Source organism: Homarus americanus, unplaced genomic scaffold (assembly GCF_018991925.1).
Source record: "Homarus americanus isolate GMGI-L3 unplaced genomic scaffold, GMGI_Hamer_2.0 scaffold25013, whole genome shotgun sequence".
In the NCBI taxonomy this organism is placed as follows: domain Eukaryota; kingdom Metazoa; phylum Arthropoda; class Malacostraca; order Decapoda; family Nephropidae; genus Homarus; species Homarus americanus.
The window spans coordinates 8,589,591-8,730,781 of NW_024722158.1; the positions used below are offsets into that span (position 1 = coordinate 8,589,591).

Genomic DNA, 141,191 nt, shown 5'->3' on the forward strand with positions numbered 1-141,191 from the left:
AAGTCTGGGTGGTGGCAGGCTACCGTGGTAAGTATAATAAGTGTTATAGTAAGAATGACATGGTTTCCAGATTAATCCATGGTATAGAATATAACTAAAGCAAGATATAATTGAGAGAAAGTAAAGACATAAAATTCAGAAAATACAATAATATATATGACAGAAGGAATAAAGTAAAGAAAAGAATATTGACTAAGAAAATATATGCAAAGAAATATAAGATAGATACTTAAAATATACAATTATTAATATATATACACAAGAAAAGATTAATATAAAATATAGATATGAAGCAAGTATATAAGCATTGAATAATAAAAATATGAAATATGATTGTAGAAAAAAGAGCCCCTTACAATATAATCAGTAATACCTCCAACACGACCAGAGAGAGAGAGATGGGCCCTAAAATGGCCCTAATCAAACAAGAATATTTGGAGGATCACACACAGGTTATCGGCTCCCTTCCCTCGCCCAGGTCACCTCTAGCCTAGGTGGGATGGGATGGCCGTTAGGTAAATCGGGTACATTGTAGTGGATGCCTCCTCTACAAACGCTTGTCACTGAGTAGCCGACCCCGCGAATTCCCCAGTGTATGCCTCGTGGTCTAGGTCAACCAGCGCCGCCTTACATGACGGAGGTCAACTATTAAGCCACGCCTACCTCCGCTATATAAGACCTGACCTCGTGGTGACCTATCTCTTTCTTCTAGCTACAGCCGCATCAAGTAACACCACCTCCTCCACAACATAACTGAGTTTATGAGGCGCTGTAGTTGTGACGGCACCGAGTGTGAGCTCTTTCAAGATCAGACTTGACCAACACTGGCGCAGGTACAGATACATTCTGAAACCACTGCATGTCCAGTACTTATCAACACATTTTAGGTTTATCATATAATTTATACACTGACTTTTAATTCACATATTAACCTAAAATACATCTTCAGTCATAATATTATCATCGCTGCATGATACATCAACTCACGGAAAGGTTTCGTGATTACAAGGAAGTAGAGTAAAAGTTTTCTAATGTGTCGACAAGTTTTATAGACAGCAGTTTAGTTACTGCAGAAATTATTTTGCAATGGCCATCACAGAAAATGACTATAGGAGAAACTAATTTATATTTCATCTTAAATTTTGTTTCAAAAATATTTATACAACTTAACTATACATAGGCAGATCCAGGGAGGGTCATGGGAGTGTTTAGGCATTTGTCTATGAAAGATCTAAACATTACTAAGAAAACTTTTTATAGAACTGATCCCAAGCCAACCCATGACCATAAGAATATTTTAATGTTACCATTTCACAAAAATTTCTTACACATTCCTTTACAACTAAAAACCTGGAACGTCAATGTGGCATTTAAAAACTCATGCACTGTTAAACAAATGTTAATCAAGAACTCCCCCAACAACACAATTGGTTGCATTTATAAAGTTCCTTGCAAGGAATGTAATATGTTTTACTTAGGCCAGACAGGTAAAGATCTTGTAACTAGACTTAAACAACATAAGTATAGTGTTAGGACAGGCCAGGAATCCAATGCTCTGTTTGTTCATTTGAGGGATAACAAGCATTGCATTGACTGGGATAATGCCTCCTCAATATTACCTTGTAATCCAATTGATAGTAGGAACATCATAGAATCTAGTCTCATTAAACATACCGAAGCATTCAACATGAATTTGAGTAATGGCATGTACAAACTGGACAATTTTGGAATTAAGAAGATTTGTAACCAGGTGAGAAGGTTGAGTCACCTTACCCTCTGACCTGACTACCGACCGTTGCGGTGCTATTTAAAGATTAGTAGGGTCATTACCTAATACCTGACCATTGTGGACCTGGTCTCACCCTCCTCTGTATATATACACCTAGTTTTGTACTTCCCTTTAGTCTGTACTCACCCCTGAAGATGTGAATTACACGAAAGCGCTTGGGAACTTCGTGTTTTCTTCTTTCCTTGTGGTTATCAGTATATATATATATATATATATATATATATATATATATATATATATATATATATATATATATATATATATATATATATATATATATATATATATATATATATATATATATATATATATATATATATATATATATATATATATATAAGCCCCCAGCTGGGTGGGCTCGCTGTGCTCACCACGTTTCCCCACCCCTGGATACTATATATTAATATATAATGATTCTCTTACAAGAGTTGCAGTAGATAGTATTAATTAACACTTTAGTTTTCATAGCAGCATTACCCATTGTGGTGACTTGTGTACACAGCTCTGCGTTTCTTACGTGTGAATTAATTTACCGTATTCAGATATAATAACTAAAATATCAACCCATTCTTATGCAATGGTCTCTGTTTACCATATGTTAGATAGACCTTTATTGGTGACGTTAAAATAGCTGATATATTAATATTGTACCCAACGATGCTAAGATTTTGTTATTATACTAAAAATTTTGTTTAATGCTACTATAATCTGACCACTAGGGTCTAATAAAGACTCTTGTGACCTGTGTACTGATTTTGGCGCCACTACATAGGGTGAGTACGGGGCGCAGGGCAAAAACAAATCTGGAGTCTCAGTCAACCACATTATCCTCTCGCTCCTGTCATAGTCTCAATGACTGCTGGTCTGTTTGAAACCTGATGATTCGTATTATGCTCCACGCCCGCAAAACATGTGGATAACTGGTGAGTTATCCCTAAGAAGAAACGCGTTTTCTCTGGCTTAAGTGCCGTCTTTTTTCTGACTTCCTGAAACCAACCTCTTTATAAAGTAATTTAAATGTGAGAGAGAACACCATTGTTTTGAGTCAACTTAGATGTTTGATTACAGTTAAAGCATTCAAGATCCTCTGTGAGTGAATCTAAGGAGAGCAAGAAGAGGAGGAAAAGAAAATAAAGATCAACTTCAAGCTAAAAAGAATACCAAAATATTTTTTTTGCCCAACCCGACACGCACCTGACGCTCACCTGATTCAGGGTCCGGCCACCTCCTCGCCGCGTCCAGACAGGTGGCTGCTACCTCCAACTTAAAACTCCAAATTAAACCCAAAATAACGCAAGCGGTGTTTAGCCACTGCACCTTTCCTCTCCTTCTCAAATTCACTTCAATGCTCCCTGTATCCTTCCCCTGAACCTCTTTCCCCCCTGTCACTAGCCTTTGTTCAGTTTTGTAAGGATTTAGTGGAGAAATGATGAAGCGTCGTGGCTGAGTATCTCCTCGCTAAGATGATGTAAGGTGTCTATAATGACATTAAAACATGTAATATCCTGGTCTACACACTCATTTCGATGAGTCCATGTTGTCTCACAAAATTTCTTCAGCACTGGGGAATCTGTGGTGGCAGCAAGAGTGGAGATGTGGTGAGGCGGTGAAGCACAAGAGCTTTACGACTGCGTTGTACATATTTCAGTTATGAACTACCTTACAGTTAAGTTATGGGATATATACAGGTTTAAGTTGTGGCTACCTACGGCAGTGAAAGTAGCTGGCTGACGGGTGTAGCTCCCTGATAACATGTCTGCACGCCACAAATATAACCAAACGTATTGCCGGCGCCGTCGTATCCTTGGCCAACCATTTTATTGAGAACAACGTTGAAGCTCTGTAACTGGTTAAGGATACAGTTTGTAAGGCCTTCACCGGTTGTTTCTCGTGTGCTAACAAAAGATAAGAAATATTCTTTGCACTGGAAGTTGGGTGGAGGTGCAAAACGCAGACACATAGTGATTTACTCTGTCACTGACGCCGGCGCTCTCATCAGTAATAACTGTGAAAAAGCCAGCTTGTTGACAGGATCCAGTCACGACTGGCTGAATTCGTCAGCCACACAGATACAATAACTCATACTGTACAGAGGGGCGGAGGTAGGATGCATTCCTTGGTACAGCTACAAGTGTTGCTGAAGTGCAGAATCTGTCTCAGCACGGTCTCAGTAACTCGTGAGAAAACACCCACTACTGCTTTCGCTGACAGCTGGTTATGAACCCTGACAGCACTTCTACCCTCGCCTATGAAAGTTTGCCATACAAGTTATTTTTTCTATTTCATCACACACACACACACACACACACACACACACACACACACATATATATATATATATATATATATATATATATATATATATATATATATATATATATATATATATATATATATATATATATATATATATATATATACACGAAGTTCGTGTTTTCTTCTTTCCTTGTGGTTATCAGCATAAATATTCCTGGTTGAACATGAGCGTGCATCCGCGTATGAACAACACCGCGCCACCGTGTTGCCATGTCTGCTGCCAAGGAATTAAACAAGATTCGAAGGTCCATTACGACAGATCGACAGCTCACACAAAGTGATAAATTGCAGAAACTGGTGCTGCAATTGCCAGAGAACTTGAAAAAAAAACCGACCCTCCTTCCATTGGACGGTGAGAATTTACATTACAGGAATTCAAACACATCCAACGAAGCCCGTGTGGACGTCAGTGCCCGAGGATTCTGGACGCGGGGACAGCGAGCCTTCTTTGACATAAGGATTTTCGATCCCATGCCGCATGTCACCGTAATCTAGCTCTCGACGCTGCACACAGGAGGAACGAGAATGAAAAGATTAGGGCATATGGGGAGAGAATCCTGAATGTTGATCAGGGCAGCTTCACTCCTCTGGTGTGAACAACCACTGGTGGGATGGGACCAAGTGCAAGATGTTTCTATGCCAGACTCGCGGAGGTGTTATCTGAACGGAAACAGCAGCCCAGAAGCTATGTTACAGCCTGGTTGAAATGTCGACTTTCCTTCTCTCTGCTTAGGTCTGCATCGCTCTGCCCCAGGCGAACGAGATCTTCGGCCCCAAAGCCGACAACGTTCTTAGATATTGACTATGAGGAAAGTCACTGATGCCGCATAGATCTGCGGCTCAACTGACTCAACATAGCTAGGGTAGCTACTTTTGTATTAGGATATTTTTTTTACGAGCATTAGCCCACCCGGGCACAGGTAATTTTTAATGACCCAAATCAAGGCCTGGGGGCGAAAATATAATAAAACAATAATAATGATAATACTAATGTAATAATAATAATAATCATAATAATAAAATTAATAAAAATAAATAAGAATTATAATATAATAAAATATTAATACTAATAAAAATTTTAAATAATAATAATAGTAATAATAATAATGAACCACAAATAAATAAAAAAATATCAAGAGTGATAAATGATATACTGTAAGTATATTGTGTTGTGAAAGTAAGAGAAACAATTGAGACCCTGCAATTGTGCGTAAATGAGGCAGAAAGTCAGATCCTCAACCTGGGACTAGGTCACAATTTTTGTGATGCCATATGCTTCCAATATTTTCCCAGGTAGTAGTACCTCCCTGATTGATTGCTGCCAGCTACCTACTGGCGGCGTAGGTGTGGTTATTGGGGGAGGCTGGAGGCACCATTAAAAAAAGTAATTTTGACAGTTCTAAGATACTTTTCTTAAATGGTATTTCTGGCGCTAATTACGTATAAGCGAGATATTTGACATTTTATTATGCATATTCATACGTGGCGGTTAGGTTAGGTTAGAGTTTTTATGTGCTTTGAACACTTTTTACTTTGTTTTTATAGCAAATCTCTAGATTCTAAGATTGATTTGTGCCAGAAATGAAGGTTCAAATTCCTCCATAACACATAAAAAAACATAGTTACAACTTCGATTTCGTAAAGTGGCAACACGTGTAAATTTACCAAATAAATATATATTAAGCTGTTCATTACTCCTCTGCCCTTTTCGATCCAATTTCCTCTGCTGTTCACCCACCACCCTACCCATCATCCCTCACTGACATACTATATCTACCACCCCTCACTGCCATCCCTTACCTATTGCCATAACCCGTTCAAGGTCCACTACCTTTGACTTAACTACTCATCGTGCCCAGCTTGCCACCGTTCCCTCCCCACCTCCTGTGAGCACAATTTATACATAAGTAGTAGTGATATGTTCAGTGTACTGTACACCCTATATGATTTGAGCAAATGAGTAAAGAAAAATAGTTGTAATATAATTTTGATATATCATTTCACCACTTATCAGTTACTAGTTGGTCGGTTGTTTCGTTGATACTTTGCTATGAACCTTATTGCCCAGTGTTAGTACAGGAGGAAACCGGAGTACCTGGAGAAAACCTGCGATGTTTGGTAGGGTCACACCCGAGACGAGACTCGAACCCAGAAAAAAATTCGTGAGATATGCGCATTACCGTTGTACCACCAACACCTCTTGATCACTATTGTGTCCAAATTCAGCTTTCTACCTCAAAAAATGCCAGAGATATCGCTCGGACAAACAAAAAAGGAAGCATACAAGTTAATAAGACAAATACAGTACCATGCTTAAAGTGCAAACACTTAAACTAATTTTCAAAAAGTTTAACTGCGTGGGAGAGAGGCATCCCTCTTGCCATTCATCAGTTCTTTAACTCATCGCCGCTTAGACTTCAAATTATGGCCAGATAAGATTAGGTAAACTGACTTTTCTCCTGGGAATTTTTTCTGAGGGTCTAAGTAAAAATACAAAGAAACTAAAATTAAACATACTGAAGATTATTACGCAATGCGGGAACTCTGGAAAGTTTCAAAAGGAGGCTAGATAGATTCATGGATGATGGAGAGTGGTAGTAGCTCTCGACAGGAGCTGCCATGCACAGGCCAACCGGCCTATTGCAGACTCCTTATTTTCTTATGTTCTTATGATAATATTGCAGTGGATTTCTCCCCTACAAACGTTTGTCGCTGAGTAGCCGACCCCGCGAATTCCCCAGTGTATGCCTCGTGGTCTAGGTCAACTATTAAGCCACGCCTACCTCCGCTATATAAGACCTGACCTCGTGGTGACCTACCTCTCTCCTCTTCTAGCTTCAGCCGCAGCAAGCTACACCACCTCCTCCTCCGCCGCTGCCTGGCGGCCCTCGCTCCCGCCGGCGAGCATGGCGACCCACAAGCTGTCCTACTCTGAGCATCCTCACCAACCAGCTCTCTCTACATCATGCTTGTAACCACGCTGCCTTCCCAGCACCAAGCTGCATTGTACATCCATTACAACATGTATACAGAGAGCACATTGTGAGTTTCCTTTCTCCATCCCATCCTGAGTGTGAACCAAACATCTCGTACCCCACAATATTATGTAGTTATAAATTAACTAAAAGTTAAATATACAGCAGAACCTTGTAATAAATACTAAAGATTTTTCTCAGCCACGAATAAGCCACTAAATATTAAACTAAATACTGAAATGCAGACCGGTAAAATAGTCACATGTCAACCCTAAAGTCTCACTAACTAGGATGCCGTGCAGCTTTGAGTCGCATACTATTAGAGTCATAAGACGACTGGTGGGGGAAGGGCAGGACCCGGCAGGGCAGACTCATACATAAGAAAATAAGGAGTCTGCAATAGGCCGGTTGGCCTGTGCATGGCAGCTCCTGTCGAGAGTTACTACCACTCTCTATCATCCATGAATCTATCTAGTCTCCTTTTGAAACTTTCCAGAGTTCCCGCACTTACTACAAAGTTGCTGAGCTTGTTCCACTCGTCCACCACCATATTTGTGAACCAGTTTCTTCCTATCTCCCTCCTAAACCTAAACTTATCCAACTTGAATTCGTTGCTCCGAGTCCTATCCTGCTCGGATATTATAAGAACTTTATCTATATCCCCTTTATTGATTCCTTTCACCCACTTAAATACTTCTATCATATCTCCCCGCACTCTTCGTCTTTCTAGGGAATGCAAGTTAAGTTTCTTTAACCTATCCTGATATGGAAGGTTTCTAAGTCCCGGCATCATTTTTGTCATTCTTCGCTGCACCGACTCTAGTGAATTTATATATCCATTCTATAATAGGGGCACCAGAACTGAACCGCATAATCGAGGTGCGGCCTGACTAGCGCAAGATATAGTTGCAATTAGACCTCTGCACTCTTGTTACTTACACTTCTAGATATAAAACCCAATACTCTGTTTGCCTTATTTCGAACATTAACGCACTGTTTTCTAGGCCGTAGGTCCGGGCTTAAAAGTACCCCTAGGTCTCTTTCACAAGTCGACTTCTCTAGGTTGATGTTGTTAAGGCTGTATACTATGTAAATCAAGGAAGATGTTTTAACATTCACAGTAAACGAAGTACAGAGCAACTCTTCCTCCGCTACTGGCTGGCCGCATTCCCTGCCTCGGTACCCCTCCCTTCTGGTACTACGACCCAGTGTGCGGTGATAGGTCCGCTCAACTTCAGGCTCTGCAGCTAATAGCAAGCCAACAGGAAAGCCAAGAAACAACAGTTGAGGTTAACACTGTGTTAGTACATGTAAAATGTCATGTATATTTATTTACACTCAATAAAAGTATTAAATCATTATTTCACGACTTCTGTGGGTGTGCTGATTACTGAACATTCTTATGCTCTTAAGAGACCATTGTCGTTGAAGCGTAGTAATAATAATATTACGTCAACGAGGAGGCGATATATGAGCCGGTACTGCATGTATAAATGACCCGCTCCACCGACTTGTAAAAATGGCTCACAAATATGCTAATCTTCCATTGATATGTGACACGAGGCCCACACGACGGATACCTTGGCTTAACTCGTTAATTACCTGCGCTAGGTAAGCCTAACTAAATTATGGGTCACACTGTTACTTATATACAGTACATGTAGACCACACTGTCGAAGTATATGTCACAACAACCGTAACACTGACAGGATATATAGGTCACACTGTCTGGGTATGCTTCACATAGTACAAAGTTTCAACTTTAACATCTGGAAAGGCAGGTTAGATTTTGTAAGGTTAGGATCATATTAGGTTGTAATCACCCGTGAGGACAGGAGTTTTACCATATTTAATGATTTAAGGAGCGCCCTTCAAGTCATTTATTCCACTCAACCCTCTGGATTTTGAGATATCGGAATGTCTCTTCCTAGTAGGGGACGTGGCTATCAGGTTGGTGTCTGCTGTACAGTAGATAAAAAAACTATCCTTACATAATTGTGTTAGATAATATGACACAATGGATAAAGGATTTTGGCAACCTTACTTGGCATTGAGACGGGTTACAGTGTTCATTCTGAAATTCATCGACCCCCCCCCTCCCCAAGTAGACTGTACAGTAAACGTGTTGGCAATGGAGAAAGCAGACAAGGCGGCGAGAGCCGGTTTCTCGTCCAGCCCTTGTGCTTCAACAAGTTCAACCATTTCCTCATCAAGATATGTGTCCCCATATTAGAATTGACGTTTGTAATGCCTGTCCATGTTGTTGGGATTCCACTGCGCTCCTGAACAAGCTCCAGATCATGACGGAAATAAGCCCAATGTAACGGAGGTGGAAAACTGTCTTGGCCGGCTTAGCATTGATCACTAGCACTCGGTCACTTGTCCGGAAATCCCAACCAGTAAGCTTGTGGGGTTATGAGATATTGGTTCACACTCAGGATGGGTTGGAGAAAGGAAACTCACAATGTGCTCTCTGTATACATATTGTATTGGATGTACAATGCAGCTTGGTGCTGGGGGGTGGCAGCGTGAGTCCAAGCGTGGTGTAGGGGAGAGCTGGTTACCGACCTTGACCACGAGGCGCAGGCTGAGGAATTCGAAGAGGGTCAGCTGGTCAGCGACACATAAGAACATAAGAAAATAAGGAGTCTGCAATAGGCCGGTTGGCCTGTGCATAGCAGCTCCTGTCGAGAATTACTACCACTCTCTATCATCCATGAATCTATCCAGTCTCCTTTTGAAACTTTCCAGCGTTTCAGCACTTACTACAAAGTTGCTAAGGTTGTTCCACTCGTCCACCACCCTATTTGTGAACCAGTTCCTTCCTATCTCCCTCCTAAACCTAAACTTATCCAACTTAAATCCGTTGCTCCGAGTCCTATCCTGCTCGGATATTATAAGAACTTTATCTATATCCCCTTTATTGATTCCTTTCACCCACTTAAATACTTCTATCATATCTCCCCGCACTCTTCGTCTTTCTAGGAAATGCAACTTTAGTTTCTTTAACCTATCCTGATATGGAAGGTTTCTAAGTCCCGGAATCATTTTCGTCATTCTTCGCTGCACCGAATCTATTGAATTGATATCCATTCAATAATAAGGGCACCAGAACTGAACAGCATAATCGAGGTGCGGCCTGACTAGCGCAAGATATAGTTGCAATAAGACCTCTGCACTCTTATTACTTTCACTTCTAGATATAAAACCCAATACTCTGTTTGCCTTATTTCGAACATTAACGCACTGTTTTCTCGGCCGTAGGTCCGGGCTTACAAGTACCCCTAGGTCTCTTTCACAAGTCGACTTCTCTAGGTTGATGTTGTTAAGGCTGTATACATTGACAGTATTTGTTCTTCCAATATTAAGTACGCTGCACTTGCTGGTGTTGAATTTCATTTGCCATTTTTCAGACCACCCCTGCAGTTTATTTAGATCCTCCTGTAATGCATTTGCATCCTGCCCTGAATTAATCTGCCTCTCTATTTTGGTGTCATCCGCAAACTTGCTTATGTCACTGCTGATCCCAGTATCTAGTGGGGAACCCCACTGGTTACACGGCTCCACTCAGATTTAACACCATCTACGCTGACCCTCTGCGTTCTATCGGTGAGCCATGATTTTATCCAATTTAAAACTTTCCCCTCGATACCATGAGCCTTAATTTTTCTCAGACGCCTCTGATGTGGTACTCTGTCAAATGCTTTGCTAAAGTCTAAGTAAATAACATCGTAATTTTCGTCATTATCTACTACCTCGAAGACTTTCCTAAAAAACGTCAGCAGATTTGTGAGACAAGATTTTTCCCTTTGTAGGGGAGGAATCCAAGGTAGGTAGATAACAGGTAGCCTCACGCAGGCCCATAGGAATTCACTAATTGACAACTCTACTCTCGAGATCGCTAAGCCACGCCCCTTGTGCCACTTCATGCATTTGTAATATTGTGGTATTATTATCTGTATAGATCCTTTCTCTAATCAAAATATACTAGCATAAAATGTTATTAATCAGATATATATTTAATAATATGTAATATACAGTGTATATTGCCATGTAAATTATACAATAAGAAAATGTTTGACGAAATTTACAATAAACGGGAACTCTGGTTGAATTGTAAAATATTCAATACATTTCCTCCCATTTTAATTTTATTTTGGCATTCTGGCTATTCCCAGCAGTCTGGAAACTGTTGCTTGACTTCATTAACTGGTTCTGACTGAAGCATCAACTGTTAATGCAGAAAATAAGTAAACACGTTTTATTTTACTCTAATTGATATACAAAAAAAGTGTGATGGTTTAAGAGTTACCGTACACACAACCATATCATATCCTTAAAAATGTAAATAATACATGATGTATGAAGAATGCATTTATATATTTCACACAGGTATCGCAATAACTTTACAAGTTACTATTGAGCCGGATATATTTTCATGTTATAACATTTAACAGACATAATAACTGTTTACGTTTTTCGTCTTTTTATTACACACACACATAAATACATACATACTCTCTCTCTCACACACACACACACACACGTAAATACACAACAAACACGTATAGAGAACATTATAGGCTACTGTCTGATGAGATACATTACTATAATTTATAAAAAAAAAATGGCCCATGGTAACAGTCTACTAGATTCATATTAAGTTATATTTTGACAATTGAAAATGCATTATGCATTATGTATAAAACAGGAAACAAAACGTATGCACATTTAATGGACTTACAATATATGATCTTCGTACGTTGTAGCATTCCTGATTTCACCTAATCCCGGTAGATTTATTGTTGGACGTGAGTGCGGGTTTAAAGAAAGCTTTACATTGTCTACTGCTAAATGGTAATTAAAACATTCAGGTTTAAAATGCACTGAACATATCCTATGCCACGACTTCACTTGTTTGGTGTTTTTTATATCTTTTCTTTTACAGGCATCTAGCCACTTTGCCCGTAACTTTATGTCCCGAGGGAATGAATAAAAAGATACAACCTTTTTCTTCTTTTCTGAGTTGAATTTGCAGGTGGCTACATCGCAATAAATAATCATTGTAAAAGAAAAACACTCCACTTTCACTTGTAAATATCCCGCTTGATGTAACTCAGTGGGCGGAGCTTAATAAGTGATGTCATCGCTAGCCAATCAGTGGCTCCAATTAAAATAAAAAATATCAATTCCATACATTTATTGTACAACTTTTAATACCATCATAAGCCTTCAAAAATACGCAAATAAAAATTTCATTTTTATTTTCATTAGCGTAGATCCTATGGGAGTGAGGCTCCTGTTATCTACCTCTACCTACCTTGGAGGAATCCACTACATGCTAAACACTTGCTAGTCGTCTTTTCAAGGCTGTGAAAGAGAAGGCGGCTTCTCTCCAAGACACAAGGATGGCATGGTAACCAGAAATAGCATCAATTGAAATAATAATAATAATAATAATAATAATTGGTGTAGGTACACAACAAAATATACTGTATATCGTAAACACTTATGAAAGTTATTTAAACATACAGTATTAGTCATCATGTTTTCACAAGTACCTGTTTTCCTGACAAATATTTACCATGCTTTAATTAAGATATTATTGCATACTAACACTGATTACAATGTGACAATTGTCACAACAGCCGCTTTTTCTGCTCATTGTAATACAATATTTGTAAGCAATTAAGATAAAATTTAATAGTAAGGAAAAGTCTATCATTTTTAATTTGATCCTTATTAATTTGGTTATTTTATTTTGAGGGGAAATTTCCAGGTCCGTATACTCGAAATAGCACATTAGACTGTTTCAACATATATTTAGAGATAAAACAAATATATTTTCTGGAACGAGCATGAGTTTTTGTTGATCTGAACCTTAAGCCGATATTTTAAAATATCAGGTGAAAAATCGAAAGTAACTACGGTATACTTGCATACTGTATGTGTACACGAAGGTTGTTGAAGTGGTGTACCATACTGGCGTCTTAAGCCGGTGGTAAGAGGAGGAAGAGTGGCTATAGTGAAACACACATGCCTGAAGGTAAATGCAGGTACCTTGGTCACGTGTTCACACCGAAAACTGGAAATACTGGATTTGTAACAACATCTTGCCCACGTGACCTCTCCAGTATAGGATCCAACAGTTTTTTATTCCTTGTATCATTAAGGACCCTTCCCCGATGCCACCATTAAGGACCCTTCCCCGATGCCAAGTAATAAAATAAATCTTCAACAAGTCTGAATAAACTACCTTAATAAAAGAGCCTGTCTTGAATTAAAAAAATGTCTTTGAAAAATAGGTTTAGGCCACGGCAATGATGCATGTACACAAGGTTTATTCTAGACTGTCATAGAAAAAATTAAAGGGATCTGAGGATGCTTCTAAACCATCTAAGAGGAGCCGGGGCGTTGAAGCTTCGAATCCTGGTGGTTTTTTTTTTTCCTCCTGTTTGGCCGAGGCTACGGGTGGCTCTGAGAACATTCCGAGTCTTGCCAACGTCGACGGTGTTTGTGTTGCTCAGCTTAAAAGTTTCACCGTAGTTATGAGAGGTTGGTAATTGTTTTCGTAATGTGCATGAATAATATTTGTGTAAAATAGTGTTTATGTAATATATATGACAAATAGTATTGTTTAGACAAAAAGCAAGTCATGATAGTGTATACTAGACACTTCCTCGAGGTGATGAATGACGGCAGGGGGAGTTGGGGTTCATCGACTGCAATCAAGTACTATAGTAGCAGTGTAAGCTAATAATGCAATATACGTAGTTTATTGGCAGTGCAGGTACTAGTATTCAAGTTTTCCATCACATCTCTGTGATATTGATTATAGCCAGAATTTGTCTTTTATTTGTTTACACTACCGTTAAATGATTCAACTAAACATACAAATGGGAAGTCTCGGTTAACCTCAGTATTCATGGTTTGAGGATACAAATCAAATGTATGTATATTCTGAAATTTCATAAAAAATTTGGATATTATTCGGTGTTACTGCCTACTCGTGTTCAACAAGAATTTTTTCTGGTGCATTTTAGTGTGTTTTCTTCGAATCTGACCTTCATTTCCTTGGGAATCGTTATTTTTTAGGAAATGAACAAATGCTTTTCCTCAAGAAATGACTCATGAATTTTTTCCAAGAAAATTAAGATATGAATCGAAGAAAATACCACAAATACACCGGAACAAATATGTTTTTTGTCACCAAATTAGGGGGGAATCGGGGGTTTGGAGGGGGGGAGAGAAATCTTTGTTAATATTTGTCGACACATGCTAAACTAACCTAACCTATTCTATTTTAGATCTAGTGCCTTGTTACCTAGCCGGAGCCCCATGAATGTATCTTGGCTTACCTTATGTAGGAGCATTGGAGTGACAGTACAAATTGCTAGCAGTAAGCAGATGCTGGGACTTAGGAAACTGATAAATAAGTATCTTGTCAAATACTTGGGGTAGATGAGACTTCTATTCCCAGACTGGAAAATCCATGACTTAACATCATGTTCGATGAGTTGATAATAATCAATAGCACATGCATCACACACCATTTCTAAATTAAAACTGGCCGCACATAATGCATTGTGATATAGGAAGTAAAATGGACATCAGCTATTGATCAGTTGCTACTTGCCTTGTGGTGATTGGTCAGTTGGAATTGGTATTTTTTTTTTCATCAATTTTTATTTTCATATTTCCTCAAAAACAATAACTTAGCATGAATGTTGAAGGTTAGCTTAAAGCATGCAGTATCACAAGTGAAAACGGCAGAAAAAATCCTAATTCTAACTGACACAAGTAGGCAGTATAATAATGAATAATAACCGCAAAGTTTCGCCTCAAAGATAAATGCAGTTTCTAGAATAACTATCTATAGTAACTGTACTTAGATTGGTTTTTCATGTTTAATTACCATAATTTTTTCATGAAACCTTCATATTTGGTGAATTTTGAAGTGGTTTAAATGATTCTAGAGGTGAACTTGGTAATACAGGTACAGGTATCCCCCGTTAGCTTGCAAGTTATCAAGTTTGCAATTTGTAGTTTAACGAGGTTTTAATTCATCATATTTTTCAAAAGTTAATGAAAGAGCCCCATAGGTTAGTAAATGCTCATATAAATTTTGTGTGCGCCTATAGATGGCGGGGCCCGCTCGACAGACACTAGCATCACCATGCAGCCAGTCTACACCATGTGTTAGTGAGTACGCTTTATTAATTATATTCTGCACATAGTAATTACTTTGTTGTGATTAAATTTTAATAAGCATTTTAAGAAAGTGTGTCTAAGAAAAAAATATTGAAAAATGGGTTTTAGACTAAAAAAAAAAGGTTGATTTTGGCCAGAGCCACAAAAAGATCCTGGAGAATTTACGTTGATTAATTATAACATCAAATGATACAAAGTTGTTTTGGAATACATCCTCATTAATTTATGAGGGATACCTGTACTGTACAGCACTTTACAAAAAGCTTGGATGTTTGATGAGATTAGGCCAATGGTGATTATGACAGTGAAAGAGGAAGCAAGGGACACTGACTGGCCTGACATGTTGAACAATAAGGATGTGGATACTTCTCAGAAAAATGTAGAGGGTAAATTTAAATACTAGATTGAAAAATACATAACCAAGACATAATTGACCGACCACCCAACAGGCTAATAAACTGCAGAGGATAAGAAAAAGGGGGGGGGGGTGTTCTAGTTGACGAGGGTGGCCTGGCCTTGGCAACAACTTGAAAAAATTTTCCCATAGAAGATATTATAGGGCTTCTCAAGAAAATGATTCAGTGTGCACGAGGAATGTGTTTTGCATAATAGTGTACAGATCAGTAACTGTTTTTATGTCCAAAATGGGCGGAGGAAGACATCAAACATGACTGCCATGCACACCATGTGTAGAAAGTAGGAAAGGTTTTTTTAGCATATTTCATTTTAGAAGAATAAATGGAAATGAACTACAGTATAGTACCTTTACAGGTATTTTAGTTAAATTTAGGTTAGGTTTGGAAGGTAAGTTTTCTTCAGTTTATGATCAATAATTTATAGACGATAGCAGTGTAAAAAATATGTAATTTATTTATTAATGTTATTATTTATCATTTTACCACTTATCAGCTTACTTGCCAGTGTTAGTACAGAGGAAACCGGAGTCTGGGAAACATGTGATGTTTGGTAGGGTCATGCTGTATAACACCCTTCTTAGATGTGCTCAGAACAAGCAAAATAACTAGTATATTAGGTTAAGTTATTTTAATTTTCTTTATTTTATGAATGATTATGCGGTTCAGTTCTGGTGCCCCTATTATAGAATGGATATAAATTCACTAGAGTCGGTGCAGCGAAGAATGACGAAAATGATTCCGGGACTTCGAAACCTTCCATATCAGGATAGGTTAAAGAAACTTAACTTGCATTCCCTAGAAAGACGAAGAGTGCGGGGAGATATGATAGAAGTATTTAAGTGGGTTAAAGGAATCAATAAAGGGGATATAGATAAAGTTCTTATAATATCCGAGCAGGATAGGACTCGGAGCAACGGATTCAAGTTGGATAAGTTTAGGAGGGAGATAGGAAGAAACTGGTTCACAAATAGGGTGGTGGACGAGTGAAACAAGCTTAGCAACTTTGTAGTAAGTGCGGGAACTCTGGAAAGTTTCAAAAGGAGGCTAGATAGATTCATGGATGATAGAGAGTGGTAGTAACTCTTGACAGGAGCTATCATGCACAGGCCAACCGGCCTATTGCAGACTCCTTATTTTCTTATGTTCTTATGTTAACTGACAGTAAACATGGCAGATGGAGAAGGAAAAGATGTAAAGAATTGTTAGTGAGATTGCACAAAATGCATTCCTTCCACATTTTGTGTCTGTTTCTTGAGGTAAGAAAACTTTTATCTTATAGAGAAAAATTTCCTCAAGTTCAAGCTAAGGCTAGATTTCACTTACTAAAAGATGCATTAACACTAGCTGTAGTTTCATCTTGCTTTATTGGTGATAAAATTTTTGAGGGCTGCAGTTGCTTTATATTCACAATTATATTTGCTGGAAATATATTTCATATCTAGTTTATAAATTAGGCTCATTCTAATACAGTACATATAATGGCCCCTCCCCCAATCACACCATTGCTGTAATTGACCAGTACTGTAACTACAAACTCGCCAAGCTATAGTGCAGAATGAATACAGTACTGTATACAGTACTGTATAAGGAAATACTTTTTCACACAGAGGGTGGTAGACCTATGGAATGGTCTGCCAACCTAAGCTGTGGAATCAAGATAGCCCTCAACAAAGTTATCAAAAACAATGGAGGGATCCTACACAGGCCACTGGCCCCCTTTCCTTGGCATGGCCATCTCTTATGAGTGGCCATTAGGTAAATAAGGTAAAATTGACCAACCAAAACCATTATTGCAAAAACAGTGAATTTAACAAAGGCAGCACAGTATTGGAACACTTAAAATGTTAAGGAATGTAAAGAAATGATGTACTATATATATATACAGTGTAACCCCGCTTTACGCGGTCAATTGAACCCGCAGAGGCCCACATAAAGTGAACAACAGAACATATGGGATTATTTGAAATAGAGACTGGGCCGACCCCCGAAATTCCACTTTTTCCTGACACAATATGTACGTTTTAGTAAAAATAACATCTTAACTTTATGATGGTATGCACACACACATAATATAGAAGAGAACAATCAATAAGAGAATAATATACTGTACCAGGTAAAAGAAAAATCAAGGTTTAACACATATGTCATGGTAGGTTAGGTTAGAAAAAATCAAGGTTTAACACTTATGTAAGGTTAGGTTATGTTTTAAAAAAATCAAGGTTTAACACTTACGTAAGGTTAGGTTATGTTAGGAAAATCAAGGTTTAACACTTACGTAAGGTTAGGTTATGTTAGGAAAATCAAGGTTAGGTTTAACAGTTGCGTTTGTAGAAGAGATGGGTCGGGGTACGGGAATGGAGGCTGGTTCCGAGGCAGAGGGCAGGCTACTGGCCCTCAGGTGAGTCACCATCACGGTCATCCACACTTGTCAGGGCCTCCCTGACAAATCCCTCAAAGTCACCATCACTGTCTCTGTCACTGGCTTGGGCTGGCTGTGGTGGGTTGCGGGCGAAGAACTCGGTAATGCTTTGTTGACGGCTAGTGTTGATGTTGCCGTGATACTCCTTGATGTATGGCTCCATAGTCTGCAACAGCTGGGTTCTTGGAAGACTTCATACCGGTTATCGTTAGGGTCGTGGGAAAGGAGGAGCTTCAGTTTCTCTACACACTCGATGGCACCCCTAACATTACCATGCGTTAACTTGTGTTCTTCTCGGGATGACGCACCTCCTGTCTCTTCACTGACGTCATCACATCAGGATCCCTTATCACCTCCATAATGTCGTCGTTGGTGGTCTCGGAGAAGCCTGCAGCTGTAACACTCTGCGCAGCTTCTCTGGCAAGGTCCGCTGCTACTGCAACAGTTCTGAACCTCACCAGTCACAGGTTGACTCTGCCTCCCACCTGGGATACCTTGCAACACATGTCTCCATGCGTGATGAACCGTTGCTACAGACAGCTGATCCCATGCCTCCACTTCTTGCTCTGCCAACTGTTGTTCCTCGTCCTCGTCACTCTTGCTATCGTTGTCACCCAGGTTACGCAACTCATCCTTGGTGTTGGTATCGTCGTTCAGGAGCTTAAACTTCTTTGCAGAGAATGCAGCTTTCACATTGCAGATTAATTCTTGGTCCATGGGCTGGATTAATGACGTAGTGTTGGGAGGAAGGAAGACCACTTTTACGTTGGGGTGACGATCCAACAGTAGGGGCGAGTGTCCTGGTGCGTTGTCAAGCAGCAACAAAATCTTAAATGGAACATTCTGTTGCTCACAGACTTCCTTCACTTCGGGAACGAAACATACATCAAACCAGGAGAGGGATAGAGTAGAGAACATCCACGCCTTACAGGCGGTCAGCCAGTGGACATTTAGCTTGGTCATGTCCATGTTCTTGTAGGCGTGTGGCTTGCGGGCTGTGTGGATCACCGATAACTTGAGTTTACAGGAACCGGAGGCATTGGTGGTAAAGAGGACGGTGATGTGCTCCTTCTGCAACTTCCGGTCCCGACACTTGCTGGCAGACTTGGCAACGAAGGTCTTGGAAGGTAGCTTTTTCCAAAAGAGACCGGATTCGTCCATGTTGAATACCTGGTCGTCGGTGTACTGTCCTTCCTCCATAATCTCGTGTAAGAACGGAGGAAATCCCTAGCCGCAACACGGTCAGCACTCGCTTCTTCACCACCAATGTTAATGTTGGTGATCTTGTTCCTCTTCTTAAACCTGTGCAACCACCCAGAGGAAGCATTGAAGGGTTTGGGCTCTGCAATTCCCATCTTACGTGACACTGCTGCGTACAGTTCACGTGCGTACTCCTGAACTGAGCACGTCGACCGCCATGTTCCGTCTTGCCTGACGAATCAAGTAGCTCGCAAGTAACTTCTCCGTCTTGAGAAGCACCTTGTTGTGGCAATACTTGATCATTGAAGCACCTGTAGACTTTGTGATGTTCATGTGTTCTTTTATCTTGGCTGCATCCTTCTCTATCGTCCGGACCGTAGAGTCGTTAACACCATGCTGGATCGCGAGATCAACCTGTCTTGTTCCTTTCTCCAACTCTTGGATGATCTTGTATTTAATTTCGTAGCTTAGGGAACGTCGTATCTTCTTTGGCTTAGGGCAGCTGGGTCCAGGTAATGCAAGGTTTCTTTGTGGTGGTTGTGGTCCGGTGGCAGCCATTCTTATGGAACTATAGATACCGATATACACGGTGTAGCCGGGAGGGGTGTAACTGATGCGGGTAGGTCAAGGGGCTTGAACGCTCCCGCAGCGGGGCACGTCATATTACATTAAACCAATCACAGCTAGTGGGGGAGGGAGGTAAGGATGCTTGGCCCAATCACAGTCCGATACGTCATATGACGTCACCGATAACGCAACAAAGACATACACTGCGCAACCTACTCGCGCTGCTTACCCAACATGGCGGGAGGTTTGAATCCAAAAATGGCGCGGCGCGAGATGACCGCCAGCTGCTCTCCGCGTAAAAGAGTACATGCACTGCGTAAAGTGAGTATCCCGGGTCTGGCAGGGCACCGCGTAAACATGGAAACGCGTAAAAAAAACCCGCATAAAGCGGGGTAATACTGTATACTGTATATATATTTTTTTTGTGGGGGGGGGGGATACTAAATGAGGAGGTGCCTGTCCCCCCCTTGATAAAATCCAGGTCTGATGGAATCATATGGAATTATCTCATGGTGTGACAGATTTCCTCATAAAACTACAGTATTTGCATTAATACAATATGACAGTGGATTTTCAAACTCAGTGTGCTGAGTTTGAAAATAAATGACACGGTATTTTTAAATGGTAGTATACTACTGTTACAGGTAGCACAAATGAATGTGAAATACAAGGAAATCAGTTTAGAAAGGCAATGGAATTTCTGTTTAAAGAAATTAATATTTTATATAACCATTCTATACTGTACAGTACACGAGTTCTGATTTTCTTTCCTTCAATGTAAACTGTGTTCTATCGGTGAGCCATGATTTTATCCAATTTAAAACTTTCCCCTCGATACCATGAGTCTTAACTTTTCTCAGAAGCCTCTGATGTGGTACTGTAGCACAATAAATAAGATGTCATCCTCTTTATGAGAAGACCCATGGAAAAAGATCAGAATATGAAACGAGTTATGACTCCTCTTGATTCGCTTTATTCTTGAGGTGAGAAGTAAGTTTTCCTCTGTATTTTTTTGTTAGGTAGCTGATTAACTCAAACCTTTGTCCTTAAATATCCCCAAAGTTTTATCCAGGACTCACAGTAAACTGAATTTTAACTTAATGACACTGTAATCATATTACTGAATACCTGGCGGGCAAACCTTTTCGGAGTGAGGGTTGTAAACTCTTGGAACAATCTACCAGAGTGTGTTGTGACGGCACCGAGTGTGAGCTCTTTCAAGACAAGACTTGACCAACACTGGAGCGGGTTCAGGTACATTCAGGAGCCGGTGCTTGCCCAGTATTTGCCAACAGTGCGTGACAGAGACGTGACCGATCGCCCGGGCGGCTAGCGAGCCGATCTTTTGGTGAAGAAGATAAATGAAAAGGAAAGGTTATCAGAGACGTGACCGATCGCCCAAGCGGCTAACAAGTCGATCAGTGGCGAAGAGGATAAAAGTAAAGTAAAAGTATATGCATGTGAAAAGCAGTGTCGAGTTGATGATCGTTATTTTCTGACCTGTGACACTTCAATATTAAATTATACAGTACTGTATATGAAATATGACAACAAGCAACCAGATCTAAAAATCATACAGTAAAGGTACTGTAATTTATTTTTTGTAGCTCGGTTAGTCTTGTTTCATATGAGATTTAATACCATAGTCTCTTGGCTTCCATTTTGTAAATACTTTACACAGTCAGTACTACCCAATTTATGGAAACTTAACATATGATTCTGAAGAATAAAGTTATTTTAACCACAAACATGTACAGGTATACAATACTGTACCTTGGTTACCATACATTTGCACTGGAGGATTCCATTTTTATGCTTAACAATTTGGGAACACATTTCACAAATCACAATCCATTTCTGGTTCAACATGATCAATACACATTTGTTTGAACATATCCTGGAAAAAGTTTCTTTGCATAGTACATACCCACCACAGTACTCAAATCTGCTCCAACATCCACTAACACATACACACACTTGTTGAACTTTGCTGTTCTTTCTATTTTTACTAGTGGCACCTCTTTCTTTCATGAGTGCAAAGCGAGCACTGACAAGTGTTTGTGATCAAAAGGTAAAGAAAATCTATTTTGTTAGAGGTGAAAATTGAACTAGATGAACTACAGGACCAATATGAGGAGGCAACTGATGACATACAATCTATTTGCTCACTGACTACAAAGACTTTCTGAAGCACACTGTAGACTAAGCCTTTGCTCTTGACTGCCTCCACTTCCCCAAGTTGTAAATTCAGGTACCCATTTACAGCTGGGTGAACTGTGAGCACCTGGGAATCGAACCACTGCCCCCCGGAATCGGAGGCGAGCACTGTCTCCATTCGACTGTCTTGCATTTATACTTATACTGTACAGTATATACCATATACAAATAAAGACACCACACCAGGCACGGAAGCATGTTGACAGCTGCTTATGGAGTGGTTATATAGTCCTCTCAAACTCGTGCTTGAATGTTGGTGCTCACTTTAAATTTTAAACTGGATTCTTATGTATTGCAGACTGTTTTATTTTTGAGCTTTCACTGCATTAATATTTATTCTTGTGTTATGCATACCCATACAATATATATATATATTTGTGGAATCGGTTATTTTGGAAAATGACCGGCAAGCATATTGGTAATTTAGCAAATTACCTTAAAAGAGAGAACCAAACCTTGTGGTTGAAGAAGGTTTTGTTAGGATTGTACATGTAGCTTGATACGCAGTTAAGTTTATTATTATTATTATTATTATTATTATTATTATTATTATTATTATTATACTATGTGCTGTCTTAACCACAAGGTTAGGTTAGTTTAGGTTGTTTGTTTGTAATTTATTTTGTAAAATTACCAATATGCATGCCAGTCATTTTATCCATGAAACTTTTCACTTATGTGTCTGTTGTGCTAATCAAGGAATACATGTACGTACATCTAATTCGTTTGTAAAATATACATAAAAATCTAGTATGCTTATATTTCCAAAGCATGACATTTTTTCCAACATATCAATGAATGCACTTTTGATGGGTCATGGGTAGACTTTCCATGATTCACTCCATAGCCATGATGAAGGTGCATGCAAATTTTACTGAAAGAATATGATAGCTATATTCTAGTGTATTTGACAGATACTATAAATATTCTGTACTGTAGTTGTAGTGGGGCATCTCAGAAACATGATAAATTTAAAGACTACTAAGATTGTATTGAGGGATGCTCGCTTTGACCAATCAAAGGCTGCAAAGGGACCAAAGTTTGCTGTCAGGTTAAAGTGAGATTGATGACTTTTAATAAATCAAATTAAAGAAAAATTGTATTGCAGATCAATCAGTTATGCTGGAGAACAATTCTCTGTCGATGATCCACCAGTTTGACCAGCTACAGGAGGAGCGGGTCCACAGTTACAGACTCTTGGAAGAGTGAGTATACTTGTACTGCACATTACAGTATTTATAAAACTTTAGTTCCCAAAATCGAAAGAATGTCCTACCCTGTCCATCTCAATCTCTGCCCTTTCCAAGTGTAAATTGTCTATCTAGTGTACAGATCATGTGTTTCTTGCAAGCTATTTTGTTTCTTAATGTTTTATGGCCAGATGCCCCTCAGTAGGAAGCCATTGGTCTATATCTAGAAGACCTAACAGTACAGTCCTGGCTTGTATTTAATCTTATGATTAATCTCCCTTCAAGGAGACTGTTGACCTGAAAGGGAGAATAAATGCAATCGTAGAAGGTAGATAACCTAAAGTAGCACTTGAAGTCACGTACGCAAGTGCACACCATTCCATTATGTTCGGATCAGCCATATTACACCTTCCACCAGACAGTTGGTTTCCTTATTCACAGCTGTGGATATACAGTACAGTGCATGCTTTGTCTCTGACTCTTTAGCACTAAACAAGGATTATCTTGACTATCATCAGGGTTAGTATTTTGATAAAAGCTTACTGTCTATAACCTTTACTGATAGAAATGTATAGCTTATCATAGCTTTTTTAAATCGGGGAAATGAATAAATTCAGGTTACAACATGTACCGTATACAGTACCTGTACTGTATACACAAAAGTATTATAAAAAGGCTGCAGGATTAACACAACAGGTTATTTATAAACAACTGGGGGTGGGTGGGCTACATGTGTTAGAGGCTGTGGGTGTGGCAAGTGAGTGAGAGGGGTCCGGTAACTGTTAGGCTCTTGGCAGAACAGGTTATGCCATGAGCCAGGGAATGTGTAAATATCCACGAATTTTGCACAAATCACAGTGAATGTTGTAAGCTGAATTGACCTGACCAAATGTGGCATCAGACAGGTTCTGAAATTCAGGTTCTGTTTTCTTTGTGCACTATTGTTGATAAATTGTGATCCTTAGATGGCAGATGGTGCTTTGTTGGTGTTATTTGAGGGCCAGTTTTGGCTAATGAAGTTGTGGAAATGAGATTTGTTCATGGCATTAGGAGTGAGGAGGTTAGTGGTAGGAGACTGCTCTTACTCCATATTTCATTCACAAACATTACTTTCAATTTCTGTGGAAAGTGCTGTGTGTAAGGTCAAGGGAAATCAGATTTTGGGACAATGGCTTGTGTTGCTCCATCATCCTGTACCATATTTAACTTACCTTTTTTGACAGGAGGACTACCTGTGGTCTATCCTGTCTTGAAACTCTTTCCCTTAATCTCTGGAACTTGTCTTTTTAATTGGTCTTTTGTGGTGCTTTCCATTGAAGGATGATTTGCATCATTGTCAGACTGTCATTGGAGTCAACCCCCTGTAGAAAAAAGTTCCAATCCATAATTTTGCAAAATTAGCAGTGGAGAGCATTACAAAACATATAGCCTCTGCTGAATTGGCAACAAGGAGAGCTTGTGTTACACTGTGCAAGCAAGTCTGTTAGGGATTTGGTAGAAAGGCTGACCTCTTCAGTCTTATGGGTGGGTCTCTTAGTAACACACGAAAGCAAACAGATGTCTCGGCTATGGAGTTCTTACGGGAACATCTTTACTAACCCAACATAAACTCAACTTACCTAATGCAATTTAGGTGTGGCAACATATTGTACCTTGTATGAACTAAGTTCCACTAAATTATAGCAAAAAAAGCAAGTTACAGTAGGCTCTCGCCAATAACGTTTAATAGGTGCCTGAAAAACTCCGTTATTAGCGAAAGCATTATTTGTGTGACATTAAAATATATGTAAAAAGGGTTTATTGGTGCCGCTGCCCCAAGAATTTCACCCAATTTTTCCCCTTAGAAGCCCTCCTAACACTTTTTGATTGCTGAAATAAAAAAAGAATTGTTATTCACTCATCAAAATATAGTTTGAGTAATATATGCACTTAGCTTGGGGGAGTTTTTGAGGTGCTTGGTGTGATGATTGTTCCGTATCTGAGGGCCGCTAACACTTGCACTGTCTTTCATTCTACAAGCTAACCATTTCACAAGAAAATGCTCTGTTATCACTATCAACCTGTTTCTATCACTTTTATCATTCATAGCTCGCCTTGCATTTCCATCACTACCGAAATATTTCTTAGCCAGTGCTATACTCTTCTTGGTCTCCTCTAAGTTTCTCTTAATATTTCGCACTGTAGATTCAGGACAGTTCAATTTCCTCACAATATCGATGTTCCGTGCACCACTTTCAATGAGCTCAACAATCTGTTCTTTTTCCTTGACCGAGTAGGCACGCTTCTTGTAGCTTTGTCTCTTAGATTTGGGGTCTTTTCTCATTCATTTTAAAAGTTCCCGGGCGTTCAGGCAGCAAATCACTCCTGCCACCACCTCCCCTAACCCCCACAGGCAAAAATGCGGAAGCCATTATTGATCACCGACCCTAGCAACCACTGGTTATAGAGGAGAAAATCTCACATATGGGCGCAGCGCTGTATTCCACGGAGCGTGTGTGAGAGTGAGACTGAGCGGACAACTACGTCATCAACATGGCGGCAAACGAACGCTATCATTGGTGCGCTCAGACGCTTCCCGCAAAATCTCCGTTATTCAAGAGAATCCAGACGTTATTATCGAAAATGGGTATCTATAGTAACTTACCGTTATTGTGGAAGTCGTTATTGGCGAGAGCCTACTGTACAGTATTCCTATTTGGTGAAAATGTATTTTTAGGGTTTAATAGGAGACACACACACATATATCTACAAATTAGGCCCCTCATACTTTATGTAAAGTCCTGTTAACACCACTACCACACCCTTGTCTACTGTGAAACAAGACAGTGGTTTTCTGGATGACGGTGTTGTCGTTCTAGTAAAATCTACACACAGTACTGTATCAAGAGGCAATCAGTAGATGCATTAAAAAGACATTGTCTTGGGATATGTTGCCTTGCATATTCAAATTAGGTTCCAGGATAAAACTAAAGAACAAAAGTTAAAAGTGAGATATGGGTTGCTGTCCCCACCCTTCCTTGCACAGTTAGACTGTATTGTTTGTTGCATATTTGCCTTATATATATCTTATCTTTAGAAGGGCATCTGTGTTTCCAGGGAGGGATGGGTGATTGTAAGATCAGTGGTTTAGTTTACTGCCCTAGATCCCCAAAATGATTTGTGTATTAGCAAGAATCCTATGAAATGGCTAATCCTCATATTTAGGTATCGGTGATGTACATACTACATATCTTTTCAAATATGGTACTTACAGACCTGCTTTTTGTTGTGCTCTCTAAGATGTATGATTTTTGAGAAAAGTGATACATTTGTGAAGAAAATTTACATTTTTTATTTTCTCATTGTTCAGGAAATAAAAGTGTATATCTACTTCTCATTTTCAGTTGATGTTATTCTTACATTACACTCATCTTACAGCTGGTAAACAAGGTAAAAATTTGGTAAAGTGTAGTCTTTTGTCATATATGGTAACAGGTGTGAAGTTGGTAGGAGTAGTTAGTGTGGTAAACTCTTGGAACAATCTGCCAGGGAGTGTTGTGACCGTACCAAGTGTGAGCTCTTTCACTGGTACAGATACATTCTGGAGCCAGTTCTTGCTAACAGTGCATAACAGAGATGTGACTAACCGCCTAAGTGGTGAGCAAGCCGATTAGTGATATGGATAAATATAAAGTAAAATTGGTTAGCTTTAGTCAGTCATTGTGTGGCTAACCTTGCATGGGAGGAGTGGGAACGTGCCACTTGAGTTTCCATATCTGTTTTCTCAATGTATTTTTGCGGCTATTTCGTGGTGAGGTGGGGTTATGACATTTTGTAGATATGGGGCTGGATACTCAAAAGTATCTACAGTCTGCACGGATTGTGAGGTCAGTTTGCTGAAAAAATATGCATATTTACGATTATGTTATATAAATAAAGTCAAGTAACACCACTTCAATTAATACTTTGTAGTGTTTCCTCTGCACTTCAGACAGTCTTTTAGCCTTCGAGGAATACTGTCAGCAAGGTTTTGCAAGAGGTCAGGTGGCAAGTTAGCCCAGGTATCCTTGATGGCTGCCTCTAGCTTCGGGATTGATGATGTGTCAGCGTCGCGCAGACGACGCTTAATAATGGACCACAAATTTTCTATTGGGTTAAGATCTGGGCTACTGCCAGGCCAGTCATTAAAGAAAGGTGCCTCACAGTCTTTGAGCCACTGTATGACACTTTTAGCAGTGTGGCATGGGGCACCGTCCTGCATGAAAAGGCTTGCCTTAGCGTTATCAAATGATTCAGGTAAGAAATCACTGAGCAGTTCAAGATAGTTGTACTGATTCATCATCTGGTTCTTAGGGAGGATTACTAGTTCACCAACACCATAATACGTAAAGGAAGCCCAAACCATAAGCGAGGCAGGGTGCTTAACAGTGTACTGTGGGAGGTGCGCGTCTGAGTGGGGCGGGCGGTACACCGTCCCACCACTACTCCCAGTCACAGAAAACGTAGCCTCATCCGACCACAATACACTCCTCCATGTCTCTAAATCCCACACTTCATATTTCTTGCAAAATTTCACTCTATTTTCCTTCTGTCTCTTCGTCAACAGAGGTTTACGGCGGGCATGAAAGCTCTTAAATCCCAGGTCATCGTGCAGGGCTTGTTGAACACAACGTAACAAGACGGGGGTTTCTCTCTTTCACTTCACGTGTTGTGAGTGAGGGATTGGACCGAACTTGTCGAGAAATAACCTTAAGTGTCCGTGGAGACAATAATTTAGGCCTACCAGACTTAGAGCTGGTAACTCGTCCTCTCCAAGGTCACGGAAACGTTTGACAAGATTTTGAACAACTCGTAATGCCACACCAGTCTGAGCCGAAATTTCTCTCAGTACATGGTTCGCTTTGTACAATGCAATCACTGCTGCAATATCGTCTCTTGTAGTAACCCTCCTGGACATCTCTGATGGCCACTATGTCGGGTTAATGCACCTTAAACTAGACAAAACACGGCCACATGGTGCGGGAACCCGCACAATAAATCTTCCCCTCAGTTGCCAGAGGCGCACTGACTACAAACCATGATGTGTGCTCAGTTGCCAAATGTCACCACTTGCCAGCAAACCAAGCGTTTTGACATCTCGCATCACAGGACAGCCTTCACGACATGTGATCTTATTTTTGCGAGAACTTATTTCGTCGGCCTTATCGCGATTTAATATTCTGCGCAGACTGTACAATATTTTATCTCCCAGTTGACTCTCGAGGTTGTAAGTCTTCTCTGTAGCAATACTCAAAATATCCGCCATCTTGTGACATAACATATTGTATCTGGAGGCCATAACTTCCAGGGCTCCTGTGACGGAATAAACCCGGACATAGTGTGTATACTTGTATTTTCAGATTGCATAAACCGTATATGCCTATTGTTTAAGTACAGTATTAATATTTCTTGTAATACCTACTATATTAACAGTACCTGCTTTTATTGTACCATCAAAACCGTTTTATCGGAAATTATCATGTAAATAGATAAGAAATTACCATTGCAATACCGGTAAACTTATTTGCCAACGACATAATCCTGACAGCTCTGTCCTCTTCAATCTTAATGCTGTACAACCCATGTTGTACTGCTCCCCCATTTTGCTTATATTTTTCAATTCCACTGTAATTTATGTATATGCTTATAAAAAACAACTAAAAATGAAATAAATAAATATTGAAGTGATAACCGTGGTAACATTATGAGGTGTTCTTATTATCACCATGCTATTGTACTATCCAGATGTTACTAAATGTTACATAATACTTCCTTGAGATAAATGTATAGTATATATCAGGAGCCTAAAAGAGAGCTCAGGTTCTCAACTGGCTCAGCCATGTTAATATTGTTATTATTATCCACTCTGTATGTGTGTTTTTCTGGCTAAATAAACTTTCAATTGAAGCTATGATAATTCTTATTAAAGCTGTTTTATCAGAAAATACTAGAGAAAATATCTTTCGTATATAATTTTAATGGAAAAATGATGTTAAAAGATAAAATATAATCAGGTAAGAATATTATACTGTATTGTTAACAGACAGATGTGTTCTTTGTTTTAGCAGACAAGATGGAGTTGATTGATGTAGTATATTAAAACGAGTGAGCTTAGCGACGTGAGAGGAGGTACTGAGACCCTTTGGACCCTCATATAAGTGATGTACCATTGTTGGGGTTTTACATATTTCCTCAAATTGAAATAATGAAGCTATGTAAGGAATTAGGGCATAGAACGGAGAGGTCACAGCTAGGCTGTACTCTCTCGCCCTGCAATTGTTTTTAATATTTGTATTTTGCATATGGTTTTTATTAATTATAAACTGTGCTACTAATTTCTTGAATCGTTTTGTAGTGTTTGTGATTTTTTATTGCAAATTGTACATATATACATATATTTTCTATGGTAAATTTAATTGTAATCTTTTTGTGAAATATACAGTAGTAATACAGGTTGTACCTCTCTAGTCCGGCAACCTCGGGACCTGACTGGTGCTGGACCATGGAAATTCACCCTTTTCCTGGATAGATAGTGACTTGTGCTTATGCCTGGAAGCACTAGCACCACTTTCTCTGCGTCATGGTCTCTTTGAAGACATATTGAAGGGTTAAATGTCGTATAGTAGCTTATCAAATTTTGCGAGTTTTTAATTCTTAACGTATTTTATTGGAACACAAAAAAATAAATAAATAAAAATTTTGACGGCGGAAACTTGAATTTCGACGGGTTTGAACGGCCCGCCAACGTACAGACGACGTGCATAATCGTGTAAACAGCGTCATTTCTCTTATGTACAAAAGATTCATTATTGTTTATTACTGAATGTCTTTTTTATTGAATTAATGTTTGTGTGCAAAATGAGCAATACAATTCATTAATAATATGTAGAATATTAAAACACACAAGGAAATGACACAGCATTGTTTTCGTTGATTACAAAACCAGTGACTGACTGGTTCTACATATAAAACTGAAGAAAATAAGACCTTGGTTGTAGCTGTAGTAAAATTAATATGGTTGTTTTAAGTAATGTTATTTAATGTTAATAAATGGAACAATAGAAGTAGCTAACGAAAATGGTAAAGAAAAAGAGAGATCGCATGTGTAAGTGCACATGCGCACACGTGAAAACATATCATTACTTTACATAAGAATATGAAAGCAACACTTATTTACTGTTCATATATATTTTAATTAATGTTTCTGAATTTGTTTTTATTGAATTAATGTACGTGTGTGCAAAATTAACAATACAATTTATTAATAATACGTGGAATATTAGAGATGAGACGAGACGGCTGCCGGCATTGTTTATGTTAAAGCTTACAAAACCAGTGACTGATTGGTTCTACATATAAAACTGAAGAAAATAAGACCCTGAGTTTAGCTGTAGTAAAATTAATGTAAAAAATGAATATGGTTGCTTGAAGTACCTGTAATGTTATTTAATGTTAATAAATGGAACAATATAAGTAGCTAACCATTAATGGTAAAAAAAAAGTGAGTGCTCGTATGTAAGTGCGCACATGTGAAAATATATCGTCATTACTCTACATAAGAATATGAAAGCAACACTTATTTACTGCTCATATATATTGAAGGGTTAAATGTTGTACTCTGTATAGACAAGCAGAGAGAGAGAGAGAGAGCAGCTGAACTGCCGGATGTAAACAAACCTTAATTTCCCGCGGCTTTTTTTTTTAAGGGGATTAGCCCACCCGGGCATAGGTCACTGACCCACATTGGGGCCTGAGGGGCAAAAATTTAATACTCCTGTAATAATAATAATAATTCAGATAAGTAAAAAAAAAAAAACTGCCTATCTACCTATTGGACAAACTAAAATCGTTCTGGACCACGGGAGTTTCCAGACCACAGAATGCCGGACTAGAGAGGTACAACCTGTAGTTTTGTTTAGTTAGTGGAAAATATGTAATATGTGCTTTTTTCTTGACAGACGTCAGACGCCACAAACTTCGCTGCACTTAAAATTGAGTCCCAACTGTTAATTTTCATTTTGGCGGTGTTTTGTTGTTCTGTTTCTCTTAAGAAAATATCCTTCCTCTTTTTCACTTCCAGCATAGCTAAAACATATTTATAAATTTTGCGCCCTCAGCCAGCTGATATCTTTATTCTTGTGATTAGTCTATGTTTTGAAAGCGTAACTATGATTGTCTGACTGACCTGCAGGAAGACTCGCTCTCAGTGTTTGCATTTGAGTTACAATACCCTAACAACAATGCAAAATAGTTTTGAGTATGGGGGATTTACAATATTGTTAGCAGTTTGAAAGCCGTAAGTCGGTAAATTATGAGGAGTTTTTAGTATCCGGGCCCTGAGCTTTAGAAAAAAATAGTTATCATGCTTGCATCTTTGAAAATTATCTCATTGTATTTATAGTTGTTGCTGGTAAACAATTTTCAGTTATATTTTGCCTGAAGGAATGAAAAAACTAGATTATTGTACTGTACTATACATAAGACTGCCTGAATATGCACCCCTCAATACTGTACACAGTTGTGAGCATAAAGAATTCAGTGCTAAGCTACCTCTGTACAGTAGAAAATTGATACTGTGTAATGCAAGAGTGAGACAAATTGTATTATACTATTCTATGTATTTAAGTGGAAAATACAGTACAAGGCACTGTACAGGACTAAAGCCCCATAACATATTTGAAAGCATTCCTCAAGGACACTTTATTCTCACTTCAGCTCTAATACTGTCATTTAAAAATGTTTTAATATAACTCCTCTTTAGTCTAAACAACCGTTTCCTAGACTGCCGTTGTTTACATTCTAAGTGATTGATGTGTAATCTGTGTAATAACAGGGAATTTTGTGACAGTTGTGAACTGTTGCAATAAACTGCCAAAGAATGTTGCAACAGCAAGAGTTGTGAACTTTTGGAATAACCTGTCAGATAATGATCGTGAAGCCATTGAATGTGAACTCCTTTAAGTTCAGACTTAACCAACCCTGGCACATGTTCTGGTACATTCTAGAGCCATACATGCCCAGCACTTGCCAACAGTGTGTAACAGAGAAATGACCGACTGTCTAGGGAGCAGACCAGTGGCAAAGAATATTAACTTAAATGTGAAAATGGATGTGTTAAAAGATGTTTTGAAAAGGGGTAACAAGCTGTGGATATCGCTAGAGCTCTATTCAGTACTTGAGTTTAACCACTTGTGTATGGGGTCCCTTCTCTGTTGAATAAAATCATCTGGCATTTGCCAAATAAGATAATAATACTGTAGGAGCAGCTTCCCCATAGTGAAGGGGTCAACCCATTCACTACAGGGATGCCACTTTTAAAATTTTATTTGGGTTATACTGTACTAAATGATTTCATTCAGCACAGGGGGGACCTGTACTGTACACAAGGGTTAACATTTCTAACATTTTCCTATTATTTTGTCTGATTTTTGTTTCATTCCAGAAGAAAGTTTATACACTATACAGTACTGTATATAGTATACGTACAGGTATACAGTCCAGTATATTTATGAGAAATATATAAATATATCCCCGAGGAATGTAATCACAAATACTGTACAGTTGTGAACAAAAAGAATTTGGCAGAGTGAGTTTAAGCTGCTCCAGCCTCATAATTATATTAAAAAAAATGATGTGAAGGGAAAATCACTGACCTTTAACCGCCACCTCTATACGGTGGTGTCAAGTCTCGACCTACCCCTACCCTTCCATACACCACCTCCCTTCCTCTCAAGTTCTTTTCATTCACAACTGTGCATAACATTAAACTTATGGTACCGGTAATTATGGCAGCGTGATTGAGATACATTCCAGATCATTCTCACTCTTAATTTTACCTTATTTCTTGCCAACAACACATGCTTTGACTCCCTGAGGGGTTGCTAGCTGTACTGTACAGTAAGAATGTTTTATTAATATCTAGGTTTCTTTACAAACTGAACTTGAGGAGTACAGTAGTTTTAACTACTTGTTGGTAGAAAGGTGACTCAGGATATTGTAGGGGATTATTTTAATTTTATTATAAAAAGTAATAGCTTGCCTTTGCTTCTTATTACCACCAGGTGCAGCAACATCGCAACATGATTTACTTCCTCTCTCTCTCTGATAAAAGATTAGAATACCTGCAACTGCATAGCTTATACAGGGTGTCCACGAAGTCCTGTTCTGATTTCAAACATTTATTATGTGCAAATGGCATTAAAAATTGAAATAAAGTCTTTTGCATTTGCTTTAGCAAAAAACAAAAGTCAAATAGTTACTCTTTCAAATGCTAGGGGTAACTTAATTATAAGTCCATAAACACGTTGGAGGGCATTAATCAATATGATTGAAGAAGCCACAAATTAAAAAATTGTTGGGGCAAACTTTTTTGGAATGAGGGTTGTGAACTCTTGGAACAATCTGCCTGAGAGCATTGTGATGGGACCGAATGTGAGTTCATTCAAGACCAGACTTGACCAAAACACTGGCTCAGGTACAGATACATTTTGGAACCAGTACTTATCAACAGTGCATAACAGAGATGTAACTGACTGCCCAAGTGGCTAACAAGTCAATTACAGGTAGTGGCAAAGAGGATAAAGTAAAGTGTATTACTATAGGGTATAAAAAATATTTAGTGATAGTACAGTATATACAGTATTATGTATTATACGTCCATCTTACGAACAACCGCCGATACAAATGGAGTTAAACTTGAAATTTACAATAATGTATTTTATTTACCTGATGACTAATTTTTTTTTTACTTTCATTTAGTACTGCATTTTGTCATTCTATTTCTTCTTTTGCCAAATTTTACTTAAATTAAGTGATTTTAGATGTATATAAGGACTTAAGCTATAATATAGTGGGATTTTAAACATTGTTCTGTAAGTACGGTATGTCATGGAAATCACATATCCTTAACATAGCTAAAGCTACCTCCCAAAAGTTGGGAATGCTGTACAAATGCCGTAGCTACTTCACTCCTGAGCAGTTGCTTCAAGTATATAAGGGATTCATTCATCCTAACTTGGAGTACTGCTCTCATATCTGGGGTGGCTCTTCTGTCCAACTGTTAGATAGGGTGCAATCAAAGGCATTTCATCGTATTAACTCTCCTCCTTTAGTTGACAATCTTTCTTCCCTTTCTCTTTGCCGCAATGTTGCTTCACACACTCTTTTACAAGTACAGGGTACTTTAACGGGCAATGTTCGGTGGATTTGGCATCTTGTGTACCGCCAGCAAGGCCGTGGGCATCTTTGTGGTGTAGATTAACACAGTACAGTATAACCTTTTTCTCCTCTATTATTAATTTTTCTGTTCTTATTTTTTTGCCCCTAGACCCTGTTGTGGTTCTTTTGACCTGTGCCCAGGTAGGCTAATTCCCGTTAAAAAAAGAAAGAGAAAAGGCATGTGCATACCATCCTCAGGAACGGAACCCGTTCGTAACCTGGGAACCCCCTGTAATGTACACTGTAAACACTGTTCATCAGGGATGAATGCACTGGTTCATATACTGTAATTTATTTTTTCTTGGCTTACAGCCTTACACCATGCAGTATTGGAGTTTGACTGCATTATCGACAAATGGGAATAATTAGGGGGTACTGTTATAGTGAAATTATATCAAATCATGTACTGTACAGTATGGTAATATTTATAATGAATCTTTTGCAGGAAAACTTTGATGTTAATAGTAGTACTGTATTTGTATTGTCTTTCAGAGGCCACAAGATCTACCTAAGTACAGGACCAAACTATGATTTCCCCATGTTTAGGAAACTTGTCCATGATGTGACACAAGACTTCAAGCGGATTTCTGAAGGCATCATAGTTGTTGAAAAGGCTCTCAGAACTGACGGCTACACAAGTGCAGCTGATATCATCACTTCACTTCAGGAAAGTGAGAAGAAGAAATTAGAACTGGTAAGTTATTTATGAAGTACAGTATCGTCTGCATTTACGCGGTCAATTGAACCCGTGGAGGTCTGCGTAAAACGAGAAAAGCATAAATGAAATAACAGAACATATGGGATTAATTGAAATAGAGACTGGGCCGACCCTCAAACTCCACTTTTTCCGACACAATATGTACGTTGTAGTAAAAATAACATCTTAATTTTATGATGGTATGCACACACAATTAATAATTAAGAGAAATATCAGAAATATTAGGTTTTTAACACTTACGTTAGTAGAAAAGCTGGGTCGGCACACGTGGATGGCGGCTGGTTCCTCGGCAGAGGGCAGATTAGTTGCCCTCCGGTGAATCACTTTCACTACTCGCAGAGGTTTGCAGTCCTCCCAGACAAACCCCTCAAAGTCCATATCCTCACTATCACTGACTTGGGCTGGCTGTGGTTGTGGTGGGTTGCGGGCGAGGAAGTCCTCAATACTACGTTGACGACTAGTATTGATGTTGTCGAGATAGATCTGGATATACGGCTCCATAACTTTCGACAGAAGGTTATTAGACACTTCATACCGATGCTTGTCTGGGCATTGTCAAGGATGAGCTTAATTTTCTCCCCCAACTCAATGATTTCCTTCACACAATCATGGCTTGGTCTAGGTAATTCAAGGTTTTTCTCGGGTGGTGGGGGTCCAGCGGAAGCCATTGTGAGGGGAATAGCGGGCACAAGAGAATTGTATACACGGACTGAGAACAATGAGACAGGCCCGGCTAGGTCAGCGACTTCTACCCTCTGGTGGCAGGGCACGTCATGTTACATTAGACCAATCACAGCTAGCGGCGGAGGGAATGCGTGGGTGGTAAGGATGCGTGGCCCAATCACAGTCTGATACGTCATATGACGTCAGCAATAATGTAAGAGCGGCCTAATGCTCACCACTCACCGCACCGCTTCCCGCGTATGGTCAAGAATGGACCGCGTGAGTAAAAAATGGCGCGGCGGTCTGGACCTCTCCAGCCGCTCGCCGCGTAAATGATGAAATTTACCGCGTAATTAAAACATTTCATTCTGGCAAGGCACCTCGTAAATGACCAAACACGTAAAAAAATCCCGCGTAAATCCAGACTATACTGTACAGTATTCCTCAGGAAGGCATGTGTATTTTATGCTGAAGGGCTAGTTTGTACTTTTTTGTTTGTTAAAATAAAGTACAAGATGGGGCTTAAATACAAAATTTGACACAATGACTAGCAGCAGTCATCTCAGCAAAGGGTGCCCTGAGCAGAATGAAGGTAAGTTGATATCGTTATTAATTTTATCAAGTTTTATTCAGATGTTAACTCTGCACTTTTGTGTCCACAGCTAATGTACAGGCCTACAAAGGTTTGGTGAGATGGTAGATAATTTATTTTTTATTACCTGTGTGAGAGCTTGGGGAAAAGTTTTACATCTAACATTATTAGAGGTATAGGCTGAGCTTTTATTTACAAAAAGAAATTGTAAAGGTAGCATTCTGTGTCCAGGCAGCCCATAGTGATTTATTCAAGGTACAGGGCGTCCTCGCTTAATGTTGGGGTTACGTTCCTGAAAATGCGACGTTATGCAAAACGACGTTAAGTGGATCAGTTTTCCCCATAAGAAATAGATAAAATACGGGAGTTACATTCCCCAGCCTCCCTTTGTCCCATGAAAAAAGTTACAAATACAGAAAATAATTGCCATTTCTATAGAATATAGTATATAGAACTACAGTACTATGTTTGTATTGGAACTCACCGATCGGCAGAGGTGGTAGATTGAGTGCATGGTGGGTAGTGGAGCGAAGGAAAAGGATGGCGGGAGCGAATGAGGAGGGTGGAAGCGGAGGAGGATGGGAGAGGAGGAGGGTGGTGAGTCACTGAGACTCTGTGGCTGCCTCCTCCTGCTCTGACTGAGGTTCCTCCGCCGCTGCTTGCTCCTCCTCCGTTGTTGGTGGGAATGTCTCGGCAGCAACCGTATCTGAACTGGCAGCTTCAACAGTCATCTTTATGTTGTGGAAGTTAAACCAACGCTTAAATCGTTGAAACCAGCCTCGACTGGCCGTAAAGGTCTCTTCCTTTGATCCTTCACCTTCTCTTTCCTTCTTGTCATCAAACAAGGCTCTGGCCTTGTGCTGGATAACCATAAGGCTCACAGGGGCATTGAGTTGATTCTGGTTCTCCATCCATATTGCTAGCATCTTTTCCACCTTCTCTATCACAGTGCTTCTAGTACTAGTCTTCTTAGTAGCACTCAGAGAAGAGCCACTTCCAGCACTAACCTTAATCTTGTCAGCGTTGGTCCGGATAGTACTCACCATTGTGGGGGTTAGACCAAGCACAGCGGCTATGTCCACAGCATGTTCCCCTTTTTCAAATCGGGTTAATATATCCATTTTCGTAGTCAGGGTAATGGTCTTAAGTTGCGTCTTCACTACACTAGCATCAGTAGCACTTGATGGGCGCTTGGAAGCCATTTCGAATGGTTAGAGTACAGTTTTAGAGCCAAAGCACTTAAGCACACACGAATGATGTGAAGTCGTAACAGAGACTGGCTTGGCGTCGCTTGAGGATGCTGTGACGTTCCGCGAGTGAGGGTGGCATGCCGAGCCGAGAGTGTACGCGGCCAGACAAGAACAGGTGATGCACCGTAGAAAGTAGTCCGTGACGACGCAAAATGACGTACAGTAGTATCAGATCGCCAGGACGTTAAATGAATATTTGGTCTCAAAGTTCAGCGATGTAGTACCGAAGCAACGTTAAGCGAGGACTTACTGTAGTATGAGAGCTCATAGGGTATGCCAATCATCCCTATCACACCCATTGACCCAAAATAGGGAAGACCATGTGTAGCAGTTGTTCTCTGGAGGCAGGAGGCCTTATAGAGGCCATATCTGTCCAATAAGAGCACTTCTTCTTACCATGATTCTACCATTTTATTTTAGAGCCCATCAATCATCTCTGAATTCTGTTCTTAGCCATACATCAAGAATGGAAATCACTGAACTGGCTCACCACTGGGTAATGTACATACAGTACTACAAAAAGCAAAATGCCCCAGGCTTGTTGTGATTCTTCTGGTATTTTGGAAAGAGTTATTGTATTTCTTGGTGTCATCCTATAATTATTATTAGGGCATATGTGTATGGTTTTAAGATTTGTAACTTGTTACTTATTTTTCCAATTCTGTGCTAGTCATTACACCAAGACAGGTAGCTTTCATCCCCACACTTCGATCTAACATCTCATTGGCATAGTATTGTACAGTAGTCCCTCGTCATCCGTGAATTTTCCATCCACAAATTTGGGGTATCCAAAGCTTTTACTTGGTATCCTATTTCACCAACAGCGGCATTGAATTTTGAGTATTAGCGGTTTAGGGCGGCGACATTTTCCCTCCATGTTCTAATGTATTCCTCTGCGCAGCGTCCAGCCTCCCGCCAAACTCTCTGTGTTGTAATCTCATACCGTGCAAACATATTTTACTGCTCTGTACACTGGATATTTATTACATATTTTCTGTCGTAATAACGTTGATTTTGTATTTAACTCTGGCCCCAAAGCGTGCATTGAGTGTTGGTGATAGTGGTGAGAGGAAAATGAAGAGGGCATGGAATGTAATTACTAGAAAAGAAAGTTGAAATGCTTGATAAACTAGAGAGTGGCGAGAGCGTAGCGTCAGTGGGACGCGCCATGAGGGGGGTAAAAAATTCCTTAATTCGCACGGTTAAGAAAAGTGAGGCTACGATAAGGGCTATTGTTGCTGGTGCCACATCAAAAAGTGCAAAAGTAACATGCTGCACGACCATTATTTTGAAAAGATGGAAGAAGCACTAAACGTACGGATGGAAGATCAGGCCCCAAAAAATGTGCCATTAAGTTAGTAAGTGATACTTGTGAAGGCCAGGCGGATTTATGGCCACCTTTTTTAAAGTGTGGGCGAGGGAAATGTTGCGGACATAAAATTTCAAGCCAGTAAAGAGCTGGTTTGAAAATTTTAAGAAAAGATACAGCCTGCACAATGTGAAACTCACTGGGGAATCTGCATCAATTGATCTCCAGGTCACTGCACTATTCTTAAGAATTTGTGAAATTGATTCAGAAGGGTTACGTGCCAGAGCAGGTATTCAATGTGGGCAAAACTGGCCCTTTTTTGGAAAAGATTGCCAATAATTAATATTAGTTTTCTAGGATCAGAGGTCTGCTCCAGGATTTAAGGTAGCAAAGGACAGGCTGATCCTTCTCCTTTGTGTTAATGCCTCAGGGGATTGTTTCATCATGTCCATGCTCTTCTACCAGTCTCTGAACCCCTATGCCCTGAAGGGCAAGAATAAGCATCACCTCTGTCTTTTGGCAGTCTAATCAAAAGGCCTGGGTTACTGCTGCTATCTTCTTGGACTGTTTCGGCAATTGTTTTGTGCACATCGTCGACAAAGAACTCGGTCACCCTGAAGCACTCCAGATTGCCCATCCCAATATAGAAGTGGTATTTCTACCTCTATACACCACTTCACTTCTTCAGCCTGTGGACCAGGGTGCAATAGCCACTTTTAAAAGTTATTACACTTGCTGCACCTTCAGCCATATCCTTGATGCAATGGAGGAGGATGGTACCTCAACTGTTTCTGACTCCTGGAAGAATTTTCACATTTCTGACAGCATTAGCCAAGCAAAAGAATCAGTTGATGAAGTGAAGCAGTCAACATTGAATGCTTACTGGGGAAAAATCTGGCCCTGGGGGTGATGCACGACTTCCATGGTTTCCCTTCAGTTGATGCTGAGGTGCGGCGTATCATGAAGATTGCGCAATCTTTGGCAGGCGAGGGAATGTACGACATGCAGGTCGAGGAGATCCTTGTTTCCCGTGTGGAGGAGTTGACGAAGGATGACCTAGAAGAGCTGATAAGCCCCTCTAGTGATGATGAGGATGAGGTGATAAAAGTGAAAATGCAGCCTTGCATTTAAGCCTGCATTGGATGATGTGATGAAGCCATATAAGGTGTACAGGGATCTAAAAAAAAAAAAAAAAATTGAATCAGCCAACTATCTTCAGCCTTTTTAACAAGACCACCACTGCTACAGCTGTTCCATCACCGACCCATAACCCTCCAACTGCGGCTGCAATCCAGCCAAGTTGTCCCTCCCTCACCCACCTCATCAGACATTTCTGAACCTGACGAAGTGCAGGAAGAGAGTGGGTCTGTGTCACCCTCTTTCTTATAACAACCACCTCTCTTTCCACATCATCCTTAGTGAAGGTAAATAGCCCTTATACTGTCAAATTTATAATACTGTTAAATTTGTATTACTATTTAATTTATATTCTGCTATTTTATATGTATTTGACTCAAATTATATGAAATGTACAATGCAGATATTGTTTTGCGAAGGAACATGCAACTTAGGCTTTGACAAGTGTTGTCGGCGGCCGTGGAACCTAACCCCCTATTTCCCATATGCCTTTAGTCTTACCGACCTCAGATTTACCAACCACAGGGTTTTCCAGGAACCTAACTCCTATGGTTGGCGAGGAACTACTGTACCCAAGTCACATTCAGCTGTTGGTTGATCTGTAAAGAACAGGCCCCCACCCTGATACTTGTTTGCATACATATAACATTAATGATCAAACCATTTGAAAACCCCTAAAGGTATCTCCAGCTAACTTGGGTTAAGTTTGGTCAGTGAAATACAATAGAGTTTTGGCAGTGATCAGAGTTTTCAGTGGAAACTGCCTAGAGCACAAGTTTCTAGAACACAATTGACTGCCATTTTGAAGGGATAATTTATTTTTAATCGTGGTAAAAATGTGTTATGAGTGAGAGTAAAGGCCCCCCTTTCTAAGGGAACACCACTTTTAATACTTTATTGGGCTGATGCCAGACAGTTTTATTCAGCTGGGGGCATACACAAGGAGGGGGTAAGAGTTGTTCCTGGTCGATGATTGTTTGGAGATGAAATTTCAGGTTAAGTCCCACATTTAATGTTTTTATTCTTTTTTAGACTGCCCGCTTGCAACTTTCTTGTGAAATGTTAGCAGAGAGCGACAATGGGGAACTGGAAACAAATAAGGTAAAGGAAATAAGAAACGAGTTGGGAAAAGTGGTGGAGCAGATAAACAACTTACTGACAGAACTCCGCTATGAAATCCACAATGGAGAATAAGTTGTACAGTACGTGTATTACTGCAATAGATCAGTAAAGTATTGTGTGCCATATTGTGATAAGAAATTGTTAATTGGATGATTTTTCGGTGAAAAAGTTTAAAAATGTCATGCAAAATTAAAGATATTGAAACTTCATCATTGTATTTTTGACTATGTGGGCCAGTCATACAGCATTGCTGAACTTTGAAACAAATTTCTTTAAATAAAAATTTTATTATATATTTCAAGTACAAAATGAGATTGATTTACTAGTTTGTAATAGTTTATTAATATTAATATAGAAATTGATCCAGGAGGACACCAGATTAATGGATAATAACGGTCTTTTGGATTTAATGGAGGATCACTCTTTAGCTACATTAGCAAATAATACTGTTCTGGTGTCTTGGAAGTTATCAAAGAGTTCACTAGATTAATGATATATACTATACTGTAATGGTGTCTTTTGGTATTGATCAGGGGCACACTTTGCAGAGTAACAATGGTGTGTCTTGAGTTTGAGGCATCTTCACAAAGCAATTCATCAAAAAATTTTTGTGCCTATTGGAAAGGTATGTATCAGCCTCTTTACTTGGGATGATGGTTGTAAGCTTCATAGTGTATTGACAATATACCATGCATAAACTATTGTGTTTTATTTAGATATAAAATACTAAATGATATATAGATTCTCCTGTACACTTCATGGTAAGATTATTTAATTGTAATATTTATATCCTCTAATGGTCACAAATTATAATTTATTTACCTTTTTTTTTCATAATTTGTATGGATGTATTTTAATGGTATTGTTATGCTTGCATTTAGTGTGGTTTTGAGTACCTTTATAGAATAATTCTGAAGTTATTCACCTTCAGTTGAAGCAAGAGTTTAATATTGTTAAGTGCTCCGGTTGTGACACTACAGTATTGTTAATGTATTTTTATTTTATAGGTGACATTGTATTTTTTATTAATTCTTAGCGGAACTTAATTTAAAATATTCTATTTTTGTAGACATGGCCTAACTGCCTTAAAAACCTTCATGTATTACTGGGTGATTAGTAAATGACAGGTTTAGGCCTTCCAGTATTAAAATAATATGGTTGGAACTTTGTTATTGTTTGACTATATGTATTGTGTAATACAGTATTCTATTTTGAGAAATAAGTGTCTTGAGTTGGGAGCCTGTGACCCCTCCACTCTCAGAATTTAGACACAACAGTTCCTTGTAGTGATAACCCCCACTGTAAGAAGGGTGTCTTCCACTCCCCATGACAAAATGTATTTCTATACCTATCCCAATTATAGTCCTTAGGTTAAATTACCCAACATATTTCCACTACTTAAATGTGTAGTTGGTTGATATTTTGTTCATGACATAACCACAAAATGTGTTATTTTTTGTCTTCTGGTTCTTATAATTATGTACTTGCTCTTATGCATGTAAAACTTAGAGGTGTATGGTGAATACTGCCTGAATACTCCCTAGATATTCCTTAAATATTTCTCGCCATCAGTACTACACTCATTATATTTGAGCACTTTATTCTGGTCACACATATCCACCAGGGTGTCATAGTAAATAATTTCAGGCAATTTGGAATGCTACACAACTAGTGCTTGTACTAAGCCCAATCCATCAGTTTTTAACTTTTGCAAATATATGCTCAGTAACGGGTATATTCCCTCAAATCTGGGACCTTTTGAACCAACACGTAACCAAATTTGAGGATCTGTTGGTTTCCTGGGTCGCCTGTGTTACCCTAGGCCTCTCGGGAGACTGCGCACATTTTACTTCCACATAAACTCAATTGAAGGTTTTTTTTTCTTAAATAACAAAATGCATGTACAGTATAGAAATAATCATTATAAACATTATTTAAATAATAATTATACTGTAGTCTATTTAGAAGTCCCTAAGTGAGTTAAATGGTTTGTTGACTTCCAGCAGCATCTAGTGAATTTCAACATAAGCCAGAAGTAGAGCTCATTATTCATTATTGTCTGATTGAATAAATATCTCAATTCCTTAAGTATCTATTTATATAATTTGTATTTATTAATACCTGTACAATATTATTATTGTTTTCACATATCTTTAGAATTGTGAATGGTTAAATTAAACCAAAGCCATCAGGTTATTTATGCCAGATGCTACTTGTTGCCACTTGGGCCTGTTTTCTTTAGTTAATTTTAAGAAGTAAACCAAATGTTCAACTTATTATTGTGTGAGTGGAAGCAAAACTTAAGTAAGCAAGGGAAGAAAGGGTCTAGTTTTGAGGGTCTGTACCTGTAGGTTTAATGTTTCTCTCTTTTTGCTGTTAATAAAGTCACGGAGGCACACTGTCTTGTTTATTTTATCCTCTATTTAATTACAAAAGGTTTGAAAAGACAAAAAGTGCTGGAAATAGTAAATAGCTATTGAATGTAAACATGTAAATATTAATCTATTGGCAGGGAATGAAGCAATTGGCTTGCAGTCACTAGATTTTTCCTGTGGTTAGCAAGGGCTGGGCCTAATGGGAAATATGGGGTTTGGGGAAATGATCACTGAAAGAGGAAATATTCCAATAATGTACAGCTTGAGGTTAAGAAGTAAAAGGTGTATTTTATAGTTATTTAAGTGTTTCTTATACTTTACAAAAATACTGTGCAGTAAACTGCAGGAATTTGAGAAAAATTTAATGGTGCAGGTTCCCAGATACATCTTTGGCGGGTAAACTACTGCAGTCACTATTCATTTGTCAATGTTAACCGAACAGATTACCCCATGGTACACATTTTGAAGCAAGGGCCTTGTTCGGATTTTCTCGTCTGAAAATCCCCCCAAAAAGTTGTTATTCTTTTGTTTAAGTCTAAAATATTTTCAAAAACTTATTTCAAATCTGACCCCATTAAATTTGATCCAAAAGTTGTTTCACGGTATACCAATCGTGTGAATTAGTGGCCTTTACTCATTGATGGTTATATACACAAGCAGTGGATCTTTGCATCATCTCGTGATGAATTCGGTAATCTACCAATTGTTGTGAGTAAATAAGGATGCCACTTAATTTTAGCCTCTACTAAAATTGTGTGTGATAAAACTATTGTGCAAAAAATTATGGGCTTTAGTCGTTGACTCCATATGGATCCCTAGATTTCTTATCAATTGATTAACTAGGGTGCCATCCTCAGCTCTTAGGGATGGTGACCACAACTCTCCATTTCAAGTGTTTTCAGGGTCTTTTTCATTAATTTTTTTTTAACCTACCTGTAAGTACCACATTTTTATTTTCATTCATCAAACTCAACCATTGCCTTCCTATGCACACCTTAGGAAGGTATAAAGGACACAGATTTTACAAATATACATTTCACTTAGGCTAAAGCACGAAAAAAATGCATGACGGTTGATGTGTGACAGACAAGGCCATTGTAAACAAGTATTTCTTTTTTTACTTGGTGAGCCAAAAGAACGATGCTACTGTGATATTGCTGAAATATGGGAGCGTGGGTGGTGGAGTAGTTAAAAATTTTTATAAGAGTTGTCAATGAGGAATTTTACTCAGGGTGTTTGGTGGGGGGGAGGGTGGCTTATAAAGACTTTGGCACATGAAAAATTGACCCACCACGAGCCTTCCACTCCAAGAAGGATCCAAAGTACAGTCTGAAATAAGAGATGATAACATTAAAATTCCATTGCTATTCCATGGCTGATAACATCCAATAGTCATTGTTTACTGTTGGATGATAATATTCAGCAAGGCTGATCACTGGAAAGAATATTAGAGGCAAATAATACTGGATGGGTAGTGACTGGAACAGGTGGAGATAGTGTCTGAGGTGGAAAGGGTGAATGTGAGAATTATGGTTCTGAAGTTATTAATGGGCAAGGCTCTAATGACTCGTGTATGTATTGAAGCAACGACATTATTCAAAAGCTACTTGAACACCTTGACATAAGTTTTGTTTACCTGATGTTGCAGTAACCGAGTGGTTCAAGTAGTTTCCCGGCCTTCCTAATCCTGCGTCCAGAACGGCAGGTCAGCACCACGTTTTTATCCTCTGGCAGTGGCTTCGGGAACCCATATTTCTCCATGAACTCATTCTCGTCCAGTTGAACAGCTTCATATATCTCTGGAACTGATATATTTCATCATTACACCATGTTAAGTTATACAGCACCTCCAAATTATATCATCAAAATATTATAGAACAATGAAGGTGTATGAAACCTACAATGTATATTCTTACTAAACAATTTATTTTGAAATGTACAGTACAGTATTATAAAGGGATCACATTAAGATTAGGCACCCTGGCTTTTTTAACGTACCCTAAAGAAACCTGGGGATGATTAGGTGAGGGGTTAGGTTAGGGCAGTTAATCTTAAGGTGAAATAAACTGGGAAGATATTAGGTTAGGATAGATTTAGGCAGAAAATTTTAAGCTGAAGTAAGTTGGATGGAGGGAGGGCTAATCTTCATGACATTCTTATAAATTAGGGTGATTCATGGACTGACTCAATGCCCCTCAGTCTACGTAACTCAGCATTCCCCAGTCCATGTGACTCATTCTCCTTCAGTCTATGTAACTCTGCATTCCTCAGTCCATGTACCTCAGCATTCCTCAGTCCATGTAACTCAATGTCCCTCAGTCTATGTAACTCAGCATTCCTCAGTCCATGTAACTCAGCATTCCTCGGTCCATGTAACTCATTCTCCCTCAGTCCATGTAACTCAATGTAACTCAGCATTCCTCAGTCCATGTAACTCATTCTACCACACTCCATGTAACTCAGCATTCCTCAGTCCAAGTAACTCAGCATTCCTCAGTCCATGTAACTCAGCATTCCTCAGTCCATGTAACTCAATGTCCCTCAGTCTATGTAACTCAGCATTCCTCAGTCCATGTAACTCATTCTACCACACTCCATGTAACTCAGCATTCCTCAGTCCAAGTAACTCAGCATTCCTCAGTCCATGTAACTCAGCATTCCTCAGTCCATGTAACTCAGCATTCCTCAGTCCATGTCCTCCATGTAACTCAGCATTCCTCAGTCCATGTAACTCAGCATTCCTCAGTCCATGTAACTCAGCATTCCTCAGTCCATGTAACTCATTCTACCACACTCCATGTAACTCAGCATTCCTCAGTCCATGTAACTCAGCATTCCTCAGTCCATGTAACTCAGCATTCCTCAGTCCATGTAACTCAATGTCCCTCAGTCTATGTAACTCAGCATTCCTCAGTCCATGTAACTCATTCTCCCTCACTCCATGTAACTCAGCATCCCTCAGTCCATGTAACTCAGCATCCCTCAGTCCGAGTAACTTACAGTATTTGTTTGTCTGTTCATCACTTGGTATGTCTGTCTGTCCATACTTTGAGGTTGAGTGTCTTTGCTGTTTAATATTATCACAAGTGTTTCATAATTTTAGTCGTTTCATTTTTATCTTATTAAATTATTTGTAAATTAAATAGGAGACTCACTCCAAGAGAGATTCACCCTAAGAGAAGAGACTCACCCTGAGAGGAGAGAGATACACTGAGGATAGACTCACGGGGCAGGTTGTAGCTCCAGGGGAGTTTGCCGGTGGCTTCCAGCTCTGTCCTGTTGCGCACATCAATCAACAACACACCGCCCATCTCCAGGGCTTCCTGCAGCTCCTCGAATGTTATACCTGTGAGGGGATAGATGTATAGATATTCATTAAGTAAAATCATCATACAAGTTTACATTGATTCGGCATGTACACAGACAAGGCAGGAATACAACTGTACTGTATACAGACATTGCAGTTAAACTAACAATGTACCAATACCCTGTAGTGCAGGTATACAAACTCTGTACCTAGATAGTGCAGGTATACAGGTACTCCCCGACTTACGACCTACTCGACTTACGTCCACCCGCACTTATTACCTGCCTCAGTCGTACCAAAATTTGGTCAAATTATGTATTTTTGAGTCCCAAAGTGAGTACACAGACAAAAGTTTCATCTGTAATTCACTTTAAAATGGCTGGCAAGCTTAAAAGTGAGTGTTTTGTGGTGCTGAGAAGAAAAAGAGACACCCATTTTAGATTTTCTATGTGTTATTTAAGCATTTCCGACTTAGACCATTTCGACTTACGACCTGGAGGTCGGTCCCTAACCCCGTCGTAAGTCGGGGAGTACCGGTACCTGTACAAACAATGTTCAGTTTATCTTGATTTAATGAACTAATTCAAGCCACCTCTTACTGTTAAATCAAAACTTCCGCTAAATTGAATTTCCGCTATTTTCGCTCGATTTAGTGAACTAGTTCACTAAATTGTGTGTGATTCCAGTAAATTCTGCACTAAATGTGCCGCTTGGTGCAAGGGGTTTGTTTACATCCACTCAGTCTGTGTCCTGCTGCCACTTCGTGTGTTGTTCACTACATTTCGGTCAACTAACTGTGCTTAGACATCATGCCAAAATTATCTCAAAAGTCTCAGAAAGGAAGTGGTTTGGGGGAGAAAGTTGAAAGAGTGTGGCTATCAATTGGAAAAAAGTTTGGAAATACAGGTATAGAAAATTTATTTATTTATTTATTTATTATTATTATTTATTTTTTACAGAATTAGCTCACCCGGGCACAGGATACTGACCCACACCTGGGCCGGGGCGAAAATGTATTAATAATAACAATAATTAGTTCATAGTAAATAAAATTTTAATACAAAATACAAAATTAAAAACAAAATAACAACACTGATTATAATAATAATAATAATAAAGAACCATAAAAAATATAACAATTAAAAAAGATCAATAGTGAGAAACAATATATGTATGTTGTGTTGTCAATAGTAAGAGAAACAATTGAGGCCCTGCAATTGTGTGTAAATGTGGCAGAAGGTCAGATCAGCAACCTGGGACTTGGTCACAATTTTCGTGATGCCATATGGCAGCAGGGTCTACCATTAGACAACACATATGCTTCCAATATCTTCCCAGGCGGTAGTACCTCCCTGTTTGGCAGCTGCCTACTACCTCTGTAGTTGTGAGCGCATTAATGGAATTACTCTCGATTTACCAAACTAGTTCAGTAAAGATGTTCTTCATCAATAAAACACAAATTCTTTGTAACATACACCAAGAAACGCACTAGTCATTGAGTAGATTTACATGCATACCTGCATTTCACCAAACACAATTACATATACACACTGATTTTCAAATGTAAACATATATACACAGTCAGATACCCCACACATTTGTCCTCGGCCCTGCACTCTGCGTTTCACCTGGAAACAGAATGGGAGAAGGCAGCTTACAATATGAGTAAAGAACTAAAATCAAATGTTATTGTAAGTAAAAGAACCCAGAAATCTACCCTAGAAATTATTATGGGACACTACTCCATGACATTACCCCGGCAAACTACATCATACTTTATTTTACTTTTATCCTCTTCACCACTGATCGGCTCGTTAGCCGCTTGGGAGATCGGTCACGTCTCTGTTACTTTTCCTTTTCTTCTATCCTCTTCACCAAATGATCGACTCGTTAGCCGCTTGGGAGATTGGTCACATCTTTGTTATGCACTGTTGGCAAGTACTGGGCATGCACCGGCTCCTGAATGTACCTGAACCTGCTCCAGTGTTGGTCAAGTCTTGTCTTGAAAGAGCTCACACTCGGTGCCGTCACATCACTTTCTGGTAGATTGTTCCAAGAGTTCACAACTCTCACTCTGACAAAGTTTGTCCTCACAGTTTTCTGGACTTGTGGCTTCTTCAATCATGAGCTGTGACCCCTTGTGGGAAGAACGTAAGCCAGCTCCAAGTAAGGACACTCGACATCGTTCCAATCTCTCAGGGTAGCTGAGGTGCCGATGTGCAGCACCAGTCTGGTGGCCCTCCTTTGAACATTTTCAACCAACTGACAGTCCCTTGCATATCTCGGGGACCAAAAGGGGTGACAGTACTCCAGATAGGGAAGCACTTCACTCTTGAAGATCGTTACGAGGGGCGGACCGTCTAGATATCTGAACGACCTTCTTTTAGGCCCAATAATTTATTTGCCTCGGGCCATTGCCTCGCAATGGCCCGAGAACTTCAGCTCATTTTCAACATACACACCTAGGTCCTTCTCACATTCAGTCTCAAATAGCGCAGTTTCATCCCAACGGGATGAAACTGCACCGCAAATTACACCAGGAAGCTGATCCAATCCAGGAAATTGTTCAAGGCTTTTACCCAAGAAAAACTCAACAGGAAGTATTAAAACAAACTACGTGATATTGTTCAGGTACTACATGGCAACTTATCTCTAGGTGGACCTGGGGAGGTGTAGGACACAAGGAAATGATGAGGAGGGGAAGGTGAGAGGGTAGGGAAGGTGAGGAGGGAAGGGTAGAGGTAGGGAAGGTGAGGGGGAGGGAATTGTGAAAGAGAGGGAGGGTAGAGTGTGTGGGAGTAAGGTGGGGAGAGTAGAGTGTGTGGGAGTAAGGTGGGGAGGGGTAGGTGGTTGGGAGTAAGGGAGATGAAGAACTGTATAAGAATAATGAGTAATGAGGTAAATGAATAATGGTAAGATAAAGTTCTGAGAAATAATAGAGAGAGAGCACCAGAGTAAGAACAGATAAGGTGTGAGGAGAATTGGGTCCTTGAGGTGGAAGCCAAAAGTGGACAGGAAGAGTCAGTGAGGCTCGAGAACTACCCAGTGTACTAATGAGATAAAACCAGGCCAGGGAGGTGTAGTGCATAGTAATAACAACACACCATTGAAACAGAGGAGTGTGGGGTAAAGGTCCAAGGAGGAGAGTTTGTGTACTAGAATTGGTGGATATTATAGTAATTTTTCGACATATACTGTAAATGAGAACAGATCATGACAAAACCCAAATATCCCTCACCTTAGGCAATTTCCTGAACTAATTTGTTTCAAAATTAACAAGTTGTAGATTTCACACCACCACCAATATTCCTTCATAAGGTAACAATATATGTCACACTTACACTCAATTTACTGCTTATTGTCTTTAGTCAGATTTGGAGTTCATTATGTCTACTATGATATATAGTACAGCATTCAACTACTGTTTTCAAACACTATTTGAACTGGCCCCAACATGACTTCTCAATTACATGCACATCTCCCAACTTTCACACATCTCCCTTCACAACTGTCCTAATTATCACCATCATCTCTTTGTCAGTTCATTCTCCGTCCATAAGAAGCCAATTTCTTCATCGTAATTCAATCATTGTTTCTGACATATCTTACACTGTATACATATAATGCAAATGTAGCTACAACTGTCTAGTCTTTGACACACAACTCAACCCTTCAGATTTTTATTTGGTCACTATATTGTTTCATTTATCTAAAAAAAAAATATGAAATCCAAAAAGATACTTTAGAGATATAACCAGCCAGGTGAGGGTTACGAAAAGTTTCCACTGTTCCACAGTTTGTGATGGTAAACATGACTCAGGTGTTTCTTACTTACCAACGGGGTATTCGACACCAGGCTTGCGACATGTGTAATGCTTGGTGGTTGTAGTGGTAGCTGAGGTAGTTGCAGTTGTAGCTGAGGTAGTTGCAGTTGTAGCTGAAGGAGTTGTAGTGGTAGGTGAGGTAGTTGCAGTGGTAGCTGTGGTGGTTGTAGTGGTAGCTGTGGTGGTCGTAGTGGGAGGTGTGGTGGTCGTAGTGGGAGGTGTGGTGGTCGTAGTGGTGGCTGAGGTGGTCGTAGAAGTGGGTTCAGTGGAGAGTGTGGTGGCTTGCGACTGGTCTTGGTCAGTCTGTAACGTCTGGCCTGCCTCCTGAGGTGCAGCCTTAGCCGCTGCCACAACAGCGAGGACTAGCAGGAATATCAGGCGGGCATCTGGGAACATAACACCAAAAGTTACTTGAGGTACATTTCTCTACAAAATGAACTAAGTATATGTACTGAAGTGCAAGGAAGGTAAAACATGATTACTCTCCTCCATAGACAATTGATTTCATCTAAAACGAGTTAGTAGTGAAGAGAGAGAATTCTAAATCTGAGTTAAAGTAGTAAGACACTAAACACACATAATTAATAGTATAAAATTGCTTAAAAGTTCATGTGCCAGAGTGAAATATCAACCATTAAACATCATTCAAGCAGATGCAAACCCTGGCCGCAAACCGTTACCCGGGAGGGTAAATGTGAGACTAGAAAAACTTATTGTAATCATCATCATTTTCTTTAACACCCTAAAACCAATGTGTCATAATTTCTCAAACCATTTATCATGGCGGGACTTGGTCAATTTTAGCGAAATTTGTACCAAAAGTTTATCATGTGGACTTTACCATGTTGGTCAAACTTACCAAGTTTGGCGCAAATCCACAATCCTGTACTTGAGTTATTTTGAGGAAAGACAGACAATCAGTTGCGAGTTGGGTATAATGTATATTCTGTTTTATTTTTTTGTCAGCATTTCATGGATTATACCTCAACAGAAAATGGTAATCGTCAGTTTCAACAGTTATTCCTGAACTAAAGACTCAACTTTTTAGGCCGTTTTTACCAATTTTCCCAGATTTGTGCTTCTCTTCAGGGACCCACTTTTAATTTTATTCATCCAGCCCAGTTTCTGCCTTTCCCTAGTTCTCCTATCATCAAATTCACCCATTATCTTTACCACTAAGAACAATGGAGGGATTCTACACAACTCATCAGCCTTCTTCATCCATCATGGCCACATCTATTTTTGGTGGCCATTAGGTAAATTAGGTAAATCCAAAAATGTTTTGAATTTATGGTTTCCCTTTATGAGTTTTTGTTTCATGTCGAAGACTTTGTGTGTTTAGACATTGCCTGCTAGCTGTTAGGGATACGTTTTCCACATTCACGGCAGACAAAGTGGTTGGACAGTTTAGCAACGCTGATCCAACAAGCACACTCGAAAATCCTCTCCAATGCTTGTCCATGGGTGTTGTAGTGTAGGGATTGAAATGTGCCGAGGAAGGAAACACAATGCCTTACCCCATCACAAGAGTTTGAGGAAAAGAAAAATTAAAGGTGATATGAGTCGTTCATTCTCCCATCTGGTGAAAGACACGAAGAGACCACCACCACATACACATACTTAAGAGCTAAAAAAAAAAGGGACCACCAGAAATTAGCCACCCCAGTTTATTTCACCTGCAGATTAACCACCCTAATGCTAACTTAACCTAACTAGAAAAAGTGCAACACAGAGCAACTATAATTATTCATGACCTAAATCATCTCAATTATCCAAAGACTCCGAGGACCTTGAGACTAACAACTCTTAACACAAGACAACACGACGAACCTCTAAGACATATACAAAATCCTTAAAGGGACTTATGAAGCAAACTCAGATCTCTTCTCCAAGCTATATGCAGAACAAATATAAGGATGCACGTCTTCACACAGAGGGTAGTAGACCAATGGAAGAGTCTACCAGCTAAGCCATAGAAGTAAAAAAATATAAAAATAAATAAAAATACAGTACTGGGCTTCAAAATAGCGATCGACAAGACTACAATATCAAGAACAATAGAGGGATCCTACACAGGCCATAGAGGTCACCTTCCCCTGTCATGGCCACCGCTAGTTGTGACAGCCGTCAGGTAAGGCAAAGTAAGGTAGGTGGGTAGGGTAGGGTAAGGTAGGTGGGTAGGACTAGGGAAGGGTAAGGTAGGTAGGTAAGGTAGGGTAAGGTAGGTGGGTAGGGTAAGGTAAGGTAGGTGGGTAGGACTAGGGAAGGGTAAGGTAGGTGGGTAAGGTAGTGTAGGGTAAGGTAGGTGGGTAGGGTAAGTTAAGGTACGTGGGTAGGACTAGGGAAGGGTAAGGTAGGTGGGTAAGGTAGTGTAGGGTAAGGTAGGTGGGTAGGGTAAGGTAAGGTACGTGGGTAGGACTAGGGAAGGGTAAGGTAGGTAGGTAGTGTAGGGTAAGGTAGGTGGGTAGGGTAAGGTAAGGTAGGTGGGTAGGACTAGGGAAGGGTAAGGTAGGTGGGTAAGGTAGTGTAGGGTAAGGTAGGTGGGTAGGGTAAGTTAAGGTACGTGGGTAGGACTAGGGAAGGGTAAGGTAGGTGGGTAAGGTAGTGTAGGGTAAGGTAGGTGGGTAGGGTAAGGTAAGGTACGTGGGTAGGACTAGGGAAGGGTAAGGTAGGTGGGTAAGGTAGTGTAGGGTAAGGTAGGTGGGTAGGGTAAGGTAAGTAGGTAAAGATACTTCAAGAGGTCGAGCATGCCCAGTGCTTACCAAGAGTGTGCAAAAGGCAAATAACTTAACCAATCGGATAGTAAGCTGACAGGTGCCGAAGTGGATAAGGTACGACAAACATGCTCACCAAACACGCGTGATAAACTAAGAGCAACGTGCATAACCAAAGCAAACGTGCTCAGCCAACACAAACATACACAGTCAAACAAATATGCTTAACGAAAATAAACTTGCACACACATTTAGACGAAATTTCCCAATAGTCGTATGAATAGAGAATGGTCTTAATGAAGCAAAGTGAAGGACTCTACTGTATGTGGGGCAGAAGGACCCAAAGTGAAGGACTCTACCTGGGACACAACCCAAAGTGAAGGACTCTACATGGGGCAGAACCCAAAGTGAAGGACTCTACTGTATGTGGGGCAGAAGGACCCAAAGTGAAGGACTCTACATGGGACACAACCCAAAGTGAAGGACTCTACATGGGACACAACCCAAAGTGAAGGACTCTACATGGGACACAACCCAAAGTGAAGGACTCTACATGGGGCAGAACCCAAAGTGAAGGACTCTACATGGGGCAGAAGGACCCAAAGTGAAGGACTCTACATGGGACACAACCCAAAGTGAAGGACTCTACATGGGACACAGCCCAAAGTGAAGGACTCTACATGGGGCAGAACCCAAAGTGAAGGACTCTACGTGGGGCAGAACCCAAAGTGAAGGACTCTACGTGGGGCAGAAGGACCCAAAGTGAAGGACTCTACCTGGGACACAACCCAAAGTGAAGGACTCTACGTGGGGCAGAACCCAAACTATAGTTATCCTGGTAGCATTATTTGTCTGATATTCGCTATTATGGCAGAGGTCTTGAACAATATTATTCCTTAAACTTTAAAAGCAAAAACAAGTGGAAGAAGCAATGAACTTAAACAGGAGTATACACCAATGTTCACATGTTCCTCATAGGACGGCCGTAAACTAAAGAGAGGAGCTACCTGACTTGAGACATTTCAACACTGACAAAGATCAATGGTAAGTGACCTAGTATTATTATTCTTGAACTATTACACCTTAATTATTTAGATAACCTAATTCTTTAATGGGTGACCTGAAAAAAAGGCACAACAAGGCTTAAACAATCAACGGGTCATTTATCATTGTTGAAGTAAATGTTTTATGACCAACCTCAAACAAGACACAATAAGACTGAAACAAGATGGAAAGCGTAAACATACACTCACACTCCAGGGATGTAATTACCAGACCGACACCTCATCGCTACAGAGAACAAGAGACCACAGTTTCCAGCTGAACCAATAACCTTGCAGAAAAACAACAACAAAAGAAGTACGGATTACATGAAGATTTGGCACCTAAGTTTACTTCACCTGATGATTAAACTCTCTAACGTTAACCTAAACTAATCTAACCAAATCTGTCCGTTCCCGATCAACACTAACATTACTATTCTTAAAATGGCTACAGAAGCTGCCTTGGGAGCATACTGTCGTCCATGATTCTTAAGTGGTCGCGGATAACGTTGGCCTTAATGTTCCTGTATGTCTTACTACCGGACTCGGAGAATGTATTAGAGACTATGATGATGAAAAGTCTCTAGCGCACACACACACTGACAGACACACACACATTAATAATACACAAACAATGTAAAAGCAGACAACAAATAAACGCACTATAGAACAGGAAGGAACAATAGCACAATCAAGTCAAGGCCAAATGACTCAGAAGAATGACTAGATACACCACCAACAGCGGACGCGAGAAAATTATGTACCGGAACCTGAACTATGTAGTTATTATGCAACTCCCACCATGAGACCAAACGCTTTATTCCCCCCCCCCCCTAGCAGGTGTACCACATTACTCCACGCTTGAGTTTGTCTGCTAAGTTTATAAGATCATCACGGGTATATCACGTTTCGACGCCAGATTACCCTCAGTGTGTGACAGTCCCCGGAAGACATCAGCCTCCATACCACAACCAGTGAGGATGGATCCCTTAGCGTCAGAAACACCATTATTCCAGAGAAAAGTCGTCTTAAGAGGCCAAGGTATAAACTACATAAAAACTCTTGACAATGTATTGACAAACGGCTCACAGACGAAACTATATACAAACAAATATAAACAACTTACAATACTGGCGTTAGGGAAATACATGTGACACACCACAAAAGGGAAAACAGTTCCATCATCAAAGGAACTGAAAGATAAACACTGACATAACGAGGACGAATAGAAGGTCACATAAATAAAAGAACAGTCAGAGAAAAACACTATTATCATCCCTGTAAAGTTTCTGCCACTTTCCAGCGAAACAAATTATTCACCATGACAAGTCCTTCCTGTACTGAACTACTCCCTAGTTCCCCCTCACCTGACCTACATATATCACTCATGGTCAAACAAAACAAAACACTGAGTTTCCCTATCGGTGAGAAACCCTTACGTTGACAACACTGACGAACAATATCTAAGATTCAACATACTGTAAAACCCATAGACACACACTTAGGGAAATCAATACAGAAATGGGGCGAGAAATTAGAGGATAATACAGACTTACAGCCACGTCTATGAGGGAACTTTTGAGGTCGGAGTCAGATTGTAATTATAAGTGTTCACCAGGGGCCGCCTATTATTTTCTATGCTGATAATAATCTATGTAGGTTTAATGGGTATGACTGCAACCCCCCACCGAGTCTCCCCTTAGAAGAGATAAAACACTAAACTCGAGAACTCTAGTATAGCCGCGGAGGCCACAGTTTCCCCTCCCCTGACTTGTAGATAATACCATACACACGGGGTACAGTTATTTGTTTCATTTCACCCTTATTGATTTACTAGCCGCTCGGGTGGTAGGTCTGTTCTTTATTACTTTGATATAACCTTTAATGTTCAGCAGTGTTATATGAGGAAACCTTCGATGTTCGGTAAGGTCACACTGGTAATGACTACCACACACACGCGACACAACACGTAAAGTACAACTCCCTTCAAAAAAGACAAACTGTATCCTTGGCCAACAGGGAGAGGAATATTCATAACTCAGATGAAGGATTCTATGGCTAATTGAACAATCACACTTTACCATTTGAGCAACTTACTGTTTCCCATCGTAAATAAATGCTGTTAAATCAATAAAGGTACCGTCCAGTGTATAATGAAAGAGAACTTGCATAGAAGAAGATTACATACAAGTAGGAAGTATAGAGAGAAGGAATGTAAAGATAGGAAGGTTGGGTAGCGTGGCTTGATGTTATTTACTCAGCGTCAATACGTTATCTTATCTCGTAGGTCAATACACATATATTATATTCTTAAAGGGACAACTTGTTAAACACCTCTTCCACACAACTAGTGATTAATTCGCTCAATGACATGGACACATCAATTATCGGGGTATTAACACGTTAGGTCTTACGTTACTCGACACTGACTCTCGGATACATGAATGAATACACTTCCCACAGTAGGTAACTCACCCTAGGGATAGTTCTGACAAGACTCACGTGTACCCTGACGTAGGCCCAGTGGGTGCTTGGCTGGGCTGCCTCCTATGGGAGGCTTCTGCTTAGCTGGGGTCTGGTCGGGAAGTCCCCCTCCCGACCTGGGTTGGTAATTAGCGGACGAGGTCACGTCCCTAGGGTCTTGGGGTGTGTCCACCTGGTATATGGTGGTACCACGAGGTCTGTAGTGTACTCGCTGTTATATGTGATGTAATTCTGGGCTGTAAGCTTTGGTCTGATATTCAATCATTAAAGTGCCAAAATAATTGTCTTTGATTTTTTTTCTTCATACACTGTACAACAAGGCTTAACCGATTCGTAAGCTCCAATTTTCATTTAAATGATCTTACTCAACAATATGGCTTTAAACATGGTCACACGTTCACAAAACCTAAAATAAGGAGTAAATTACAAATATCCTGGGAGCAAATTTACCGGTAATGTCATGCTTGTCGATGTGAAAATAATAATAAATGGTACATGATGGAGGACCTGTGGATAGCTGTTAAGGGCACGTATTCCACAAGCACGACAGGCAAATTGGTTGGACATTTTGGGTGGTTGACAGGGTGACATGATGGAGAGTTGGGTGGATGACAGGGCGACATGATGGAGAGTTGGGTGGTTGACAGGGTGACAGGAGGGAGAGTTGGGTGGTTTACAAGGTGACATGATGGAGAGTTGGGTGGTTGACAGGGTGACATGATGGAGAGTTGGGTGGTTGACAGGGTGACATGATGGAGAGATTGGGTGGTTGACAGGGTGACATGATTGAGAGTTGGGTGGATGACAGGGCGACATGATGGAGAGTTGGGTGGTTCACAGGGTGACAGGAGGGAGAGTTGGATGGTTGGGGGTGACAGGAGGGAGAGTTGGGTGGTTTACAAGGTGACATGATGGAGAGTTGGGTGGTTGACAGGGTGATAGGAGGGAGAGTTGGGTGGTTGACAGAAGGGAGAGTTGGGTGGATGACAGGGGTGACAGGAGGGAGAGTTGGGTGGTTTACAAGGTGACATGATGGAGAGTTGGGTGGTTGACAGGGTGATAGGAGGGAGAGTTGGGTAGTTGACAGGGTGACAGAAGGGAGAGTTGGGTGGATGACAGGGTGACGGGAGAGTTGGGTGGTTGACAGGGTGACAGGAGGGAGAGTTGGGTGGTTGACAGGGTGATAGGACGGAGAGTTGGGTGGTTGACAGAAGGGAGAGTTGGGTGGATGACAGGTGACAGGAGGGAGAGTTGGGTGGTTGACAGGGTGACAGGAGGGAGAGTTGGATGGTTGATAGGGTGACAGGAAGGAGAGCTGGGTGGTTGACAGGGGGAGAGTTGGGTGGTTTACAAGGTGACAGGAGGGAGAGTTGGATGGTTGACAGGGTGACAGGAGGGAGAGTTGGGTGGCTGACAGGGTGACAGGAGGGAGAGTTGGGTGGTTTACAAGGTGACATGATGGAGAGTTGGGTGGTTGACAGGGTGACAGGAGGGAGAGTTGGGTGGCTGACAGGGTGACAGGAGGAGGGTTGGGTGGTTGACAGGGTGACAGGAGGGAGAGTTGGATGGTTGACAGGGTGACAGGAGAGTTGGGTGGTTTACAAGGTGACAGGAGGGAGAGTTGGATGGTTGACAGGGTGACAGAAGGGAGAGTTGGGTGGTTGACAGGGTGACAGGAGGGAGAGTTGGGTGGTTTACAAGGTGACAGGAGGGAGAGTTGGGTGGTTGACAGGGTGACAGGAGGGAGAGTTGGATGGTTGACAGGGTGACAGGAGGGAGAGTTGGATGGTTGACAGGGTGACATGATGGAGAGTTGGGTGGTTGACAGGGTGACAGGAGGGAGAGTTGGGTGGCTGACAGGGTGACAGGAGGGAGAGTTGGATGGTTGACAGGGTGACAGGAAGGAGAGTTGGATGGTTGACAGGGTGACAGGAGTTGAGGACATTCACGCACTGGATAATAAACAAACCTCATCTTCTACATATGTAATAAACCCCAAATAACATAACTTAACTACTACCAATCAAACAACCACAGCATCACCACCCACGGGCAACCAAATTACCGTGTAAATATGGCAACAGACTACAATATTTAGCTAACACTTACAAAGGAAAAATAAAATATATAATATCATTCATCTTCGTACACAACACCTCTCACTTGTTTTGTTACGTTTACATTCACGTATCAATCATCTATCACCACCCCCCCCCCGTTCTCTCAACCGTTATGAAAATCAACCTAAAATATGTCATGAGTGAGGGAAGTGGTTGACACGGTTATTAGTAGTGGCTACGGTGTGTGACCAAGGCTGCTGCTCCCCCCTCCACCACACACAATGTCCGATGACTGTTTTTATAGTAATTTTCATGTATATTTATGAAACCCCATCTTTAACGTGACATCCGGTATACATGTCCTTCACTTTTAGTATCAGTGTTTCCAAATTCGTTATGTGTCACGAGGTGAAGTAGTTTGTAAGTATACGATATATAGTATTTATGAATCAACAATCTTACTATATATGTCCTATTGCTTACAAAACTTAAATCAGTATATTTCAGTTTTCAGCGATGTAAATTATGCTATAATTATTAATGAAGTCTGATCACTTATTTCCTAAAGGTTCAAGCCAGGTTACTGACATGAAATTATTTGAATGAACGAAATGTCTCATTCTTAACAGTGGACTTACCTGGGGAAGCCATCACTGTCAACCTGGTAGCAGACGGAGCGCGCACAAGGTACTGTACTGGAAACTAAAGGCTGAGGGCAGCGAGTGTACCTGAGAGAAACAGCCAGCCTCACCGTGTGCGAGTGCCAGATACTGCTGTCTCGCGTAATTTGTTTATCGCTAAATACAATCATTGATTACAACAAAGAACCATATCTGATGATCAGTTTATACATTTCTATGATAAATTATTTTCATCTGTATATTTCAGTACACTGCATGAGCAAACCAATATTCTCTAGAGTAGAATAATCGCTTCACTGGGGACTGTACTGCCCAGTATAGCATTATTATATCACTTGGTGTTAGTACATACATGAACTAGTTGTGCTTGGTTTAATTAATACAAGACAATATCTTTACGTTATTAATAAAAACACTGTTATGAGACAATAGCTGGAACGTTGACGTAAACGTGCTAAAATTATTTTTGGCAACTCCAGACTGCAGCCAGACTAAAGAAAGCGAAAGGCGAGGTTAATGAATATAGTTATTGGTTACACAATAACTGTGTTGGCTTATGTTTACACAAATACGAGAACAAGTAAATGTTGACTGCAGTGTGTCAAGAAATGCGTGATTAAGAATACAAGGAGTTTTTGAGGATAATTTAGTGTTACATTGTGAGTATGAGTACATCCCAGAGTGCTCAGAGCTGTGCAACGGGCTTACTGAGCCTCTTAAGATCTTATTCAATAGATGCCTGGATGAGAAAAAGGTTACCTTATTCAGTCAGGGCGATCGTCCCTCCACGAATAATTATAGACTAGTGAACCTGACCAGCATAGTGTGTAAAGTACTGGAGAGCATTATTAGAGATGCCATGATGGAACATCTACTACGAAACAACTTTGTAAGGAACTGACAACATGCCAACTGCCATCGAGTTAGGAGTAAGGGTAGAGGGTGCATAGAAACTATAACGCGTGAGTGTACCTGAGACAAGTGGGGTACCACAGTGCAGTGTACTGGGCCCGTTGTTGTTTGTTTGTTCCATAAACGACATGCCAGAAGCTACAGAATATTTTTTTATTATTTTTTTTACGGGAATTAGCCCACCCGGACACAGGTCGAACGACCCACAACGGGAATGATACCAAGTTATTCAGGGAAATTAAGAACCAAACGGACTGTGAAGAGATACAGAAATATCCCTGCCAGCTTCAAGAGCGGTAGAAATCAAGAAATGTAAGAGGATGTACAGTAGCTAAAACAACTATCTGTGCAGGTGGGGGTCGATATGCTCCGAAATTTTACGTGTGACTTGTGACAGCCCTCATATACCAATATTTATCGTCCATGGTCTCATATTGTTTCCCACAAAGTATGCACAGATAGTTGTTTTAGCTACTGTACCTAGATCGTGCCAATTATGGAGGCGTACCCCATGTCCCAACGAGACGAAAAAAAAGCATTAATAGAGACCGAATGTGGAGAGGACCTGGGTGTGTCTGTTGACAATGAACTGAAGTTCTCAGGTCATTGTGAGTCGTTCGGCTAATTCCCGTAAAAAAAATCGTAACGCTCTTCAAGAGTGAGGTGCTTTCCCGTCTGGAATATACTGTCTGGTCCCCGAGATATGCTAGACTGCTAGAGACTATCAGTTGACTGAAAATGTCCAAAAAGAGGGCTATCAGGCTGCTGCCTGCGATACAGCACCTCAGTTACCCAAAGATTAAAACGCTTGCAACTGCCTAGCTTATACTATAGGCGGGGTGACTTAATTTACAAACATCTCAGAGGACACTACTCAGTCCAGTGTCCATACCTGGAGCTGGCGGACGCCCGCCCCAACAGAGGTCACAGCTCAAGGTTGAAGAACCAACAGGCCCAGAAAATTGTGAGGGCAAACTTTTTTGGAGTAAGAATTGTAAACTCTTGGAATAATCTGCCAGTGTTGTGACAATGTGGTGGATTCCTCCACTACAAACGCTGTTTGTCGCTGAAGAGCCGACCCACGAATCCAGCCGCACCTCGTGTCTAGGTCAACCAGAGCCGCCTTACACGACTGAGGTCAACTATTAAGCCACGCCTACCCCCGCTATATAAGACCTGACCTCGTGGTGACCTACCTCTTTCTACTCACAGCCACCAGCAAGCAACACCTCCTCCTCCTGCCTGGCGGCCCTCGCTCCCACCGGCGAGCATGGCGACCCACAAGCTTGTCCTCCTCTGAGCACCCTCACCAACCAGCTCTCTCTACATCACGCTTGTAACCACGCTGCTACTTCCCAGCACCAAGCTGCATTGTACATCCAATACAACATGTATACAGAGTGCACATTGTGAGTTTCCTTTCTCCATCCCATCCTGAGTGTGACCCAATATCTCATAACTCCACAACACCGAGTGTGAGCTCTTTCAAAAACAGACTTGACCGACACGTTCAGGAGCTGGTGCATGCCCAGTACTTGCCAACAGTGCGTAACAGAGAAGTAACCGATCGCCCAAGCGGCTAACGAGCCGATCATTGGTGAAGAGGATAAAAGTAAAAAGTAAGAGTAATAATTGCTTATGCCTGCTTGTTACGGTAATATCTTGCTTGTAGATCCTATTGTGCTCCGTTCGTACTATACATTCTAGCCAAGAGGGGCGGAACCAGGAAATTTTCAAGGGAGGAATACATTATTATATACACAAAGAAGGCCACCTAATGTAGGACTGAAAGAGCACTTTGAAATTTTGTACGTGTATCAACACTACTGTAATAGATGGCAAGTGATTAGACAGCGATTAGAATACCATACAGCAGAGGCATTGCCCTAGTCACAGTGTGTTAACCACTTGACCATTATTTTATCACTTCCACCACTTGTTAACTTACTAGCTAATCGGGTGGTCTGTCTGTTCTTTGATATGACCTTCATTACCCAGTGTTAGTACAGGAGGGAACCGGAGTATCCGGAGAAAACTTGCGATGTTTGGTAGAGCGCCTTCGGGTGCCTATTTCATGCTATAGAGGGGCTATGCGTGATTTAATAATAGTTTAGACACACCGTGTAGAACAGTACCCAGTCAAATGTAAATACATATCTGAAACTAGTGGATGGCCTCCCCGATAGAGGTCACAACTTAAGTTAAAGAAGCTAGCAGTACAGAAAACAGTCTGAGCGAACTTCTTTTGAATAAACACACAAATGTTTTTGTCTTAAACACTTACATTCCCTCCTTAGTATCGTCACCTTTGGAGGAACATCTTTATGGAATATTGTTTCAAAGTCATTCCGAATTTCAGCAAAGGTCTTTCCCCTATATGGTCTTTCGTGGGCGCGGCCAGACATACTGCCTCACACTCCTGTGCTCACGCAGTTACGAATGTTACCCTTTGTGTATAGAACTAAACAAAGAATTTATTTGAAATACTCTGTAACATTTAATGCCACAATATCCTGACCACGGTGGCTAGTTATACTGACCCTTTGTGAACTCTACTCTGTAATCCATTTGTACTACCGCTCACAGGACGACTATGGGGTGCACAATAAACTTGCCGCTGTAAGTAGCAAAATTAATTGATTAATTAATTAATAGGCCCCACGCTCATTGCTACACATTCTTCAACCAAATAGTTACTAATAGGCCTATCGTTTTATTATCACAGGGACTACAGTCTTATACCTGTAACAGAAAATAAAAAAATCAGATCCCCCCCCCCCCTTTGGATATACCTGGATCCGCCCCTGTGTGTGTGTATAATTACTGGCCATGTATTGTGAAAATTTGAGTGGCGGACAATGACTAGAGTTAGGTTGACGGCATAACTTGTACACGTCGGGGGACTTGGGTTGAGCGGCGTGATTTAGGGGGTGGACTGATAACGTCACCAAGGTCACTTTGGGGGAGAGATGACTTATTTTTACAGCTCTGACGGACGAAGAAAACCGGTGTCTTGTTTAACCCCCCATTGTAACATCCCGATGAGTTAATGTTCTCCATTTCCCAGTACAGAAGGTACCCGGAAAATATCTTTCCATGTTATATTAGATTACACTCTTCTCACATCCGACCTGAGTATTGAACCCTTAACGAACCAAAAAGATGCATGCGCTCTACCACTGTACCTCTCAAGGAACACGTCGGCGTGATTTAGTCCACGGTATCAATAAAACCCAAAACTGAAGAGTTCCCTTGCCGTGACCAGGATTCGAACCTGGGTTATTGCGGCCACAACGCAATGTACTAACCACTATACGATCACGGCCACAGTGGAACTTAAATTTCAATAGTGGGATAGAACTAGAGTTAAAAAATATCACGGGACAAAGTGCGGTACCAACAGATTGGTCCCGAGAAAAAAAAAATTAATCATTACCATACGAAGCACATGGGAAGAGGGTAATACTGAAGTGTTATTCGTTGGCAGTGAGTGTGGTTCACGAATCATAAGAGCAGTATATGTGAAGAAGGAACATTTAAGAACAATACAGTGATCCTCATATCAGCTGGGGAAGAATGAAACCGTGAAAACAATGATTAATTTGGACAACTCTGCGCTGTTCGGGTGGCACCCAGGCACTTGACGTCACTACCAGGCCGCCAAGTCGCGAATTTTATTTCATTAAGGCATTACGTTATAGGTCTCAGTTATAACAAAACAAGTGAGTCAATAACTAATAGGAAGGTAACTGGAACTGTACATAGAAAAAGATAAGATTTTTAACAAGAGAAGCAAGTTAAATAGCGAATGAAACTCGGACAGAAACCATTATCAGAATTTTATAACAAAAAGGGAATTTGGAGGAACAAAACTAAAAAAAAAGAGAAAGAAAGAGCGGTATAACGCAAATAAGAGAAGTCTGTGAAAATAAGCATCTGATGTCTTTAATAGTTATCCTTGGTCGAACTGCTTGCTGTTTACTGCACTGTCTAGGTACATTATATACCTGCATTGCCTACGGTCCTACGTACATACATCTGGAATTAGTGGATGGCTACCAGTGTTAGATTACCAGAAAGAATGGGAGGGAGGCAAGGGCATAAGCCCCTCAAAAAATAATTTGATGCAGTTTGATTTTACGGATCATATGAAGATCTTCCCCCCCAAAGTATCCAACTGAAGATCCTCCCCCCAGGCTAGGTTTGGGGGGGAGGATCTTCATATGATCCGATTTTACAACCTTCACTGACAAATGAATTGCGGTCGGCTGACCATGTGTGTTTTATTAAATGTTATGATTGACTGATTCTTATGTAAAGATATAACATGTGAACATCGTGCAATCCTTTTCAAGAACTGTATAATCTGTGTGATAATTGGTTACCTCTCGCTCTTGGTAACCTTCCTGAAAATTATCAACCAAACGCCACCTCTCATAAAACTAGTGTAAATAAATGATGATGATTACCGTTTGGTAAATATTCGTCCAGTGGCTATCCTCAGGTTTTTATATAACAATATGTGGGTTTTTGGGGTGTATTATGGTGTATTTTTTCTCAAATCTGACCTACATTTTTGGTGCAAATAAATATATTTTTTTAAATGAACATTTTCATTTGTAACCGAAACCGCTAATTTGCCCCCAAAATGGCGGTCAGGTTTGAGTAAAACACACAAAAAAACCTAACCATTTTTTTAGCTTACCTGCTCCTGTCATGGTGGAGGATACAGCTGGGCGATCTGGTGCGCTTATGGTTACAAACGAAGGAATTTCTTTCCTTAAAAGTGAACAATTTCCACTTACGACAGTCTTGATGTTGGTAGGGCACCGTGACCTTGTAATATTTGGATTGCTTCACTGTCGTTCTCACAAACTCGCTGAATAACAACTAGATAAGGGAGAGAACACTTATCGCATGCCATCACGAGCCTTCAAAATTCGAAATTGTGCGGTGGAAGGCTGCTTCAAAATGATTGGCCAGCCAAGTCAAGTGACGCGATGCTCGGTGTCTTGTGGCAGAGGAGGAGAGAAGTGACTGGCAACATGGCGGGTACAAAAATTTACGCCTAGAAATTTGTGATACTCCGTTAATATTAATCTACACAAGAAAAGATATGAAGTCATATATTTTTGTTTATTATTCTCTGCGTCTGTAATATTGAAAATTGGGAACCTGCTGACAGCCCATGGACGATTATTACCTGCTGTTTTTGCAATGAAACCAATACTTTCATTTTAATATATTTTATCCACATCCCACACACCCTACTAAACGAATTATTTTACAGTGTATGAAGAAGGTATTGCACTTTCACAGACATTTGTCCAAAATTGACAGCACATGAACATTTTAAAATTTTCCGCCTTAAAACACATCATCTTGCCTTGGTAACAATCACTTTCCCTCGAGCTGCTGAGGCATTAGAGTAATGGGTCGAGAAGTAAAAGGGTGCAGGGTGCGTGATGTCGAACCAGATTTAGTCTGTTAAATGCCACTTGGGGCAATCTGTTGTTCGGTTCACTCGAATCCAAAATGTGACCCAGTGTATCTAATTAGACTTGTTGCCAGAAAGTTTGTATTATTTAATTTTTTACTCCATTGGGACTACTTGATTAGCTTCGTTGGAAAAAACACCTTATTTTTATGGAAAGCTTTAATTTCTTATTGATGTATTCACCGTGATATTAAATTTCTTATAAGACTAAATTAAAAATTTTAACTTAAATGCCCTTTATTTATGTTGAATTTGCAAAGATTCAAGAAAGGTTGTTATTTCAATGGGCCTTTGATTCCTTTCTTCCTCTCTCTCTTCGCCTTTCTTGTAGCTTGAGTGCTCATTATTTTCACATTTTATTTTGAAACTTCGAGTATGAGGAAGTGCATAATGAGGTATAATATTAAGCAGAAAAATTGATGAACTTTGTTGACAATAATTTGTATAGCGTTTTTATTTCCAAATGTCAAGCTTTATTTGAGGAACAATTTTTTTTCTACTCATCATAAATAAAAACACCGATCTTGCACATTAGCACTGAATTGAACACTATCGACTTTCTTGGACTGTTAATTTGACTGGTCACTACCATTTTTTTTTTAATTTTTGCCACTCATTCAGTCAACCCCATTGTTACGGAGGTTCTCGGGGTCCATCACTCGACCTCAGCACTAGAGATCAATGCCTCAAGATGCTATCAGCACGGAATACTGGCAGGTCTATATATATATTTTTTTAGTGAAAGCTACGGACCCAAGGAATAACCAAAAAGTATAAGCAACATCACGGCAAAAATTAAGTGTGAACTGATTTAAGTCTTAAACATGACCACTTGACCAGCGCTGGAATATGTGCAGGTGTATTTAAAAGATCAGGCAAGACTAGTACTTAACAACAGAGCTGTGACCGACCGTCCTACCATCTGTTATTGTAAGCTGACAAGTGGTAGAGAGAATGAAGGTATTAACCAGTTACTGGAGACTTTGTAGTGGATTCCTCCTCTACAAACGCTTGTCGCTGAGTAGCCGACCCCGCGAATTCCCCAGTGTATGCCTTGTGGTCTAGGTTAACCAGCGCCGCTTTACATGACGGAGGTCAACTATTAAGCCACGCCTACCTCCGCTATAGAAGACCTGACCTCGTGGTGACCTGCCTCTCTTTTTCCACCTACAGCCGCAGCAAGCAACACCTCATCCTCCACTCCTGCCCTCGCTCCCGCCGGCGACTATGCCGCCCTTCAAGCTGCCTGTCCTCTGAGAAACCCTCACCAACCAGCTCTCTCTACATCACGCTTGTAACCATGCTGCCTTCCCAGCACCAAGCTGCACTGTACATCCAATACAACATGTATACAGAGAGCACATTGTGAGTTTCTCCATCTCATCCTGAGTGTGAACAAAACAACCCGTACCCCACAACTCAGCGGACAGTTTTCTCTAATGATTTTCAAATGACTACTCATAGAAAATGTTGACATGAAAAATGTTCAGTTCTATTGTTGCATATTTCTCGATATGGTAAAAATGTGTTTATGTGTATTAAGGTGAGGATAAACGTGAATGAATAATCTTATTTTTTCCCAGCTGAGAACACCGTCTGTTCCATGTCCGAACGTGTTAATGCTGACAAGAGAAAGCTTTCCGCTTTTATTTTTATGATTTGTTTGATATAATTCATTTTTAGCTATAATTTAGATAATTATAAAAGGTGTAATAAATACTGAATGACCTAGCATATGGAAATATTTAATATTATTAAAGTATCGAGGTGGCATAAGCTGGTGTGCGCAGGATGTTAGCGCAGAGTCGGATGCGCCGCTGTGTGTCGTCTGTCACACGGCCGTCCTAACAAGTTCTTATGGTGATTTACTTGTGTTCTTAGTGGATCAGGCCACGGCTGACTTATAGAGAGGGTGGTACCATCGTATGGGTGGTAACGCTTCGAAGATGGCGGCTCCAGTAGTAGTAAACGCAACAGCTAAGCACACTGCAACAGTAAGTATATGTGCTATATCTTGGAGGCAATGTTTTGATTTCAATATCCAGGTTATTAGGTAGTTATAATGGCATTCAACGTAACTTGGGATGTTTTCTTACTTCAAGTAGTAAATAGGGATAGAGGTGTTATAATTTATCATTAAGCGGCGTTTATAAATGTCCCAAATAAATGGATCAAAGGTCACAGCTTTCACAGTCCGAGTCAGGCCTAGTTGTAGTGACATAATATGGTCTGTCACCATGATGCTGCTCAGATGATAAATAAATTCATGTTCACAATTATATCCTGCACCAGTTTGCTTCACAATTTTTTATTTTATTGAAGGGGGACATGGGTATGACAGGTTCACATGTCTACCTGTATTTAATGGGGTTAAGGAGCAAAGGTTAATAAGAGCAATACTTTTTTACTCATTAACTTTTAGTTGGATATTTTTTTAGGCATTTTCAAATTTTGGAAATAGTTTCCTTATCCACTGTAACTACTGCATTTATGAATTTTTTTCTTGTAAGAAAATTTAGTTATTATCTAATAGGCAGGGGTTATTTGATTGGTATCCCAGCTGAATACCCATTGGCTATTTTACCGTGGATTATGTATAATTTTAATGGGTATTGTATATGCATTATTGTACCAATGTGAATAACTATTTACTAACTTAACCTTGAGAATGGTAATCCACATTTTACTGGGTACAGAAAACCCACTCGGTATATTTTGTGCTGTTTAATACATTATATATGTCCATCAGAAAAGTGAGACATCTTGGAGTATCAGATGATGATTGAAGAACATAGTGATAAAGAATTCAACATTTAAATAATAGTGTAATGCCCACAGCTGACCTGACCCAGTCCTAATAAAATCATAGTAAAATTGTACACAATCACTGCAGGTCCTGGTCAAATAGCTGATGGTTATTCAGATGGGAATCTCGGTCAAATAACACCTTCATATCTTATATTAATATGGATCAGGTGTCAAAAATTGAAGAATGATTTTAAAATAAAGTTGAGTTACTGCTCCTGAGTGCCATGATGTTTTGGATAATTTCCTGTGACATTGGTGTTGAGGTCTATCTGCTCTCTGCGTGCACTTAACCACTTACACCTTTGTACGTGGAGTCTGAATCTTGCCTAGTCAGGTTAGGTTTGGTTGAGGTTTTCATAATTATATGGTGTAATTTGTATTTATCTAAATAATTTTTGTGGTTCTAACCTAACCTAACATAACCAAACCACACCAATCTTAACCTAATCTATCCTAACATTACCTTACTTATCCTAACCGAACCTTGCTTATTCTAACCTAACCTTACTTATTTTACTTATCATAACCTAATCAGACCTCTACTAACCTTTTCTGACCAAACACTGTCAGAGGAGGTGGATGGGGGTATAGGTATGAGGGAGGGGATGTGTGAATGAATGCTACTGACCACTCAGCTGGTGGTCAGTCTCTTATCAAACAAGTAAACAGAACAGGCTGGCCTCTCAGAGAAAGGTAAGAAAACAGAAAAATGCAGTTAGCTTAATACTCATCCCAACACAAGAGAGGGAAAAAAATCTGACTCGGCCTAGTGGGATATCATTGTACTGTATTAGAATTAGACTCGTGCCATATCAGTGCAATTTCACTCTCCCAGCTTTTCCTACTGTCATGGAGATTAAAGGACATAACAGGTACAGTACGTCTTTCTGATGTGATGCTTCCTGTAAGAGGACCTACCAGAAAGTCCCTCAGATTCAAGGGGTTAACAGCCTAAATCATATGCTGGTGTTGGCTTAACAGTTACCCAGTAGGTGAGTTCAGTACAATGATCAGATTAGGCTATTTGTTTTTAGTAAGTATGTTTTTAGTTCCACGTTTTCCCTCCTGTACTGTAGTTCTTGACCATGTCGATCTTGTAAAAATCGAAAAAAATTGTTTAAAGGGAGAGGTTACGAGAGTGTATATTGACAAATAGCATGAATTTAGATAATTTAAAGTGAAATCATATAACATGAGGAGCTACTCCTTAAAACATGGCTCATAAATTCGTCCTTAGAGTTTGTGTGCAGTGTTGAGGCTCATTTGAGTGTCACTAGTAGTATGTCTGCATCATATAAAAATAATTTTTCCATTACCAGAGACTTTTTTAAACCACGAGGACTACTGGTATTCATTCTCGATAAAATTATCTAAATTTCAGGCTTTCACAATCAAACTGTGCTGTAGCAGTTATATTATTTATACAGGTCCATACAGGTACTGTATATGATTCACAGTAAATTGAATGTTTTAGAGGTGGCTTAAGCAGATGATGATATTTAACTGATAACTTGATTTTTTCAGATAATTTTCCTTCATGGTCTTGGTGACACCGGGTAAGTAGAATATTTATTTCCAAGAATTATTATTACAGTAGTTTTCTTTTTTTTATTTTAACTTCCTTTAAGTGCCATAGGCCAATCCTCTCATTGCCAGGGATTGTGCAATGCCCTGTGGTAGGAATACGTACCCGATATATAGTACTGTACTACAGTAATTTATTAAGTACTGTACAGTATAATTCTTTTGCTGAATTTCAGTTGATAATGGTCATGTGTGTTGAAGTAGCTTTAAAATATTTCAGATTCATTATGAGACATACAGTACTGTATCCATCATTAGAAATACTGCATTACAATTTATTCACCTACATCAAAATAAATTAGAATTAATGACCCTTCATCTAGATTTAGATTTTGATGGTGCAGTCACAGAGTTTGCAGTAGTAAGCCTGTAAGCTTCACAGGAGTCATATATACTGTAGTTTAAGGTAAAAAGTGTGTCCAGAAAGCACTTCACCTGGACAAGAGCCTTGTTACCATATACATACAGTAACACTTCAGCACAGTACAGTAAAACTATTTCACTACTTACAAACATCTGGAATCCAAAATTTCATGTTCACAAAATATTTTAGGGAAAATTTTTCTACATACACAATCAATGTTTATATTTATGAAATCCCACACAGGTATGAAGCGTACAGCCACACCGGGGATTATGTAAGGTATACCTGTACACACTAATAGTTTACCCTCCAGCACATTTTATGAAAAAAGAAAAGAAAAAAGAGATTAATATTCAATTAATTATCTGTCAAATGAAAATTGACTTATGGAAGATTTGAGTATTCTAAATACGTTTTGAATTTAAGAATATGCTGTTGAATAATATTCTTTTATTTAAATTTCCACAAATTACATGAGAGTAAATGAGCATAACTTGGACAATGTGGCAAGTGGTTCAGTGACAGTGTGGTGATGTTAGTGATAAGTCTACTTGTCTTCATATGAGTTTGAAAAGTGAGTTATATACTGTACAGTATACGTACAGTATGTATCACTGACCCACATCAGGGCCTGGGGGGCAAAAATATATAATAATAATAATAGTGAAAATAAATAAAAATTTTAATTAAAATAAATATAATAATAATACAGTGTAATAATAATAACCATAAATAAATACAAAAATGAAAAATAAATCATGTAAGAAATGATATACAGTACAGTATGTATGTTGTGTTGTCAAAGTAAGAGAATCAATTGAGACCCTGCAATTGTGTGTAAATGAGGCAGAAAGTCAGATCAGCAACCTGGGACTTGAACAATTTTTGTGATGCCATATGGCAGCAGGGTCTACCATTAGACAACACATTATGCTTCCAATATCTTCCCAGGCGGTAGTACCTCCCTGTTTGTTAGTTGCCTACTACCATGGTGATTGTTGGAGAATGATGACACATTGAAAGTTTATTTGTTTATTTGTAGACTTAATAACATCGATTGTTAGAGAATAATGAAGTATGATAAGGTAATACAGTACAGCTACTCCCCGACTAAGGACCTACTCGACTTAGGACCACCCGGACATACGACTGCCTCAATCGTACCAAAATTTGGTCAAATTACGTATTTTCGAGTCCTTACATCAGTGATTGCGCTGTGTACTGACAAAATTTTTGCTTGTAATTCACTTTAAAATGGGGAGCAGCTGTATACAGGTACAATAGTGTATTTGCAGAAACTAATATTACTTTACAGTATAACAAAACTGAGACAAGTAGTGTTTTTTACATTCTTTCCTTGGACACGTGTTCATGATGGTGTCCACTTTACAGAATTATCAATTTTACAGAAGTCTCTTGGTCCCAAACTTTTCAGGTTAAACTTGTACTTTATTGTACCTTTTTCAATCCAAACTCACCCGATACTAGTATACTGTTCTGTACTTAACATAGATATAAATCTGTAAATTTTTTTGTAACCAGTGTTTTATTTTGGAGGTTATGTAAAGTAGAGGCTGACCCTGATTTACTAGGATTTATGGAAATTTGCAGCTGTGATAATTTTTTTTCCACACTTTGGTTTATGAAGAAAACCTCTAAATTTATGAAAAATCTTTGTAATGATGTAACTACTGTATGCTAAAATACTGGTTTTTTTTACTGCCAGTATGATTACTTATTTCACTAACTTATTTTATTATTCTCTAACACTCACAATGTTATTAACACTTAACACGACTGCCCTCCTCCCCCCCTCCTCCTCCTCCCCTCCTCCTCCTCCTCCCAAGCAATATTTTTTACCCGGCCATTCAGAACAAGCAGAAAGTTTCATGTTTTTTTATCCGCTAATTTAAACCTTATAAATTGGTTTTACCCCTATGTATTATATACCATCAGATGCAGGGAGTCTGTAAAATACCTGTACAGTACAGTACTGCATATTATTTTCTGAAATTAATTACTGTATGCTGAAAACTGAAGGCACACTTACACGTATAAGTGAATGTACTGTATAGTACTGCAGGTAGTAGGCAGCTATCAAACAGGAAGGTACTTCCTCCTGGGAAGATATAGGAAGCATAGTGTGTTGTCTAATGGTAGACCCTGCTGCTATATGGTATCACAAATATTGTGACCAAGTACCAGGTTGCTGATATGACTTTCTGCCCCCATTTACACACAATTGCAGGGTCTTGATTGTTTCCCTTACTTGACAACACAACATACATACTGTATAGCATTTTTCACTATTGATTTGTTTTCATTTTTGTATTTCATTGTATTTCTTTATTATTATCATTATTATTTTATTTTACTTTTTTTATAAATTTTATTTACGATGAATTATTATTATTACTATTACATTTTCGCCCCCCAGGCTCTGATGTGGGTCAGTGACCTGTGCCCGGGTGGTCACAGGTGGGAAATATTTTTTACAGCTCTTTGGTGTGCTATTTATCTGAGTATATTTTATATATATTACTATGAATTTGATCAGGCTTATGCAGAAAATCTTCCTGAAAACAATGATACAGTTCAGTTTTACTGTACAGAGTTTAGAAGACAGTTTGGGGAGTAGGGGAGGGGGTATGTAGCTCTCATGGCACGGGCTGCCAAACACTAACAATTGTTCAATTTTTTATGCATTCAATGAATCGAGTGATTTTGGGGGAATATTTTTCTCCATTGGGATTGAACAGCATCCAGATCCCTGAAACTTAAAGTTTTTGTTCACCACTAAGTATAGTGTTGAGACTACGAATTAGCTCTCAGCTTGTCATCATTCTTGTAAATTACCATATACTGTAACTTAATCTCAACCTTAGGTTGGGACAAGTAGACTCCACTCACAGCATTGCACACACTCAATGAACCAATCGCCTGATTGTTCAGTTTCTCCTCATTTACTCAAATGTAAAATATGTAAAATTTAGTTAAAGAAAATTATTACATATTCTTAATTTTCATATAGTAATGGTGTAAGTTGTTAGAAGAAGAGGAATATGGAAATGTAATGTTTGGAGGTGTGGAGAATGCTGGCAACGCATGAGAGAGGGTGAGTGGAGCGTCAGTCGACTGAGCTGAAATGCTGGCTTTGCACCTCTTTGTGCTCTGATATATTTCTCCAGTGGCTTTAAGGCACTTCTTTGTAAACATTTGAAACCAGCCCACAGTGAAATCACAGTGCATTGGAATTTTTGATATCTCATAAACTGTCCTTGGTCCAGTTGTCGCAGAATTTCCGCTTAATTTTTACACTTAGCACTTTGTTTCCTTGTAGCACTATTGAATTCTGTTCTATCACTGTGGGCAAAGTTCAGAGCACACCTGCCCTGATGCTTACTTTTTAACCAGCATCATCATAGCTCAAGGTGTTGTTGATAGCAGTGTTCTCACTATGTAAACAAGGTGGGAATTTAGGATGATGCAACACCTCATCAGAGGTTGAGTGTGGGATTTTTTTTTGTAGGCAATGTACGGTACAGTACCTCCAATTATATAATGGGAGTCAGTGTATGTAAGTGTTACTAGTGTACAGTAATATGATTGGTTTACCATTAGCATTTCATACTGTTCACTGTTTCTCAAGTACAAGTATAAAATTATTACTGTACTGACCTGCACGTATTTTGCTTATTGTATTTATTATTGTCGTATAATCATCATGTATACAGTATTATACCAATGTTTTGTGGGATTTTAAGATATTTTGGAAATTTTTAGGGAAATGTCCATTGGTTAAGGAAAATTTGGTTTCCAAGAGGATTTCAGGAACAACTCGCTTATTAATCGGGGTCTGCTTGTATACACTATTATTGTACCCCCAGCACATGATTTCTTTTTTGAACTGATTGATTGTTTTGATCTCTTATTATTGTATTTGTTTACTTAATATATATTAACTTTATTATTACTATATATTGTTAATGGAATTTGTGTACATATTTAGGCTAGAGAAGGATTGAGATGACTGCCCATAACACTTCCTTACTTTACTCCTTCATTTAATGAGAAAAGCTTTCAGGGTTTGCAAAAGTTTGGTATTCTCCCATTTTTTTTTAGGAATGCAATCCTTTTACATAAATTAAGTGCTGTACAGAGTATTTAGTTATTTTATATGCTCTCAAAATTCCTAAGTTTTGTATGGTCCTGTCTTTGCATACACTACTGTTATTATCCAAAGTGTTCTGGTTCACTCCTCTGAGTTATGCTGTCAAAGAGTAATGGTTTATGGTTCACCACAAACAAACTACGGTGCGGGACAGTACAATATACTGTATACAGGTCAGTATTACAGATTTTATAATATGCTGTGGCTTGGATGATTCGTGTATTTGTCATAAACTTGTAGTTTAACTTTTGGCTTCCCAGAAACCCTTCACTTGTGCAGCTGGGGTATACTGAGTACTTGTGAAGTCCCATAGAACTACAAAAGTAGAGATAGGATCTCATGTACTGTAATCCAACTGCAGTTCTCATAAATACAGTAGTGGTAGGATATGAGCCAGAAGCTTGAAAGCAAGTACTGTACTGTAAGTGTGTCACTGTGCCATTGTGTATGCTCTGAAATTGACCTTATATACACACACACACACACACACACACACACACACACACACACATATATATATATATATATATATATATATATATATATATATATATATATATATATATATATATATATATATATATATATATATATATATATATTTATTTATTTATTTATTTATTTATTTATTTATTATACCTGTATAGAAGATAAAACTTGATGAAACCAATTGGTTGGCACACAGTCCTTCATATCAGTATACACTGTGCATATATTTTTTGTGTTGTACGAGTGTTTACTATTACTTAATGATGTACAGTACTTGGTGGTTAATGGATGAGTAAATGAGCTGGTGTTGACACAGTACTGTACTGTATGTCATTATCAGTACTCTACAGTATTTGGTAACTCGGTTCAGATTTTCCCATGTGTGGGGATCTGGCCAAGGGCTACGGAGAGGAATTTTAGTGTCCTTAGTTTTCTTTTGGGGGGCGGGGGGGTGTCAAGAAAGATCCATTCTGGCAGTATAAATCTCTACTTCTGTCTTACAGTAAGTTGAATCTTATGTAATATCCAAATCCAGGGTGCTCCTTTACACTGAATCTTAAGGTATGTTGGATTTCTTCAGGGATCCGACACCTGGTTAGCTATGGTCCAGTTGTTATTGTGTGACTACTAGCAGAACCATGAATGCAGTATAACAGTACAGTCTGACCAACACTAGCAGGTTGTTAGTGCATCAGTTCCCAGTACAGTACTGGTCCCTTATAAAGCTTTATACTACTGTATTTTTATTTATTTATTTTTTTTATTTTTTTTTGGCTAACCCCAATGGATCATCAATTTAAAATGAAGTGGTTCAGGGCAGTGAAATGTTAGAGTACATTTTGATTTGGCTCTATATTTGCTGTCCCTTGAGAAGACGGCATTTTATTCTATACAGGTTGCACTTAAAAAATCTGAACATCTGTTATCTGAAAACTTCGAAAATCTGAAGACAAAAGTTGCGTGGTAGTATTATTAACTGTACAGTCTTCCTCAAGCTATTGGATTTCATTTTTTTTTGTTTATTTATTTATTTATTTTTTACAGAAATTCTCTAATGGAAATAGTTCATTTATAACTGGAAAGCAGAACTCACTACAGCATAATTTCTGGTAAAAAATGTAATATATTTTACAATAAATTATAAATATATGTACGTACAGCACAGCACTGTATAATGGTGACATGACAGTGACATGCTCATGCCTATAACTTCATACCTCATGATAAAACACTCATTAATACTACTGTATATATATTCTATACATTATTTATGTATCCTTGTTTAATATTGTAATTTCTTTGGTCATATGTGCAGTACAGTACAGGTGTACTGTATTTCATTATTTCATTCTGGGGTCATCTCGGAACCAATCTTTCTTGGCTTAAGTGACTACAGTAATACCCTGATTTACGCGGTCAATTGAACCCGCGGAGGCCCGCGTAAAACAGGAAACACGTAAATGGAACAACAGAGCATATGGGATTAATTGAAATAGAGACTGGGCCGACCCCCCAAACTCCACTTTTTCCCGACACAATACGTACGTTTTAGTAAAAATTACATCTTAACTTTATGATGGTATGCACACATACATAATATAGAAGAGAACAATCAATAAGAGAATAATATACTGTACCAGGTAAAAGAAAAATCAAGGTTTAACACTTACGTAAGGTTAGGTTATGTTTTAAAAAATCAAGTTTAAACACTTACCTAAGGTTAGGTTATGTTAGGAAAAATCAAGGTTAGGTTTAACACTTACGTTAATAGAAGAGATGGGTCGGCGTACGGGAATGGAGGCTGGTTCCGAGGCAGAGGGCAGGCTACTGGCCCTCAGGTGAGTCACCATCACTGTCATCCACACTTGTCAGGGCCTCCCTGACAAATCCCTCAAAGTCACCATCACTGTCTCTGTCACTGGCTTGGGATGGCTGTGGTGGGTTGCGGGCGAAGAACTCGGTAATGCTTTGTTGACGGCTAGTGTTGATGTTGTCGTGATACTCCTTGATGTAGGGCTTCATAGTCTGCAACAGCTGGGGAGTGAAGACTTCATACCGGTTATCATTAGGGTCGTGGGAAAGGAGGAGCTTCAGTTTCACTACACACTCGATGGCACCCCTAACATTACCATGCGTTAACTTGTGTTCTTCTCGGGATGACGCACCACCTGCCTCTTCACTGAAGTGATCGTCTTCTAACATCTCGTCGGTAGTCACCTCAGGATCCCTGATCACCTCCAGGATGTCTTCGTTGGGTGGTCTAGGAGAAGCCTGCAGCTGTAACACTGCGCAGCTTCTCTGGCAAGGTCCACCGCCACTGCAACAGTCAACCTCGCCAGTCACAGGTTGACTCTGCCTCCCACCTGGGATACCTTGCAACACATGTCTCCATGCGTGACGAACCGTTGCTACAGACAGCTGATCCCATGCCCCCACCAAGAAGTCCACAGCTTTCTTGACGTTAAATTTCCTCCAAAAGTGTTTGACGAGAACTTCTTGCTCTGCCAACTGTTGTTCCTCGTCCTTGTAATGGCCCCTGTCTCATCAACAGAAGTATTATATAAATGGGTTACTTTCATCTGATTTATATTCAGATTCACCCTCTGTAACTTTCCACTGGCACGTGATAAGGTGTGCCCGTGTGCCCACAGGAAGCTGCGTCATACTATGCTGAGTAAAGACATAAGTAGCCGGCTCTCTGGCCACCTAAAGCGAGCAGTAGTTTGATATCCTTGACAAGAGGAAGACGTTATTTGAGAGCTGCAGTGGATGGCTCCGTCTTCCCTCGAGGGGGAACGACGTACCCATACCGTTCTCCCTCGATGGGTCACTACTCGGCAGTCTCTCACACCAACTTTTATCGAACGGACGTTAATCCACGTTTATATTACATAAACGCCGTCCTCTTTCTCATTCACTCATAAATAGTGGAACTTACGGTTGATATACACTCAGGAATTATAAACATAATACTTTTATAATAAAACAAGAAACTGGGGAATTAACCAGCGTAACATCCTCGTCGCTCTTGCTATCGGTGTCACCCAGGTTACGCAACTCATCCTTGGTGTTGATACAGTCGTTCAGGAGCTTAAACTTCTTTGCAGAGTATGCAGCTTTCACATTGCAGATTAATTCTTGGTCCATGGGCTGGATTAATGACGTAGTGTTGGGAGGAAGGAAGACCACTTTTACGTTGAGGTGACGATCCAACAGTAGGGGCGAGTGTCCTGGTGCGTTGTCAAGGAGCAACAAAATCTTGAATGGAACATTCTGTTGCTCACAGAATTTCTTCACATTGGGAACGAAACAGTCATCAAACCAGGAGAGGGACAGAGCAGAGAACATCCACGCCTTACGTGCGGTCAGCCAGTGGACATTTAGCTTGGTCATGGCCATGTTCTTGTAGGCGTGTGGCTTGTGGGCTGTGTGGATCACCGATAACTCGAGTTTATAGGAACCGGAGGCATTGGTGGTAAAGAGGGCGGTGATGCGCTTCTTCTGCAACTTCCGGCCCCGACACTTGCTGGCAGACTGGACAACGAAGGTCTTGGAAGGTAGCTTTTTCCAAAAGAGACCGGATTCGTCCATGTTGAATACCTGGTCATCGGTGTACTGTCCTTCCTCCATAATCTCACATAAGAACGGAGGAAAATCCCTAGCCGCAACACGGTCAGCACTCGCTTCTTCACCACCAATGATAATGTTGGTGATCTTGTTCCTCTTCTTAAACCTGTGCAACCACCCAGAGGAAGCATTGAAGGGTTTGGGCTCTGCAATTCCCATCTTACGTGACACTGCTGCGTACAGCTCATGTGCGTACTCCTGAACTGACCATGTTCCGTCTTGCTGACGAATAAAGTAGCTCACAAGTAAATTCTCCGTCTTGAGAAGCACCTTGTTCTGGCAATACTTGATTATTGAAGCACCTGCAGACTTTGTGGTGTTCAAGTGTTCTTTTATCTAGGCTGCATCCTTCTTTATCGTCCGGATTGTAGATTCGTTCACGCCATGCTGGCGCGCCAAATCAACTTGTCTTGTTCCTTTCTCCATTTCTTGAATAATCTTGTACTTCACATCGTAGCTTAGGGCACGTCGTATCTTCTTTGGCTTAGGGCGGCTGGGTCCAGGTAATGCAAGGTTTTTCTGTGGCGGTGGTGGTCCGGTGGCAGCCTTGACCTCATTATGACTGATCTCGGTAACCACTACCTTCCCCCCCCAGCCGCTGCCTCCCAAGGGACGCAGCCCCCACCTGTCCCTGCTGTGGTCACCTACCCCCACCTTCTCACCACCGCCAGTTGCCACCAGGACTTACCGACCCACCCCTGACTCTGCTATGCGCCGTTTTGGACAATGGATAACCCGGTATCCCTGGACATAAGTGATCACGGTAGATGATGTGCAGAACAAGTGGGATCATTACCTGGACACTATCACCAAAGCCTACCACCACTTCTTTCCAGCCAAGACACTGAGGATCCACCCCGATGATGTCCCGTGGATTACGCCCCACATAAAAAGACTTATTGAGCAGCGCAACAAGGCATACTACACCAACAACCGCCTGTACTAAAGTCTACGTAACCAGGTCATCAGGGAAATTAAGTCTGCCAAGAAGACTTATTATCCCAGGAAAGTGCACGGCCTCAAGGAAGTCGGCATCGGTCAGTGGTACTCCAAGGTGAAAGATCTCTGTGGTCTCAACTGTCAGTCTCCCACACTTCCTTTCATCTCTCATTTACCTAGTGAGGAGGCAGCTGAGATAATTAATAACCATTTTGCTACCATATGTCATACCTTACCCAGTCTTGACCTCACTCTCCTCCCAGCTTACTTACCTTCCCCCTCCCCTCCCCTCCCAGTTTTCAACCATATGAAATCGCCAACAAACTCCTGAAATTTAAATCCAAACGCTCCACGACCCCAATTGACCTCCGAATCAAAATATACAAGGAGTTTGCAGTCAAACTTGCCACCCCCCTCTGTTCTATTATTAATGCATCCCTCAGACAAAGCAAATGCCCTAATGAATGGAAAACCGAATTTGTCACCCCCATCCCCAAGGTCACCACCCCACAGTCCCCTAACGACCTCAGGCCAGTTTTTGAGTGGGCATTTGCCAGTATCTATCAGTCAATTGATCCACAGCAATTTGGCAATATGAGGACCTCTACATCACACTGCTTAGCGAGCTTTCTGGATTTTCTGCACAAAAACTTGCAGAAACGTACAACATCACTGGCCGTTGCCCTTGTGGACTTCAGGAAGGCCTTTGACCTTGTTGATCACTGCACTGTTATCAACAAGGCTATTGCACTAGGGCTGCCCACCAACCTGATTTCATGGCTTACTGATTTCTTGAGTGGACGTCGACAGGTAGTGAGGTATCAGGGCTTGGTCTCCACATTCCAACACCTCACCTGCGGTGTTCCCCAGGGGACCAAGATGGGACCACTGTGCTTCCTCATCCTGATCAACGACGCTCTATCGGACACTCCTCACAGGTGGAAGTACGTGGATGACTGCACTGTGGGGGTTTCAGTGGACAACACTGCACCAGACTACTCATCGCTACAAGGCACCCTGGACAGGCTACAGGCGTGGACTACGGAGAACAAGGTCACCATCAACCACACCAAGACCTTAGTCATGCACATCAATACCGCCACCACTCCAGTGCAAGCCCCAGCAGTCACAGTGGGTGCCCATCCTCTCCAGCTGGTGCAGTCTGCCAAACTCCTGGGTGTAACTATAGACAACAAACTTGACTGGAAGGCCCATGTAAATAACACAGTCAAGGCAACCTCGTACCGTCTCTACATGCTACGACGACTTAGGTCACTTGGGACACCCATGCCAGAGCTGAGGACCATCTACAACGCCTTTATTCTCCCCAAACTAACGTATGCGTCACCAGCCTGGTCGTCTTCTCTCAACTCCACCCAACAATGTCAGCTAGAGAAGGTACAGAAAAGGGCCTGCAGAATCATGCTCGGCGCAGAATACTCCGGCTACACCAACGCTCTCTCCACCCTGGAAATGCCATCCCTCAGTGACCTCCACCACCAAGCACTGGAAAGGTTTGGCAGTGGATTACTGCACCACCCTAGTCATCGCCACCTCCTGCCACCTGCAGCCCCCCACCCAACTCGCGCAATCCGCCACTACAACAAAATTCAGCCCATAAGAGCCCGCACCGATAGATATAAGAACAGCACCATCCCATCTATTGTTAAAATAATAAACAACAACTGATTTATGTACTGTACAGCCCTGTAAATGTATTCAATGCATATTATATAATTATGTCTAAATCAAATGTAAGTGTATATTTTCAGCCACTGGCTGCAACTCTATTAATAAACCGTTTATTATTATTATTATTATTATTATTATTATTAGTAGTAGTAGTAGTAGTAGTAACAATAGATACCGGTATACACAGTGTGGCCGGGAGGGGTGCAACCGACGCGGCTAGGTCAAGTGCCTTCTACCCGCCAGCGGGAAGGCACGTCATATTACATTAAACTAATCACAGCTAGCGGCGGAGGGAGGTAAGGATGCGTGGCCCAATCACAGTCCGGTACGTCATATGACTTCAGCGATAACGCAACAGAGGCATGCACTGCGCAACCTACTCGCGCCACGTGCCCAACATGGCAGGATGGCGGGAGGTTTGAATCCAAAAATGGCGGCGCGGCAGGACCGCCAGCTGCTCTCCGCGTATATGAGTAGAAGCACCGCGTAAAGTGGGAATTCCGGTTCTGGCAGGGTACCGCGTAAATGTGGAGACGCGTAAACGAGAACCGCGTAAATCGTGGTATTACTGTACATCCCCCAAGGGTTAACCTTCACTTTATAAGGTGAGAGGTGATTTTTTTTTTGTAAACAATTTCTTATTTTGCACAACAAAACCCTGAATCTGGCCGTGTTAGGTCACAAGGTTCCTGGGTAAGGGTTCCCATATTTGAAGTACAGTACTCACAATTCCTTCATCCAGTTTCTGAAGTGTTTTCTCTTTTCTTTTCATTCTTGTAAGTCAAAAGCTTATTTTTTCATCTCTTGACAGTGGTCTCTTATTAGAAGCCATTATAAGGGTAAAATACATGTTGAATTTGTTAACATAGTGGCTGGATATAAGTCACTATAAGTTCAGAGTTTGGAAGTGTGAGCAGCTGCAGCCTTGGACACCAGTGGGAACTACTACAGTACTGTACTGGGTGTTCTTTCCTTCGACTATTTGTACATATATTAGAATTCATGGGAATATTGGAGATTTTTTTAAATTGGGCCAGTTTTAGGGGGATTCTGCTAAAAAAAATGTTGGATTATTGAGGTTCCAGTGTGTAAGTGATTAAAAAAATCACTTGATACTATTAGCTGTGCAAGTTACTACAAAAGTATTTATGGATTATTCAGACCAGTGAAAAGGATGCAGCATGGGTAGATGGTCTGAATGAGAGCACAAATACAGTATACACTAATTCTTGTAACTGCAAGGCACAAATCATGCATGTTGCTCTATCACAGAAGTCTGTAAAAAAATTACTTAGTGCAATGCTGCTCTTGAGCTTGTAGTGGGCCTACAGTAAGCTGCCCTACCCCCTCACCATCACAACCTGCATCAGCCTCACACTTACCTCCAGAGATCTGTACTGTACTAATCTCTAGACCAGGGGTTCCCAAGCTTTTTCACGACCCCATCCAGTGTTGTCAACTATCCAGTGCGACCCCAAATCATTTCACTGGCAGACCCAAAGGACCCCACCGACCCCATGACCTCTTTGCTACCCTACCTAATGAGCCTTCCGACCCCATTTGGGGTCGTGACCCCAGGTTTGGGAACCCCCGCTCTAGACAAAACACACCAGTTCAGTTCCCTTCCCTCATTTTAAAACATAGGTGTATCCCAGGTGTGAATGGCTTGGAATCCTTCCCTTCTTCCTAAGGGATTTCCTGAATTGACAAGGACTGAGGATGGTTCACAAAACTCAGTGGGGTTTGGTTGAGTCTCAGAGTGGATAAATTTAAGTTTTAAATCATTGCTTGTAAAATTTACATCACATATTCAGAACATGAACCCCCAAGGTGAGAAGGTTTTGTTCAGTTGATGACATCTCTTCTCATTGGTGCACATTGTCCCTTTAGTAAGGTATTGCAGTGCACTCCACCTGGGCACTGGCTGGCTTAGTGTGAATTCTCATTGATAGTCTTTCACAGGAGACTCAATTTTCTCCATTGCTAAAAAATAGGTTTTCAGTTATTGAATCATCCACTTTACTAGAACTTTACAAAAATATTCTGAGTGCTTTACTTACAGGTAAAGATATCATGATATACAGTACATTTAAAAATTTCATTCCATCATTTTGTCAGAATAACATTGTTATATTCTCTCTTTACAGTCATGGTTGGGCAAGTGCAATGGCAGCAATTGGATTACCACACATTAAGTTCATATGTCCTACAGCGTAAGTATGATTTTGTTTTATGTATTTTTTGGCCTAAGGATTATTTGTCAGGTGACCTCTGATGTTTTACTAAAAAGAACATTCCTTGGCAGTCTGCCTTGTTCAGGGGTGAATGCATTTTGTAGCATTGGTGATGCCTTAACCAGATTACAGTAGTATTAGAGCTGCATAAGCTCTAAAGGTCCCTGAGACAAATTTGTGAGCTTGTTCATGGGACTGAAAATCAGTGGTTGCAAACATGGATATCTGAAGCCAGTCCTCTCCTTTTCCCATATTTGCAAGTTATCTTTACATACTGTCTCTCCTGTATGTATCACAAGAGTTTTTTGAAGCAAAAATTCCCAACATTGTGTTTTACTCTCGTGGGCAGGGTCATTTGGCCAATCAATATGTTTACTTAGTGAAAATTATTATTGCATTAAAACTTTGTATAAATATTTTTTTTAATGATATTGAACTTAACAAATATACTAATATATGCGCACACCAGTAGCTTGCTTGCGATTGATTACCGTCTTCTGTTTCTCCTAACACAGTCCGATCTGTTACCCACATACCCAACCAAATCTCAATTTTCACCTATTAAATGCTCCTGAAAAAAGTTGATTTGATTGTTTTCTCGAATTACAGTAGTGGATCTTGTTTGAATCCTTGAGAATGGTTCACATGGAGATGTAAACAGGGAAACCAGATACCAGATGAACAACGATGCCATAGAGAAATCCGACTGCGAGAGAGATTTAGGAGTAATGATAAGTAGGAACCTTAAGCCAAGTAAACAATGTGTTTTTGCTCGTAACAAGGCTAATAAAGTATTTGGGTTCATACAAAGGAGTGTTAGTTACAAGACTAGCGAGGTCATCCTAAAACTGTATCTTGCTCTTGTGAGACCACACCTGGATTACGCAGTTCAGTTCTGGTCCCCGTATTACAGAATGGATATAGAATCCTTGGAAAGAATTCAGAGGAGAATGACAAGACTAATCCCGGGCATTAGGAACCTTGAGTATAGAGACAGGTTAAAGCATCTTAATTTGCACAGTAATAATTTCTTCCAGAACTAAAATCATTAAAATGAGGCATCATTCTCAGAGGTTTGTTCTACTCTAACTTTTGGTGGTACTGTACTGTACACTTGTACAGGTATTGTATACAATATATGTCTTCAATAAACAACAGACACACACAGGTACAGTATTTGCCTTTGAGTCATCATACACCACCAGAATTTTTTTGTAACTACTGTCCAATATTTTTGTTTTGACGTAGTTTGAGTACTACTGTATAGTATGTAAACTTTTAATATTATGTCATAGTATTTTTGTTTTTCCATTAAATATGTGCTTGAAAAGGTTTTAAGTGTGCAGTAATTTTATTACCACTTGCAGAAGAAATTTTTCCAATGCAAATGTTTGTTATAAAATATAAGTCACTGGGAAAATAAGCTTTGGTGTACAGAATTTGAGTTACTCTTCAAGGATGTCACCCTTCTGTAAGTCAAGGGAGACTTGTAAAATTTAATACCAACATTACATGTTCACCTAGAACAGTGGCACTACAAGTGTTCACCTAGAACAGTGGCACTACAAGTGTTCACCTAGAACAGTGGCACTACAAGTGTTCACCTAGAACAGTGGCACTACAAGTGTTCACCTAGAACAGTGGCACTACAAGTGTTCACCTAGAACAGTGGCACTACAAGTGTTCACCTAGAACAGTGGCACTACAAGTGTTCACCTAGAACAGTGGCACTACAAGTGTTCACCTAGAACAGTGGCACTACAAGTGGGTTCAGAACAGTGGGCACTACCAGTTAGAACAGTGGCACTACAAGTGTTCACCTGTGCAAGTGTTCACCTGAACAGTGGCACTACTAAGTGTTCACCCAGAACAGTGGCACTACAAGTGTTCACCTAGAACAGTGGCATTACAAGTGTTCACTTAAAACATTGGCACTACAAGTGTTCACTTACAGCAGTGGCACTACAAGTGTTCACTTACAACAGTGGCACTACAAGTGCTCACTTACAGCAGTGGCACTACAAGTGTTCACTTACAGCAGTGGTTCACTTACAACAGTTAAAGTGCTCACTTACAACAGTGGCACTAAAAGTGTTCACTTACAACAGTGGCACTACAAGTGTTCACTTACAACAGTGGCACTACAAGTGTTCACTTACAACAGTGGCACTACAAGTGTTCACTTACAACAGTGGCACTACAAGTGTTCACTTACAACAGTGACACTGTAGGTGTTCACTTACAGCACTGGCACTATAAGTGTTACACTTAGTGTTCACTTACACACACAGTGTTCACTTACAGCACTACAAGTGTTCACTTACAACAGTGACACTGTTCACTTACAGCACTTTAAGTGTTCACTTACAGCACTGGTACTAAGTGTTCACTTACAACAAGTGTTCACTTACAGCACTGGCACTATAAGTGTTCACTTACAACAGTGACACTGTAGGTGTTCACTTACAGCACTGGCACTTTAAGTGTTCACTTACAACAGTGACACTGTAGGTGTTCACTTACAGCTCTGGCACTTTAAGTGTTTATTTACAACAGTGGCACTGTATGTTTGCTCCATTTCATATTTCTATAAAAGCATAAACACAACAGTTTTGAAATTGCACCTTTAGGATTTCAAGCGTGTGCAACACTTAACAGTGATGGGCAGCTGTCCACCTCTGGTACAGCGTACCTTCATCATCCCTCATGTATTTTACATTTAGTTTTGTCAATAAACTCAATTATAATGTACTGTTTAATTATTCATTATCCACCTTTGCTGTCAGATGAGTACAAGTGTGAGTCTGTGCACCTGAAAAGGAAACTTATAGTAACATGGAATTAGGACAAGACATAATCAGGTCAGGCTATGACACCATGCTATCAGGGGCCACCTTGACCTCACATAACCTTGCAAGCACCTTTGGTGTTAGATTATATTGATCAGCTGTTGTGCTCTTGACTATTAATTTTAACACACTTGTAAGGGTCACTATACTGTCTTATAATCCTTTATCAACATTTATTTATCAAATTGTTTGAAACTGATTACTGTACTGGGTTATGGAAAATGGTCTTCAGGGGTTCCCAAGCATTTTCAATGTGGCACCATGTCATTTTACACACACACAGGATAGAGAGATAGTGCACCAGCCCACCATGATTGAACATCCTTAACCAGTCACCAGCAGTATATTTCATAACCAAGACAAAACCACAACATCCTGAAGCCTTCTTGTTATTATTTCACTTCCTAAACACTGAACTGAACTCTGAAACAGCTTAATAATACCTACTAAAAACCAAAACAAAGATATTATCTCCTAGTTGTAGGAGTGTGTGCGGGTGTGCGCGCTTTTTTTGTCAGACACCTCGGCTGTGACTGGTATATAGTGCACTCAGTATTCTTAGAATAAATAGACATATTTAACTGTAAAAACAAATTGGGAAATGTATTAATTACTAAAGAAGTGTAAAAGTAAACAATGTCAGAAATGGGTTACAACTGTTATTTTTATATCATCATTTAATGTTCTATACCTGGGGTATAAATGCATAGTTAAGCAACATAACATAAATTTTCTCAGTTACAAAACTGTCTTATGTGGTATGTGTGCATTATCATTTAGTCCATTTACTGTTAACTGGGGGTATAATTCTGTTAATAACAACATTGCATACAATATTATAAGTTACAGTTCTGTCATATGTTCTTTGCTACAATTGTGATATATTTCATATTTGCTGTGTTCATCATTTGATTAATTTTCTATAGTATCTTGGGGTATATGAGGATAAGCAACATAGCATACAGTTTCCATTGTTGTTTGTTCTTGTTCATGAGACTCAAGCAGCTCTACATCAGCTCTCACATCTTCAAACTCCATACTTTGGATAAGGTTGATTATTCTTGCCATTTTGTTCTGTACATATATAGGCTATCCCGGGTTACATACAAGTTCCTTTCCTACGGATGTTCTTCAGTTGAAAATGTACAGTACTTAAGTCGAACCACATACCCTATGTGCATACTGTGCAGTAATTACAGAACAGTGATTAAAATGCCACTACATCACAGCCTTAGTCCTTATGTATATCTAAAATCACTTAATTTAAGAGAAAAGGAGAAATAGAATGACAAAGTACTGTACAGTACACCGGACCCTCGCTTTGTACGCATTCACTATACTGGTATGCGGCGACCCTATTTCTTCCCATAATTCATTTTATTTGGAAAAAGATTCCCTATTATGCATTCTGTAGAAAATATGGCACACTTGTTTTATATTACAGTAATACTATTATATTATACTATACAGTGGCCCCTCGGTTAACGAACTCAATCCGTTCCAGAAGGTCGTTCGTTAACCGAAACCATTGTTTCAATGGGTTTTTGGGTAATTGGTTCCAGCTCACCGAAAATTTCCTAAATTCAACAAAAATGGTAGAAAAGTTCACTTACTTTGAGGTGTGTATGTAGAAGGCTCCTGGATGATGATGATGTGATTTAGAATGGGGGTGGAGGAGAAGGAAGAAGAGAAGGCATTGGGGTGGAAGAGAAGTCACCCCATGGCACCATTTCACCCATAAAATTTTAGCTCTGGTTTAATTCAAGATTATTTTCTTTAAATCAACGCTGCACTGCATTATATATTGTCAATATATAAAATATATTTCAAAATGACCAATAATTTGCTTGGAAACACAGAAAAAAAGCATTTAGTTGAAGAGAGTCTCAAGCAAGATGTTACCTCCAGTGAAAACAGAGAGAGACTAACTCCTGTTTGCTGTGTTAAGAGGCTGGATGCCGCGCATTAAACTAGTCACTTTACCTTCAATTTTGTTCAATAATTGTTAAAATGACTAAAAAATTGAATATTAAACTTTTAAAATTATTGAATAGTATAAACTTCTTGATATTTACAAAAATAGTAAGGAATTTAAGCCCTAGAACCGATTAATGTATTGGCGGACTGATACTAAAGCTGGTTGCCTGGTCAGTGCAAGCGAAAACATGTTGAGGTCGGTTCGTAAGAAGTTCGTTAAGCGAATTTTTTTTCGTTAACCGAATTGAAGATCCTTATGGAAGGCAGTTCGTTAATCGAAATTACGTTAACCGAGGTGTTCGTTAAACGAGGGGTCACTGTATTATACCCGGTATATCTATTTCTAATCCACAGAGTACAGTATTTTAATGATTTTTCTACAACTTTTATTGCATTAATGCTTCAGAAATGGTTGTGAAATACGGTACCTGTACTGTGTGTGCTTGCTGTATGTGACGTCATGGGACGTAGCTAGGGTGGTGAGTGAGCCACTCTACACACTTTTACTTTCCACACTAACACCCATGCTCTTCAACTGTCTTAGTTTATACTGTTATATTATATTTTATATTATATTATGTTATATTATATTATATTATATTATATTACAGTATATTATATTTATTTCTGACCCACATTGGAGTATTGTGGAACTTATCCTAATTTTCCCCATAAGATTAAGTATTCACTATATGCGGATTCCCATTATGCAGTGTTGTCACAGAATGCAACCATAGCATAAAGCGAGGGTCAGGTGTAAATGAAAGTAAAGAATAAGTCATTTGGGTGAATAAAATACTGTAACTGTAAATTTAAAGTTTAACCTTATGGAACTTAGTTTGTATCGGCGGATGTTCGTAAGTCGGACTCGTGTAACCCAGGGACCTCCTGTATGTGTTAAAGTTAAACAAAATAGTTGCTCAGTGGGTTTCTAAATACTGTCTAGATATATATTGCCATATTTTATTACAATAAGGTCCTACTTAATGAGCAACCAATTTACAACAATTTGATTTAACATCCATAATATGTACAGTATTTTAGGATATATTTCATTAAACAAACTTTTGTTCAACTTCAGGATTCCTGCAAAGGTACATTTGCTCCTTGTTTTGTACATGAGGGAGCAATTTTTGAACTAGGAAACTACCCTTATTATCCTTTAATTAAAAGGAGAGTAAATTTCCCCTAAGAGTCCATTTTCACATTAATTACCTGTTAGAACTTACCATACCCGGGATGCTGCTAGTAATGACTCTTGTTTCCCAGAGTGAAGGGTTAGTGCATAATTAGATACACTCAGGCCATGTAGTTCCAGGCTCAAGTCAATCCTTCATTTATGATTAGAGGATAGTAGATGACATACAGTACAGTACCTTCATACTATCCTTCCATGACGATTGGATGGTGAGATAAGAATGGCAAGAACTAACTAACATTGGCTGCCAGAGAACATCCTAGGATCACATTTTCGGTTATTGAGTGAAGTGAAAAAGGGCTTTTCCTGGGAAAGTTATTATGACTTATTGAGGTCTATGGTTTGAATGGCAGCGTCCGTATCATTTTGAGATCTTTTTCTTTTTTAGAATTAACAAGAGCAGGTATATGTTGCAGAGGTAAATGGGATTTCAAGGTCAATTCCTAAGTTTTATTTTTACTAATATATTCTCAAGTAGGGCAAGGTTTGAGGGATCTTGTATGATTTTGTAAATTTACTGATATTATTTTAATATTAAATATCATTTGGATTCACATTACTGTACTAGTCTACTATAGTTAGTACTGTATCTGTACTGTGGATTTCTGTTAATTATGCTGTAAGTGAATTTGTGAATATTATTGAACTGATCTCCAGTGGTTCTGAAGTCACCCTATAAATGTCATTGTAAATATAACAAAGGAGAAGATTAAAAAGATTGATAAGGAAGCTACTGGGTAAGTTTTAAGTAATTACAGTACACCTCATTACTGTATATGCACAGTATTTTATAAATTCCATAATATACTGCAGATAAAATTTGATATAGAATGTTTCTTTCTTTACAGACAAGTGATGCCAGTGACACTAAATGCTGGGTTCAGAATGCCTTCTTGGTAAGTGTAGTTTTAAGAGTTTTCTGTTGTGATAAGATTGGGGTGCATGATATTGATGGTACAGTACTGTACGTTATACATTTACTTTTTATAGCCCGGGCCAGCAATGAGTGACCTGTGAGATATCTCCACTAGAACATCCTCAGTTTGAGCCTGCCCTTAGCAGGGTGATGCTTCACTTGTTCTACAGCAAGCTACACTGTCTAGTTGGTCAGTTTAAATGCTGTAAACAGCTACTCACAGAGTGAATCAGCATAACAGCTTTTTGCCCAGTGTTTGCTGTGAGTAAGAGATGCTTCAGATTTAATGGATACAGTACCTTAAATCCTATGATTGATTCTTGTCTCCTTTGTGCTTCTTGGTGGCTGCAAGTATGATACTTGGGCTCAACACTTCCTCTCATCAACATGACAAATGTTTTCATGTATCATATTACAGTAGAAGGAAATGAATTATTTGAACTTAGCAGTCATTAACTTTGGTACACTCCTTTATTTCTGGTACATTAATCCCTGAAGTTTTATGGGGGATACACTCTAGAAATGGCTGCATATCTTGAAATCCACAAAAATCATTTGTATTGAAGTAATTTACTTTTGTTTATGCTATCATCTCTCTTTGGTGCAGGGGGGGGTAGAGGGGGAGGGGACATCGTCTCCTACGTCGTCAGGGATGTAATTTCTGTACCAAAATCAATCGATCAATCATTTATGCAATACTGTATGCCTACATGTACTGTACTGTACATTTCCACAAAATAAAAGGCTTATTAAACACTGCTATTTTCCATTAAATATATACTGTATATATAATTAGAAGGAGTGTTTTGCTGAAACATAATGTATTTCAGTGTAAATTAGGATAAACTATATGAAAACAAAAGACTTTATCTAACCTTCCGATGTTCAAGATATGATACTCGTTTTTTTAATAGCTTTCGGTTAAAATACTGTTATATTAGTGATATTCTATTCATACTGTGCTTGATATAATACATTCACGGAAATGTAATATTTTTGCTGAAATGACGTACGTGTTACAGTGGAAAGTGGGATAAAATCGTGACGAAAGCAATGGCTTTCGCTTTCTTTCGTTTAAAAGATGTTACCGTAATCGCTTTTTGAAGGGTTTTCAGTTAAAAGACTGTTGTATTACAATAATATTCCCTCCTAATTGAACTTGAATAAATACTTGAATGGAAATATACAATATTTTTGTTGAAACTACCCGCGTTTCAGTGTAAAGTGTCGTAATAATAAATGATAAACAATTTGCCTTCGGCACTCGGTGTTTCAGGCATGGTGAGCCTCAGTTTATAGGACGTAGAGTGTTTTTACTGAAGGTTTTGTTGTTCCAATACCCTCAAAAACTTGGGTCGACCTATAAACAAGGAATATCATAAATTAACGATTTTTTGGTAAAAAAATCAGGGTCGACCTACAATGCTGATGACAACACAAGCGTGGTTACAGCGAGACTGACTGAGTGAGGGAGCGCGGGGTGGTGTGACGCACGATGCGTACAGTACAGTTCAATAAAGTAGTTCTTTAGTTATCTTCTTGATCTGATACTCTGCAAGGACTTAATTATAACATTAGTGGATGTCTGATGATGAGTTCATATATTGTATAGGGCTGACTGGTTGTGGTGCTTATGGACCTTGATCATTCAGTACTATATATGGAAGATGAAGTTGACACACAGGTTAGCTATGCTGCTTTATGTAAGTGAAGCAAGCAGTTTATTTTGGTTTTGTTTTATCAATGGGGGGCATGTATTGGCTGAGATATTAATCCTGACTACAGTATTAGACTTACTTCATAATTTTCACTCGTTTTTTTTACAATAACTGGAAAATATTGTCAACAGGGTACGGTGCCTAGGGATCTTATTGGTGTTGTCACTAAGGATCACCAAATGAGTGCCAACCAGGACCTGTATTCCTCAGTTAAGACTCTTGCTATGTTCTGAAAAAGTGGTGTATCATGCCAAGTGAAATTATTAGAGTTAAAGATCCAAAATTCAAAGGTCTAATACACCAAGAATACACATGGTTCCAGATTTAAAGGAAGGTCTAAGATTTAAGCATGTGTTTGTTATTGGGTTTGTGCACAGTGTAGTGGTGGTTATATTTATGTACCTTATACTGTATTTCACTTATTTATTCTTACAACAAAATTTATATGTTTGTATAAGTGTAGAGAGTAGCTGTGTGCAAGTTGTAGATATACGCTGTAAACCTGGGTGCCCCTTACCTTACCAGACGTTAATCTATGCCTTTAACTTTGTACATTATTGGTTTTAAGTGACAATAGAGATGCCCACTTGGAGCATAGAATCCCCATTTTGTCGACTTCCTTTCTCAATTTTTCCCAGTGAGTCGAACATCGTTAAACGGAACATTGCGGATTGTTAAACAACAAAGGGTGTTAAAAATTCTAAATTCCTAAATCGAAATATCGCTAAGTGAACGATCGCTAAACGATGGATACTTGTACCTAAACAAGATTTACATTCAATATACTTTTGTTTACCTGTAATCCTTCTTTCACTTCTGTGTGTGAACTACATCTAAAGACATACCAGCTATCTCTTACATTGCAAATCCGTTAAATTTTTTTCTTTATGTTAGAAGGTCTGACGTATGTATTGTTAATGGTAAGATTATTTACTAACCAGATTCCTGGACTGGAGAGTCACATGTTATCACTATTACTGTATTTCAGGTTTGATTTAAAGTCTCTTGATGTAGATGGTCCCGAAGATGGAGATGGCATTAAGAAAGCAAGAGATGGGATTCACCACCTGATTGAGGAAGAAGTTAAGAATGGTATTCCTCATGAGAGAATAATGTTAGGTGGCTTCAGTCAAGGTGGTGCCTTGGCCCTTTACTCAACCTTCACACATACCAAGACACTTGCAGGTGTTGTGGGCCTCTCATGTTGGCTGCCACTGAGGGAAGAGTTTCCTCAGGTGAGTACTAAGTGCTACTTTATTCTTTAATTTTATTATGACGAAGTGATGCTAGATATTATTGACGTTAAATATAAAAGCCAATGAATGGAAAGTTTATTACAGTAGATGAGTGGAAATAGTCATGAAATGAAAGAAAATAATCTGTAAAAATATTAGAGGGAATGTACAGTATCAAGAACTAGAGTACTGTACAGGAATACCCCGATTATCACAAATGATGCATTCCTAAAAGTTACTGTGAGTATTGGGTCAATTATCCCCAAACGAATAAATATAAATGGGGGAGGGTGTATTCCTAGCCAGCAGCTTCCACCTCATATTTTTTTATATAGAGTACATACTCATTATCTGAGGCTATTAAGGACCAGGGTCACCTGTATACTGTACTGTAATACAGTACCAGTAAATGTGACAAATAAATAAACATTATACGTACTAATAAATAAAAGAAAAGAAAAAATACTGCTTTGCCATTTGGCAATAGTGTCACTACGCGCTGGACAGAGGAGACTGGAGCGGCTGAGATCTCCGACAATGCTTCCTCCTCCTCCCACAATCCGCGTGCTAATTACTGTGCATGTAAGAAATGTTTACTTTGTTGTATTTTGTCATTCTATTTCTTCTTTTGTCTTAAATTAAGTGATTCCAGATGTATATAAGGACTTAGGCTATGATATAGTGGGATCTTAAACATTGTTCTGTAAGTATGGTATGCACATATCATGTGTTCCGACTTGCGTACAAATCCGACTTAAAGAATGCCCTCAAGAACGGAACCCTATCTCAACCCGGGGACCCCCTGTACAGGTACACTCCATATAATGCAATAAAATAGGTACAATAACCATAAAAAAATACAAATGAATACGTGTGTGTGTGTGTGTGCATGCGTGCGTGCGAACTTTTTAACTAGCTTTTACCATTGCTACATGAAGAATTCTAGAACTCTCTGCATGTTTTGTCATGCTGCAGTTTGGAAGTACTGTACAGGTTCAGGCATGGTGTGAGCATAACCTGTGGGTGCACCTTGTGAATGGTCCCATTGAATATTATTAATTTCTAAACCACTTCGGGTCCTCACGTGCGGAAAAAAATGTGCCCATGTGAAATTGGCCTTTACAGCGGAGTATAAGAGCCGTGGATAGCCTGTGCAGCTTAACATATTATTGTAGGGTATCATAATTTTTCTTTGCGAATATGTAGGGTGTGTTTTGTGAATATTGAATGGGGTGTTAATGTGTCAATTGCTGATAAGCGGGGCTGTGAATAGCGAGGTATTCCTGTATAAGGCCTTGATTTTGGTGCCGAGTTTCTCAGTGATGATTCTGTCATTCCCGGTATATCAAATTTTTATTAAAAATCACACTACTGTACTTTCTTTTAATTTGCTCATTAATAAGTGAAACATGATGTGAAAAATATTGCTTGGCTGCAGGTTAACTGAGAATTGCATGAAACAGTGAGGATTGAGAAATGAAATCCCCTTTTATGGCAAAAGACATATGCAAGGAAATTGCAAGCACCTCATAAGCAAAGTCTGTCTCTGCTTATAAGGTGGACAATACAGTATAATGCTGCAAGCAACAAATGCATTATTCTTACTCATGTAGTTGAATCCATAGAAATCAGAAGGTTGTCTTAAGGAACATATTGGAACACTTAAGTTTGCCTCTTGACTTCTGGGCTCATTCTCTCAAACCCAATTGGATCATGTGAAATCATAACCTATCAGATTTGGGTGTGGGATCCTGAACATTGAGGACTATGGGAAAAACAAAACACTTGGTAAATGTGCCCAGACCATACAAATGGCTAGTTTAAGAATTTGCATTAATTTTCTCTGGTTATATGAGTTGAGGGGTATTACTCCCCCCAAAAACGGTACCGTAAGATTGGGTAACTTCAGATAGTGTTCGAGGTTTGTTGAAGCAGCACTTTAAGTTTGAAGGCTAAAAGATATGTTAAATGCACTATTGGTGTGTGAACTAATTAGTTATCCATTCGTGTCAACAGAAATTCGGGAAATCACATACATTTTCTATGAAGAGAAGATTTATAGGTCTCCGAGATCAACCCAGAGATGGGGGTGACTTTGGACAACAGCGCTAATTCAATGGGTATACCTGTTAGAGCCTGGCCGGACAGCCTGGGAGTGACTTTGGACATAATGAACTAATAAAAAATTGGTCAGAAATCTGCAGCAACAAAATTACATATACTGTCCCTGTAGGTCACAAAGGGAAGAAGATTCAAGAAAATGGTAATACGTGAAAATAACATGATATATGGTTCTGTTAGGGGTTCATTTTTTAAGATATACAGTACATTAGGAGAGAGAGCAAAACAAATTTAACGAAGCACTCAAGAGACACTTAAAAAAAAAATGGTTATAAGTACCATGTATAATGCCACCACAAGTTTAATATTATGCAATCTTGCAAATATGTATGAATAATATTTGAATTTTGCCTCCCAAGCCATTTGTGAGCTGGCCGAAGCCACCCCAAGTTGAAGACAATTTTTACATTTTTACATTCAAGTCACATTTTCAGGTACATGAAGCACCCCAGATTGTTTTTAAATTTTCAAGACAGACAAGTTTCTAATATTTTCTACTAGATGTATTACTCTATGTATTCTGATATGCTCCTGCCTGACAAAGTTTGGCAACATTTGAATTAAAAAAAAAAGATTTTGATTAGCAACTTCTATTTATTACTTACACTTTAAACTAGTGACTATTAATTAATACTTACACTCTAAACTAGCAAATGATACTTAATATGAAAACAATATAGTTAGGGCAGCATTTTGATACCAAGCTAACTTTGCTTACTGTGACTGTCTACATGCTGTTGCCTCTTCAACTATTTTTTTCCAAATTGTGTCTGAAGCCACCCCATGTCTGAAATCACCCCATCTTACAGTATAAAAATAAATTAGCCACTGCCTATCCTCCATTTCTTGCTGGTTGAGGACTTCATATAATGGAGGCAGATGATAACCTTGAGCTCCTGCTTAAATCATCATCAATAGCATATGGTTTCATAGCCCCAGTCAGTTGTTTATGGCCCATGTAATAAAAAGTAATAATACTGATACTGCAATTAATGATTTATTTCTCAAATGTGCCAATTGTATTTAAAGGGTAAAAAATTCGTCAACATTCAGTATGTAGGAGGAAATAAAACATTAATTATTAAGCTGTACAACCACTGTTAATTTTTCTAGTTTGCTGATTTATATTGATGCAGAGGCAGACCCAGGGAGGTCCTGGGGTCTGGATTTCCCCTTTTCATCAGAAAATTACATTACTTTTTCTTTAATGCAGTATTGTACTCAGGCATTTTTGTAATGTAAAAAGTATTTAATTTTTACCTCAGAATATCTCCTAATATCAAGTGCATATGGCTTCAAAATGCCCATATTATTGGCCAGATTTAAAAAAAATGATGATGGTGGGGGGGGGGGGTGCTTACAGTATCCCCCTTCCCCTTGATGTTCCTGGTTTCGCCCCTGTGATGGGATAGTCATGTCATTTTCACTTACACCCATCTTGTGTTATGTTTACCAAATGTGCTATAGGTCACTTTTTCAGGATTTTCTAATCCGCCCCAAATGCGCAAAAACTGGAATGCAAGGAATATGAAACATCCATTGATGTTATGCGCTGTCCCTACAGCTAACATCAATTGATGTTAGTCACCATTTACGGCTTTAAAAAATTATAGCAGTTATATCATTGGACTTATTTTAGCTAACATTAGGCCCATTAATTTCCAATACTGTACAGCGTTGTCCCCATTAGCCAGAATAATTGGTGCAGAACTTTTTCGGGAATGAAAGATTTCTCTTCCTTGGAAAAATCCTACTTCCCATAATTTTTCCAAGTAGTGGAATAAGTTTTCTGAGAGTCTAAACTACTCATCTCGCACGGACAGACACTCGCACATCCCCGGAATGTTTCCAGGTGCTGGGGAAAGTTTCCGAGATTCTAAATTATGCATCGTGCACAGACAGACATAGATCTGTATTTATTGATGCAAACACCACTTTACACATACCATATATATATATATATATAAAATTAAATTATGTATGCCCTGTACTACTACTGTACTGTATATACTGTACTCACCAGTAGATACTGTCATCGTGAGCTTGTGATACAATGCCAGCAGGCCAAATGGTGATACGGTGATACAGGATGGCCTGCCTTTGTCCTGTACCGTCTACTGTAGCAGGTGTTACTAACTGTCACTCTCCTCTGCCTCCATGAAGGAGGGATTGTACACGCACTGTATATACTACACACACACACACCTCTACACACCAGCCTACAGTAGGCATACACTGTCCACTCTGCCGAATGTACAGTACAGTATAGCATACATAACTGTAATCACTGTATTCTTGGCTGATTGTGTCCTGGTAGAGTAATGTACTGTACTGCACTACACAAATTGTATGCAAAAACAGTAGTGGCAGCAGAATATGAACTAAGGAGCAAACCTACGGCCGAAGTTACCCAAACAGATAAGCGAGACAACCCACCCGCACGTTTGATGCAATCTCTCAGAACTCCTGCTAAATTTGTTCCCATACCCAGAACGGAGAGGTTTAGAAAGACTTTCTCTGAATTTTTCTGGAAAATGCACTTGCCCGAAATGGAGAAAGTCTTCCCGGAAGGCTCCAAATCCATTTCTGATATTGGAGAGTTCTGGGGACCAGGGATTCTGGCTAATGGGGAGAATACTGTACATATGTAAGAACTTTGTATTGAGTACAATTATTATCTCCTCTCATTTCTAATTCTTTTGCAATAAAATTGAGAAAGAATCACCTACAGTAGAAAGATCAGGCATGAGTGATTCTTTTCATGCCATTATTGCATCGCAAAATCTCCATAATTCAGAATAAAATGGGCTCGGCCCTCACCAAAATGAGACAAATTTCGACTTGTGATCAATTGCTTACTCGACTGCCAACATTGCTGACTCACAATTTACTGCATTATTTTCAACAGCTGCTTTTGTATTCAGTATTAGTGTTTAATAACAAGGATTTAGCTCAGTCAGTATAGTACATTATGTCAGATAAGATATCCTTGTTTTGTTGCATTTTATCCAATGTTTTTATACAGTAAAGTACTCTGCTGGTCTGTATATTAATGTTTAAAAATATGATGTAGTTCACCCAAAAAAATAGGTTAGGTGAGTTTACCTTCCTTCAGTCCTTATTCTATACAGTACTTGTTTATGGAACAGGATATCAGGATCACTCCTCTGTGTCAAGCAGAACCTCTAGTTGTGAGGCTCAGACACCCTCCCTCCTCCCTTAGGTTTGTGGCCTAGGCAGCTGGTACTGAATTTCAGAATGGTGGATTGACCTGGAACAAAGATGGCTGAGCGAGCCCTGACGTTAACTGTGCTGATTGGACAGACACAGCTCTTATAGACCACCTGTCTCCAAAGGACAACTGGTGCACCTGATTTCCCCCATATATGGTCAGTGGGTGTCATGGAAAGGAAAGGGTGATTGGTTTACTCAGAATGGGTTAACAGGTCATCCTTGGCTGATATAAAGGGAGGTTTGTGCAAGGACAATAGCCTGTGTTGTGACAGAGCCTGGTGGCTACAGGCTCTGTCACAACATGGAATTTCAGGATTAATCCTCCATTTGTGATAATTTTTTACAAACTGTCTGTCATATTAGAAATATGTTTATGTGAATCCTGAAATATCTGCAAACTTTGAAATTTTGTAATAATAACAAAATATTGGAGACTATAAAATATTTGCACCATATTGAAATTATGAAAAAGCACAAGGCAGCTTAAAACACCCAGATTGTAAGATATTACCCAGCAGTTTAAACAGTTATAAAAACTAATACGTATTAATAAATTCATTAACCATGGAAAATAAAATTGTAATGAACGTCTTGCTTGTAGCAAGTGACTAACAGACAAAATTATCACATTTAAGAAATACTTTATTTCTTTGATTTATTTGTTATTTCTTTTAAACTGTTGATGTAGTGGCCAAGTGGATATAGCACTCACCTCCTGTCCTAAGGGTCACTGGTTCACATCTGGGGCATTTACAATCCACTCATCTGTTGGGAATGTGTAGGTGGTCAAGTGCAGTGCCAACCACACTGTTTCATAGTGTACTGAAAACAGGTTTAGTCTACAGTGTGCTGTATCTGCACTACCCTAAATGGGCTAACAAGCATATGGGACACACTTTTACATTTTACTTTTAAACTGGAGTGCAATTCGTTAAGGGAGGGCACATAAAAGTTAACATTTGATCCCACCACACAACCAGAAACTGGCTATAACCGGGTGCTCCAGTATCTCAAGTAATGTAGGCCAAGAGAGTATCATGTACTGTACTCTTCACAAAGTTCCCTGCTGACTGGGCATGTTAACTGAAAAAGTTGACTAATATGAAAACTGCTTTAAGATGAAAATGAGCTGAATGGGGGATACCTGTACAGTATATGCATGTCTTAATCTGTTTCTCTTATATGGTCCAGCTCCTTGGATGGTGAGTACCAGTTATATTCTTTAATATATTTACGTATTTCCATTTCTTACCATGTGTTAGTATTGCATTTGGGATCTTAGGGTTAATGATACCCTTTTTGTAGGTACAAATTTGTGTTTATGGTCTTTGTCTCCAAAAATAAGTATAGTACAGTAATACCCTGTAGAGCGCTGTTTCATTATAATGCTTTTGCCTGTATTTTGGAGTTCTCGAGAATTTTTTATTTATTTTTTGTCAAAAGTCATGAGTCCAAAGGTTCACAACATGCCATGAAAAGGTCACTTGGCCAATCAGCACCAAGCGCTCTCTGTTTACCCCCAACACCACCCACAGTCCCCCAACACCACTCATACACCCCCAACACCATCCATACACCCCCAATACCCCCCCAACACCCCCAACACCATCCATACACCCCCAACACCACCCACAGTCCCCCAACACCACCCATACACCCACACCACCCACCAATCCATACACCCCCAACACCACCCATACACAGTAACACCACCCACAGTCCCCAACACCACACTCCACAACACCCCCCCAACATCACCCACACCCCCAACACCACCCACAGTCCCCCAACACCACCCATACACACCCCCAACACCACTCATACACCCCCAACACCACCCACAGTCCCCCAACACCACCCATACACACCCCAACACCACCCATACACACCCCCAACACCACCTCATACACCCCAGCACCACCATACCACTATACACCCCCAACACCACATACACCCCCAACACCACCCACAGTCCCCAACACCAAACCCCCAAAACCACCCATACACCCCCAACACCACCCACAGTCCCCAACACCACTCATACACCCCAACACCACCCATACACCCCCCAACACAACCCACAGTCCCCAACACCACCCACAGTCCCCAACACCACCCACAGTCCCCAACACCACAGTCCCCCAACACCACCCATACACCACCCATACACCCCCAACACCCCTCACAGTCCCCCAACACCACCCACAGTCCCCAACACCACCCATCCCCAACACCACCCAACACCCCAACACCACCCAGTCCCCCAACACCACCCATCCCCCAACACCACCACAGTCCCCAACACCACCCACACCCCCAACAGTCCCCAACACCCCACAGTCCCCCAACACCACACAGTCCCCAACACCATCCACAGTCCCCCAACACCACCCACAGTCCCCAACATCACCCACAGTCCCCCACACACACCCACAGTCCCCCAACACCACCCACAGTCCCCAACACCACCCACAGTCCCCCAACACCACCCATACACCCCCAACACCACCCATACACCCCCAACACCACCCACACCCCAACACCACCCATACACACCCCCAACACCATCCACAGTCCCCAACACCACCCACAGTCCCCAACACCACTCATACACCTCCAACACCACCCATACACCTCCAACACCACCCATACACCTCCAACACCACCCATACACCACACCACACACCCAACACCACCATACACCTCCAACACCACCCACACACCCCAACACCACCCATACACCCCAACACCACCCATACACCCCCAACACCACCAACACCCCCACACCACCCATACACAACACCACCCACAGTCCCCCAACACCACCCACAGTCTGCCAACACCACCTACAGTTCCCCAACACACACACACACACACACGGGAATTAACACAGCAACGCATCCAAAGTTGTGATGCGTTGCTGGTTTAGTGGTTTTTTGGTAAGTACCCATGGCTACAGTTGACAAATAAATGTGTTTTGTAATTTTATATTAAGTGTAGGTCTTACTGTATGACAAAATTGTGTGTATTAACTGAAGCACAAGTGTGAGGTGGAAGGTTGAAGATCTCCTGTCGAGGAGCACTTGGCAACACACCTGGTGCGTGTTACCACTCTATCTCTCTAATCACCCCCACCTTTCTGCATTCTCACCTTATACAGTATTTTAAAATGTTATGTAATATAATATTTTTGGATACACTGTTGGTCATTTATACTTCCATTCAATTTCGTGGGCAGATATCATCTGTTCAATAGCATCTAGCAGTGCTGCAGGCACAGTGTTTCCAAAGAAACTGAGAGATGCAACTCCTCCTCACCATTTACCATGCTCTCCCTCACCACCCCCCCCCCCCCCCATCAATACCCCTACTTCTATTATCACCACCTAAATCATAATTTCAGTGATGCAGATATGGATTAGCTTCAGCCAAAGCAGAGTTGTATGATAGCCTCCAACCTCCCTCCCTCACTGGCCTGTTGCCCCTCTCTCATTATATTACAGTCGTCACTACTATTCATCAAATGACTGTCATTAATGATACAATATATTGTTTATTTGTTATTCATTAAGTAGTAAAGATACATTACTGTAATAAAAGTTTTTAATACCTGTACCCTTCACATACAATACTGTCTGTATCTCATAGGTAAAAAATAATGTCACCAGGAATGCATCTCCATATATGAATGGTATAATGACCCCATAGAATGCTGTTTCACATAACGCTCTATTTTCCAGGAATGTATCCTGAACGCTAACTGGGGTATTACTGTATACACCTAATATTTTGGATTCATGATCCTAAAGTACTTTGCACCCATATTATACCCACTCCATAGTACGTATACAAAGTTCTCATCTTTGCCAAATGGTTGGTCCCAAAGAATTGCAAACTAGAGAGGTTCTGTAATTCACTGACTTGAAAAGGGGTGGGTAAGATATCACTTGTCCATATACAGACAGATTTATGGAAAGCCATGTAAGTTTAATATTCTTTGTCTTGTTTAGGTTGCCTATTCCTGTTCTAGATATATGAGTAGATTGTACTAACAGCCCTCAAGCCTAACATTTCTAAATGGAGGAGGACAGTGTTCATAACACAGATGTCTCTGTTCAAGTTCATACATTAAAAACATTTCTCCTTCCATGGCCTTTTTCAGTCAGTGCCTTCATCTGAGAAACCTTAATTAGGACCTACCAAACATAGACTGCTTGGCTCTGGGGAAGTACGAAGATTAGTCTAAAACTTTAATGGCAGACATAAAGGGTTTAGTAGAAAAGTATTTCTCCTTAGAGTGCAACCCATGACCTGTTTGGATACTACTACACCACCTTCCTACTCCTATCTGGATATTACAAATTACCACTCAATCACTGGTAGCACATGGCAATAAATGAAGAGTTGTATATTGAAATCCCATTTTATGGCTGAGGGCCAAGGTGGGTGTGCTGGCTGCCCCCTCTCGCGAAAGGTTAGATGCAAAAGCAGCTAGAGGCAAGCATTGTCTCCTAGAGAGCTAGTATTTATAGAAGTGCATTTATGAGTGGTGCTGGGATTGGCTGAGAGTTTAGTCCCCTGACTGGGTGCCTTGCCTGCTATTTAGAGATAAACCGGTTCAGTACTTATTTTTACAACAATTTTATTTTTCATAAGAAAATATTTGTCTTCAGTTAATTATCATAACCATGGCTGGGTGGGCTCTATCCTGGGGTTGCAGTGTGCTGGGATATCATTTATCATTCACCTTGGCCTTCGGCTGTAAAATAGGATTTCAGAATTTGACTTTACATTTTTGTTTTTGGTCTTTTTTTGCCAGTTTTATATTTCGTTTTTTTAATTAACTTCTCTTGGTTTTTCAGGCTGCCATTAGCAACACAGGCTCTCCAATCATTCAGTGTCATGGTGACTGTGATCCAATAGTACCATACAAATTTGGTCAAATAACAAGTCAACTGATCAAGAAGTTTGCTGGCAATATTGAGTTCAAGACATATCGGGGCATGATGCACTCATCTTGTGAAGAGGTAAGAATTTATATGTGTGTATTAAGAGGTTGACACCTCTCATAGTCTTGGGGCTATTAGAACTAATGCTTATTTGTGTGTATGATGTCTTTGTTACCATTTATTTTAGCTCTTGTGAAGAGTGGGAGTGGATGGAGAAGTGAAATACAGTATTGAATTAAGTTACTAGCACAGGGTGTATGAGAGTACTAACCCCACCTTTTCTATCTTTAGTATTAACTAGAAATATAGTAGTACAGTGGTCCCTCGGTTAACGAGCGCCTCGGTTAACGAGATTTCTGTTAACGATTTACCTTCCATAAGATTCTTAACTTCGGTTAACGAGCAATCCCTCGATTAATGAGTTTTTTACGAGCCGACTTCAACATGTTTTCGCTTGCATTTGGCGGTCCACCAGCTGTAGTATTAGTCCGCCAATACAGTACAATAATTGGTTTTAAGGCTTAAATTCTTTACTATTTTAGTAAATATCAAGAAGTTTATACTATTCAATAATTTTAAAAGTTTAATATTAACTTTTTTAGTCATTTTAACAATTATTGAACATAATTGAAGGTAAAGAAACTAGTTTCTGGCGTGCCATCCAGCCTGTTAACACACCAGACAGGCGTTAGTCTCTCTCTGTTTTCAGTGGAGGTAACATCTTGCTTGAGACTCTCTTCAACTAAATGCTTTTTTTCTGTGTTTCCAAGCAAATTATTGGTCATTTTGAAATATATTTTACATATTGACAATATATAATGCAGTGCAGTGTTGATTTAAAGAAAATAATCTTGAAATACACCAAGAGAACTAAAATTTTATGGGTGAAATGGTGCCATGGGGTGACTTCTCTTCCACCCCAATGCCTTCTCTTCTTCCTTCTCCTCCACCCCCATTCTAATTCCCATCATCATCATCATCATCCAGGAGCCTTCTACATACACACCTCAAAGTAAGTGTACTTTTCCACCTTTTTTGTTGAATTTAGGCAATTTTCGGTGAGCTGGAACCAATTACCCAAAAACCCATTGAAACAATGGTTTCTGTTAACGAGTTTTTCGGTTAACGAGCAACCTGCTGGAATGGATTGTGCTCGTTAACCGAGGGACCACTGTATCTCGATACACTGGGCTAATTGGGGCAGACCCCAGTCCAGAAAATGGGAAAGTCAGAAAAGGGCAAATCTATTGGGGGGGGGTTATCTGGACATAATACTGTACTGCTTATCTGGACTGCTTCAAGAAAATCACTTGTTGTTATAATGTTATTACTGCGCTTCAACAATTAAGGTCTTTAAGTGCATAACAAGGTTAGTAAAACACTATTATATCAACAATAAAAAATGTGAAAGATTGAACTTTCTTTGCTGAAAATCAGTTGTCGACAACTGTTTTCAATGATTTGATTGTTTCGTACAATAAAGTGTTATACGTAAGTAATCACAGAAATTGCCTTATAAATAAAGAGAAAACTGTATATTGTACAGTAGTATAGAAGATAAAAATAAGAAAAAATGAGAGTGTAAGGGTATATTATGTGTGGGGGATATGAGTGTATCTGGGAGCAGCAGGCAGGAAATAATGCAGGTGGGTGGTTCCATCCCCTAGGATCCCTTTAACACGCTTTATGCAATTTCACCATAATTCCTATATTATTTAGGTTCAAAATCATAAAAGAATCCCATACTCGACCCCAGATAAGTCATTGCATTGTAGTGTATTTATCAGCACTTAGTAAATAGCATTGTGGTGTACTATGCAGCTGCATATTCTCTAGTTTATTCATTAATCAGATGTATAAGTGTAAAAATTGTCAAATCAAGCCATTATGTATGACTCAAAGGCAATAGATTACATTGTTAGGAAGGTATCTCCGAATCAAATACTATACTGTACTGTACAGTACTGTATGTTATATGAGCCTGTTGTAAGCTGATTTGCTGACAGGTCTCTCCCTCCAGAAATACATCCTGAGTGAATACCTTTTGATACAACACAGTATTTTCAAGTCAACATTCTTTGCATTTTTCTGAATTACCATCAGGCTAAATGGCACATGAAGTTGAATCTGGTCTTCCATCTACATAATCAAAGTTCTTCCTTGTCAACAATCACACCACTTCTTTTCTGAGTTCAGTAATTACTATACACTTCATCATCACAGATCCCCTTACATGTTTGAGAATTCACACCTTGCCCTTATATGGTCCCAGTCTTATACCTGGTAGAGTCTAGTGAAAGAATGCCTGATATGTGAGGCCTCTCGCCTCTTTGAGACAGCTTAATTGTGTACAATTTCATTTACAATATACTATAATGATCTCTGTTTCTTTGATGCATACGTATCACCTGCATCTTTTTTTACTTCTTTGACATTCTGAAGGGTCACTGTCATTGTGTTGCATGTTTGGCTGGGGCTTGGAACATCTCACAGAGGCATTCTGCTGAATAAAGTACTGTAATTCCATGGCTCATTACTGTGACCAAACATTTGCATGTTGGATGGAGAAAATTATTATATTTTGGGAGTTCATTCACAGGTCAGATATTTGTAACTTTGGGGTCCCTTTATATTGAAAAATGTCTTTATTGGACAATGATCACTCACTGGAATATATGGGCATGAATTTGATATCTGCCATCCATGATTGTTTCCCTGTATTGCCATCCCTAACTGTGTTCTTTGTGCAGGGTAAAGTTGGTCTTGCATGTTCCTTGTGAAATACTTATACTGTATACAGTATGTAAAGTTTAATGTACTGTACAGTAATGTATTTTTAACTTCAGCTGAGTAGTAACAGCACATGTTCAACATGTAAAATCCCCTGGGACCTGGAGACTTGAACCAAGATAATTTTAAAATTTTTGCCAGTTGCACAAGAAATAATATAAAAGTTCAATAGATTTGATTATTACCTTCACAGGTTGTACCTCTCTAGTCCGGCAACCTCGAGACCTGACCAGTGCCGGACCATGGGAATTCACCCTTTTCCTGGATAGATAGTGATTTGTGTATACACTTGGAAGCACTAGCACCACTTTCACTGTTCGTGGTCTCTTTGAAGACATATTGAAGGGTTAAATGCCGTACAGTAGGTTCTCAAATTTCGCGAGTTTTTAATTTGACGTTACAAAAAATAAACACTGCACAATTTAAAATTTTGACGGCGGAAACTCGAATTTCGACGGTTTTAAGCGGCCCGCCAATGTTCAGACGTGCACTCTTGTGTAAACAGCGTCATTTCTCTATGTACAAAAGATTCATTATTGTTTATTACTGAATGTCTTTTTGATTGAATTAATGTTTGTGTGCAAAATGAACGTAGAATATTAAAACACACGAGGAGACAAGACAGCATTGTTTTCGTTGTTTACAAAACCAGTGACTGACTGGTTCTACATATAAAACTGAAGAAAATAAGACTCTGGTTGTAGCTGTAGTAAATTTAATGTAAAAAATTAGTATGGTTGTTTTAAGTAATGTTATTTAATGTTAATAAATGGAACAATGGAAGTAGTTAACCATTAATGGTAAAGGAAAAAAGTGAGATCGCGTATGTAAGTGCGCACATGTGAAAACATATCGTCATTACTCAACATAAGAATATGAGAGCAACACTTATTACTGTTCATAAATATTTTAATTAATGTTTCAGAATTTAAAACAAAAATTCTACCCACTAGTGGTGGTAAAGTTGAAAACATAAGGACAGCCAATGTTGTTGTGTGTGTTTTTACTCGGATGACAAAGTTGCCAAGTCATCAGGTTCAACTCTAGCTGAAGCTGTAGAACATAAGAACTTTTCTGTGTTGTTTTTAGTTTTTATTTAACTTTATCTGTGTTATTTTTGTTGGTTTATTAGGATGTTGCTTTATTACAGGTAGTAATTTGCCAAAAAAGTAGGGTAAATAAGGCAAAATTTAGCCAAACATCGAAAGTACCAGACTCAAATTAATTTTCTCCATGAGCAAACTAAAATCGTTCCGGACCACGGGAGTTCCCGGACCACAGAATGCCGGACTAGAGAGGTACAACCTGTATAAGGTAAATGTAGGAATATTTTTTAAAATATACATTCTTCAGTTTTTTAGGCTTCTGTAATGTTTTGTTTGGTCCACTGTAGGTAAAACACTTAAGTAATTTATGCAGTGTCATTCTCTCTCACTAAGACTACCTCTGCCTGCCTTTAGCATTTTTAGATATTTGTACAGGTATTCCTCGAGGTACGAATTGGTTAGGTTCTCCCTCCAAAAAAACATTCATTAGGTGAATTTTTGTATCTAGAATTGTAAAACATATGGGAAAAATAGTTCAGCTCCTCATTGACAAAAATACCCAGTATCGTCCCCCAAAACACGAAATTGGTCCACAAACTCGAAAAAACTACCTAACTAATGATAAATGGTACACAAGTACTTTCATTTACTACCTAAAACATTAAAAACAATAAAAAAAATACTGTTGAGATGAAAATATGCAACTACAGTAAACCTTTAATAATTCGGCACATATGGGGCTCTGGCCTTGCCTAGTTGTCCGAAATTCTGACTTATCGAGGCCCTTTCCCCCTCCTAAAAAAATACAACAATAAAAAATTATCAACCCATATACAGTATGTGTACATTTAATTACTAAATATAAAAAGTAACACCTACCAGCACTGCAGGCGAAGAATGAAGAGACATAGTAGGTGACACAGATGCATGGTAGGTGATGCAGGTGGCCAGATAAGCTGAGATTTTCCCAGATAATTTTATATATCTAGGCATTTCCTGAGTTATACTAATACATTCCGAGAACCATATCCATGTCGAGTTATATGAAATTCCGAGTTATCGAGGGTTTACTTTAAACCTATTAGCCCTTAAACCCCAGGTGACGTTCCTGAATGTTCTTAATTTTTGTAGCGTATTTTGAATGTCCAGGCAGAAGGAAATACTTTGTATAGAATATTTGTGTAATTGGCAACTCAACTCGCATGTATTTGTCTCAAGACTCGTGCCTCATGATCAGTTACCCACCTGATGTTGTGAGGGATGCACATCATTAGACCTTTCTTATGACACACTTCACTCCTCCACACCCAAGTGCAAGCAAAGGCATTTGCTTAACAGTAGTGCTGCTCATCAAGACTGGTGCTCCCTCCCTTCCCCGCCCTGCCAGCCGCCGTGAACCTTGGCACAAAGATATGGTAACTTGGTGCAAGGAGTGTGAAGTTGCCTTGTGCATTCCATGTTACAAAGACTTCCACATTATCAAGAAGTTCTAAATTCTGTAGAAGTACTTGTAAATAGTGTATATACAATGCAGGTATTTGAAAATGGTGATAAGTTTTGTGTTACCTGAATATTCCTACAGTTCAGTATTTTATAGTACAGTCGGCCCTTAACATACGCGGGGGTTAGGTAACAGAGATACCCGTGAATGTTAAAAATCCGTGTACTTTTGCTGCTGGCCCCCCATGTCCTTATTTACCGTATATACCTGTGTGTAGTTCGAGTTTTTAAGACCAAATTATTTTGCAAAAAATTGGGGGTCGACCTCTAAAAGGGTAATAGTTTCGTTAGGTTGAAAAATATTTACCAGTAACTACCAGTAAACAATGGAAACGACGCACCAACGCACCACCAGCTGTGAGTGTCGGTACAGTCGCCAGGGCAGATCTCTTGCGTCATCATAGCTAGCCCAAAGTAGCCAAATGCATGGTATGGTATACACAGGACGATGTAAAACAAAGTATTCATTTGTTAAAGTTTATTTATAGATACTGTACATAAATTTTTGTTCATTACATTTGAAACATCAATCTTTGTTAATTAAATTTGATACAAAAGAAAACTACGATACCGTATTTTCATTAAAATATTACATCACAAGTATATTTTACCTTAACTGTGATTGAATGAATATATTCTCAGAAATAAATATGGAAATGTAATATTTTGGCTGAAATGACGTACATATTACTGTACAGTGGAAAGTGGGATAAAATTATGAAAACAATGACTTTCGCTTTCTTTCGTTGTTCAAAAGATTTTACCGTAATCGCTTTTCGAATGGTTTTCAGTTAAAAAACTGTTGTACTGTACTCATACTGTATTACAATAATATTCTATCCTATCATTAGCCTTATAATCCCACAACTGAAAACCATTCGAAAAGCGATTACGGCAACATCTTTTGAACGAAAGAAAGAGAGAGTCATTGCTTGCGTCACAATTTTATTCCACTTTCCACTGTAATACGTACATCATTTCAGCAAAAATATTACATTTCTATGTTCTCAGAAATAAATGGTAGTTTTGTTGAAACGTAATGAACAGTATTTAATATTAAAATGCAAAAATAGCTATAAAAACAATTAATACACCCGAAATATACTGGCTGGCATCTCCACTCATCCCTGCTCCTGCGTCAAAGGTCACCGCACCACTCCTCCCAACTCTCTCCCTCCGCACTGCCGACAACAAACACAAATGTTTTGTGAATAACTGCACCTCCACTTCCTATGTACAGTACTTGTACTGAACTGTACTGTGCTGTGCATTTTTATAAACAATAAACATGGCAAGAAAAGCTATTAAAAAAAAGAGATAAGAATTTCACTTTACTGTACCGTACCTCTCCTTGGCGACAGGGCGGGGGTCATTGGGCTCATCGTCACTCAATTCCAGAACAGGTGGTGAAGTGGGGGCGACTGTGGATTCAGCTGCTTCCTCACTGCCGCCAGTGATTGATGGTGTTAAATCTCTCCTTCGGTGATCAAAGAACATGGTGATGGGGAGTTGTCATCTCTTTCTTTCATTTCTTCCATGATGTTTTTGTATGGAGCGAAAACGTCATCCATCCCTCGCATGAATTTCAGGGCACGCACCATGGAGGGGTCCTTACTATAGGCCAGGTTTTTCAGTGCCTCAATATTCCTGGTCATCTCCCCCAACTTCTCCAACGTTATTTATTGGTGCTCTTCCTCATCCTCTTTCCCTTTCGCTTCCTCTTCCTTGCCTGAGTCTACTAACTCCTTTAGATCCTCCTCGGTCAGCTCAGTGTCGTGCTCTTCAATTAGCTCCCTAATCTCGTCCTCTGCCATGTCCCGGAAGCCTTCAGCAGCCACTTTCCTTGACAGTGCCAGGGTCTTTCTGAATATTTTCATTAAAATCCATCAAAATCATTTTCCTTGTCATCGTCTTAAGCACCAAACAGCTCCTCCCAGTCTTCTCCTTGAACAGGGCTAGAGGGTACGTGTTTTTCGAATCGTTTTCAATTAAAAAAATGTTACAGCACATGTATATTTTACCTAAACTGTGCCTGAATGAATATATTCTCAGAAATGAATAGTAGTTTTGCTGAAACGTGATGTATTTCAATGTAAAATAGGATAAAACACATGACGAAAACAAAAGACTTTACCTAACCTTCCAATGTTCAAGAGATGTTACTCGTTTTTTTAATAGTTTTCGGTTAAAATACTGTTATATTACAATGATATTATATTCATACTGTGCTTGATATACTACATTCACGGAAATGTAATATTTTTGCTGAAATGACGTACGTATTACAGTGGAAAGTGACGAAAACAATGACTTTCGCTTTCTTTCGTTCAAAAGATGTTACCGTAATCGCTTTTCGAATGGTTTTCAGTTAAAAAAACTGTTGCATCACAAGTGAATTAGGATAGAATATTATTGTAATACAACAGTTTTTTAACTGAAAACCATTCGAAAAGCAATTACGGTAACATCTTTTGAACGAAAGAAAGCGAGTCATTGCTTTCGTCACTTTCCACTGTAATACGTACGTCATTTCAGCAAAATATTACATTTCCATATTCTCAGAAATAAATAGTAGTTTTGCTGAAACGTAATGCATTTCAGTGTAAATTAGGATAAACTACATGAAAACAAAAGACTTTACCTAGCCTTCCGATATTCAAGATATGTTACTCGTTTTTTTAGTAGTTTTCGGTTAAAATACTCTTATATTAGTGATATTCTATTCATACTGTGCTTGATATAATACATTCACGGAAATGTAATATTTTTGCAACTACAATGCTGATGTCAACACAAGCGTGGTTACAGCGAGACTGACTGAGTGAGGGAGAGCTATGCGTGTGTGTGTGAGGTTGCGGGGTGCGGGCGGTGTCCCGTGTTCGGTGCCGCGCGTGAGTTGAATGGCGCGCGATTTGAATGTACTTCAATTACTTCAATGTACAGAATATTCCTCCGGCGGGGCAATCCGCGTATTTGCGAATCCGTGAATGCTAAACCTGCGTATGTGAAGGGCCGACTGTAGTTTTGAGGAAAATAGAATTATTTTGTGCTTTGCAGTGGCTATAAGAGAGAATTATGATATAAAAGTGTCTTAAGTAAGAACTGAGTGTTACATATGCATGTCAACAATCACTTCCCACTCATTGATTTATAAGGTGACAGTGGATTAAAAAAAAAAGCCTTTTTTACCGAAATATGTGGGTGGGCGGGTTTTACAATGTGTGGGGTCTAAGGGTTAAGGGAAAGCTAAATCAATGTTTAACACAGTTACCAGCAGTGCCATTTGCTTAGATGCTGGCTGCTTCATGTGTGGTTGCCATCAAGCATTGTCATAGCAACGAGCCCTGCCACCTCTACCAACCTACAAGACTCCCTCCCTCCCTCTCTCACACAAAGAAATGTTTATTCCCTTTATGATTTTGATCTTATGATAGTTATTACTTTTACTTTTTTTTGTACATTATGTATGTAGGTTTGTGAGTGCATATAATAGAATAAAAAAAAAAGGTGAAGAAAACTGAGTACGTACAGGATACTGTACTGTAAAAAAAGTGAAGAAAGTTTAAGTTTATCTTTCCGAAACTACGAGTTGAAAAATAATCATAACATAACTCTCCCCAACTCACCCTGCTAACTCTCGCTGGTGCATGAAGAAATGCTTATTCCTTTTATGTTTTTGACCTCATAATAATTATTTTTTATATTTTTCTTGCATATTCTGCATGTAAGATTGTGTGTGTATGTAATTGAATGAAAAAAAATATGGAGAAAGTTATGTTTATATACCTAAAATTACCAGTTGAAAAATAACCATAGCATAATTCTTACCTCAGCCTGTTAGGGGCATGTTAGGGGAAAGCTTTCGTAACACGAAATAGGGGTTCAATTTAGGAAATTCTTATCAGCAGATTTTCATATCTCGATGGATACCTGTATTGTACGAGAAAGATTTGTATAGTCGCTACAGTATTGTATTGTAATTGTATCATTACTCTTTTCAGGAAATGGCTGACATCAAGAAGTTCATTGCCAAGTATTTGCCTGCAGTTTAGAACTCATAAATAATTTCACAAGTACTGTATAGAAATTAGTGCATTGTATGAAATTGAACACCTGTGTACAACAATCATTCATGCAAGGGAAAGAGAAGCAGTAAGTTGTAAAAATAATCAGTATTTGATCTTAGTGTTTTTGTTTATTCCATCTCATGACTTCAGCTTCACATCATCACCACCATTTACAAAGGCTATAATAAGGGCCTTGTTGTTCTTGGAAGTTGTTTATTTTAGTTAACTTAACGATATATTTTTGTAGTGGGCACTCTTCTTGGTTACATGAATAATATGGTAGTCTACATTACAAGTTTAGTGATATTTCATTATTCTTATTCATCTAAAAGTTTATCATCCAACTTAATATACTGTACTGCTGTTTTGTTGATGATAATATTACTGTACCTGTTTGTTTCAGATAATTGGATACATATATCAAATATATATAATAGTCATAAAAGATCTCATATTACAAACAAAAGGTCAGTATATTGGAGATAAAGATGCAACAATAGACAGGTAAAATTTCTCCCACCAGCCATAGTGGAGCATATAAAGTCATTGTTCGGGAAGGCTGATAGGAGTTGTTTAAGGATTTTTTTATTATTATTAAAGTATATTTGACCAAATAAGCTGTGAATAACGTTTTTTCGATGTGTATTAGGATTAGATTATTCATCTTAATGGTGCATTTTATAATTTTCCCATTAACCCTTTCAAGAGTATGCATAAACTGGCTGTGCCCACCAGTGAGGTAGTTTTTTATTTAATTTGGTTTTTGCTAAAAAAAAGAAAATAGTATTTCAGTTGAATTACAGTATTTTGTCTTGTTTATTTATGTTTTAATAAAAAAAAAAATATGAAAGTGATATATAACACTTAGAAGTTCATATGGAGTGGAGGTTGGGAGATATCACTTGGGGCGAGTCATAACAACTGGCTGAAAGGGATGTTGATGTGTTACACAGTCAGTATTTCTTGTTTCTTACAGTTCACTTAATCTCTTAAAATCAGTGAAGTCATTTTATCTCCATCAAGTGTTACCGAGCTGTTGATGGTTGGAAAATTTTGACCTAGAATTGGTTATGTTTGGCTGTGTAAGACTTGTAGTACGTGTGGTAAACATGTCCATTCCAGAATGATACTGAGGAATAGGAAACGTAAATATACCTGCTTACTCATCTTCTTTTACATGTAAGATAGGTAAATTTATGTACTTACTGATGAAAGGGTTAATTTTGTATAATCTTTTCTGCCTTATTATAAATTTTATCACTTCTGTTTTCCAGATAATTGTGTATCAAAGTTATTGTTTCATATAAGTTAAACAGTTTTAAGATATCTCATCCATGTCTCATTATTTGATATGTTTGAGGGTTACTGCATTTAGTTTTCCAATATGCTGTTGACTGGGAAATGGCATATTGGAAAAATGAAAATAGTTAAGAAGGCAAATTAGGTTGGTATTTACCCACAGAGTAAATTGCATATACTCAGAACTAAAAAAAACTCATTAAAATATTTTTGTTGTTCTTAGCTCAGAGGAATGATCTGGGAATGGTGCCAGCTAAAGTTTATCGAGAATCACTTGGATGTTTTTTCATGAGATTTATTGTTATAGTGGCTCTCATATGGTGGGCTTGCATATATAGTTTTCATTCCTCCTCATAATACTGTACATGCATACCGAGTGTCAAATCTATATTGTTACTGTGGATTTCTGCATACATGTGAAATTCATTGATGGTTATTAGTAATGCATTTAATTATCTATCCTCTAGTATAGATTATGTATTAGGTCTTACAGAATGGAAATCCATGATATAATGCATTGGCTATTGATTAGTACCAAACCTCCTAGATGTTGAGTAGTTTACCTCACTACTTATATACTCATAATAGCTTCCGTTGGCTTAGAATTATTTTTGTGCCTGAAAGCTAGGTAATCATTTATTTCTTCATTAAAAATGGTTAAATAACTAATTTGTTGCACTTACCTGAGCATAAGAGTTACATCGTGTCGTAATTTGTTAAGCATCGATTGTTTTGTTGTGCCAGGATTTTGTCTTTTTCACTTTTACACTTTCATTTTAAACTAGAAATTATCATATTATATTAGTACAGTGCAATGCTTTGATGCTAGGATTTCAGTGGTACCAAATTAGTTAACTTGTTGATTATAAAACAGTCTGATGTTATTACTTAAATATATGCAGCTGGTAATATTTTTGATGTGGCAAGTCACTTGTTTTATATTGTTTTGGAAACTGCCATGACTGATCCAATATGTCTTCAATATAAATATTTTAATTCGCTTGATCATTACAGTGAGATGATGATTGCTCTTGTGAAAGACATTTGATAAAAATGCATCTTGGAGATCTGTTGGCACCTCATTATATGCAATGATGGAGGTTAATATTGCTAAAGAGTCTTAATTGTATTTAAAGCAAAAGTTGAATTAGTTATTATTTAGTAGAATTTGTTCAGTTGTTTTATAGTATAAATTCATCTTGTCGCTGGATGCTGAATAATGCAAGTTTAGTGTAAAGACCAATTTTGGTGGATATATACAGTAATAGTATTTAGGGACTGAAGCAAAGATCCTACTTTGGTTTATTATTCTCTTAGCAATAGATATTAAAAAATTATGATAATTATAGAATAAGATGAAATAAAGATTGTAGGTTTGTATGTAGATCCCTGAGTCATTCAAGTAGTGACATACTCAGATGTTTACTCATTATGCCCAGTATTTTTCAATACATCCAGCATATATTATAATGCTGATATATATGTGATCATCCTAACTCTAGATGAGGATAGTATGGAGAAGTTGATAAACCACAAGTGTGTTTTTTGTCCTTTTATTTGAGTAGAATATACTCAATACCATGCCTCTTTAAAATCCAATGTTGACTTTCAGATCTTAAAGAGTCCAATGGAATTGTCACTGGATGTTAGTTCTAGCAACTCAACATTGCAAACTGGTTTTGTACTTGGTAATTTTGCCTTTAATGCAAAGTTGTATGTAATGCAAAGAAATATATAGACCTATAGTGTAACTACTTATTACTAACCCTGATTTTTCAGTGGATCGATATTCAAAGATCTTAGGGTTAACCCCCAATTTCTTTTTGTATTATAAGCATCAAGCGAATGGTCTGGTATAGTCAGATAAGATATTTGTCGGTGATTTACCTTATCCTGTTTGATTACATCTGCTAGACACCTCAGAAAGGTAGTTATCTTTTCACCTCTTAACTGTACCACTCACTTCTAATAGAGAAAGGTATCCAGAGGAAAGAAATGAGGTCATTGAAGACTGATAGATCAGACGGCTCGGATATTCCTCCATCAAAGACTGTACCCCTGGTTTTAGAAAATTTTGTTTAATCTGGCCTCCTTTTCCCTAAACTTGGAAGGAGAGGGAGCACAGTGGTTGGGTGTATACAGCACTCGCATCCTGTTCCAGGAGCTAGTGGTTCGATTTCCATGTGCTCCCAGCTCACTCTGCTGTACATGGGTACCTAAGTTTACAACTTGGGGAAGTGAATGCGGTCGAGTGTAGAATCGTATATGCTGCTTCCTTGTGTACCAAGGGCTTAGTATACAGTGTGCTGTTTCTACACTCCCTCATGGTTTATGAGACCCACTTTCACTCTTTTTCATTCAGGAAGGAGGGAGGGAACAAAGAAAATTTGATTCAGTGATCATAAAAAGCTATTTTACAACCACCCACTTGCATGAATACTCTTTTAGATTAACCTGTTAATGGTCACTGACGTAAATTATGTCATCCCTTGTCTTGCACGAATTGGTCACTGACATAGTTTGTCATTTTAAGCTAGGGTTCCATAGGCTTTATTAAGGGCTCCCATGGGTCCAGATTGTAGAATAATTAATTTTCTATGACTTGGTAACTCATGGCTATAAATGGATGAGTATGTGGAGGCTACAAAAACAGAGAAGGTGGAATGTGTGTGTGTGGTGAAGGGAAGAGCGCCGTGTTCCTGCCTACACATTGCGGTGTTGCCACATCAGCCAGTGAAAACTTTTAGGACGCTATCTGACATGCCACTTTGTCTCCAGTGTACATAGTATATATATAGAAGGAACTGGAAGTGGTAACAGACGTGCAGAATGACACCATGTGCATGGCAACGCCCTACTGCATGGGACCTTTAAACCAGATAAGGAGCTTATAGGTGTGCTTTTCTCTGTCACCACATGACTTTGGACGGGACGGAATACCCCCCCATGTTCTGAGGTAGTGTGCTGAAGCTCTGGCCCCTGTGCTTGCTCGCCTCTTTTGCCTCTGCCTCAAAACCCAAACTTATCTTTCTTCTTGGAAGCATGCCTTGTTTCAGCCCATCCCAAAGAAGGGTGACCATTCTAATCCCTTTAACTATCGCCCCATTGCCTTAACTTCATCCCTCTCGAAGATTTTCAAAACTATCTTGAACTCCCATTTTCTCTGTCACCTTGAATGTTATTCTCTTTTGTCGGATCACCAGTATGGCTTTCACCAGGCGAGATCTACTGGTGATCTGCTCTCCTACTGCACCCATCTTTGGTCATCCTCCTTTAGGGATTATGGGGAAACTTTCGTCATGGCCCTCAACATCTCCAAAGCATTTGACGGGGTTTGGCACAAGTCTTTGCTTTCTAAACTTCCCTCTTATGATTTCTCTCCCCCACTATATTTTCTAATTTCTAGCTTCCTTGAGAACTGATCCATGGCAGTTGTTGTCGAGGAACCGATCTCTTGCTCTTTCTCTACCAATAGTGGTGTCCCACAAGGTTCTGTTCTTTCACCTACTCTCTTCCTTCTTTTAATCAATGGTTTACTTCACACTACAACTAATTCTACCTATTCTTATGCTGATGATTCTACTCTTCACTCTTCTTCACATTTTCCCCTTCCCCTAACTTTCAAACTAGATCTGTTTCTAGAGCTGATATCATTACATCTATCAAAGCGGATCTGTGTAGCATCTCCGAATGGGGAGGTAGAAACTTGGTTAAATTCAATATTAATAAAACTCAGTACTTACCAACTACACTTTCCAAATTAGATGCTCTCCTACCAATCACATTTCAGGACTCTATCATTCTGCCAAATTCTAAAATAGGTATGCTAGGCCTCATCATTTCTTCTAATATGTCATGGAAGCCACACATCCTCAACATTGCTAGAGTTGCCTCCCGAAAGTTGGGAATGCTGTACAGATGCCATAGCTATTTCTTTCCTGAGCAGTTGCTTCAAGTATATAAGGGATTCATTCGTCCTAACTTGGAGTACTGCTCTCATATCTGGGGTGGCTCTTCTTCTGTCCAACCGTTAGGGTGGAATCAAAGGCATTTTGTCTTATTAACTCTCCTTCTTTAGTTGACACTCTTTCTTCCCTTTCTCATCGTTGCAATGTTGCTTCACTCTCTCTCTTATACAGGTACTTTAATGGGCAATGTTTGGTGGATTTGGCATCCTGTGTACCGCCAGCAAGGCCGTGGGCTCGTAACACATGTCTTGCCCGCGGTGCCCACCGTTTCTCTGTGGATGTCGGTCACACTAGAATAACCCGTTATAGTACATCCTTCTTTCCTCACACAGCCAAACTGTGGAATGCTCTGCCTTCTGTGTTTTCATAGTCATACAATGTCTCACTTCAAAAAGCTGGTTTTCCGGCATCTTCATGGTCTAGAATTCAGGGGTTCTCAACCAGGGGGGAATTTCCCCCCTCAGGTTTTCAGGGGAGGGGGAACTGATACTAATATGGAAAAAATAAAGGATTTTCAGTATTATATGCATATTATTTGGAATGCACTTTTTGAGGCAGACAATCTTGGAAAGGAGGGGGGAATGACATTCTGACATATGGTGAAAGGGGTGCATGGGGCAAACAAGGTTGAGAACCACTGGTCTAGATTAATATAACTTTTTTCCTTTTCTATTTTTAATTTATTTATGTTTTTATTTTTTTTGCCCCATTGTGGGTCATTGACATGTGCCCGGGTGTGCTAATCCCCATAAAAAAAAGGGTCACTGAATGCTGCATAGATCTACGGCTCAACTAACTCAACACAGCTAGGGTAGCTACTTTTGTATTAGGATACTTAATTTTAAGGCAATAAAATGGCAGTGCAGATGTGGCTATTGGGAGGCTGGAGGCCACGTTAAAAAAAAAGAAGACTAGTAGTAGTAACAGTAAGGGATGGTAGTAATAATAACTATTAAAGTAGTGACACTAGTAAGTGGCAGTAGTATGCAGCAACAGTACTAATGACTAGTAATTTTACAGTAGTAGGAGTAAGTGACTGTAGTAGTGACAATAGTAAGTGACAGTAATAGCAGTACTGTAGTAGTAACTGGCAGTAGTAGTATTAGAAAATGACTAGTATCGACAGTAATAGGAGTAAGTGACAGTAGTAAAAGTACTAGTAGTAGTAACTGGCAGTAGTAGTATTAGAAAATGACTAGTATCGACAGTAATAGGAGTAAGTGACAGTAGTAAAAGTACTGTAGTAGTAGTAAGTGGCTAGTATCGAAAGAAATAGGAGTAGTAGTAGTAGTAGTAACTGGTAGTAGTACTGTGGTAGCAGTAACTGGCAGTAGTAGTATTAGTAAGTGGCTAGTATCGACAGAAATAGGAGTAAGTGACACTAGTAGTAGTTAAAGATGTGTATATCAACTAACAGCAGTTTGAAGGTTAGGCGAGTGCCAAAAACACAAAGTGAGAGCAGAAAATAGCCACATAGTATAGAAGTGACGATAAAAACGGATATTAAATATGAAATTCCAAAATTAAGTTTCATAAAACAAGCTAAAACTGCTGTTCTGGAATAAAAATAATAATCATGACAAATTAGGTTATAATGCAGACGCTAGCTTGGTTTTAAGTGGGACATTTGTATGCAGCGAGAAAAAAAAAAGATTATATATGGGTAACTTTCTAAATTTTGAAACATTCATTGATGTTAGTATGACAATACCTTCTCCTCGTTAAGTACGAAAATCAGTAATTTAGGATCTCGTCTGACTGGAATAAAAGCTCACACCTATTGTGGGCGGGAAGGTGTGATTGCGCGTTTTTCCTCTTACTTAAGTTTCTATAGCAGTTTTGTGAAGGCTTTATTATAATGCTGTTGCGGGTGTGTAAATGTTAAGTCATCCTACAGTTGAGACGGAATGTACAAGGTAAGTCACATTTGTCATAATACTGTAATAAATTCGAGGTTGGGTGGGCGAGTGTGTGAACTCAGGGCCCTGATACTCGTAACACATCTTAAGTTATACAGTCGATAATATTCAACCTTACAAACGGCGATGTTATTATAGCATTTTAACTCGAATGTAACACTGAGAGTAAGTCTTCATGCGGGCCAGTCAAATTGCGCCTTCAAAACATACCGACCATTCATAAGTTTAGGATATCAGTTGGCTGAGGACGCGAGAAGACATGAAAAAATGGAAGAATGTATTTATTGGGGAAATAGGTCAACAAAACACCGCCAAAATGAAAAAAAAACGCTTGGGATTCGGATTTATTTAAGTGCAATGAAGTTTGTGGCTCTAGTACGAAGATTTAAGGACGTCTGTTTAGAAAAAAACTCAAGGACTTTATTTACACATCTTACCTATTTTCCACTAACTAAACAAAGCTATTAACGTATACTTCACATAAAGATTACAACTAAATTTAAAATAGAAAATATATGTACAATTTGCAATAAAAACTTTATTAACATTACTAAACGATTGAAAAAAACAAGCATTTTTTTTTTACGGGGATTAGCCCACCCGAGCACAGGTCACTAACCCACACCGGGGCTTGGGGGGCGAAAATGTAATAGTAATAATAGCAGGGCCGGATTCAGGAGTGGGCAAAGTAGGCAGCTGCCCAGGGGACTCCACAATCTGGGGGCCTCCACATATTACAATATTGTATTTATTTGTTAATTCATTTGGATTATTTTTATTTTCATTCTTTAAAATTCATGTTTATCTATTCCATCACGTAAAACTTTGTTCAACAAGAAGTGTGATAGAAATTAGGCTAGCTACTCCTTGAAATTCATGAATACCTGGTTTTCCTATGAACCGTATATTTTTAATGAATGCTATTGTTTGTGTTGCTAATAATATATTTAGAATTCCACAAACATATATTGATTAAAAATAAACTACATGAAATAACGAAATTGAGATTAAAAAAGAAATAAAATATTTTTTTCATCATCACTTCCATTACAAATGCCATCAGGGCAGTTATAATGAGGGGGGCCTCCACAAAGAGGCTGCCCATGGGCCTCCACAGGTCTAAACCCGGCACTGAATAATGGAAACAACAATAATAATAATAATAATAATAATAATAATAATAATAATAATAAAGAACCATAAATAAATGCAAAACAAAAAATCAATAGTTATAAACGATATATGTATTTTGTGTTGTCAAAGTAAGAAAAACAATTGAAACCATGCAACTGTGTGTAAATGAGGCAGAAAGTCTGACCAGCAACCTGGGACTTAGGTCACAATTTTCGTGATGCCATATGGCAGCAGGGTCTACCATTAAACAACACATGATTATATTTATCTTTTAATAATATTTTCCATTAGAATTATATATGAAAACTATTTTCTTTAGTATTTTCTGAAAAAAAGCTTTAATAAGAATTATTATAGGTTGGAAGGCATATACGGTTTATGCAATATACACACTATGTCCGGGTTTATTTCGTCACAGGAGCCCCGGAGGTCCTGGAAGTTATGGCCTCCAGATACAATAAGTTATGTCACAAGATGGCGGATATTTTGAGTATTGCTACAGAGAAGACTTACAACCTCGAGGGTCGACTTATAGAGTCAACTGGGAGATAAAATATTGTAGATAACAATGAGTATCCAGCCCCAGGTTGAGAAACTCTTAAGACTTGTTACATATCGGTATATACTGTAGATAACAATTATTTGTAAATGTTTCTTTTCAGAGAATAAGAAAACGTCTTGATGTGCTATTGGCTGATATTTTGACAGGCTAAAAAAATTCTTGTTGCAGTAGATTCTCTTACAGATAGATAGATAGATAGATAGATAGATAGATAGGTAGATAGATGAAAGTGAGAGAAGAGGTAAGAGAGAAAAATAGAGATGGGAGGAGAGAGGGTGGGGCAAGGCAGTTTGAGCATCTTCAAAGGAACCAATTTCTGGTTCTTGACATGACCAGGAATTACCTCCCACTGGCTTTTTTCTTCTTGTGTAGAACGAGTAGTAAAAGTTTAGTGTGTGTGTGTGTGTGTGTGTGTGTGTGTGTGTGTGTGTGTGTGTGTGTGTGTGTGTGTGTGTGTGTGACGTACGGTTATGTATAGTCTCAAACAATCAATATGTAGTAAATATACAGTCATGACCCCACTTTAATAAACACACACACACAGGGCAGTACATGACGCCAAGACCGCCTCAGCTGTGCGTATAAAACTTTCAGGATAAAGTTAGGTCTGAGAAGTGAATTTTTCTTTCCATAACTTTCTTTTTCTTTCTATCTTCATACGTCATTCATCACATAGCACTCCCTACACCTGTCAACACTTAACACTCTTCCTCTACACCTGTCAACACTTAACACTCTTCCTCTACACCTGTCAACACTTAACACTCTTCCTCTACACCTGTCAACACTTAACACTCTTCCTCTACACCTGTCAACACTTAACACTCTTCCTCTACACCTGTCAACACTTAACACTCTTCCTCTACACCTGTCAACACTTAACACTCTCCCCTACACCTGTCAACACCTAACACTCTCCCTCTACACCTGTCAACACTTAACACTCTCCCTCTACACCTGTCAACACTTCAACACTCACTCTCCTCTACACCTGTCAACACCTAACACTCTCCCTCTACACCTGTCAACACTTAACACTCTCCCTCTACACCTGTCAACACTTAACACTCTCCCCCTACACCTGCCAACACTTAACACTCTCCCTCTACACCTGTCAACACTTAACACTCTCCCTCTACACCTGTCAACACTTAACACTCTCCCTCTACACCTGTCAACACTTAACACTCTCCCTCTACACCTGTCAACACTTAACACTCTCCCTCTACACCTGTCAACACTTAACACTCTCCCTCTACACCTGCCAACACTTAACACTCTCCCTCTACACCTGTCAACACCACTCTTACCCCTCTCTCCTGCCTTTCAATCATCCATACCTCCTCTCTGTCTCTCTGTCTCATTTCAATCTCTTTTCACATAATTTCTTCTGTCATTTTCACCCCTTCTGCCTCTCCCACACACTCTGCTCATTGAAGTATCTCTCTCTCTCTCTCTCTCTCTCTCTCTCTCTCATGAGGGGTCGTGTGGTGTTTGATTTCACCCGTAACATCTCCAGCTCTCTCGCTTCTATGTCTACCCTACTACAACACTCCTCCGCCCACCCATCTCTCTAACCAGCCTCTGTACAGCTACCCCTCCATCCCATACCTACCCCTCCAACCAGCATCTTTATACCCACCCACCCACCAACCCCTCCATCCACCCATACACGCCACACCAGTCAACCGTGATGGATGTGTCTTATTATTAACATTATAAAAAGGATCAGGGAGCAAGGGTAGAGGGCCAATTAAACCTTAGAAGCTCAGTGGCTCTGTTTAGCTGATCCACTATTTGATCCACGCAAGTACGGTTTGATCCACAGCAGCGTTGCTTGATCCACGTCCATTCTAATCCACGCCAGGACTGTTTGATCCACGGAAGCATGGTTTAATCCATGCCAGCACTGTGATCCACGCCAGCACAGTATTTCTCTGTTTGATCCATGCTAGTCCTATTTGACTTGTGTAAGCACCATTTGATCCACGCCACCACCTTTTGACAGCGACTACTACGCAGCGCCAAACAACAATACACAAGGCCACAACACAACACCACACACAACATAGCACCACACACAACATAGCACCACACACAACATAGCACCACACACAACATAGCACCACACACAACATAGCACCACACACACGCTCTTCTATCATACCAGTTGATCATATTTACACATTAGACAATGACTCATAGCGACTTCAGCTTGGAATACCCGACAGCTGACACCAGGTAACACAAATGATGATTACCAAGAGAGCGTGGCACTGTACCTGGGGTTTGGAGAGTAGAAGGTTAATAATGTTAGTTAACCTCAGTAATATAGATGTAGTATCCTTCTTGGGATTGAAATTTAATTGAGATGAGAATGGAGCGCTTAATAAAGAATCTTGTAAGAAGAGTAAATGAACTGTCCCTAGTGAGGAAAGTTACAGCTCTTGGCGATACAAACCAGTATACGTGTCAACAGAGACGTGACCGACCGCCCAAGTGATTAGCGAGCCGATCAGTGGTGAAGAGGATAAGTAAATAAATGTCACTCCTCGCTATGTGCCACTCATCTGTTTACTGTTATTGAATCAACAAGTGAGCACCACTTATACAACGCTTCATCGATGACAGTGATTCGTCTCCTGTTTAGTCAAGTATAAAAGAATCTTACACAGCTAAATTCAGCTTAGTTTAGTTTAGAGACTACTGCACAGATAAGTTCATCCTAGTGTAATTATGTTTAATAAGACTACAAAGATCATCGTAACTAAGTATGCTAACATTCCTCAGTGGGTCAGTTAGTAACACAGTGTCGTATAAAAATAGAAAAATAAATGTATTTAAAAGATCAAAATATCCCACAACACAGGAAAACTCTGCACTCCATCACACCTCCACGTGTTGTAATGGTGCCACGCTCTAGGCTACACTAGGGTGAGTGAGAGAATGGTGGGTGAGGGTGAGAGTAGGAGAGAGTGAGTGAGTGTGGCTGAGGGCAGGAAAGTGAGGTAAAGTAAGAAAGCGTGAGTGAGAGAAAGGGGAGTATAGGTGAGAGTAGAAGTGAGATAAAGGGAAAGAATGAGAGAGAGAGGAGAATATGAGTGGCAATAGGAAAGAGAGTGAGGAAAGGGGGAGAGTGTGTGAGGGAGTGATAGAGGGTGGTGACAAGTAGGAATAGTAAACTGGGAAAAGTGAGTTGGAGAATGGAAGAGGGAGGGACAGACAGAGACAAAGGAAGCGAAAGGTATAAAGAGAGGAAAGGAGGACAAGAGGTGATAAGTGAGTAAACGAGAGGGAGACAGTAGACAGAGAAGGATGAAATAAAGAAGAGAACTGATGAGAGTTGAATCAGGAAGGGATGCAGTGGCCGAGTGGAAACATTACTTACCTCCTGTCCTTAGGGTTGCTGGTTCACTGGGGAAATTAAGGCAGTTGAGTGGAAATGGGCTTGGTCTGCAGTGTGCTGTATCCACGCTGCACCCAACAGACTGTCAATTTTTTTCTTCATATATATTAAATAAAATCTATATACAGCATAATATCAATAATCCGGTCTTGGTTAATCCGAAACTTTCTTTAATCCGGACTTAATTCTTGTCCCTCAATTTCTGTCATAAGTAAAGTTGGCAATTTTTTTATAGTTATTTAGTTACTTAGTTTAGTTATTTAGCTGCCAATGTCCAATTAAACTTATTTTTAAAGGTCCGGTGATACACACACACGACCATTACAATACCTGAGCGTTTTATATTTCAGTAAATTAACTAAAGGTACGTTGGATATTTTCCTCTTTCATTTAGTGTTATATTAAAGTAAGAACGTTAATCGTGCACCTATCATCTACATACTGTACAATACATACATACGTCAGCGGTAACACTCATATGGCAAGGACGCTTTCACTAATATAATTTCAGAGTCCTTTAGATAGCTGAGATTATTGAGAGTGTACAGTAGAGTATTACGAGAAATAGCCACATATATACAGACCTAATGGATGTGAGGTAGTGAGAGGTCAGTGGAGGTGTGAGGGAGTGAGAGGTCAGTGGAGGTGTGAGGGAGTGATGGGAGGGAGTGAGAGGTCAGTGAAGGTGTGAGGGAGGAGTGGAGAGTGGGATGGGAGAGTGAGAGGTCAGTGAGGTCAGTGATGGGAGGTGAGAGGTCAGTGAAGGTGTGAGGGAGTGATGGGAGGTGAGAGGTCAGTGAAGGGTGAGTGAGAGGTCAGTGGAGGTGAGGGAGTGATGGGAGTGTGAGAGGTCAGTGAAGGTGGAGGGAGATGGGAGGAGTGGAGAGAGGAAGGTGTGAGGGGAGGATGGGAGGGAGGAGAGGTCAGTGGAGGAGGAGAGTGAGAGGTCAGTGGAGGAGTGAGGGAGTGATGGGAGGGAGTGAGAGGTCAGTGAAGGTGTGAGGGAGTGATGGGAGGAGTGAGAGGTCAGTGAAGGGTGATGGGAGGGAGTGAGAGGTCAGTGAAGGAGTGAGGGAGGAGAGGTCAGTGGAGGAGTGAGGAGTGATGGGAGGTGAGAGGTCAAGGTGTGAGGGTGATGGGAGGGAGAGGTCAGTGAAGGGTGAGGGTCAGTGAAGGTGTGAGGGAGTGATGGGAGGGAGAGAGGTCAGTGAAGGTGTGAGGGAGTGATGGGAGGAGTGAGAGGTCAGTGAAGGTGTGAAGGAGTGATGGGAGGGGTGAGAGGTCAGTGAAGGGGGGGTGAGAGGTCAGTGGAGGAGGGAGTGATGGGAGGGAGGTCAGTGAAGGTGTGAGGAGGAGTGAGGGAGTGGAGGAGTGAAGGTGTGAGGGAGTGATGAGGTGAGGTCAGTGAAGGTGTGAGGGAGTGAGGGAGTGAGAGGTCAGTGAAGGTGTGAGGGAGTGATGTGAGGTAGTGAGAGGTCAGTGAAGGTGTGAGGGTGATGGAGGGAGTGAGAGGTCAGTGGAGGAGTGAGGGAGTGATGGGAGAGTGTGAGAGGTCAGTGAAGGTGTGAGGGTGAGTGAGGTAGTGAGAGGTCAGTGAAAGGTGTGAGGGAGTGAGAGGTCAGTGAGGGGGGGGAGTGATGATGCGAGAGTGTGAGAGGTCAGTGAAGGTGTGAGGGAGTGAGAGGTCAGTGAAGGGGGAGGGAGTGATGATCTTTTTCCTTAGCTTGTGTTGATTATTTTTGTATTTTTCGTATAAATTACAAATATGAATTTAAAAAAAAAAATCTGAAATTTCCTTTTTCTTTACGGCTGGATTATTCATTACAGTTATATGAAAAACTGTTCGACGTAAACAATATTTTCTTTGTCCATTTGTAAACAGAGGGGAGCACCGATGTTGGCTGGTAAGGTGTTCCGTGTTGTGGTGTTGTGTGGGTTATTGTGGTGTTGGTGTGGCTCTTGTGGTGCTGTGGATGACTCTAGTGGTGTAGGAGTGTTCAGTGATCATCTGTGTTAAGTGGGGTGCCAATACCTAGTGTCAGTAATGAGTTAAAAGTAAAGCTTTCTGGTCAGGCGGAGCTGGCTACATATGCCCTTCTAGATCGGACATTCACGGCTCTTATGGATAGATTACAGTAAGGTCAAAATGGTTCCTCTTCATCAGGCTGTGTGAGAGTCCCGACTTTGTTGACTTTGTTGATCCACTGCACTAACTAGCTAACTACCGCTGATTGCCTCACTCGCTCGTTACTCGTGGACCAGAGCCTTGTTGGCCGACACAGTTACTGACAATCTTGTGTGTCTGTGTGTCGGAGGTGTACAGTGTACGGCTCCCCCCCCCCCTCCCTATCACATGAGCCAACCTCACCATACTCCACCAAGTCTGCCTCTCGGGCGGCGAATATCTACCCCGTGTCACTCAGCTCGCCTTGGGCAGGAACCGATCACCGGACAAAAACTCACCTTACCTTACCGAACTAAACTGTAACCATAGAGTTTTTGTCCGTGTACCCATATCCAGGTACTTTGGGCCAAAATGTCCTGCTTGCCTCTCCAATTGGCGGGTGTCCTCTCACCTTTGTCTCTCAGGGGTAAATTCGTGTTTTTCCGGAGAAAACACATACGGATTCCCCTCTCACCAGACTGATAATGACCCTCCCTGAACTACACCTGCCACCTGGTGCCCACGCTATCGTGAAACTCCTTGCTGTGGGAGCAGCTGAAACAATGGCGCCGCTTGGCATGCGAGAAACAAAATCATCAGCTGTTCTGCGTCCATTATCTGTATCTCCGCCCAGCCTGTGAGCCACGTCTGATCACACACCCGGACAAGAATCATAGGCTTATGGTGCGTCACAGCTAACCCGCTACCTGCACACCCACTACCCTCTGAACACCCGAATATCTTCAGTTTCGAAAAGAAAAATTCCACAATGCCTCGTCACCAAGTATATTTGGCCGATGTCACCTTGACACCTTCCGCAACCTTTCAGGGAGTCTCCTCTACCGACTGTATAACATTCAGGGCCACGATATTCCTTCAGCCATCATTTTCTGAAGGGGTGAGATCCATGCCCAACCCGAGTTCCATACAGTAAAGGCTTCCCGACGAGCACTATCAACAGAAATGAAGTGCAAGAACTGCCCTTAGCGCTCTACATGTAGCACGCCACTGTGAGTGCCGTGAGGACTCCCACTCCACTCACCAAATCTCAACCACAACAAAGATATTATAAAGGGGTAAGCCGTACCTCTGGTGGCCGACGAACATATCCTTTCCACACTGACAGGTGTACTGTATATTAACACGTCACTTACCGATCGTTGTCAGATAGAAATCGATGATAATGAAGCCCAGCTTGTTTGAAGCATTTGTTTGATGGTTCCATGACTGAGTGTGAAAGTTTGTACGTCGGTTCATAGATGGCTCCCTCGTCGACGAGGTATGCTATAAATGGGGTTCACTATTTTACTTAAGTAGGATCTTTGGCCACAGTTACTACTACTCAATCACTCTGACCTCTTCCCCGAATTGTGCTTGACTCGCCCCGCCAGACCAGAGCCATACTTGGAATAAAATTTCTACTTGACACACTCATGCACCGGCCGATCCCTTAAAACATTGGAGATCTTAAGGTTCTATGAGCAGACAATATTGGCGGGTGTAAAGTGTGCTGATTTGATCACCCAAGACCTGAGGCTGTCAGTTGGGAAAACTTCCATTACAAATGTATTTATCATGTAAAATTCCGCTTCGTATGAGGTCTCCCAGGGCGGCAAGTTATAATATGAGTCTCCTTCCACCGTCTCCCTCTCTGCTCCTCAGTCCCAACAATCTCTGTCTCACTATTTGGGGTCCCATCTTAGAGCTGTTGGATCACCTGAAGATTAGGCACCCAACATTATTTCACCTGATTATTAAAAACTCTGGGACTAACCTAACCTAACCCCCACAAGTGGATGTTCAATCAATAGGTGAAATAAGCTATAGGTGGCTAATGTTCAGGTGATTCGAGCCGTCTCTTCGTTCCATTAGTTCCTCTTCATCGATCCCTGGAACTCCCAGTTCACCCAGCTGTAAATGGGTACCTAAGTTTACAAATTGGGGAAGTGAATGCGGTCGAGTGCAATACCAGTCTGTTATGTCAATGTGGTATCCTATTTACTACTTTGGATGATGTCATGATTATCTGTGTACTTTAGAAGGGGAAAAATAAGTTAACAGTTTACTAGTGTGTCGCCTCACCGTGTAACCCACGCCTAGAATTTCCTTACTAAACATTTTTCCCGAGTTTATTACAATGTTTTGGTCGTTGTTCCGGTGGAGCTTAAGTACTGCCAGTGTTTGTTAGGTTATATTACATTACATATTTTTAGAGGAAATATTCGAAACTAAACAGTTCTATACATTACGTTTGACTTGCCCAGACCTGCCAATTTCCCAACCCTCTCGTGTATTGGCTGTTATTTGAGTTTGACGAAACCATCTGTCGGGTTACCTAAATTTATCCTGGTGTTCGGGATTCCTCTTTGGATTTACTGCCCCGAGTGTTAAGAAAAAAAAAATGGAGGGCAAAATGGGCGAGTGTGGAGGAGGGAGGGTGAGACTGCCCCACTCCCCCCTGATGGTCGTCACATCAAGGAGAAAAAGTAATAAAAAGCTCATCTCCCGCCGCTCTTGGGTATAACGTTATCTGAGGCAGGAACATTTCACCTTCAAAAGATTACCTAATGCTTCGGTTAGCGTCCTCCAACATGAGAGGGATGGCAGCCACCCGCCTTTAGCCAGAGTATACGAAGGGATTTGTAAAGCTCCTGTATCTTGAGATTACCTGAAGATTAGATACCCCAGCTTATTTCACTTGAAGATTAACCACCATAACATTAACCTATCTTAATCTTCAGTTTGCATTAGGATGGTTAAGCTTAAGCTGAAATAAACTGGGGTGTCTAATCTCCAGGTAATTTGTATCTTGATATTTATATTAAGACGAGGGAATATTTTTTTATATCATGTCACCAGTTAATTAGCTGTTCGGGTGGTTGGTTTGTTCTTTATTAGTTTGTTATGAACTTTAATGTTGAGTGAGAACCATCTCTCATGGTCCAGTATTAGTACAGAACTGGGAACAAACCTGCCATGATCGGTAGTGTCCCACGGGGCACCACCCTTCTAACACAACCAGGTAGTGAACCAGCCACAGTGGTGAGAGACAAGCGCTCTACCGCTGCACCACCGACAGGGGGGGTTATCTCAGCTCGGGTATCTCTCTGTGTTCCAGGCAGGCAGGGAGGGAGATTAACTCACTTTCCAATATTCACCATAACATTTTCTTCTCTTAAACTTTCGTCATTCAAACTTGGGACTCATCAGTGTGGGATTTTCCGTGAAAAATTAGTCTGGTACTTTACATAATGAACTACATTAGTTTTTGCCATTACTGTTTGATAGATAATAAATTACAGGGTGTCTAAATTTGTCCTTGACGTTTGTGTTGACAGTTCCTCGAGTAAGTTACACAACAAAAAACACGGGTCTGCACTCCATCATCTTGTCCACATAACTGTTGTATATACCCGCGGTGGCTTATACTGGCAAGGACTCTCACAGAATGATCATTTGAAAAAGAAAAAAAATCATTAATATTCCATTGGTGCGCCACCTATGAGACACCCTGCACACTAATGTTTTGGATGTGTAACGTCCGTAAATGACTCTGTAATCAAGGGATTTTTTCTTTTTTAACACACTGCACAAAGTTACCCGGGAGACTCCCTTCCTTCTGTTAAGCGAGTGAATACCCAGTTGATTTACCAAAAACCGGAAATAAATCACTATCCGCTAACAACCGTCCAGTCACGTAACATCAACTGCGGGAAAATTACTGGAAGCCATAGCTATTAATTCAATTCGAAATCACCTCCAAAATCATATGTTGATTAATGACATCCAACATGGCTTTACCAGAGAGCATTTGTACCTGACAAATCAATTACCATTCATTTTAAGCTGTTTTGAATCTGTGGACCATGGTACACCTCGACTTTAGCAAAGACTTTTACAGGGACCCTCATGAAAGGTTAATACGGAGAGTGGTAGCACCGGACACTGAAGGACATAGAAACAGTTGAATGACAGGAAACAGAGTACAAGATCTGACTGAGGGTAACGTTACGTATGCCGTAAACCAAGGCTCAGTTCCCGTCTGAATTCACATTTTTACGACAAGTGAAGAAATTGTGATATAACCAAATACAATAGTTTCTCTACTGAGGGTTTTGTATCGACTATGACCTGTTAACCTTCCTAGTCGTCGACAGTGTGCTTTCAATTTTTACTTTTTTTCTGAACTAAGAACAACCTGGTACACAAACACAAGGTTGTGCCAAACTCCAGGTAATTAAGTCTCGTTGACTAGTTTTTCATGTTATCAGCGGGTGAAGAATTTTATGATATCGGGGCATTAAATGGCAGTGTTTGTGTGGGAGATAGAGATGTGTTCTTCCTGGAGGTGAATGAGCCACTTCCTGACTGCTGAGGTTCTCTGTGATGATGATGATGATCACCTTCCAGCTGCTGGGGAAATAACAATGACCATGTGCTGGCAACACTAGCTGACAGTGAAGTGGCTATCTTAAGTACACAATGACTTTTGTCCCCAGCCGCTGTAGAGGATATTGTAAACGAAGTGAAAAGTGAGAATTATATGATTATTCTCGTCCCCAGCAGGCAGGTGGTGAGGGGTGAAGGGGAGGTGGTGTAAAGGGGGAGAGGATGTACTGAGGGGTGAAGGGGAGGTGGTGTAAGGGGGGATAGGGTGTACTGAGGGGTGAAAGGGAGGTGGTGTAAGGGGGGAGAGGGTGTACTGAGGGGTTAAGGAGGTGTGTAGGGGGGATGGGGTGTGGTGAAGGGGGGGGGGTGTGGTGTGGGGATAGGTGTACTGAGGGGTGAAGGGTGGTGTAGGGGAGGGTGTACTGAGGGTGAAGGGGAGGTGTGCTGAGAGTAATAGGGTGTACTGAGGGGTGAAGGGTGGTGTAAGGGGGAGAGGGTGTACTGAGAGAGCAGAAGGGGGTGTACTGAGGGTGAAGAGGTGGTGTGGGGGAGAGGATGTAATGAGGGGTGAAGGGGTGTAGGGGAGGTAAGGTGAAGGGTGGCATAGGGGTGTGGTAAGGGGGTAGGGGGCTGAGGGGTTGGGAGGTGGTGGGGTAGGGTGTACTGAGGGTGAAGGGAGGTGGTGTAAGGGGGATAGAGGTGAAGGGAGGTGGTGTAAGGGAGGGTGTACTGAGGGGTGAAGGGAGGTGGTGTAAGGGGGATAGGGTGTACTGAGGGGAAGGAGGTGGTGTAAGGGATAGGGGTGTACTGAGGGTGAAGGAGGTGGTGTGGGGGTGAGGGTGTACTGGGGTGAAGGGGAGGTGGTGTAAGGGTGGGGGAAGGGGGTGAGGAGGGTGGGGGGTGCTGAGGGGTGGGGGAGGTGGTGTAAGGGGGGGTGATAGGGTGTACTGAGGGGTGAAGGGGAGGTGGTGTGGGGGAGAGGGTGTGGTGGGTGTACTGAGGGTGAAGGAGGTGGTATGGGGATGGGTGTGTACTGAGGGGTGGGGAGGTGGTGTAAGGGGGGGAGGGGGTGTACTGAGGGGTGAAGGGAGGTGGTGTAAGGGGGATAGGGTGTACTGAGGGGTGAAGGGAGTGTAGGGTGAGGTGGTGTAAGGGGGGGTGTACTGAGGGGTGGTGTACTGAGGGGTGAAGGGAGGTGGTGTGGGGGGAGGGGTGTACTGAGGGGTGAAGGGGAGGTGGTGTATGGGTGTACTGAGGGGTGGGGAGGTGGTAGAGGGTGTACTGGGGGGTGAAGGGAGGTGGTGTAGGGGGGAGAGGGTGTACTGAGGGGTGAAGGGGAGGTGGTGTAAGGGGGGAAGGGGTGGGGAGGTGGTACTGAGGGGTGAAGGGGAGGTGGTGTAGGGGGGAGGGGTGTACTGAGGGGTGAAGGTGGAGGAGGGTGGGGTGTAAGGGGTGTAAGAGGGTGTACTGAGGGTGTGAAGGAGAGGTGGTGTAAGGGGGATAGGGTGTACTGAGGGGTGAGTGGTGTAAGGGGGAGAGGGTGTACTGAGGGGTGAAGGGGAGGTGGTGTGGGGGGATAGGTGTACTGAGGGGTGAAGGGAGGTGGTGTAGGGGATAGGGGTGTACAGGGGGTGAAGGGGAGGTGGTGTAAGGGGTAGGGGAGGTGTGTACTGAGGGGTTGGGGGGGTGGTTTGAAAGGGGGATAGGGTGTACTGAGGTGAGGGTGGTGTAAGGGGTGTACTGAGGGGTGAAGAGGTGATGAAGGGGGGAGGGTGTACTGAGGGGTGACGCTGTTGGTAAGTGTGGGGGAGAGGTATGAATAGGGTGTACTGAGGGGTGGGAGGTGGTAAGGGGGGATAGGGTGTACTGAGGGGTGAAGGGGAGGTGGTGGGGGGGGAGAGGGGTACTGGGGGTGAAGGGAGGTGGTGTAAGGGGAGAGGGTACTGAGGGTGAAGGAGGTCGAGGGGTGAAGGGGAGGTGGTGTAAGGGGGGAGAGGGGTGTACTGAGGTGAAGGGGAGGTGGTGGGGGGGGAGAGGGTGTACTGACTGAGGGGTGAAGGGGAGGTGGTGTAAGGGGGATAGGGTGTACTGAGGGGTGAAGGGAGGTGGGGGGGGGGATATGGGGTGCAAGGGGTGAAGGAGGTGGTGTAAGGGGAGAGGGGCTGAACGTGGTGTAAGGGGGGATAGGGTGTACTGAGGGGTGAAAGGGAGGTGGTGTAAGGGGGGAGAGGGTGTACTGAGGGGTTAAGTGATCACGCTGTTAGTGTCAGGTATAAAGTGTCAGTTGTCACACAACGAGAAGCATTCGACGTAAAATGGACACACCTGAAACAACGGGGCAGCGTCACACTATGCCACTATGACGCTGTAACCGGTGACTCCAACCGCCACTACAAAGAGTATCAATCTCTGACTCGATCTCAACAGATTATGTACATGAGACTGCGCCTAGGGTACAGGTACCTATGGGAGTACATTGGCAACCCTGAGCCTCACCGCACTGTTTGTAAACTTTGTGGCCAACCCGACTCTCACACCCTCCGTCACTACATCCTCACTTGCCCTATGACCTCCTCCTACAGGTCCCCAGCCGTTACCAACACCTCTTCCCTCCCTGACCAGATATCCCTCCTCCTAGTCACTGGCCTGGCACTTGACATTATTAGGGACCTGCCACGCTTTGCTATAAACAGATGAAATGTACCGGGAATTCCCCCTCCCCCACACACTCATCATTCTATCACTTTATGTAACTTGCTGACAAAACCCATGACCCTTTAGGCTTCCACGCCCTTAATGCATGAGTCATAAAGGCAAGCATGAACTTAGCATGCTTCCCAGTTGGGCGCTGTAAACGCTTCTGCGCTTCACCTTGCACAGGATGTAAGGGGGTGCCCAATAAACTAGCCCCCTCCGGGGCAATCTGTAAACTTGTCAAATGCCATCCGTTACTTGTCAAGACTTTTTTATTTGGTGTCAGCTGTAGTCAAGTTTCATTTATCAAGTGTTTGTTGTTAGTGTCGGGTGTCAAGTTCCACCTATCGGCAAGTGTCAAGTGTTGTTGTTCTTCTTTTTCTTGGCCACCTCCTCGTTGTTTGTGATGGGAACAAGTGGCTTTAGTGTTTGTCTGTAGAATAAAAAATTGTCTTACAAAGTTCCTACAAAAGTGAGTTACTAAGGTCATTCTGTAGACTTTGAGTGTTCTAGTCGATATCACCATAATAGAGGTCGACCATTACAAAGACATAGCTAGAGTTGAGTGAATTGACTGCAGTTCTTTTGTCTATTAAGGATCTTTAACTCACATCAACTACAATTCGATGATAACGACCCTCTAAAAAAAAGAAAAACAGAGTCAGTCTTTTCCCATCAAATTACAATTACAATAACATTTCAATTCTACCCTGCTCACTACTCTCCCCAGGCTATTACTCTCCCCAGACTATTACTCTCCCCAGACTATTACTCTCCCCAGACTATTACTCTCCCCAGATTACTACTCTCCCCAAATTACTACTCTCCCCAGATTATTACTCTCCCCAGATTACTACTCTCCCCAACTCACTACTCTCCCCAATTCACTACTCTCCCCAACTCACAACACTCCCCAACTCACTACTCTCCCCAACTCACTACTCTCCCCTGCTCACTACTCTCCCCAACTCACTACTCTCCCCAACTCACAACTCTCCCCATTTCACTACTCTCCCTCTCTCAACTCACTACTTTCCCAACTCACTACTCTCCCCAACTCAATACTCTAACTCACTACTCACTACCTCCCCTAACTCACTACTCTCCCAACTCACTTACTCTCCCCAACTCACTACTCTCCCAACTCACTACTCTCCCCAACTCACTACTCTCCCAACTCACTACTCTCCCAACTCACTACTCTCCCCAGCCCACTACTCTCCCCTGCTCACTACTCTCCCCTAACTCACTACTCTCCCTAACTACTTCCCCAGCCCATCATTCTGCAAGCCTTCCTCACTCTTGACGGTCTGATGAAAGTGAAATATTAGAGGGATGGTCTGACAATGTCCTCTCTCTCTCCTCTTTCCTTCTTCCTTTCATCTTCTCCTCTCATTCTCACTTTCCTTTCACCCTTTAAGCTCTCCCTTTCCCCCTTTTTTCTTATGTCCCTTTTGCTTTCTTATCTCCCCCTTTTCACCCCTCTCTCTCTTGTCACTCTCCTCTTCCCTTTACACTTTCCTTTCTCTCCCCACTTTCCTCTCCCTTCTCACATTCTTTTTCCCTCTCACTTTCCTCTCCACACTCATTCTCCCCTCCTCCTCTTCACCACCACTCACCCTCCCTCCCCATCCCCTCCCTCTCTCTCACTCTCACTATTCTCTCCCTCTTTTACTTTCCTCTCCCCCTCTTCCTCTCACCCTCCTTTCCCCTTTGTTGTGGATGTATTGAGAGGAATGTTGTGCCGTGGCTGAGTGGATACAACATTTACCACCTGTCCTGAGAGTCACTGGTTTGCATCAAGGGGTTCCTCTAGTTCACCCTCCTGATGAATGGGTACCTAACGTTACAGCCGAGGAAATGAAATGCGTCGAGTGAAGTGCCTGCCACACTATCCTTCAAATGTACACAGTCACTCAATAAAATTCTCTCTACTCAGGGTGATCGATAAATGTCAGAATGAACACTGTGACTCATGTTGTCTCGGTAAGGTGTGTCAAAATTCTTCATCTGTTTTGTCATATTTTTTCAACACAATTTGGTATAGTTCTTCTGAGTACCCGAGTAATGCTTATTTTTTTTCTTCAGTTTGTTGTATCTGTATTGCCCCGAACGTGCTATCAGGCCTATAGGAACTACTTTCACTGTCACTGAGGAGAGAAACGCATGATTGGTGACGTGTGTGTGTGTGTGTGTGTGTGTGTGTGTGTGTGTGACTGGTATCACGTTATCAGTGTCTTCTGTTCTGGGTGACTACTGATGGTGGCAATGTGTGGTAATGAAGGGTATCACCTGAAGATTAGACCCCACAGCTTATTTTACCTGAAGAATAGCTATGTTAAGTTAGATTAGCTTAGGTAAGGTTATGTTAAGGTTTAGGTTAGGTTAGGTTAGGTTAGGTTAGGTTAGGTTAGATATGTTTAGGTTGGGTCAGGTTACGGTAGGATAGTTTAGATTATTTTAAAATAATTTGGTTATATTAGGTTAAGTTAGGTTTGGTTAGCGTTAGGGTGGGTTAGATTAGGTTTAGTTACGGTAGGTTAGGTTAGGTTAGGTCAAATTAGATTAGGTTAATTTACATTAGGTTAAATTAGGTTAGGTTAGCATTTAGGTTAGGTTAGCATGGTTAATCTTCACGTGATTTAAAACTCAGTGTTGGTTAGGTTAGGTTAGGTTAGACTACCATAACGTTGGGATGGTAAATCTTTACGTGATCTAAAACTCACTCGTGGTGGCAGGTGGTGGTGGGTCACCATTACCAAAGTATCGTAATATTTCCGGTAATACTGTATTGGTCTTCCTCTGCCAGGCTCCATGAGTATTTCCCTCATGTCTTATGTGAGTGTGATAGTTGTAATAATTCATGTCCGTTTAAAATTGCTTCCGGAAATAGATAATATTAAGTTTATTTAACCTAACCTGACCTAACGAGACACTACCTGACCTAACGAGACCTTACCTGACCTACCCAGACCTTACCTGACCTAACGAGACCTTACCTGACCTACCCAGACCTTACCTGACCTAACAAGACCTTACCTGACCTAACCTAACCTAACCTAACCTTACATGCTTATAAAAATATGGAGTGAGAGAGAAGGAAATAGAGACATAGATGGAGAGAGAGACTGAAAAATAAATACAGAGAGACAGAGAGAGAGATGAAATATGAGAGAGAGAGAGAGAGAGAGAGAGAGAGAGAGAGAGAGAGAGAGGACTAGTTATACACAATTCACCAGTACTTGATCGTGTCGACAAAGGCAGCTGGAACCATGTTGGGTTGACACTTAATCCGTGGCAAATATTATTCTTTTTACATTTCATCAATTTTATTCAATTAAGGTTGAAAGGCAGTCGTAATGGAGTTCCTCTCAATCAATCTGTTGTGTTCCTCCTTCATTCAATCCCACTCATTTAAAAAAAACAAAATTGAAGTTTCCAATGTTTTTTTTTTCTTTTATATAATTTTTTAATATATTTTGTTTTGTTGTGGTGATGGCAATACTTTTTTTACTGGGTGTTTTGAGAGAGAGAGAGAGAGAGAGAGAGAGAGAGAGAGAGAGAGAGAGATTCACAGTCATCGCCTCATTCTCACTATATAACAGGAGTGTAGTGGAAATTCACGTCTGATGGAAGGGAGTCTGAGGTACTAGTGTCCTCCTCTTCCTTCCTCTTACACCACCTCACTCACGATAAGTTAATGTCTCTTTTTATCTCTCACCTGTGTCTCACCCGTGATGCCTCCTGACGGCTACACCTGCCCCTTGAATCTCTTACTTTATACCTGGTTGTCCCCTACAGGTTAATTACAAGGAGGGTATTTACCTTAACACTGTTATATTGTTCTCTGTTGTGTCACTCGTCTGGGCCCTCTGTTTTTTTGCTTCTCTGTATTGACTCAACAGCCAAGTCATCGTTCTCCCCGGCATTTTTTTTGCTTCTCTGTATTAACTCAACAGCCGTCATCGTTCTCTCGGCATTTTTTTTGCTTCTCTGCATTGACTCAACAGCCAAGTCATCGTTCTCCCCGGCATTTTTTTTGCTTCTCTGTATTGACTCAACAGCCAAGTCATCATTCTCCCCGGCATTTTTTTGCTTCTCTGTATTGACTCAACAGCCAAGTCATCATTCTCCCCGGTTTTTTTGCTTCTCTGTATTGACTCAACAGCCAAGTCATCGTTCTCCCCGGCATTTTTTGCTTCTCTGTATTGACTCAACAGCCAAGTCATCATTCTCCCCGGCATTTTTTTTTGCTTCTCTGTATTGACTCAACAGCCAAGTCATCATTCTCCCCGGCATTTTTTTTTGCTTCTCTGTATTGACTCAACAGCTAAGTCATCGTTCTCCCCGGCAGAAGTCTGGTCATTACTGGATGCAGATGAGAAGCACCAAATAATATACAATCAGATATGAGTGATTAAGATTATTTTGGTCATCAGTTGAGTCATTGTTTGTTGGTTTAAATGTTCTTTCAGTCGGTCAGTCAGTCTGTGTGCTCGTCAGTCAGTCGGTCAGTCAGTCAGTAAAGTAGTCAGTAATTTTGTGTGTTGGTAAGTCAGTTAGTTTGTCAGTATATCTATTCGTCAGTCTGTCAGTATTAGCATAGAGGGAGTTGGATGACAGTTGAAAATCAGTGTTCTACTTTCTATTTATCAAAGCGTCCGTCCATGTGTCCGTCACCTACAACAGCTTGACCTGGTTGTATCTGAAGGTGACCTCACTAAAAGTTTCTGTTTGACGTCATCCTCTTGAGCTGACGGTACTCTTGTAATACTCTTGCCTCTTGTCCAGCGGTGCATGTGTTGGCTGTGGCGGTGATTTTATGTGTGTTACTTTGTGTTTATGTTTGTTTATGAATTCTGTAACTACCTGGAACTTCTGAAGGTCCTCCCTGACCGTGTGGACGTAGAAGGTAGTGTTGTAGAGAGATTTAATGTTCTGGGCAAGAAGTTCCTCAGACCGCTCCTGAGTAGGGTATTGATTCAGTGTTTTCTTGTAAGATGCGCAGTATTTGAGGAAGGTCAGAGTTCACCTTTGTCCTCCAGGCGTAGGTGGTCCTTCACCCACAGTTTGTAAACCAGACGTGAACATTGTCAACAAAACGAGTCCCCAAACACTCGCGGGCGCACGAATACTTTTTCGCGAATAAAAGCAGTCAGTTGATGGCAGATTGCTTGTTGTACATGTTGGCCTTCCAGCGGCTTTGATGGAAATATAACTCGTAAGTCCTAAAATTTTTCCATCACAAAATATCACTTGGAGTCGATTTGACAAACGTCGTGCGTCATATGTCTCGGCGACTGAGCCTTAAAATGCCTGGTACCGTACCTTCTCTCAGAGCGGGATCAGTGTCTCTTTAATATCACGGAAAGTGTGTACAGTACAGTGCACTACATTACATTACAGTACAGTATATATGACCAAATTTACTCTATTCATTTCAGGCGTTCCTTATTATTTTAACATTACCAAACCTCAGTCATATTGGAGTGGTTCCTATAGGATGTTAGGCGAGGTTCGTTTAGACTACGTTAGTTAGGTTAAGTTAATACTGTTGCTGTTCATTTATAGTTTGTGTTATGTTTAATTCCACCATTATCCGTAAGTACACATCGTTCGACTCTTCATGAAAATCAGAGAGTTATTGAAATTATCACAACTTTGGTAACTTTCTTAACACATTGAATCTGTTATGGTACTCAAGGGCTTAAAAGTTAATCTTACTCAGTGGGGTACTTAATATACTCTTGGGGATTAAGTCATCATATTCAGAGTGTTCCACGTATAACAGACAGTAAACGAAGCGTCTTGACCAAAACCACACCAGCACAAATGAACGGCCTCTGCTTCTCACTCACCAGGTGTTCAAAGCTGTAATGGAAACGAGAGAAAATAACAGGAAATTATTTGACTACGACACAAGAGCTTAGTCGTATCTCTGCCAGTGCCAGATAAAGTTTTACCC

At 40.2% G+C, this 141,191-nt stretch overlaps 3 protein-coding genes, 1 long non-coding RNA gene and 1 other non-coding gene across 11 annotated transcripts; 2 read left to right on the forward strand and 3 right to left on the reverse strand.

The window, feature by feature from the left end:
- Positions 1-9,547: 9,547 nt before the first annotated feature.
- Positions 9,548-24,658, reverse strand: LOC121862198. Its single transcript, XR_006088190.1, has 2 exons — positions 24,512-24,658; positions 9,548-9,667 (listed from the first exon to the last, which is right to left on the reverse strand). It is a non-coding gene; the product is annotated as an uncharacterized LOC121862198 (long non-coding RNA).
- Positions 13,480-43,724, forward strand: LOC121862196 (required for excision 1-B domain-containing protein-like). Of its 5 annotated transcripts, none has more exons than XM_042360292.1 (5): positions 13,488-13,635; positions 15,222-15,282; positions 23,219-23,315; positions 35,028-35,229; positions 41,237-43,724. In XM_042360292.1, the coding sequence occupies exons 2-5, from the start codon at positions 15,222-15,224 to the stop codon at positions 41,396-41,398; spliced, it is 522 nt and encodes a 173-aa protein (XP_042216226.1). In that variant the 5' UTR covers positions 13,488-13,635; the 3' UTR covers positions 41,399-43,724. The 5 variants fall into 5 exon arrangements, with proteins under 5 accessions (XP_042216227.1, XP_042216226.1, XP_042216225.1 ...); XM_042360291.1 differs by having other exon boundaries at positions 15,222-15,278; XM_042360290.1 differs by lacking the exon at positions 13,488-13,635 and adding an exon at positions 13,754-13,828.
- On the reverse strand, positions 43,719-65,611 carry LOC121862195 (nuclear pore glycoprotein p62-like). 2 transcript variants are annotated; one of them, XM_042360289.1, is made up of 5 exons: positions 65,392-65,611; positions 50,844-51,218; positions 46,928-47,047; positions 45,338-45,506; positions 43,719-45,030 (listed from the first exon to the last, which is right to left on the reverse strand). In XM_042360289.1, exons 1-5 carry the CDS (start codon positions 65,402-65,404, stop codon positions 44,958-44,960), a joined length of 750 nt encoding a protein of 249 aa, XP_042216223.1. In that variant the 5' UTR covers positions 65,405-65,611; the 3' UTR covers positions 43,719-44,957. The 2 variants fall into 2 exon arrangements, with proteins under 2 accessions (XP_042216223.1, XP_042216222.1); XM_042360288.1 differs by lacking the exon at positions 65,392-65,611 and adding an exon at positions 59,772-59,859.
- On the reverse strand, positions 63,940-64,011 carry Trnah-gug. The gene has a single exon. It is a non-coding gene; the product is annotated as a tRNA-His (tRNA).
- Positions 65,612-67,970: 2,359 nt separating the features above from the next.
- Positions 67,971-116,738, forward strand: LOC121862199 (acyl-protein thioesterase 1-like). 2 transcript variants are annotated; one of them, XM_042360296.1, is made up of 8 exons: positions 67,971-68,177; positions 70,516-70,547; positions 71,183-71,218; positions 84,005-84,070; positions 90,964-91,011; positions 93,738-93,984; positions 104,202-104,366; positions 113,626-116,738. In XM_042360296.1, exons 1-8 carry the CDS (start codon positions 68,109-68,111, stop codon positions 113,674-113,676), a joined length of 714 nt encoding a protein of 237 aa, XP_042216230.1. In that variant the 5' UTR covers positions 67,971-68,108; the 3' UTR covers positions 113,677-116,738. The 2 variants fall into 2 exon arrangements, with proteins under 2 accessions (XP_042216230.1, XP_042216231.1); XM_042360297.1 differs by lacking the exon at positions 71,183-71,218 and having other exon boundaries at positions 67,972-68,177.
- Positions 116,739-141,191: the final 24,453 nt, after the last annotated feature.

Excerpts from the sequence above, each read along its gene's own strand:
- LOC121862196 (XM_042360290.1), top strand. The coding sequence starts at position 13,769 with ATGAATGACGGCAGGGGGAGTTGGGGTTCATCGACTGCAATCAAGTAC. Across the intron at positions 13,829-15,221 it reads TCAAGTACTATAGTAGCAGT|ATGGCGGGGCCCGCTCGACA; the intron begins GTAAGCTAATAA and ends GTGCGCCTATAG. Across the intron at positions 23,316-35,027 it reads AGTTACAGACTCTTGGAAGA|AGGCCACAAGATCTACCTAA; the intron begins GTGAGTATACTT and ends ATTGTCTTTCAG.
- LOC121862195 (XM_042360289.1), bottom strand. Across the intron at positions 47,048-50,843 it reads TGGTGTCGAATACCCCGTTG|GTATAACATTCGAGGAGCTG; the intron begins GTAAGTAAGAAA and ends ATCCCCTCACAG. Across the intron at positions 45,031-45,337 it reads CTCGGTTACTGCAACATCAG|ACTGTACTTTGGATCCTTCT; the intron begins GTAAACAAAACT and ends CTCTTATTTCAG.
- LOC121862199 (XM_042360296.1), top strand. The coding sequence starts at position 68,109 with ATGGGTGGTAACGCTTCGAAGATGGCGGCTCCAGTAGTAGTAAACGCA. Across the intron at positions 68,178-70,515 it reads CAGCTAAGCACACTGCAACA|ATAATTTTCCTTCATGGTCT; the intron begins GTAAGTATATGT and ends TGATTTTTTCAG. Across the intron at positions 70,548-71,182 it reads CATGGTCTTGGTGACACCGG|GTATGAAGCGTACAGCCACA; the intron begins GTAAGTAGAATA and ends AATCCCACACAG.